At 45.7% G+C, this 144,179-nt stretch overlaps 1 protein-coding gene across 1 annotated transcript; it reads left to right on the top strand.

The window, feature by feature from the left end:
- Positions 1–14,677: 14,677 nt before the first annotated feature.
- LOC146812943 (killer cell lectin-like receptor subfamily B member 1B allele C) lies at positions 14,678–114,482 on the top strand. Its single transcript, XM_085619984.1, has 6 exons — positions 14,678–14,797; positions 62,667–62,765; positions 72,591–72,665; positions 108,899–109,056; positions 113,330–113,442; positions 113,727–114,482. Exons 1-6 carry the CDS (start codon positions 14,734–14,736, stop codon positions 113,857–113,859), a joined length of 642 nt encoding a protein of 213 aa, XP_085476110.1. The 5' UTR covers positions 14,678–14,733; the 3' UTR covers positions 113,860–114,482.
- Positions 114,483–144,179: the final 29,697 nt, after the last annotated feature.

Here is a 144,179-nt window from a genome sequence, read left to right on the forward strand (position 1 = left end):
CGCTTGATATCAGGGAGGGCAACCCCCCCGTCGTACCACGGGAGCGTCAGCTTCGCCAGGGCGATACGCCGCCTACCCTCCCAGAACAGTCGGCGCTGCAAACTCTCCACCTCACGGAAGTAGCGCGCCGGGACAGAGTCCATTGTATTCTGTAAAGCATACAGGAAGCGTGGCAGCGACATCATCTTAAACAATGCCGCCCGGCCGAGCGGCGAGAGCGGCAAGCGCCCCCAGCGCGCGACGTCCTCCTTCAGGCGCTGGAGGGGGGAAGCAAGTTCTGTTGATATCGGGCCTCCGCGTCCAGGGTAATGAAGACACCCAGATACCTAAATCCCCGCGGGGCGATCTGGATAGGACAACCCCGCGGAAGGATAGGATCCTCCCCCGAGAGAACATACACACACGATTTAGCCCAGTTGATGACAAGGCCGGAGTTGAGGCCAAATGAGTGCAATACATCAACCAGTACTATCAGTGATTTACGTGGGGAAGCCAAGTACAAGAGAATATCATCAGCGTACAGAGATACGCGGTCCTCATACTCGGGGGTCCATCGGAGACCACGGATAGAAGGATGCCACCGCAGCCACTCCGCCAGGGGCTCCAAAGCAAGCGCGAAAAGGAGCGGCGATAACGGGCAGCCCTGCCGCGTGCCCCTGCCCAGCTCAAACGGAGCCGACACTCTCCCGTTCACAACCACCTGCGCCAGCGGTCCAGAGTATAACAATTTCACCCAACCGATGAATCCCGGGCCAAACCCGAACTTCGCGAGCGTCGCCCAAATATATGGCCACTCAAGTGTGTCAAACGCCATAGTGGCGTCCAGGGACGCCAAAATGGCCGGCTCCCGTATGAACGGGACACGTGCGAGCACCCCATGCAAGCGCCGCAGGTTAAGCGCAGTGTTGCGGTGAGGGATAAAGCCAGACTGATCCTGGTGAATCAAATCGCACACCACGCCAATCAGCCGATTAGCCAACACCTTGGCGAGAATTTTGGGCTCCGCATTCAGCAGCGAAATAGGCCGGTAGGATGTGACCCGGTCCCGCGGCCTCCCCTCCTTATGAATAACCACGATAGTAGCCAGACGCTGGTCCAGCGGGAGGGAACCCGCCGAGCGGGCCGCAAGGAACATAGCACGGAGATGCGGCGCCAGCGTGTCCGGTCGCAGCTTGTACAATTCGATGGGAAGACCATTAGGACCCATAGCCTTGCCGGAAGCGACCGAACGTATGGCGAGGGCAATTTCCTCAGAGGTTGGGGCAGCGTCCAACGACACTCTGTCCTCCTCCGAAAGGGAAGGCAGCGCGATATCTCTAAGCAGGGCATGGGAATCCTCTTCCGAGCGGGAGGACACCGGGGAATACACCCCACGGAAATATTCTGCGAAGCAATCAACAATGTCTTCAGGTTCAGTGACACACACACCATCCGGCCTCTCAATCGACGGGACAACTCGACTCGCTCTCTCCTTTTTATCCAGCCACGCAATCAATTTCCCAGCCTTATCACCCACATCATACAGTCTCCCCTGTTGCTCTCTACTGAGGCCCCTGGCCGCCTCCGTGACGAGGGCCTTATAGGCCGCCTGCTTGAGTCGGAGAACATGTAATTTGTCATCCGTCACCCCACATTCGAGGTCACCCTCCAACTCAGTGATTTCAGTTTCAACACGGGTCACCTCCTCCCGCTCGCACCTCCGGGAATAGGAAATAAGGGACAGGGCATCCCCCCGGATCACCGTCTTAAATGCCTCCCACAGCGATATAGCCGATGACACAGACCCCACGTTATCGTAAAAATATCGCTTAAGGGACTTAACCAACTCTGCGCGAATGGTGGGGTCACGCAGGTACCAGGGATTAATCGGGACCACCCTACCCTCTCCCCTCGGGAGAATATCGAAGTGCAACAAGAGCGGGGAGTGGTCTGAAATACCCCGCGCTAAATGGCGCACCTCCCCGATCCTCCCCGCATGCGCCGCCGGCACCAGGACATAATCTAGCCTTGAGAGACTGCCATGGGCCCCGGAATGAAAGGTGTACTGTATCTGCGTAGGATGTTTCAAACGCCAACAATCCACCAGCCCCAAGGTGTCCAAGAGGCCAGACAACCACGCCTGGGCACGGGGGAGATCCCTAGGGGGGTGGCGGTCCTCAGTTCCGGAAACCACAGCGTTAAAATCCCCCCCAACCACTAGAATCCCCTCCGGAAGGCCAAGGAGGAGGCGCCCCAGATCCGCAAAGGTGGTCGCCTGCAATCCTGGCGGGACATAAACAGAAACAAAGACAATCACTCTGCCCTCCATTCTACCCACCAGAACCGTTTAACGTCCCCTGTCATCATGGAGCACCTCATCGACCTCCAGCGGGAGCGAGGTCTTGGCCATGATGCCCACACCCCTTGAACCAGACGTGAAGCCCGAATGGGCCAGAAGGCGGTAGCCCCGTCGGTTCATAGCACGAAAGGAGTTGCCAATGAGGTGCGTCTCCTGCAGAAAAACTATGTCAGGTGAAATTCGTTTCAGGAACTGCAGGACCACACCTCGTTTTATCCTGTCCCCCAGTCCATTAACGTTCCAGGACAAAAGACTCAGTCCCCTACCCCCCATCATAAACGAAAGCAATCACTCGTCCCCCCGAGAGCACTTTAGGAATAGCACGACAATACTTTTGCCTTGTGGTACAACTGAACAACACCCCACCCCAACCCAACCGCCCCAACAAAACTCCCCCCTCCCTGCACCCCTGCATGAGCCCAGACAGCCCCCCCAACTTGCAGTGTGCCTGTCGCTCCTATATAATAGAAACTAGGTAAACCCCCTAGAGGAGGAAGGAGTACCCCTTCGAGACCCCGCACCACCTACAAAGGAGGGAGAGCAAGTACAAACAACAATAGACCCTAAGCTTGGCCGAAAGTGGCCGCATCTTCGTCCAGAGTGAGTCCCAGTATCAGCACCTCAGTCCCGGTCCAGTGGGCCCTCTCCTCCCGCAGCCCCCCCCCCGCCATCCCGATCCCGACCCCCAGACAAAGTGTCCAGCCAGTCCCCGGCCGTTTCAGGACGGTCAAAAAAGTGAGTGCGACCATCTACCTCCACCCGCAGCCTGGCCGGGAAGAGCATGGCGTATTTTAAGTTCATGTCCCGAAGCCGCCGCTTGACGTCCAGGAAGCTCAATCTCTGCTTCTGGACCGCTTGGGTGAAGTCCGGATAAAAGTTCACCTCCATGTTCTCCAGCTTAATCAGCCCTTGCAGTCTGGAGGCTTGCAGAATCGCATCCCTGTCCCGAAAATTAAAAATACGGGCAATAAGAGGCCGCGGAGGGGCTCCGATCTTCGGCCTTCCCCCGGGAACCCTGTGAGCCCTCTCCACGGCAAAGAATTTACTCAGTCCCCGAGGCTGGAGATGGGTAGTGATCAGGTCCTCCACAAAGAGATCCGCCGCCGACTCCTCCCGTCCCTCAGGTACTCCGATGATGCGGATATTATTCCTCCGGGCCCGGCTCTCGGAATCCTCCAGGCGCCGATCCATGAGCGCACTCGCCTGACGAAGCCGGTGCACCTCCGTCTGAAGGGCCGCCACCTCAGTCGTGGGGCCCGACGCAGTGTGGGCCAAAGAATCGACCCGGTCGTTAGTCTTCGAGAGATCAGCTCTCACCAGGTTGACATCAACGAGGACCGCGTCGATTTTATGGGCCAAGGTGTCAAACCGCTGGCCCACCGAGGCCTTCATCTCAGCAATGGCGCCCATGACGTCTTGCAGAGTCAGATCCGTGGGCAAAGCCGGGGCATCCGGGGGGCACTCAGAGGACTTGTGCGGTCCACCGGGAGATCCCTTCGGGAGGGTGTAGCGGTCCATGACGTTGGCCTGATGTGCGGCACCACGCCGGGTCGACTTGGCCTTCAACCGATCGCCATCTTGTTTCGTGGCCATCATCGCGGGTCTCACACCCTCACCAGCCACGCAGTAAAAGGCAAGCAATCAAGGCCACGAGCTCCGGGAGCTCACCCCAGGACGGCGGAGCGGGCCACAGCAGGCAGGCAGGCAGGGTCTCCCAGCGAGGCCACCCCAACACAAAGAGCGCCGCGATCCCACTTGCAAAGACGGCAAGGGGGCGCGAAAGTGAAAGTGAAAGTACGGGGTACGCGGCTCGCCAGGCCCAGCCCGCCGTTGTTGTTCACTTTGCCACCGGGTCGCCCCCAAACGCCAGTCCGGGGTCAGGAGAGAAGCAGGCCGCAAACTTCAATCGGTGCTCACTCCGGCACCCGAGGTCCGATTCGAAAACGGGAAACGGGTACCACCTCGGCTCAGGCTCACCGACACAGTCCCCTCAACCGATGCAGGATGAAGACAGGATAAAGGTAGGAGGTTGCGGAGGTCCTCGGGAGCCTCGCACCTACGCGGCCATCTTGGTTGCGCGCTAGGCTCCTCCCCAATGGTTAATTTCTTGAGCTATTTTGACAGTTGAGATTGTAAATTGTCAAATACCAAGACCCTCGGTTCATTTGATCCCTAAACACACATTAAAAAGAAGGGGACATGAGGAACCTTGAAGCTCCCTAACACACAGTTTTGACGTTGAAGGTGAATTGTCCAATTTGGACCGATTTAACTTCAACAGAGAAGATTCCAGCCGATGTAAAACTACAACATCTAAGGAGCAGTCAACAAGAGGACGCAGAAGAATATTGTGGCCAATGGTATCAAAAGATGTGGACACAGCGACCACTCCAGCACCTTCTCCATCAACCATCCCAAATCCAGTGCTAATTTTAGATCTGGTTCGAAGCCACGTCGTGGTCTACATCACAACCTGCTTATTCCCAAAGTGTTGCTAAGTAAAATAGAAACCAAATGGGTGTAAAGTTGCTGGATTACTGGGGTTCAAAGTTTGTTTGATCACAATTGGGCACTTGATGGTATTTTTCAAGGATAAGGGATTTTTGTTTTTTTAATTAAATCTGAGTTAAATATTGTGGATAATGAGCAGGTCCACTTGTGGCTTTGTATTTCTGATGGATACTGCAAACAACCTAATGCTAACCTGTAGAATATTCCCCTGTGCCAAACAGGATCTAAGTTTTCAAAGCAAATGCTCACACGCTTTGGCAGGTGGTGCTATTGATTTATCGCTGCTCCAGAAGTGACCAAGCCCAACCGCAGATTGGCAGTACCACTGCACTTTGACTTCAGTTACTTTTTTTTAATTCTTAAATATGGATTTGGAGTTCCACTCCCAGCTCTCTCAGTTATACAGATGTAATCAAAATGCATTGAATACAAAGTGCCAGGCAAAATGCCCTCCAAGGTGACCAGTTTAAAACCATGCAGCAGCTGCAGTAAACTGATGTGGGCCAAAGCCACAATTTGAAGTTGTCTGACAAGAACTCCCTGATGCATGTAAAGGCGATGAGGAATCGGGAAGCAAAACCCTGCATGGGCGAACATAAGAAGTCTTCATGCTCAAAGCAACACTACCACTTTAAGTCACGGGCTCGTTCCAGCTCCGCATTGTGGGGTTACTCATGTACCGGCTACACAGATGCGTCTCCTCTGCCATGCATCAACCCCCCCCCCCCTCCCCGGCCATCAATAGTAATGGGGTGGCCCAGTATTCCTCAGAACCCAGAAAATCTAGTGGTATGCAACAACAACCCACCCCCGCCGGCAGCAGCAGCTGCAAAACTTGAAAATAATTTTATTTTTCTCTTACCTTGTAGTCTTAGGGGTGGTGCCACTGGATGACAGACACTGAGTGGGAGTGTTGAGCACTGCCTTCAGTGTGCACAACGGTTTGGCCGGCCACCTGAATCCGGCCAAACCATCATGCGCACTGAAGCACTGAAGCACTGAAGAGCAGGAACACACTCCCGGTCTCTCTGGGAGAGGATAATACTCAGCACTCAGGCCAATCCTGATGCTGCTGTCATGCTGTGAGAGCAGCATCAGGATAGGCCACAGTGCAAGCTAGAAGCATGTGCCTGCAGTGCAGCCAGAAGAAGCATGAGGCAGGATTCAGGTATGGTATTTTTTGTTTATTTTTGTGCCCGCCCACCCTGCAACTTGCCCCCGACACCAGCCACGACTGTAGCTACAGGGACCCAGTTAGGCCCACTGAACAAAAGTACCTTTATCAGGAGTTACATAGTGTTGCTTGATTTGGGTCGAACATGACGTGCACAGCAGAGGCATTGAGCCTGTACTTAGATGCAGCGAGGCTGTGGTGCAAAATCTTAATGTGCCGATGTCAAGCTTCCTGTCCAAGGGGCTTGCAGTGTTAAGACCGGTGTCAAGCATGTGTTGCGCAGTCAAGGCTATGCGCCTGGTCCGATGAGTGGGAAAAATGTGATGCAGAGTTCCAGTGTCGCCGTTGAGGCTGCCATCGATGGGAATGCGAGGAGCTTGCACCGGGAAAAAGCGACGCACAGTTGTGGTTCCAAAGGTGATGCATCGGGTCTGATCCACGCAGTACCGGCGATGCATTGGTTCTGCTCAAAGGTGTGCCACTCAGCCAGGGTGATGCGTTGGGTCAGCAAAGGATGTGTCGGTTCTTTTGGAGCAAACACCTTAGGCCAACTTCCAAGGGTCAAGGAATGGGATGGCACCACTTGGCAGGGCAGACTCAGATGGTAGAGTCCAGGTGCAGCAGCAGGGTGCTTGGAAGTCTTTGTTGTCCCTTAAACTTCATAAAAGGAGGCAGGACAGCAAGCCCGCGGAGTCATTTTGGTTCTGGGTTCAAGAGGTGTGGGCCCAGTCCTGCTCAGGCAGGCAGGAGGGCAGCAGGCCAACACAGCAAGAAAGCAGTTCTTCCAGAGCAGCAGTCCAGCAGAGTGGCAGTCCTACAGCAGCACAGCAGTCCTTCCTGGCAGTGTATTTATAGGTTCAGAAGTGTATTAAAGTGGTGGTATCAGAGGTCCAGTACTTATAGCCAGTTGGTCCTTTGAAATGCGAGAGACTTCAAAGACAAGCCTTTGATTTGTATAAATGTCCTACCCTGGCTCCAGACTGAAGATTGGGGACTTATGCAGCCCTTTGTGTGGGGACCGGACATAGCCTATTCAAATGTAAGTGAGGCTGTGTCCAGCTCCTCCCTCCCATTCTCCCAGGATGGCCCATTAAGTCACACCTAAGCTTCTATTGTGTGTGGCGGTTTCGGGGAATACAAAAAAAACAGTTGTCACCCACCCCAGACAAGTGATCAGAGACAGATGGCAGGCACCAAAATGGATGAAATAAGAAAATGCCCACTATGTAAGCGTGGCATTTTTGGGCTAGGAATTTAAAATCCGACTTCATCATAAATTGTGATTTTAAACTGTGATTCCAGGTCCACCAAACTTGAAAAGTGTATCTCTTTACAGATTGTGAATTACACTTATAAGATGTAATAAGGCAATCTCAATGTTATCCATTGGGAGAGAAACGACTTTGGGAGGTTTTCACTACCAGGACATGTAAAACCTAAAAGTACATGTCCTGTCTTTTAGATACATCGCATCCCGCCCTCTGGGTTGCACAGGGACTACATTAGGGGTAACGTGTAGAAAAAGGGAAGGTTTGGGTTTTGTGAAAGGGTTATTTTGGCAGGTTGACAAGGCAGTGTAAAACTGCCTCTATCACAAAAACAGGGGAGGACAGGGAGCTAATAAAGGGTTCAGACCCCTTGCTCCCAAGAACATGTATGAAAATACTAAAAGGCTATGTTTTCCTATGGTAGTGTGCCTCAGGATGGATTTTTAGCAAAGAGGAGGGGGTCTTCCTCCTTAGCTCCTTAGGAAGTGGTGCCCTCACACACCCGTGTGGGTGTCATGCTTCATCATTGGTCTTAGCTACTTGTGGGGTCGGCACTGCAATGCCCCACGGCCCCCGCAAGAGGGCTCCTTGGCTGAGATCTTTCAGTAAAAAAAGCTGTGATGATGAGTGCAGCTGTGTGGGATAGGTGAAGTGTTATGTTATGTTATTATGACTTCTAGAGCGCAAGATTACCATACGGTGTCCTGGCGCTGAGCACTGATAACCTAAGATAACAGAGAACTAAAACTGGGAGAAGAACCATGTTTTAAGATTTTTACTAAAAAAGCTGAAATCAGAGGAGTTTCTCAACATGAAAGGGAGTTCGTTCCAGATTTTGGAAGCACTGTTTACAAAACTTCAACTTCCCTAGTTTACTTTTTTAAAGCAGGGAGTTTTCACTAGCTTAGCACCAGTAGATCTAAGAGTTCTGGAAGGGATATACCAAAAAAAATTATTTTTAAGAAACTCTGGACCAATCCCGTTCAAGGCTCTAAACACAATACACAGTGCCTTAAAACGAGATCTCAGATGAGTTGGGAGCCAGTGCAATTTCTTTAATTCTCCTTTGACTGAAACAGTCCTAGGCGTCCGAGTCAGCAGTCTGGCTGCAGCATTCTGAATGACCTGCAGCCTATTTGATGTTGTATTTGCATATTAAGATAAAGACTGTTACAGTAATCAAGGCGTGACAGTATTAATGCCGTCACCACCGTTCTCAGACTCCCTTCGGATAGAAAAAACCTAATTTTCCTGATCATTCTAAGCACCATTGAGCATCCCGATGTCACCTTACTCACCTGGTCCCCCATATTAAGTTTGTCGTCTATCAGCACACCCAGATTTTTAGCTTTCCTAGAAGGTGTAGGACAGAGACCAAGATTGACAGGCCACCAATCAGGTGTCCACATCCGAGGATTGTTGCCAAATCTCAGAACCTCCGTTTTAGCTGAATTCAATTTGAGGCAGTTTGCCGACATCCACATAGAGATGGATCCCATGCAATCTGAAAAACGTGCACCTATTTCCTTCTCAGCTCCCTCCATCACCGACAACACAATTTGTGTGTCGTCCGCGTAGGAGGTGAGCTGGAACCCGAAAGATCTAATAATGCCAGCCAGGGGTGCCACATAGATGTTAAAAAGTGTGGGACTAAGAGCTGAGCCCTGCGGCACCCCACATGGCAAGGAAAAGGGTTCAGAAGTGTTGCCATTTAGTTCGACTGTTTGTGACCTGTCCTTCAAAAAGGAGTTTAACAAATTCCAGGCTCGACCTCCTATCAGTGGTGAATTAAAACTACCTAAGGGGTATCAAAAAAGATACATTTATTCCGGGGTCCCCTTTGCTAAGGATAAAAGATACGTGTAGATTGTTTACTTCTAATTATGAGGAGAGGCACTGTATCAACGCGTATAGGTCGACATGTTTCACACCTCAGGGGTCCAGGAGAGATCCAGGCATTTCTTCAGGATCAGAAAGTGAGAAATAGTATCCCTACCCTTAATCAGGGTAAGGTAAGCAGGTTTTGGTATCAGATTATTACCATAAAAAGAAGTAAGTCAAACAAGTACCTACTTTAGAATGAACCTAATGAGGTCTCTGAATCCAACACTACAGTCAGGAAATTTGTGCACCTTGGGTCAATAGTAAAAAACCATGACACTGCTGCGGCGAAAATTATGGATAGTAGTGGTGTGCAACGTGGTGACCAACCCTGCCTTCTGCTCGCCCGCAGGTGGCAGGTCTGAGACATGGTTAAGGGGTTACTTAAGTGAGTGGCACAATCAGTGCTGCAGGCCCTCTAGTAGCATTTAATGTAAGGCCCTGGGTACATGTAGGGCAGTTTACAAGGGATTTATAAGTACATTCAGTATGCCAATTGGGGATAATCCAATATTACCAAGTTTAGGGAGAGAGCACACGCACTTTAGCACTGATTAGCAGTGGTAGAGTGCACACAGTACTAATATCAGCAAAAATTAGGTCAGCAAAATGGAGGAAGTAGGCAGAACCTTGGAGGGAAGACCACCCTAAGACTGCCAAGTCTAATACTCAGCAAATGGTCTGAACAACCTCCAAACGTAGCTTCATCAATACCATCAAAAATGTAAAGATAACCTCCTACCTTCGCAAACCCACCCATAGCTCTCTAATCAAAAAGAACGTTCATCTCTTCATTAAGATTCAGTACCAACTAATAAACACATCCTTCAAAGAAGGCATCACCCAGACATACTAAGGACAGGTCACATCACCCTGCTCTTAAAAACACAGAGGCAGAACCAAACGATCTTTGCAAATTTCAGATCAATCACTAACTTCACAAGGCTGGACAGAGCCATTGAGAAATGTGTGACAATGCACCTACCCTCACACATTGGCAAAACTATTTTAGCTCACTATTACTCAAGCTTCCAGTAGGGATGCAGCACAGACACTACTACCTCATAGTACTTGGCAATATGTGAAGTGTCCTAGACAAAGTTGGTATCTCTCCCCTCATCTTCCACAAATTGTTCAACTTTTTTTCTCTCTAAAAGTAAACAGGTTAGAATAGGTACATCCACCTCCAAGCCTCTGCAGTGACTTGTGTTGTTCTTCAGGGCGCTATAGTAGCACAAATGCTGTTCACTCTACAAATGGAGTCACCATGGAGGTACCTGGTGGGCTAGTTGGCCCCCAGGGGACCTCAGGATTGAAGAGGAATTAATTCCCCAACTTAAAATGCGCCACAGGGCATGTTTGCACATGTCACCTCAGGCCCCGCCCCCTTCCTTCACCATTGTACAAATATTCCTCTAAAATCAGCCAAACTACGAATTCCGATTTACTCACCTGTTATCAGGAGAGAACCAAGTGCTGCATCTTTTAGCCCAGCACTGACCCTGAAAAGTAATTCTAAGCGTACTTACCAGTAACTTGTATTTCCTTCCATAGGAATCCATTGTGTGGTTTTCACCAGAAAAGTGTCCAATTTTGAAACGTACAAATATTCCTCTAAAATCAGCTGAACTACGAATTCCGATTTACTCACCTGTTATCAGGAGAGAACCCAGTGCTGCATCTTTTAGCCCAGCACTGAGCCTGAAGAGTAATTCTAAGCGTACTTACCAGTAACTTGTATTTCCTTCCATAGGAATCCATTGTGTAGTTTTCACCAGAAAAGTTCCTAAGTGTCTATTTTCACAAACTAAAAATATTCCTAAAAAATCGTCTGTATGACTTAAACACATTCTTTCAACTGTTTACAGGAGATTGGCCAGTGCTGGATCCAGGATCCACCACTGAGTAAGAAAAAGTAACGATGACACTACTTACCTGCTAAGTAAATTTTCTGCCATAGGATAACATTGGTGATTCTATGTGAAAGATTTTGTGTCAACTATTAAAATACAACAATATTCCTTAAAAATAACTACTGTAACCAAAACGCTTTTACTCAACTGTTTACAGGAGATGTCCAAGGACTGAATCTAGGATCCAGTCCTGTGGTTAGAAAAGTAATCCATAAAGTAACTAATTGCATTTGACTAGAAATTCACATTGAGCTCAATGTTGCATTGTGTTTGAAATTGTGTTGCCCATTGCAACAACTGTAACTACTGTACTTAAAAGTCTATTGCCCATTTGCAAAGTATTTAAACTAAAGTAATTCATTCTGAGAAAGTATATTTTGTATTGTAATGTATAATGTAATTATAATGTAATTAAAAAAATAATTAAAAAAATGTAGTCAATCAGTATAAAAAAAATCAGTATAACAATTAATACATTAAAAATTGTCATTTACAAAACCTTTGAAATTCGCTGAAAAAACCATAGGTTTCAGGCCTGATATAGTTAGGAATTAGCATTTAAAAAACCTTTGAAATTCACTGAAAAAAACATAGGTTTCAGGCCTGATATAGTTAGGAATTAGCATTTAAAAAACCTTTGAAATTCACTGAAAACACCATAGGTTGCAGGCCTGATATAGTTAAGAATTCGCATTTAAAAAACCTTAGAAATTCACTGAAAAAGCAATAGGTTTTAGAGCTGTTATGGTTAGCTGGACATCTCACTCGAACAAAACCATTGAAATTCCTCCGATATAGTTAGTTGTACTAACTACATCTCGCGCGCCCGCAATCCACTGCTGATGATGTCACATATTACATCATTCATGACATGGTCAGTGACATCACTGATGACATCTCAAATGACATCACTGATGACATCTCAAATGACATCACTGATGACATCATCCAGTGAATGTGGTTTGGTTCGTTATTTAAATATGTATTGTATATATATAGCAATTTGCATTGAAGAATGAGTGGATATATAAATATAAATATCTGGATGGAGGATTTAGTAGCAGTGTGATTGACTGTTTACTTGACTAATTTATAGTGTCTCACTAAATATATTGGATAGTGACTAAACTGTGTGAATAACTGTATCACTTTGTCAGTTGTTGTGTAAACTGCTGCACCAGTTGGTTACTAGCTACGTGAAAGTCTATATTATTTATTGATTAGTTAACTGAGTATTTGTATGGGAGAGTGAATGTGTGTGTGGTTCCTAACTATATCAGGCCTGAAACCTATGGTTTTGTCAGTGAATATATATATATATATATATATATTTATTACCTCTTTATAGCACGGGCGCCGAATGCATTTGCACTGCTAAAGGTCTTGAATTTGCGAGAGTTTGAGCTATTGGCATTGCAAATGAGAATGCCTTTTATTTATCTGTTTTAAAAATAACATAAATAAAAGGCTTTGTAATTTACACTGCCATTAGCTCAAACTCTCGTAAATGCGAGACCTATTGCATTGCAAATGCTTGATTTAATTTATTATGGAAATGCCACCCTCATGTAAGTCCCTCTATCTACACACTGGCCTGTCCCCACTATCCTATACCCCACGGCTCAGTCCAAAATCAATTTCAAACTGTCTTGTATGCCAAAGAAACACATCCTGTACGACAAGCCATTATGTGCCACCTTAAGCATTCCTGCAGGATACAAACAGCGGAGAAGTAAATAATTTCTTCGACTTAATGAGATGCCAAAATGACCGATTGATACAAAAAATTAAAACCTTTGTTTTCAAACAGTCTGTTAAATTGTATTTATGTATTTGTCTGCTTCTCTACATCTTTCTCCACCATTGCATAATTTTTCCTTCTTCTCCTTGCACTAAAATAAGCTCCAAGGGTCATCATCAGACAGCCCTCTTCACTCTTTCCACCTTTGTGCCTTATCTTGATCTGTTTTCGTCCTGTCTCTGCTGTTCTTCCTGCCTCCCATCATGCACTCTGCTATTCTTCCTGCCTCCCATCTTCCACTCTCTGCTATTCTTCCTGGCTCTCATCTTGTACTCTGCTATTCTTCCTGCCTCCCATCTTGCACTTGCTGCTATTATTCCTGCCTCCCATCTTGCACTCTCTGCTACTATTCCTGCCTCCCATCTTGCACTCTCTACTATTATTCCTGCCTCCCATCTTGCACTCTCTGCTATTCCTTCTGGCTCCCATCTTGCACTCTGTTGTTCTTCCTGCCTCCCATCATGCACTCTGCTATTATTCCTGCCTCCCATCTTGCACTCTCTGCTATTATTCCTGCCTCCCATCTTGCACTCTCTGCTATTCTTCCAGCCTCCCATCATGCACTCTGCTATTATTCCTGCCTCCCATCATGCACTCTCTGCTATTCTTCCTGGCTCCCATCTTGCACTCTCTGCTATTCTTCCTGCCTCCCATCTTGCACTCTCTGTTATAACAGAGTGCAAGATGGGAGGCAGGAAGAATAACAGAGAGTGCAAGATGGGAGGCAGGAAGAATAGCAGAGAGTGCAAGATGGGAGCCAGGAAGAATAGCAGAGAGTGCATGATGGGAGGCAGGAATAATAGCAGAGTGCATTCTTCCTGCCTCCCATCATGCACTCTGCTATTATTCCTGCCTCCCATCTTGCACTCTCTGATATTCTTCCTGGCTCCCATCTTGCACTCTGTTATTCTTCCTGCCTCCCATCTTGCACTCTGCTATTATTCCTGCCTCCAATGCCTCCCATCTTGCACCACTGCCAGTGTGATGTGGGTGGTCCCTGCCCAGCTCCTTGTGCGCTGCCCTTCTGTGGTGAACATTAGGTGAGTATCTCTCGAGCCCTGTGTATGATTTCAGTGGGACTCCAAAGAAACCCTTAGCTGCCCCTTGTTAATATAAAGCACCTGGTAGAGCCCACTGTAGAAAAATGCAAAACAAAATACATAACATGAAAAATTTGAGCAGCTCCCGGCTATTATTAGAAGCTCACTTTGGCACTTTGAGCAACACTCAAATAAGTGGTGTAGTATCTGATACAAGCACTTGCATTCTAAAAGCAATCCTGTCTCCAGTAATTGTTTCCTACTATGTGTTTTAGATAAAATACTAATAATCTGTATCATGTCCGCTGCCAACCTTCTTTAAATTGTGGCAGCGTTTCCTGGCACACTGGGTTTCATGTATTTCCGGTGGTGCTGGCATCCTGCACCGAAAACTGATGTGGTCAAATGTTTGTTGGCTGTGGATCAGTTTTATCTAGTAATCCTTTCCATTTCCTGCTGGGTGCGTTCATAATTTGTTGCTGTAGACAAAGATTTGCTAAATTCTGTTTAAAAAAATCACTTCTGGCTCCAGTTTCACAAATGTTCTTGGGCAGAAAACCTCCCCCACACACAAGTGATGATTGGAGCAGCAGGGGGCTGTCATGCTGCACTTCCTGAGTGTGTAGGGGTGCTATTAATGCTCCCCCCCACCCCGTGACACCACACGGTAGAGGGCTGAAGGGGGTGGACACATCCACCACCAGACCTGTGGTTTCCTCTTTCCTGCACAAATAACATTCAAATAGTTGATCTGATCCCAGCAGCCATTTACTCTCAGACCTTCATCAAACTCTGTCAGATTCAAGCATGGAGGATGAGGAGGGGTACACGTGCCTGCACTTCAAAGAGAGGAGGCGGCCAAGGGATGGAGGTAAAGAAGTGCTCAGTGCTAGAAGATCTTGTTGTTGTCTCACCTTTATTCTTCAGATGCTAAATGTACCTTTCTGCCTCTGCCGGTGACTGTCCAATGTCGGTTCAAGGAGCTTTCCAGGGCCTGACATGTGCAGGATGTTTCTTCAGAGATGCAAATCATGGATTGAGTGGGCGGGATCTTCCTCTGGGTTAGAGAGGACAATGTATCCTCATAAAATGTGGAGGGGCGTTCTCGGAGGGAGAGGAAAGATCTGTGTATGTCAATAGACTACAAACTAAGGGGCATATTTTCAAGGCCCCTGTGCCACCGGAGCGTCTTTTTTCAAACTCTGGAAAGCATCAGATTCCTACACTTCCACAGGGGAGGTGTTCAAGTGGCGCAACCAGGAGAAATACATTTATTTTCCTGCGTTTCTTGCTCTTTCTGTGTGTGGTGCATTCTGCAGCACACACAGAAAGAGGAACATGCCTCGCAGTATTGTTTTTGTGCAGAAAGGTGTCCCTTCCTACACAAAAACAGTCATCCCTGCAACGCAGGCACCCATGCACCATGCAGCGTTTGGGGCTGCTTTTAATGGGCATGCCAATGCCCCCACCCTCCGAAAAAATGCCACAGTGTTTCTATAGCCCCATATCTGCCGAAAGCCCACTAGGCACCAGGGATTTTTTTTTTATATATATACCTAGGGGCTGCCCAGAATTGGCCTGCCAATGTCCCCCTCAAAAATGCGATAGTGTCTCTGCCACCCTCCCGCCCCCCCCCCCCCCAGGAAAGCAGATGGGGTCCATAGCACCTGATCAGCCACACAAGGGGGCAGAAACACCATTAGGTACAGGGATTATTTTTTTAATATGTAGGCGTGAGGGCTGGCCAGAATGGGCCTGCCAATGCCCCACCCCCGAACAAAATTGCCACAGTCTTTCTGCCCCCGTGAGGCAGATGGGGGAAATAACCCCTTATCTGCCTTCGCAAGGTGCGAAGAAAGCCCACTAGGCACCAGTGACTATGTTTTTTCAAAGTTCAAGGGCGGGGGCTGCCCTGAATCGGCATGCCAATGCGCCCACCCCCCCAAAAAAGTCAGTCTTTCTGCCCCCCAAAGGCAGATGGGGTCAATAGCATTGGGGATTATTTTTTTTATACGTAGTGGTGGGGGCTGCCCAGAATCAGCATGCCAATGCCCCTCCCCCAAAAGAATTGCCACAGTCTTTCTGCCCCCCCGGAGGCATATCAGGGCAATAGCCCCGATCTGCCCCCCCCCCTCAAGGGGGGCAGGGAACCTACTAGGCACCAGGGATTATGCTGTTTTTTATACGTAGGGGTGTGAAAACCTTGGGGGATCCACACAAGTCACATCTCCCTAGACTCCCTCAGGTGTCTAGTTTTCAGAAATGTCTGGGATTGGTGGTTTTCCCTAGATGTCCGCCGAGCCCAGGATCAAAAACCCAGGTGACTTCCTCGCAAAACAAGGTCTTTTTGTATTCGATAAATTTTAAGTCTCCACAGTATGCTTTAGGCCGTTTCCTGTCGTGGGCACTAGGCCTACCCGCACAACTGAGGTATCCTGTTTATCGGGAGACTTCAGGAAATGCTGGGTGGGTGGAGGTTTGTGGCTCCCTGCAAATTCTAGAACTTTCAATCACAGAAATATGGTTCTTTGTATGAGTGGCAGTGGCGGTCCGTCCATTGGGGGCCTTGGGGCGTTGCCCCCCGCCCGCTCCCCGTGCCCGCAGCTTCGACCTCGGCGTCTGCCGCGTCTCTGAATTTAAGTAAACTCTCAGTTTACTTACGTTCAGAGACGCTGAGGGAGGGAGAACTGTCAGTCAGAATGACGTTGGACCGCCCACCCCCTTCAGAGTCTGAAAGGGTGGGCGGTCTGGCGTCATGTTGACTGACAGGCAGCCAGCAGCACACAAGTGCGCATGAGTGGGGACGGAGGGCGATTTTTGCACCGTGCCCAGTCATGCGCACTCGTGTTTACAAAGGCTGGCGCATGCCCATTAGGAGAGCGAGGGTTGAGCCAAGGGCTCAAACCTCGGTCTCCAATGGGTAGGCGGGCGGAGCGTAAGCCTGCTCTAAGCCAATCCTGGTGCTGCTCCAGCACCAGGATTGGCTGAGAGGGGGCTTGCAATGCATGCCAGCACTGATGGGCTGTTCCAGTGAGTAGGCGCCAGAAGTAACGGAAACGGACCAGAGGCGGCGCGGACGGTGGACGCGGACCTGCTCAGGACAGGTAGGATTTAATTAAAAAAAACGTCCCCCCCCCCCCCACACGACACGAGGCGCGGCTGCAAAGGAATTGAATAGTTCTCGTTTTTGTTATAGTATTTCTTAAGGTCATAATCTATTTAGCAGGTTATTTCGTAGTACAGCACAAGTTCTTAGTCCCAAAGTTCTTATTTGCAAATAGATGATGACATTCAATTATTTATTCGGAGGGGGCAAGATTAAAACCTTTCACGCTACATGCCCACTCTACATCTGGGGGGCTTTCAACTTCCTTCTATGTGTAATTTCGACCTGGCCCTTCATCTTTCACAATTAGTGTACCTCCTAGCACGACCTGGTCTATCTCCGCTGTGGGTATCTCTGTAAAACGAAGCACATGAGCGCTCCAGGTTATTGGGCAGTGCGATATGCACACAAAGGGTTAATGAAGACGTCCACTGATGAAGTATCTAAAGCAATATTTGTCCATTGGAATTCTGAAAAAGATTTGCTACTCTCGGTGCAAACTTTGCAATTTCATTTTATGTTTAATCACATGAAATTAAAGGCAGACGATGTACTTCTCCAAAGTTTCAGGGATTGAAAGGAGTTCACAAACTGAAGAACAGCTAAAGAAAAATGCTTAGGGGTCAATCTGCATTTACTCACTGGCGACCCAATCTGGCACTGGACTACATTACACCAGCCACGATATAGAGATTCCTCAGAGACGCGATGCTGAAATGTTGATAGTTTAAAATTTGACACAATTGGTATTGGTCCCCTTTGTATCTACAAAGATCAAGGATGTTTCCCTACTCTCAGTGCTGCTGGTGTAAAAGCAAACATCTCTGTATTTTCAGTTTTTCACTTTGTCCTTTCCCCACGTTTTAGTTGTTTTGACACAGGGTAAAATAGCCTACTGGTTCCATGTAATCTTTTGTTTCACACAACTGTGTCCCTCTGTAAATAAGAGTATTAGGAAACTTTGCATTACATTTTCTTAGTAATGACGTAGACTCCAGGAGAAAAGTTACTTTTCTATACCAACGTCTGATTTCCTTTAGCACTGCCGCTTTCAAATAGTGTGAGGCCGGATAAATAAGTAACTGCTCGCTCCACTTAAACGTTATATGAATGTTGGAAATACAGCAAGAATTGACAGAAAGAGGTGACCCATATTGGAACAATGACTCTGTGTCTTTTCCTGGAAAACTGTTTTCTGCTATTGAATGTGTTTTTGTTTGCCTTGATTGTGTGAACCAGCACATTGATCCTCCACAAGGTTGATATCTGGAAGCAAGAAGGGTTCATGTGTGTTGCTTTTTTCTGAGGTTGCTGAGTACTAAGAAGAATTTTGCATTTTGAATGATGAACCTCGATCTGAAACTCTATGGTATAGCATGTAATTCGATTTGCGTCTGTCCTGGTTTATTGCACAGCTTGACCTGATTGGTGGTAATTTTCAGGTCACACTGTGAAAGTGGCCGCTCTGGCATTTCATAACTATGTGCCCTCGAAAAAAAAAAGTGCTTTGTGAGTTTGTCACCAATGTGATGATATATGTCAAACTTGCGTGTCGCGGCATCTTTTTCATTCCTTTTACCGTTCCGGTTAGCAGGGAAAGTGCGTAGTTTGATGCCAATGTATATGGCACATTTCTTACTTACATAGTGTTAACATGTGCAGAAAGTGACATAATAATGAAAGACTACCCTGCATTACACTGTAAAATGTAGTCAACCCTGCTGCATTATTTGGTACTTCCTGTTGCATAATTCCAGAGGACCTGATTAAAGTGCTGCTGCTCTTCCGGTCCTTGAGAGAGGTGGAGAGAAGCAAAGGAGAGAGATGGGAGGGTATTAGGGGTCATAAGGAGGAGGCTGGGGCATTGCTGGGTGTATTGCATTAATAACCTTCCTGCTTCCTCATATTTGCTTGAAAATGCTCCATTTATCCTCTATTTTTTCAAAATTTTCTCGGGGGAGAACCCCCGATCCCCCCGAAGGTTGTTTAGGCTTGCTCGCTAGGCTCGCTCGCCTCAGTGCAGAACTGTCATAATTTAATGCCTCACCACTTTCAAATGTCACCAGCCGCCACTGATGAGTGGGATGTGTCTGAGTAAGAGTCCTGCATAGTGGAGGCGTCTGGGTGGTTGGTGGAAGGATATGGAACTGTTCGGGTAGGTGGACTCTGTGTGATGCAGTGTCTTGAATGTGAGTTCTTTGGACTGAGCTTGTTTGTGTATCAGGAGCCAGAGTAAGTCCCTTAGGTGTGGTGTGATTTGAGTTCTGTGTAAGAGTTTGAGGATGAGTATGACTGATTATTATTGTAATAGAAATTCTTTGCAAAAGGAAGGACCCGACTGGAGTTCAGGACAGATATTATCAGAGCAAGGTTTATATATGATGAAAAACTTCCAGGAGGGATGGACACATGGGTCTCTGTAGAGATATTCTTGTCTAATAATGTTTATATGACGAGAAACCCTCCTCATTACCCTTTACTTCTCTTAGTCCTTAATAAGGGTAAGCCGGATCGCACTGACTTGTTTTTTAGTGATGATGTACTTTATACAAATGTAAATAAAATACTTCAGACAAATATGTCTGTGCAAAGTTTTGCTCAACAAAATGTTTCTTGTGCAGCCCGGAAAAAGGGTCCTTTTTGCTTACTTTCACAGTAATTTCCTCTGTTGTTATTGTTATGGACAAGTGATTATTTTTGCTAGAAGAACAATGATCAGATGGCCAGCTGGGGCCAGTCACAGCCTTTTCTTTTCCTGAGGACTTTGAAGCAACATGACAGCCTCTTTACTTTCATCCAATTTCAATGCTTTGCTATCCGCAACAATCCTCAGAAGACTTAGTCATCTTCTTTTCTGGAGGAATATAAGCTACTGTCTCCTTCTCAGTATGGATTCATGGGGTCCCACTGCACTGAAACCATCCTACGTGCCCCCAGGCACCATCAGGCTGACATTGGATGAGGGCAGACCTGTTGTCCTCCTTCTCCTTCACCCATCATCACCTTCTGATACAGTTTCTCATGCCATTTTGATCAGCAGATAGTATGAGATAGGCCTAAGAAGGCTCCAATCCTTTCTCACTGATAGAATTCAGACTGTCTTCCCCAGTGAATTCAAACTATGTGTTTGTTCCCTGTTGGGTTCATCTGACTTTTTTCTCAGTCCAAAGCTATCAAGCCTTATCTTCCAAACAGACGCCTTAGATCTTTAGGGACTGCTCGGTTAGTAATCCCATAAAAAAAACACAACGTCGGGGGGGTGGCTCTTTTAGCTTTATGTTTGCCAGGCTATGGAATCCACTCCCTTTAGACCTAACAATGGAACCTTCTGAATTTCTTTTCCAGAAAAAGCTGAAGACTTGGTGCTTCAGACAATCTTCTGGCTGCTAGTTAACACGGTGCAGACTCTGCAAAACTCTAAGTTGGAATCCAGCGTAGGGACACTCCAAATGGAGTAACCAGATGCTCTATAAACTTCTAACATAATGCAACATTTAATATCTATATAGCTTATCTTACAGAAATTGTCAGAGCTAGTGGCTTCGACATCATCTCCTTTACTGAAGACATACAGTTGATAATTTATGTTGCTGACAATGCCAAATCAACCAGATGTTAGTTCTTTGACAGTGTGACCAACGTGGACACTTGATTTAGGAACCACCGCCTCAAGTTAGACAGGGTGAAGACTGAGATTATCCTCTTCAGCGTTGTGGCCCAGCAATCTTGGCCATGCCCCCTGTCTGAAGGAACATCTAAGAATTTGGGCATCATCTCTGATAATACTCTTTCTATGAAAGACTAAATTACAGCTGTATGTGGGACATGTTATTGGATTGTGAACTTATTGTGAAAAATCTTCCAATGGCTCTTAGTATCTTGGTGGAAAATCATTATCCAGTCCCAGGTCACAAGTCGTCTTGATAATGGTAATGCCCTTGACATGGAAATGGCTGACTAGCTGTTCACTCACCTGCAGACCATCCAGAACACTGCTGTCAACATGATTTGCAACCTTCACCTGAGAACTCCGTTTTGTCCCATATGATCCATTGATTGGCAGTGCGAAAATGTGTCGCCTTCAAGCTTCTCTTTCATGTGCGTAAGGCCATTTACTCTTCTGTTCCCTACTACCTCCAGAGTAAAATCAATTTCATGGAACAATTAGTACCTTAAGATCTGCTATTCAAGCCCAGCTGGAAACTATGTGCATTCGCCTTGCCAGAATGGGAGGTCATTGCTTTTTTTAACTTGGCGGCCTACCAAAGGAATTCTCTTCCGCGGCATCTCTGGTTAACATTGCGCCGTCCTGTGTTTAAGAAGCTCGTAAAGACGTAGATGTCCTAATTTCCTGTTCCTTTCAGGTTTCCCAATTTGTACTACTTCTGTGATTACTCTAGCTAAGCTCAAGTGCTAAAGAATACCCCTTCTGGTGTGTTTGGTACACTGTAAAGCATTTTAACATTGCGTATCTTCACGTGGAGGGGAATATTGGTACTTTCAGGTTCTGCTTCGAGAAGACAAAACCTGTTAAAGCAGTTCTTGGTCTTTTGGTGAAAGGATCTGCTGGAGCCGCTGCCTGACTCCAAGATGGCACATTGTAAACCATTGTAATGTTATGTACGGCAGCAGATGATTGTCAACAGGAGCACAGGCTAGCGTATTGATGATGGGTATATGGTTAAAATGCCATTTCTAGTAAAAGACATTTTTTGGTGGGGTAAAATAAGTCCTATATCACATTAATGTATTGGTATGGAAAAATAGGATAAGAGTAAGTAACTTATTATAGAAATGCATCCTTAATTTATATTTAATTGCACATCAGAAACGTGCAATTGTTAACGTTTTGTACTTAGAGAAAGAGAAAGGGCCCAAATTACATAAAAAGCCCTTCGGATAACCCAATAATCATTAAGGAGGATGAAGCAAAGGGAAAGATCACTGGGAGAACCAGGACCTGGACTCTGGAATGTACTCAGCCTGAATTTTAAATTCGATCCCATTTTTCAAAAGGTTCAAGAAAATAATGAGAACAACACTTTCTCCTCAAACCAGTCTCCTTGTGTGGATTTATAATGATTTTTCTATTGAAATAGACTACAAGGCAAATTTCTCAAAATATTGCCTAATTTTCATTGAATTTCACAAACTAAAATTTTACACAGCCCGGATATAATGAATTTTTAGAGAATGTGGTGAGTCTGGTTTGGCAGCTATTGCGTCCTGTTTCAGAGATACTTGTGAAGAAGAAGAGAGCACATAGAAAACAATGATAAACACTGAGTAATACATTTAAATGATGCTCCCCTCCTGCAGTGTTTTTTTTTAAAGTAATTTGTTTTATTGCAAGGCCATGCCTGCCACATTTAGGTGGTGGTATTTTTTCCCTTTATTTTTTATATAAATGTTGCACATGATTCCAAATTAAATAAATGAATAAATAAATAACAGCTTTGTAATGTAAACAGTATATTTTTGCAAAACCACACCTATGGCCTTTGCCAAAGCGCTTTAAGGACCTGTGCCCTTATTCAGAGTACACCACAATATGCCACTAGGCATGAGGTCCACCATATGTATGTATACGACAACAGCTATAAATAGAAATATTAATAGACTATAACATATTCTACTTATACATATATCTATTTGTAAACAGTGACAGCTACACCCAACCAGATGGATGTTCAAATTCGAATGAATGAACATTTCAATAAAGTCTGTGGAATTCTGTCCCTAACCTCAGCCTGGGAGAAGACAGTGTGAGATTCTGCTGGAAGTTTTAAGTATCTTCTGTTCTCTGCAGCTTAGGTGGCATTGTGCTTGGGGATCTGACCTCAGCCCTATCAGCATGAAATACCTGTTAACTACAGGGCCTTAAAATGGTAGAACTGTGATAGTTTGGGCACTATATAAAAGGTGCTATTAATACTACATCTGATGGCCAGATGTCTATAGTGGGTTTTCTATCAGATTCCTTCTGCTTCTTGAGACACATCTGGTCTTCCACTGCCCAGGATTCAGCATCTTCCTTATTCTTATTCTGTCATGGGGACAGTACCGATGCACAGAACTGCTCTTCCCTCAGCTCAACAAAGTCCTAGATAACTGCACCAATTCTCCAGGACAGTTTTCACTCCTGTAGAGTCAGTGGTACCACCTTTTCTTATAATGCTTTGAATCGTGACGTGTAGCACTAAAACAATAAAACCTGACTAGAAATAAAAAGAAAATAATCTACAGCAAGAAATACATGATAAAAAGAGATAATCCACCTTGCTTTATCAAAGGACATGGCTGAAGCTAAGCCCTGCACTTGAGTTACCATTTGTTGAGGATTTAATGTAAATGTTTCTACAGATAGACTACGAACAAATTAAAATAAGATATTGGAAGGGCGATCCCTGCACAAGGCGATTTGTGACACACCTAATCACCTGTATTAAAGAAATTGTGCTGCCCTTAAACTGTAATAACTTTTTACAGGTAAGTTCTGAATACAATGCCTGCTGTCAGAGCCAATAGCCAAGGTGAAAGGCAATTTACAGAGCTTAATTAAAGCTGCACCTTCAAAGGACAGGAAAATGAATTGTGGATTTTCCGTCTTCTGCTCTGTTTTTCCATATGAACTATGATAAGAGGTACTTATGGTACCATGTTTCTTTTTACACATCTTATAATCCTGGCCCCCTGATGTACCACGGTAAAAAAAAGTGTTGTCCAGAGATTTTTATTTTAGATTTGTGTATTTAGATCATTAAAGAAGTAATTTAGCTTGGGTAGACATTGCTGATCCAGGCTGAATTTTTCTGAATGACCTTTTTAAAAATGGTGGATGTGTTGCAGTGATGATGTAATATTTCAGGAACCATGAGGCCTATATAGTACATTTTGGTGTGAAAACGTAGGTTTTGGAGGTCAATTAGTCTTGTAGAGACAAAAAATAACTCCTCAGAGCAACCCTTCTGCCATTTCCCAAAATGGCAGCTATACTAGAGGAAGAGGAGACATATATAGAAATGAAACAAATAATAATGGTTTTTAATCCTTTTATGTATACATCAAACAATGCTTATGATCTGAATATAAAAAAAATAATGTTTATCACTCCTGTTTTAGACAGATATTTATAGTTCACTTTATTTATTTGTTTTGGCGATCGCTCAGGGTACATTTGCAGAATGTTGAACATTTGAGAAAAGCATATTGACAGGCACATCTTTTTGTAGCACAGGTTTTGCAAGTACATGTACGTATAAGTTCTGTGGGCAGAGGATTTAGAAATTTCGTAGGTTTTAGCACCCCATCTATATCTTCCCACCCAAATTCATATCTTTCTCTACATATGCATGATCCAAAAATTGACACATCTGATCAAGTAGAATGCTCTTTTAATGGGTCCATGCACAGAATATGACTTCAGTTGAAGGTCACTTAGTGGGACTGTTGAAATCACTGTACCGAAGATCGTCAAATGTGTGATTGTCAGAACTCGTTTTCCACACATGTATAAGGTATTATTTTACATCTTTAAAGTCACACTCTTCTTCTGTTTCAGCAAATCCTTTTAGAAACTTCACAGATTCAGCAGATAAAGCTCCAAGCTTTGTTCCAGTTTTGCCCATAGTGTCATCACTCATAAGAATATGTGCCATGATAAGAAAACTGGTACAAAAGGGGGTGGTGATGGACGGAGCATCAGAACCAATCAAACACTCACACCCAGTCAACAGATCTGGGTTTGATCCATCACCGTTCTTTAGCCCACTCTGCCACCCCAGTTCAGACATGGCCATATGCAAATCAGCCTGACCCTGTGCCTCATGGGAACAGTCCAGCCCGAACTGCCAACGGTGATGGATCAAACCCAGATCTGTTGACTGGGTGTGAGTGTTTGATTGGTTCTGATGCTCCGTCCATCACCACCCCCTTTTGTACCGCTTTGTTCGCCATAAGTTGGCGGGGTATGCTCAGACGTGAGTCCCTTGCTCACTTTGCCACTGGATTCAAGCAAGCCTTGCTGAAGACGGCTGAAATGCCAGATACCGGTCCTAGGAAGCTTGTTTCCGGTCCAGGGAAGGCATGGCTTGGCAGTTCGGGCTGGACTGTTCCCATGAGGCACAGGGTCAGACTAATTTGCATATGGCCATGTCTGAACTGGGGTGGCAGAGTGGGCTAAAGAACGGTGATGGATCAAACCCAGTTCTGTTGACTGGGTGTGAGTGTTTGATTGGTTCTGATGCTCCGTCCATCACCACCCCCTTTTGTACCGCTATGATAAGAAAACTGGGCATCTCTGGGTCACGTTTCTTGTGCAGAATATGAAGCGGGATTAAGTGTGTTTTCTCACTTGTTCCATAACGTATCCATAACTCTGACAATCCTTGACTTATGAACATTGCAACAAATCTAAGTAGCACAATAATATCTGCGTCATTTGACAGTACAATGAGTCGATTGGAACCATTTCAAGCAGCCCACTAAACAAGTGGCACAACACGAAGGTCAGCTTCCTCCAATTTGCTCTTAAGTTCTTGAACAATGTGGTCCGTACCCTTTGAGTATATCTCTGCATATACCAACTTCTCATTGACAATCATTGCACTTGTAATAATTGGAAATTCCGTGTTCTCTGAAGCAGCAGCAATGTTTTGGCGAGTTAACATATCCAAGTTCATCTTGTTTGATGTTGATGCCCAGAATTTATCAAGTTGCACAGGTATAGGTTTTGAATTTATGATGCAGGCAAGGTCAATTGTTCCACTTGTAGATATTTGTCAGATTCTATGACATTGTTTGACAGATAGTTCAAGATAACTGTCAAAGACAATGTGCAGTTCTTGCAAGGTGCACACTGAATTTGATATCTGTAAAATAGTCTGAACGACCTGTCTGAAGTTATGCATGGATGAAATCTTGGCCATTCGCAATTCTGACATATAGTCCACAACATCTTTTCTAATTGAAATTCTTCAGATGAAAGTATTTTCGAGCTCTTGTATGAGTTTGTGCTTCACTGGTTTGGTTGCAGCATCTGCATCAAACAATGTGTTTGTTGGAAGAAGATCATGCAACAGAATGTCCTTTCTTTTTCTACATCCATCTCTCTATGTGCTTGTGGAAATTGTTTTTTTTTTGTATCCTGTTTTGTAGTGGCTGGTTGGATGTTAGCTTTAGTGATTATGTCAAGCTGCTTTTTTTATATCAATACAAAAAATATTTCCTGCTTCAGATCTGCGCAAACTTTTGATCCATGTTCCAGGACAACTAGTAGAGGCGTCTTTATATTGCTATCCACATATTGTTTGGTCACAAAGTTGTGTAGTTGCACAGGCTCGGTCATTTCAAAGGGTGCATGAAATACAGAAGGTTGTCAACATGTTTATTAAAACCTCTCTTTCCCACAACAGTTTCACCATGGTCTGGATCGATTGTTCCAGTTTCATACCTGGAGCCACAGCATTTTAACGTCCCTCTTTGTCTTTCACCCAAAAATGTCTTTGGATGAATTTTCTTTAGAAGTATAGTTTTTCCACCTCTAGCTTCTTCAATCTTTCCAAATACCAGGACCCATATCTCATGTAGTTTATGCATTTGAATTTGCAAAACACAGTAATCAATAATTCCACAGTCTTCATGTGCAGCTCCCAATCAGCAATACCAAGTTTTTCACTAGAGCTCTCATGTGTAAAACATTATCTCAAAACTTGCAAAGTTCAGATTTTTCTTCACATTCTTTGACAAGCTCTACAAACTTGGGGGCATCTTTACAAGGGGATTGCGCCACCAGAACGTCATTTTTTTCAGTGTTCTGATGGCTCAATGCCATGCACCATATTTACAAAGTGGTGTTAATGCTGCATTGTAAATATGATACCCTTTCAATGCAGTTTTCTGCGTGAAAGGGGTTTGCAATCGATGTTGCTGTGGGTGTTCCACCGCAACACCCATTGCTTTTTGGCGCTGCCCCAGATGTAGAAGGATCTATAAATCTGAGGCAGCGCCATAAACTAATACTATGCAAAAGCAGTCGTTAAATTGGCACAACGGAGGAAGGAATTTTATTTCTCATTGTTTTTGCTCTTTCTATGTGTGCCGCATTCTGAAGTCCACGTCGAATGATCAAATCACCTTTAACAATGGTTTATGTGCAGGGAGGTGTCCCATCCTGCACAGAAGCATCCCGTGCAAAGCAGGCACCCTTACACTATGGCGCAAGGGTGTCTGTGTTTGTGCTAGGCAGCTATTTGTAGCGCCAGTGCAAGGGAAAACACAGGGGTGCACCATATTTTTGTGAATGCAGTGCATCCCTGTGTTTTTTTTCAAATGCAGCATCGCTGCACTGCAAAATTTGCCGCAGTGCTGCGCTGCACAGATTCCTTGTGAATATACCCCTTGGTTTTCAGGTTTTCTGATTTTGAACTCTGTGTACTGAACGTTGCTTGGATTTGCATTATGTCTGTTGAATGAAGTGCGCCCTGTTCCTTGTTCAATCCAGAGATGCAAAACCTTAGTTGTCATTTTTGTTCCAGAAATCATTCCAACACAACGTTTCTATAGCCTTTGATATGATGAGCATACCTAACGAACAAACATAATGGTTTTCGTACAGTACTGACTGGACAGTTTTGCTTTCAAAGATTTCAGCCTCAATAAGTGCGTCATCTATGCCACATCCACAGAGATAACGTCCTGCACACTGCAACACAACTTTGGTCATGTGGAAAATGCCCATCATTGGATAAAGGTCATCAAATTCCACAGGATTCCTCATGAAAATGTCTGCTACAATACAGAAAACTCCTTCATCACGGCAGGAAAGGCTGGTCTCCAAGCTGAGCATGCATATTTTGGAAATCTTTCAGAGCTGTGTATACTGTTGCGTAGTTTGTGACTGGAGATGATATTACTGGTAAAAACCCAACCTTCAGTTAGACTGTATTTTGGGAGATCAGAGCATGAATTCCAGCCCACTGAAGTACTGGCTTTTCTTCATCCTTCAGTTCGCACCAAATATGCGATATGATAAATTCAGTTAAATCAGCTTTGGAAGCCACATCATCAGGTAGAAGATCCATGTCCTCAGACACTTTGAAACTTTCCGGTAGACTGGGCCATGTTGATGGCTTATAGTGTTTTTGCACACGTTGGCTAGGCAGTTGGATTATAAATTTGCAGCTTTGTTTGTTTATGCCTGCAGTTGACAGCTCGTTTTCCAGCTGCTGCTTCATTGGTACAGTCTTGAAAAAGCACCATGGCAGTAAAATGTGTGCTGAATGTTCCAGACAAATCAGAGCTGTCTTTAAAATCAAAATTTTCAAGAGCAGCAATTGTAAATCATTGCCTGGCAAAGTGACTTTGAATTGGTGTGCTGTAGGATTCACGAGATTTTACAGCATGAGCTGCTAACACGATCTTGCCCTGTACTACATGTAAATATGTGTAACTTTTTGATACACCAATCTTATTCATTAAAGTGATTAGCTCTCTACTTTTGCCTTTGTCATAGATTACGTGGACAGACATCATGTGTAGCGAAGTTTTCTTTTTACCATGATGTAATTCATAAAACATGATTTGGAAAATATAGTACATTTGAATAGCATAAGCCTGTCGGTTCATGGGATTGTCTTCCACTTCTTCGCTTATATCTTCAAAGCCATCATCAATGTTCTCGGCTTCTGTTCCAAAATCAAGAACTTTAACTTGTAACAGTTTTGTTTTGCTGATATTAAACAATGATGTAAAAAATGTTAAGACAACATCAGGCATTCTTGTTGACTACCATGATTTGCGGAGTTCTGGGGCATCACAAAATTTGTCATTAAGTCCAAAATCTAAATCTTTCAGGACGTTTCTTAACATGGTTCCTGCTGATATTACTGCATCTTGTGATCCCATTTTAGCATCATGAACTTCAGCAGTCATATCAGCTGAGAACACCATAAGTGGCTCATTCTTTTTGTTAGACTGACAAAAACTCATTTTGTCATTGTACATTCTCACCAGAAAAATCTTAATTTCCTTATTATGGATCAATACAGTTTCATCAATGTTGACCATTATTTCTCTGATCTCACTGAGGGTAAACCCGTCGCCAGCACTCAAGAGGGGCTTTAAAACCTAGGGGGATATTCTCACGAACGCGTGAAAACTACCACTAAAGTACCTTAACGCAACTCTTCCACATCACGGTCTATCACGGGAAAATAACACCTGGTTAACGTGGTACTCCCAACACAGCAGTACCATGCAATAGACCCATCACAAAGTGACAAATGAACACGTTAAAATCAACGCGATGCCGCAAAAATGAAAAACACCAATGCAAAAAAGCGGCGATGGTGCAAATCGGGATACAGAAATCAGCAAAAATCAGCCACAGGCCTGCAATCCCCACGCCACATGCGGGAAAATGCACTACAAAAGTTGGGGAAAAAAACACATAAAAAAAGCCAAACAACAGCGAAGCACAATGGAGGCAGCCGGAGCAAGTGCAGAGGACAACCAGAACCCCACAAGCCCCCCGGAGGACCAGCCTGGGACCTCACGGTCAGGGAAGGGCAAGAAGAGTAGGAAGAAAAGGTTCAGTCCGCAGGAAAACAGAATCGTGATAACGGAGGTGATAGAACACCATCAACTACTGTTCGTCACCTCCACTGTGTCACTGGGAACCAAAAATGGAATATGGCAGACCATCGTGGACAAGGTGAATGCAGTCATAGTGCTGAAGAGGACAATGGAAGAGGTCAAGAGGCACTGGAATGATATCAAGCGCAAAACCCAGCAGAAACTCGCAAACAACCTGAAGGCAGCAATGCAGCAATGGGAGCCCAGCGCCACAGGAGGAGCTGAACGAAATGGAGGAAATGGTGTTCACAGTCATGAGTGGGGAGACGGTGGCAGGAGTTGGGGGCCCTGACAGTGCTCAACATGATAAGACACAACAGCAACAGGGTGAGTAACGACCAGGGACAGGGGAGACGGGGGAGATTGGCAGAATGGCATACCTGCACAAGTAAGAATAGCACATCTGCGGACAAACCATGCCCCAGACCCCCAACTGCCACCAAGAGAACAATGCACCCAAATATGCAACATCTCAGCACTGTATAAGCACAGAAGTCAGAGGCACACCGCATGTAAGGGGCAGCCAAATCAGAGCTGCAGGGGCGACTCCCCCAAAATGCGGCACACACACTTCACATGCAGAGTACATCAACATCTACAACCATGTGGCACAATCCGCAACACGTCCACCACAGAACAGATGACACAACTGGTGTCGCTTGTGTGCAGAAACTGGCCAATCACATGTGGCATAGCAGGGAAATGTGAGTTGACAATGTACAAGTGCAAACACACATCCGTGATGTTGTCGGAATGGCCACTGTCCCGCACCATTTAGGCAGCTCCCCGCAAACAGTCACAATGTACACTGTCATGCAGTCTGAATGTAAACATGTAAAAAGCGGCAACATACATGTGAACACAATGTTAAACTGCATCTCCCCTTCACATTGCAGAGGGAAATTCAACACCTCCAGCAGAGCAGTCCCAACCTCTCTTCTCTGATGACAAAGAGGACCATGACACCTTCGACTCCGACGCCCTCCCACAGTTCGTGGACAGCCTCCGCAGCCCACTTCCAGGCGCAGGGCAGCCCTGCTGCTAAGAGGAGAACCCACCCCCTGCACAGAACACACAGCAGGCATCACCCATCACCACGGCTGCCTCCCAGGACCCCCACGAGGAACACATGGCCTTCCAACCTTGTGTTTTGGGGTGCCAGGAGAAGCTGGCTGAACAGGTGCAGGTGGGGTTCGACCACATGGCAGACAAACTAGATGCCATAGGTGGGTGTCTAAGTCCCATCAGGGACCACTCACAGTCCCTAACGGACACCGACAGTCCGCTCCATGCCCTCCAACGAACCATGGCAAACATCGCCAGAGTCCTGGCTCTGAGACAAGAACGACTGTCTAGTCAGAGTGGCTCCAGCGAGCTTGCCCGGGAGTTGAGACTCATGCGGAGGCTCATGGAGAACATGGAGCGGACGCGGGTAGAAAGATCGGCTGCTGTGGCTGCACACGAGCGAGAGGTAGCTGGGTCCCTAGAATGCCATAAAGACCCTCCTCATGGCATTGCTACCACAAGGCCTGGCGCTGATGCATGCTGCTGCTACCACTCCATCCACATCCCCGGCCCCTGATGTGTCAGTGCCACACAGCAATGGAGACAGAACACCACCACGCACATGTGAGGCACCGGGAACAGCAGAGGACGAAGATGCGGATGAATCGGCCCTCATGGTCAGAAGGAAGCGGTAGCATCCATCTCCACCATATGGCCTGTTTCTGCTTGGTTCTGCCCTCTGCATCATCACCTTCCACTGTCCCCCGATGCACTCAGCGACACTCACCTTGGACCTCGACATGGACTGCCATATCCATATCCATGACACAGCTATCAGGCTGCGGACTGGACACCCCCACTTCTGATGTACTTGTCATTCCCTGAAGGTCTCTGGCTGGCCCTCCACGGGCTGTCAATGTGGCGTGGGGTTTGCATGGCCCTGTACTGCTCCAGCTATGACACTCCATTGAATGTGCATTAAACATTCATTGTCACACCGATGTGTCATGTCCATGATCTTGCAAGTGTGGAGGTATGGATGAATGTAGGGTCAATGATTACCCCTTACGTTCATGTTGCTCATGTTGTGGGACTTGGGTCACAGGGTGACACATTGCCGATTGTGTTCTGGGTGGCGCCGACACTAGAACGGAGACACACACATTAGTCACTTCCCTGTCCAGCCCAGAATGTAAGCACGCCCAGAGCCCCAGGGTCATTGTTCACACCCTTACGCTGGCCTGGCATGTGCCAGGCCAGCCCACTCTGCTGTCTCTCACAGGGAGGGACAACAACGATACATGTACCAGGTCTTCCCTGTAGGGATCTGCTGCTCACAGGTCTAGTTGTCAGCATGCCACAGACACTCCCTCACAGCTAGTTCACACCACACCCATTCAGCACCGGCATCACAGGGCATGTGACCCTACCAATAAAAATCACCTGGCGCATGTGCTGGATGCCATTTTCACTCTGACACTGGGTTTCTTTGTGTGGGTATCGTTTCTGCCTGAGGGCCTAGGGCCCTGCCACAGAATATTACGCAGTGCCGCGGTGACATGATGGCGTCCGCACCACGGGACTCAATTATAAAGGGTCCATGGCTCGCGGTGCACAGACTTGGTGGCACCGGATGCACTGCGGCAGGCAAAGGCACACCGCCACGGGACGGTGTCTTTCGGTGCACTAAGGTAGGGGCACCTCTAGTGCTGAGCGGGTGTGCAGCCTGCGATGAGGCCGGGTGCACTCAAGACCCAGAATCAAGTGTGTGACCTGGTGGGCCGTGGTGCGGGACTGCATGATGTGGAGGGTGCCATGGTCGCGGGAACTGGGCTTGGTGCGCCCATCGGCACGGGGTGGCCTCTCTTGGTGGAAGGTGAGCATGGAGGCCTGGTTGCGCAGGGGTGGGCAATCACTGGTGGGTGGCGGGAGGTGCTGGGGTGCAGCAGCCTGTGTGTGCATGGGCGGGAAAGCGCAGATGGCGTGTGCTTTTCTATGGACTCTGCCATTCATGTCTCTGGCAACTGTTTCAGATGAGGGACCTGGGGGACTGCAGTGTGTACCAGCACGTGGTTGGAGACACACCGGTGGCTGCAGGTGAGCAGTGAGGTCTGGGTCCGCAGTGTTGGAACTCTTCCTCCCTCTCTTTCTCTCCATCTCTTTCTCTCTCTTCCCCCTCTCTCTACCTCTCTTTCTCTCTCCCACTCTCACCCCTCTCTCTACCTCTCTTTCTCTCTCCCTCTCTCCCCACTCTCTACCTCTTTCTCTCCCCCCTCTGCCTCCCTCTCTTTCTCTCCCGCTCTCTTTCTCTCTCTCCCTCCCTCTCTTTCTCTCTCTCTCTTTCTCTCTCCCCCCTCTCTCTACCTCTCTTTCTCTCTCCCCCTCTCCCTCCCTCTCTTTCTCTCTCTCTCTTTCTCTCTCTTCCCCCTCTCTCTACCTCTCTTTCTCTCTCCCCCTCTCCCTCCCTCTCTTTCTCTCTCTCTCTTTCTCTCTCTTCCCCCTCTCTCTACCTCTCTTTCTCTCTCCCACTCTCACCCCTCTCTCTACCTCTCTTTCTCTCTCCCCACTCTTTTTTTCTCCCCCTCAGCCTCCCTCTCTTTCTCTCCCTCTCTTTCCCCCTCTCCCTCCCTCTCTTTCTCTCTCTCTCTTTCCCCCTCTCCCTCCCTCTCTTTCTCTCTCTCTCTTTCTCTCTCCCCCCTCTCTCTACCTCTCTTTCTCTCTCCCCCTCTCCCTCCCTCTCTTTCTCTCTCTCTCTTTCTCTCTCTTCCCCCTCTCTCTACCTCCCTTTCTCTCTCCCACTCTCACCCCTCTCTCTACCTCTCTTTCTCTCTCCCTCTCTCCCCACTCTCTACCTCTTTCTCTCCCCCCTCTGCCTCCCTCTCTTTCTCTCCCGCTCTCTTTCTCTCTCCCCCTCTCTCCCTCTCTTTTTTTCTCCCCCTCAGCCTCCCTCTCTTTCTCTCCCTCTCTTTCCCCCTCTCCCTCCCTCTCTTTCTCTCTCTCTCTTTCCCCCTCTCCCTCCCTCTCTTTCTCTCTCTCTCTTTCTCTCTCCCCCCTCTCTCTACCTCTCTTTCTCTCTCCCCCTCTCTCTACCTCTCTTTTGCTCTCTCTGTACTTTGATGGGCGCATGACACACCTTCTTATCTGTCTTTCTGTCTTGCAGGCTGTGACTTACAGAATGGCCAGAGAAGACCCGCTGTGCCTCTACGAGATTGTTGTTTTTTGTTTGTTCTACAACAAAGTTTTTATTTGTATTATGTGATTTGGATGTATGATTTCCATTTTTCTGGCCGCACCTGTATGTTAGGTGTTGTGATAGTGCGACTTCAAGGGATTTGTTTGGTTCATTGTTTTGTTATGTTGATGTGCATTATCTTTGTCCAAAGGAGGGGGGTGTGGGTGGTGAGGTCCGGGGGGTGGTGGCGGTGGGTGTTTTTGCCCTATTGGGGCTTCGGGCTGCATGTTCAGTTGCTCAGGGGCATCTGTTGTTCTTCATGTTTGGCTATGGGCTGTGCTCCCTTGGGTGCTGCAGGTTGTTGTCCGACTTCACAACAGGTCAGAACAGGTGTTAGTTTCCTGCTACTAACGCGCCTTGTTGTTAGGAGGTGGGGAGAATCCACCTTTTTTTTTTTTTTTTTAAATATCTTTATTGAACATAGCAAAAACACACAAAAGACAATACATGTACATCCTATAACCATGTGCCATCTGCGTATTTTTCGGAATTTAGACCAAGATCTGGTAACCATTTTACAAAGATCTGCCTCTCCATCTATGCATTACAACATTTCCAACATTGACAATGGTTATACGCGAACAAGACGATCAACTAGTACCTCTAGTGACAGGTACTGTACTTTCAGTGAGCAGATCAATATGATACACAATTCAACACAACCCCCCCTCCCGCCTTATTGCCTGTTTTGTTATCATATCACCGATCTGTTTGGTCGTTGAGAATGTTGTGGAGTGGTGTTGTCGCGGCTTTTTGCTCGGTAACGCCTACTATGCATCTCATTAGCGATAGTTGCCGGGGTCATCCGTGGCATGCTATCACCGGAAAACTGGTGATATGAGCTGTTAGCACCGGCTTGTGAATGGGGCGGTACATTTATCGTGAGTTTGGCTTCGATAAAGTGCTGATAACTCGGAGATAGCTCCTTGAGAATATGCCCCTTAATTTGCTTTTCCAAAGAGTGGAAAGTTAACTGAAGGCTAGCATTTAAGTTGCTGCTGAGAGCTCATTGTACATTCATATGTTCAAATGCATTCATGCATGCAGTTCAGGTGGGCATAGAAATTCGCTGCAAATACATTCACCTCACTGTTTAGATCAGCTACTCGGCTTCAAACTTCATCTTGGAAGAAACTAGCTGCAGATGAAAACATGTTTGCCCTTTGAGACTCACTTACTCTGCACTTTGTTCTTTCGTCAATCACTTTTGTCCTTGTTCTGGTTAAACCACGGATAACACATTGAAGATCCTCTGCTTTCTGATCAGTTGTTGGAGGTGGACGAGGGGAAGCCATTGATCTTCTAAGTGGATGGTCATTGGGTTTGGTTGTTGTCGCCTTCTCAAAAGACTCAGATTCTGTTGTGAAAAGGTCTGCTCCAAAATGAGGAATTACTGGGAGAATCGGAACGGAAATTATATTTCCCTTCATTATTTCTCGTTTGCTAGTAGACCCTCTGGGTCCAACTCGTATAGGGCTGTATTTTCCCCACCAGTGGATTTACAGGCACTCCAGTAACGATAACTGGGGTGCAGCAAATCTGTTTAGCTTCCAGTGCACTCACAATGGGACCGAGGTGATTGTAAATCCTGCATTTGTGATTGGAGGTGGAGGGCACAAATGATCACAATTCTGTGAAACGGGATCAATTAATCAATCAGGGGTTTGTAAAGCGCAGCTACTCACCCGTGAGGGTCTCAATGTGCTGGGGGGGGAGAGAGGCAGCTCCGATGCTTGCTAGACTCAACTTGGGGAGCGTGGCTTGCACGTCCCCTCATAACTAGTTGGAAAAAGATTTCCCGGTTAGGGACAGATGCAGGCAGGTATTGATAAAAGTCAGTGGACCGGAGTCAGAAAAACATGGTAAACCTGCACTCCAGTTATTCCTACAAGCAGGTGCCCATTTTCTAAGTTCTGTTTTTCACAAATGTGGCGAGCTCTTTTCAGGAGTAAATTGCTAACTATTCCAAGAGAGGTGTTTGTGAGTGCCCACAAAAAAACTCTTGAGGCAAACCATGCTTAATCTGCCCACTCGCCAACCTGTGGTTGGGTTTATTATTGCTGAATTGTATCTAGTTGCAGTGAAGTATTCTAGAAGGAGGAAAACTATTTACTTCTGCTAGGTCTCTTTCAATGAATACCTGACAAGCATACATGGAGCCATTTTTGTCCATAAACATCAGTTTATGAATGTAAAGGTTGTAAATTGGACCCATAATGATAGTGACTACATTGAATTTCCTGAAAATTAACTTTTTTTTGAAAAAAATCTTTTTATGCTTTTAGTTAAACTAAGAAATTCAGGAGAAAAGAGACATCACACTGTATCAATAAATGAATCAAGAACCACTAAGCAACATGGTAGAGATCAGAGTAGGCTTAAACGTGGGCACTGTTTAATCATTACAAGTGCCAGAGAGTCAAGATGGGGCTCTGTTCTTTCGGATTGTTCACAATACTGAGTCCAGGGTGCTCGAATATGTTTACTGGCACATATTCTCCCTTTTCACAATGCTTCTTCAACGATGATGCAGTGGTTTATGCCCCTTAGCCACTCCGTAATCGGCGTTGGGTATTTACTTTTCGCCCTCTGGGTGCCATCCCTCTTGGTCACCTGGTACGCACACAATCATCACTATGTACTGTTCCCCGTGGCTTACCCATACCATCCAATGATGCCCAGAAGAGCCTTTACAGGGTCTAGGGTGATGGTAATGCTCAGCACCTCCGCAAGATCCCATAAACCCATCCACAATAATGCACAATAAGACGACATTCCCATAAAACCTGTAGGAGTGTTGCATGTGGATGGGGTAATCTGAAACATGAAGGGTTGGGAGCCTTCTCCATGCGCCAGAGTCTGGAAGGTTGAGAATACACACAATGGAGTCTAGCAGATCTCATCAGGGCTCTAAGGGCCATACCATGTGTCTCTAAAAGCTTCAGCTCTATCTGGGATGCTGGGTCTCCCTATCCCCAAAGATCCAATCATTTATGGGGACCAAGCGGGAAGCCCAGCGGGATGCCTGACTATCAGGAGTACCCAGTTCCCTGTCAAAGGTCAATGGCATATGCACTTGACCAAAGAGACTTGACAGACCCCTCCTCCCAAAAGAAACAGTCTCAGCAGGGACAACAGATTTTGGAAAAAGACTGGTGGCAAAGCGATTGGAAAAAAGGGCATTATTACCCATTATGTTAAGCAGGAGTGATACGCAGCCCTCAAAGTCTTGATTTGTATGTCGGAGCATCATATCGACGATCAGATCCCTCTTCAGTCAACAGACCTAGGTACATAAGGGACCTGTCTGCATTAGTGACCAGGAGATAGCGTGGGGCAGACCGGGGATCCCCCTGTAATGAGATGTTTTATCCCAATTCACCCCCAGTTCAAGGCGTCTCTGTACACACCTAGCATATGGATGAGTCTGTGCAGAGAAGCACAAGGTAGCTGAAAATACAGCAGATGATCCTCCACGTACAAGGCAACTCTGTCCTCCTGTCCACTCAGCCCGCAGAATCCACAAAGCATTGCGTTGCACTGGAGCCACTGCACCAGGGATTCCATTACTACGGTGAAAACCAGAGGGGACAGTAGGCACCCTTGTCACGGGCCCCATTCCATGAAAAACTTTCATTGCAAAAACTGTTAGAAGTTGAAAAGGTGCGAGAAGGAGATCAGTGTTTTTATGGTTTGCATGATAAACTTAACAAGCATCCAAATTTAATGTTCTAAGGTACTGTTGTTTGTTTTCCACAATACACTCTAGTCAGTGGCATAGCAAGTTTGGCACAAGCCCTTATGCAGGCAAATACAATAAGCCCCCTCATTTATCTCCTGGGACAATGCCATAAAGCCTTGGGTGCTGCCTCTATTAATTTTTCACCTCAACTGCCTTATCACTGCCCTGCACCCTGTAACCCACCACCCAGTCAAACATCCTTATGAATTTGAAAACAATTATTTGCACGCAGTAAGATTAAGGCAGTGTATCATAAGTTAGCCATCGGCACAAGTGTCAAATGTTACATTTCAGTCAATTAAATCACTTTTTTCAGGAAAAGGTCATTTTGGTGAAGAGAAAGGGGCTGCCTCCACACAGCTCCAGCACCAAGCATTAATTGGCCAAGTAAGACAGCATCACTGCAAAGTCTTACCTGTGATCTATCTTTACTGAAAAAATCAAAAGATAAAGTGGAGATCTACATGAGAAAGTAGTAAGATTTTAACTTTCTTTTATAAAACCTTCAAAATTTACAGAAAAAGCACTAGAGTTGCAACACCAAAAAACTTGGTGTAATTCTGTTCAGCATTTTTGGTGCATATCGCCGTCTAATATTTCCTATAGAAAATTCATGGAGGAAAAAAGGGTCCCATTTTCTCAGCCCCCATTTGATGAGCCATCACAAAACTTTCTGTGATGGGGCTGAGAAGGATGACATTTGTTTGCTAAAGTTTAGTAAATAATGTTCATACACACCAAAGTTATTAGCAAAACAAAAAATACTCTTTCTATGGAAACTCTCACTCACCTCACATTTAACTACACAGTGGCTTCTGTCTAATATATATATCCAAGTATTTTTTTTGCAGGTTTATATAGCGCAGTCGACCCAAAGGAATTGGAGTGCTTGACATGTGTACCAGTTGCATTACACAAGCATACGGCTATGACTGGTGAGCTTTTTTTTGAGGCAGCAAAGGAGAGTATTTCTTTGTGCCAGAAACACTTGTATTGTTCTCTCAGTTTTAGAGCAAGAGTTGCTGTGTCAAGTTATCACCTGTTGATCATCAGAACTTAGTTCGCTTGTGACCTTTTGCAGCTTTATTTTATCATCATCATGTTTCTGGTAACTTGATGAATGTCCATTCCTTTTGAACGTGCACATGTTTCTGTTGTGCATTTTGTGGTCAGTCGGGGGGGCTTTTGGTTCCTCAACACAGTCCCAGGAGGCACTGACTGGGATTCACATTCATTTTTATAGATCTCGCATAGGCAGCGCATGAGCTGCCTCCACGAGGCATCAAGTGATCTGTATGTGTTGGTAAGAAGCCAGTAGTTTCTCCTGCCGCTTGCCATTTGCTGAATGTTGGCACAGCTCTTGTTATCTGGCTTTTTACTGGCTATTGATGACAAACTGACTTCTATGTAGTCCGGAAGCAGCGGCTGCTAACTACCGTTTTCGTCCGCCAAGTAGCACTTTTTTTTTTTGTCGCGTATCTCTGCCTGACGTTATCATGGCAGAGGCGCATGCGCAAGGCTGCAGCAGGAGCCGGTGTGCGCGAGGTGCGGGCAGCGCATGCTGCTTGTATTTTTACACCTCGTTATCTACTCGCGCAGAGCTAAGGGAAGATCGTGTCTGTGGCATGATAAACATGGCGGCACGGGCTGAGGAGGGCTGATAAAGAACAAAGGAACCTGATTTCCAAGAACTGCGGAAAGAAAGGGAGCAGACAGTGCGTCTTGTTCAAATACAAATGTTCATGTATTTTACGGTGGAAGGTAGTTTGATTCAGATAATGACCGTCAGACTCTTCATCGATACTCGTCAGCTTTTTGGCACTTGCACAGGTTGTGTTCGCTGGCTCTCTCCTCACCCTGCTTCGGTACATCGGAGGCAAGGACCTTGAAGCATGGACTCTCCTAGTCCTCCATGTTATACTGAGGGGCGGGGTGTGTAAAGGGCACTGCGGCGAACTCCTGGTGCTGGGTGTCCGTTTCCGTTCTACGGTTGTCGGTCACCACCCTCAAGGTGGTCTGTGGGCTAAGCTTTATGTGTGGTGTGAATGATATGTTGTAGCAGCGACCACATCCCGTTATGGGTCTGCGTGGTACAGTATGCGTGAGCGGCAGCTGGCCTGCCCGTTATAAGACTGACTCTGTCCAGTGCTACCAGCCCCTTCAGTGGTTCCTATCAGTCAGGAAACAGAAATGTGGGCATAGGTAGGCTTATAAACCGCTGTAGACACATGGCAATTGATGGCAGAGCATTGCCTTCAAACGTGTCTTCTGGAGTGACTATCCCAGTCCCTGTGGTTTGCCAGATTGGGTAGGCTGCGGTCATGTCCAGTGCTGTGCTGTTGCCCCTGAGCCTGGTCACCGTGGCCCTCTGCAGCCTTGGGTGTCTGGTCACCGTGGCCCTCTGCAGCCATCGTCTGTTTCAATGACAGCTCATCAGCAAAACCGCAGGGGCCTGGCGCACATCTCCTTCCCCACACGGTAACAGTGCCCACGGGGACGCACCCTATGGTAACACACAGGCCATCTGCTCCGGAAGCCAGCCCTCGGCTCACTGCTGCTTCTGCAAGGCTTCTTCCGCACACCGGCTCCACAGGCTTAAACTGAAGCCGCCCTCGCCTCTGCACCCACGGCGTCCTCGGCTCTCTTAGGTTTTTAATCACCAACTTCTGGGCCTAGTCGTGGGAATTGCCGAGCAGGAGAGCCTAGAGTTTGGGAAGGCGGACTTTGTGCTGCTCGACCGAGTGACCATGGAGGACTTCATGGATAACCTGAGACTCAGGTAAGTGCCTGTGATAGGTATGCTCCGGGCAGGGCCACTGGAAAGATGCAATTCTGCGGCCACGTGGTTTCCTCGTGAGTATGGATTTGTTGCTCTTGCCACATAATCCATCTCTGCATATTTTTCACTTGAGATCACAAAAAATAGTTTCTAGCTCAAATGGATCCAAAGTTACTAAAACCGTTACCATGCATGTTGCCGCAGATTGGCCATTCCAGAGAGTGCAACAGTACGGAAAGTGTTGGATAGCGGATAGAAATAATTTAATATTGCCACTCCAGCAATTTAATCAACATTAATTAACAATTAATTAATTTTTGTAAATTAATTTACCTCCCGCCATTTTCCCCTATAATCGTCACCTCCAATTTACTAAATTATTAATTATTTAACATAATTAATTAACTAATAGCAATTAACGATCAAATCAATGATCAAATCTAAATTAACACAATTAACATTATAAAATATTTTTTAATAAACATTTTTAAATTATTATAACATTTCATTAAAATTAAATTACTTCCAACCCTACTCCTCTATCATCCCTCAACCCGCTCATATCTTTTTAATTACTAATTAATTCATTTATTTAACATAACATAATTATCAATGAATTATTTATTGTTTGTTAAATTATAATTATTTAATAATACATTAATTAACCTAATTAACAATATAAATTATTTCATATTAAATTATTAATTAATAAAATAGGTAATTAATTAATTGAAATTAAATTACTTCCCATCCTATTCCCCTATAAACCCACAACCCTCTACAGATTTAAATTACACAAAAATTAAATAACAGATAATTAATTTATACAAATATATATTATAATTAAATTACTTCCCACCCTATTCCCCTATAAACGCACAAGCCGCTACGGAAGTAAAATACACAAAAATTACTTTACATAAATTTCTTAACTTAAAAAAATATTAAACATACATTACAAAAATAATATACATTTTTAACTCATATACTAACATACAAAACAAAAAAATCGATATTATTAAAAATTCGATATTTTTTAATGCCTATATTATGTACTTCAATATTTTGACAATCAATATTACTTACCTGCATGTCGATATTATTAACCACTATATTATGTCCATTCGATATTATGTCCATTTTATATTTTGAATTCGATATTCTGTCCATTTACCAAGTCACACGTATACTGTCTTAAAAAAACACTTTGTAGTTCAAAAAAGACTATCTTGTTCTTTTTAATCTTTATGTCAACGGCCTAGAGATTTCTTTATTGGCAGATCGACAGGACATGCCGCAGTAGGCGTACAGTCAATTCCAGTACTGCGATATGCTGATGATGCTGTCCTGATGGCGAGAACGGCCAGTAGACTGCAGTAATTACTTGATGCATTTGCTCTTTTTATAGAGCACCTTGATTTGAAGAAGAATTTAACAAAGTTCTTGACTATGATCTGTGAGCCTAAATCAGTAAAAAGACGCCAACATACCATCGATGTCACTGTTGGGGGGTGGATGCATGCAAGGTGAACAGCGATTGTAAAAAAAAAAAAAAAAGAAATAGCCGCTTACCTTGCTTGCTGAAGATCGTCCTCGCTCTGGTCCATGTTCTGCTCTGCCTCCTTCAGGCTCTAGCAAATTCCCTTAACCAATCCTGGCACTGCTCTCATGCTAGTAACCAGCATGAGAGAACCGCTAGGATTGGAGAAAGTGGCCTCTCTCAGTGCTCTCAAGAGCACTTGATGCCTGTGCTTTCTCTAACCCAGCTGTCTAGGACAGCTGGGTTAGAGAGCTTTAAAATGTGCATGTCTGGCCATCGCAAGACGGCCGGCCAAAGGGACATGCGTACTTTAAACCTAAGTGCTCATCCAGCCCACTACTCCTCCCTGCTGCAGCAATCGCCCTGCCCCGTCCTCTCACTCGGTTCGGGACAGGTTGGTGAAAAATGAAATAGTAATAAATTAGCTTTTTTACAATTTTTATTTTTCAACTTTTGGGCTTTTTTGGGGCACATTTTTGTCAGTGGGGCGACGAGGTGCTGCTCCTGATTCTATCCTATTGACCTTGTCTTCTATGGAACCCTCTCTCTCTCTCTCTCTCTTGTGGTTAAACTGAATTGTGTATCTTTTATGGGTTTAAATAAGCTGCATAAAGCATTTATCGATTTTTTGATTGATTGACTCTCCTATTCGTGTTATCATTCACCTTCACTTGTCATGTGTTTTAGTGTGTTTTCAGTCATGCCTTATATGTGTTCACAGCTTTTGCCAAGCTCACCAATTTGTGTTTTGAAACAAAATTTCTTAGTAACATGTAGGTGTGAGCTTTCACTATGGTGGCCATTTTACATTGGAACTTGCTTCAGACCTACTACCATATGTCGCAATCTTCATTATGTTATATTTCTAAACACATTTACAATGCTTATTACAAGTTACGTTTGTTTGTGTATATGTATATGTATCTAGTTTCACTCCAAAAAACTATTTAATTCTTAAGTTTAGCAAATGTGTTTTTTATAAATCATTTAGTTTTTACGTTTGCACATTCATTTGTTTCCCAAATGTAAATACAGTGCTTTTCCTTCTGATTATTAAATTGATTATTTGTATCTTTTTTACCTATCTGTACTACCTGCTTTTGTTATACCAGACTCACCTTGGATGGAGTGCTGAAACCTTTCAACCACTCATCCTCAGACATGGGTCCCTTGCTCGCTGTGCCACTGGATTTCAAGCTAGCCTGGCAGATAAGGGGTAAATACCCTGAAACCAGTCCCAGGATGCTTGTTTCCAGTCCAGAGAGGACCTGGCCTGGCAGATAAGGGGTAAATACCATGAAACCAGTCCCAGGATGCTTGTTTCCAGTCCAGAGAGGACCTGGCTTGGCAGATTGAGATCATATGAAAAAACACACGTGCACGTACTGAAAACATATAGCACCAATGTAACTTGTGCAATGCCTTCTCTCCGCGCTATCTCTTTGCAAGCACCAACAGCAGGCTCTTTGATCGGACATGCAGCACTGTTCAAAGGATCCACCATGTGTGTGTGTGAAAAAAAATCAATTTACAACCCCAGAGCTACCATGGTGGAGAACGTTGAACACACAAGTATAGGTTTCAGTGTTAAATGCGGCCAGAATAAGGAGTAGTGGTGGGAAAATTAGAAACAATATCTACTAATAGAGAAGGGTTAAGGGGTAATATAGGAAGGGGTTTATGGAGGGAGATGCTAATTCAAGCACTCACATACAAAGGAGTATGGGCATTGTAATTCCAAAAATACACTTCTAACGTTACTACCATCCTTAAAGTGGAAACACAACCTCAAATGTACTCCAGCCCAGCCTCAGTAAGTATGGGCTGGAGTAGTTGTAAGTAAATTATCACACATGGCCACTCATAAGTACTGCAACACACTGCTATAGAAAATAATTGGGGCAGGTAGTTAAAATATCAGACCATAGAAACTAATGCAAAAAGCTTTAGCATCTGCTGTACCTTTCCCAATATTTTCACTTTTGCATGGTTTCCAAAAAGTATTTAAAAATGTTGATTGAAGTGTAAAGCGTGAGTGTTCTCTTGTATAAATCAATTTATTCAAATGTTTCCAAGGTGAGTAAATATTGGGGAATCTTGTAATTGTGAAAGATCTTTCAATACATTTGTAGCAGTGTAAATACAATACTATTTAAATGGCAAGGCAACACACTCTCTATTTTGACTATCCATTACTTCTTTGGTTTCATGAGATCCCAAGGAAGGGCCCATTTGAGTATAAAACACATGTGTTGGTAGGGAAATCAAAAAATATACATTTTAATGCTACTGCAAAGTTTTAAACAATTAAAATAAAGATGATAACTTTTAAAGACTCCTCCCACTTGAAGGCATATATTTTGTGGGTCTCTGTGCCATGTAAGCTTCTCAGTTGGAGTAAACATTTCCAACACTTTGGTTCTGAGTTTTAAAGTAGTGGCTAATACACCTGCTACATACCGGCACTGCAGACTAAATATATTTTTCCACGCAACATTTTGGGAGATGTATAGTATTGGCAAAAGGATGGTCAAAAAAAGAAACAACTGCACCCTCTTTTCATTTTGCCAAATAGGGAGTTGGGACTTTTTGAAGCCGATACAAAAAGGCATATAACAGTATTGATGCTTTGTATATCACAAAGGGTTAATATCAGTGGATAAACAAATTGAATTTAAAGCATGCTAGAAATAATTTATCAAAAAAGCTTTCACTTGTCTCTTATAACTAGATTTACTCAGTGAATATATTTAAAGGTACATCTGCAAGAAAGCCTGAAAAAATGAATACATTACAGAAAGTCAGTGGTATGCTATTGGTACATAGATTGTCAAACTAAACAAACCACAACCCATTTTAAATGAGTAACAAGAGCCCTGCTTGAGAAAATGACATTGTGAGCTCATGCAAGGAGCATCTAGCCACGTAAGGGCTCAAAACAATAGTAAGCCAATGTGCATATATAAATAAATTCAAAATATAAATGCTTCTTGCAAACATATCTCCAAGTAAAAATAGTAGAGCAGACCAGGAGTGATCAAAATGAAGTATGGGAAAAAGAGAGCTGATCTCGCTGGCCACTGGGCGCTCCTAACCGCTCTCTTCGCCCCAGCGAAGCCCCCACGCAGCGAGAGCGACACTGTGGAGACTTTGCGATGGGCCTGGGATGGGCTCCGGAAATATTCAGCATGCTTTCCGCAAATGCCATGCCCATTGCACATCACCCGACATTTCCCCCTCTACAGACGGCCGGAATGGTCAAACATGCAACCAGCTTGGGACTCTCTACGGTTTCAGCCCTCTACCCCAGCAACACTTTCTTCTCTCTCGCGACTGAGTTCGGCCCCATGGACACCCTGCTTTATTATCAACTCAGGGCTCTCTGTAGGGAGCTTCATTCCACGTTTCCTCTGCCCCCCCCTCGATGGCCACCCTCAATTTTCTCTACATGTCCCCCTCCCTTCACAAACTGGTCACCAAGATTTACGCCCTTGCGGACTCCGCCATCGCCACTGACTGCGCGCGTGCGGCGTGGAGTGAAGATCTGGGCGCCGACCTTACTCAGGAGGTTCGGATTTACTTAATCAGACCAAACGTTTATCTCTAAACTACCACCTGCGCCTCATTCATTTTAAATACTTGCATAGGCTGTATCGCACCCCCGTTCAGCTGCACAAAATTGGCCTCATCTCAAGTGACAGATGCATGCGATGCTCCGCTCCTGCGTCTGACTTCTCCCACTTAGCCTGGCTGTGCCCCAAAGTCTCTGCATTCTGGTGCGAGGTGTGCACTGCCATTACTGAGATCACCTCAACTCCGGTCAAGCCGGACCCTCTGCTTTGCCTCCTAGGTTTCGTGAAATTTTGCCCAGATGCTACACGTCGGCTGACTGCGATGCTTGTTGTTCTCGCGTGGTGCAGGGTTTCCGTGTGCTGGGGTCAAAGGTCTGTGCCCAAGGTTAGTGCGTGGCTCGAGGACGCTTCGCGCTGGCAGACACTCCTGTCCGAATTCTGGGACTTGCTGCCGGCCACTTCCCGTCCGGTTGACATCTGGGGTCCCCTCGTCTCCTATCTCCAGTGCCAGACCCCTCTGCCCTCCGTGACCTCTCACACGCTCCCCACCGGCACTCCGCCTGCGGCGGCCGCAGTTGCTGGCCCGTGAGGTGCTGATTCCCCACCCACATAACCCCCTGGTCTCCTGAGCCCTCTTTCATATATGCTGGGCTTTTCCTGGGCGCTCTCACCCGCTCCCCCCTGCTTCGTTTTTAGGTCGAGGACTACCGGTCTGCCGAAGGCAGAACCGGAAGTCGGAAGATTTAATGTTTCCTAGAGTGGCTATTTAGCCCGCCTCTCTTTTTGCTTCTCCTCCATTGGCTGGCTTCCTAAACGGAGGCCCGCCATTGGAGGAGAGAGCCGTCCCTCCAAATAGGCTCCGTCTTTTTCAGATTCGGGGGCGTGTTCCTTGCTGTTCTTTCCACTTTTTAGCCACGCCCTTTTAGAACAGCAGGAACACACCCCCGAATCCGAAAAAGTTTCGGAGCTTCCATCCGCCATTGTTTTGCTGGTGTCTGGCCGTGAGGATCTTCTTGTTGTTGCTCTCGCGCGCTGCCCGCCTAGTTAGGCCCTGTATCTTAATCAGCAACCACGGCCGGGACCCGCCATGACTGGGTGACACATGCAGCGGCTCCGAGGCTGAGGATCCGCACCATTGAAGCAAAGGATTAGCCCGTCAGAGGCAGCGTTAATAGAAGCCCAGTCCCTGCAGTTGCCGCCCCAGCCCGGCAGCTCCAACCCCTGAACCACAACAACCTCTCCCTCTGAGGGCAGCATAGAAATCGGGCAACTGAGTGACTACTGCTTTTTGTTCTTTCCCATTTACTAACTTTTGTTACAATGGGGCACCAGTGCCGCCATTATAACAAAAGTAAACAAACTAAATTTTCAAAAAAACGTGCGGCCGCCATTCCCCCCCCCCCCTATTTGTTTTCTTTAATTTCAATCGCGGTACTCGCGCTTTAGTTTTAAACATCTGAAGCTAAAGCGCAGGTGCCGCGATTGCTTCAAAAGTAAGGAAATAGAAAAAAATGCAAATGTTCTATTTCCTTACTTTTTAAGCAATTGCGGCACCCGCGCTTTAGCTTCAGATGTTTATAGCTAACTCGCGAGTGCCGCGATCGGCATTATGATGGTGGGGTGCCTGGCCCCTCCAGCCCCCACGTATCAGCAGCCCTAGCTCCAACGTACTTTCAGCTAAGAGCCACCCTTCAAGGAGCAATGATTAAAGAATGCCGCACAGTGACCCTCCTTTGTTATTATGCTGAGCACGCTGTCTACATTACATAAAGCCTCCACGAGCAGCTGTATCGGTATGTTTTTGTCTTCCACTGCTGCTATTACATACTACTGAACATGCTTCCAAGTTTGTGTTTTTTAACTCTAACCTAGGATTGGCATTGCTGTAATTCATTGTTTAACATATTCAGAAGCTCTCGCGTCTTATTAAAAACTGCTTCACGTTTGACCGTCGGTGGGTGCAGCTCTAGTGAATCGTGGTGTGAGGTGCGCTTGTGAGTTCTCTATGCAGCGTGTGATCTAGTTTGACGTGCTGGTTTAGTGCGCCAGAAGTATGCCTCCAGGGCAGGAGACGCAAGGAACTTTTGAACTTCGGTAGCACAATAGTAATGTGTTTGTCTGGTGGCTATGCGCAATGAACTGAAAACAGGTACTGGTGTGCTCGTGCAAAGTCTGCAACCCAGCAGCTTTATTCATTGGCTTGGAAGTGGTGCTGCAACGAAGTGATTGAAGAGGGCCAGTTGAGGCTGCAAGGTAGTAAATACACCACAGGAGCTAATGAGCTTTTCAAATACTTTTCGAATGCAACGGAGTCATCAACAAAGTTATGAGGTGGGTGGGGTTTACGGGTGTTTATCTCTTGAACTAATTTAAATACATTGGTAGGAGGGGCATTCTAATATACTCTTAAGGTACTTTCATAACTGTAGGAGTGTGATGGTTAGTAATTGTGTTGTTACTGTAGTTGGCAGTGCTGACAGTGGCAATGGGCAGTGCAGGCAGAAATTACACCCTTAAGAGAGCCCTGGCACTTATTATTTTTCCGACAAATTAAGTACAGGTTAAAGTGTGAGCAGCGTCAAGCAAGTTGCATTCATACACACATACATTTTAAGTGCTATGTGGACTCCATAAGGCGTCGCACAGATCACCACAGGAATATATATTTCCTTTCTTCTGCAGCCAGCCCATAAACCGCTCCTCCGATGCTCGCGTCGACAGTTTAAACACTAATTAAGAAAATTAAGTCCTGACCCCCAGAAATAACTGCCGGAGCCCACCACCTGCAACAACAAGCACAAATTAAGCACTTTGTCTAAGTGCAAAGATTATTCTATCCTGACCACAATAATACGGCGGTCCACAACTCCCGTCTCTGCTACTGATGTGTCTTCTCAAATATGTCAACGCAACAAAGAGACTTGCGCAGCAGGTACTTTTGTTCGATATTTCAGCTTTCGCTTATGTCCAAATACACAACCATCCTTATTTTAGCAGCCACAACGTAATGCAAGGGGTGTGCAGTAATAGCGTGTATTTTTTGTTGTTGCTTTGCAAGAAAATTATTATGTGTTTATTTACGGTGTGGACGAAAAGAACAGCTCGACAACATACTGAGCAGATAACTGGTCAGAGAGCGGTTAAACGTAAAGCAAACGGGACAGGAAACAGAGCTGCGTGGAGACGTCCCCTGTGCAACTTTGTGCAGCAGTTGCTGCAAAAGGAGAGTCAAACCCTAGAAACCCCCCCGAAGGGGGGCTGTGTTATATAAAGCAGAGCACTGACCTCTTCACGCACTGAAACCAGCTGTCCCCCTGCTCCTCCCCCGCCGCCTCCATTCTTAAAGCACGAGATTAGAGCTCCGCGGCAGGGTGCTGCCAGACCTCCATTTGCTTCCCCCTCCCCCTTTCATTTCACCTCCCCCTTCCCTCCCCTCAGCTAGAGTGACAAAAGCACGCCCTCGGTGGAACTCTAACGTGCTAGGCACTTTTCCCTCCTCTGCTGCCAGTAGATCCCTCTTCTGCTGCCAGGAGAAGTAACCGAGTTTATAAAGTTTGCGCTTCAAGTACATGCAATTTTCCCCCTTCACAATATAAAACCCGCAGACCCCTATTATTTTACGAACAAGTTGCCAGGCTTGGGGCCACACCGACACAGGGTCTTCCGACTGCTGCCCACAGGGCTAGTGTTTCTGCCTGTGGCCCCCTCTCTGCCCTTCCCATTATCCGCTCCTCATTCATCTGCTCCTTTAAATTCAGGCATTTCCTTGTGCAAAACTCCAACACAGGCCGGGATTACCCAGCAGCTGGAAAATTAAAGCAGACACTGTAGAAAAGTCCTTCTTTTAACGTTAGCTGCACAGGTCATCCGGCCTGGCCCTTTATCAAAGGTGGACGCGTCTGTCGCTTTGTATATATCCCAGAATGCATTAAAATTTAACACGGAATAATAATTACCAATAGGACTTCAGGTTTGTTAAACACTTTTTTCAAAATTAGTATTTTTTTGCCTTTTTACCCTCAACTTCATATATGTTAGTATTCCTCTCCTAGCACACTTACAAACAGTTTGCTCTTTTCTTATTATAAAGTTTCCGTCTTCCTTCTATCATAATGGGATTCCCTTTCACTGCTCCTATAAAACAGAACAGCGCCTACAACTGTAGCAATCACCACAAACGGGATCTAAGGTTCAAAGCAACATAGCAGTGTTTGTGGGATACTTCTTACCTATGGGTCACCAGACATCAATCATTCGGTGCTCTCAAACAGATAACAATCTCAAAGTCAGGCTGTGTGGGTTTTATTTGCTGCCACAGCCTCCTATAAAAGAACAATTGGAAGATTTCCCACCATGCCAGACTTCTTGGCGCTGGGAAGAAATGAAGACCGGAGCGCTCATTCCTACGTCATGGCACAGAGTTCGCTCTGTTGATAACAGTTACCAGTTGTTTAATAGCTTAAAGCCCCCACGTTACATCAAAGGTCACACCAAAACAACGTCCAGCTTTCTCACTTCCTACAGGCGGACACTTTTAAGTGTGATGCCACAGTCGCGAAATTACAATATAAAAGAAAAAAGATTTTGTATACCAGCAAAATAGTAAAGATCTTTTAAATACTGTACATCTACAAATTGCATAAAAAGTTACCTTGTAAATGGAAAAGCTTTTTTTTTTTAACCACTTTATCAACATTCAAAAATATACTTTACTTTACAATATTTACTGTCCGTTTCTGTTTTACAAAGAAATATATACTTCTTTTTCCTCACTCTGGTGTGTTTATTTCAGCATTTCACATTGTTGGCCTTAGATTAGGGTTTATAGCCAATTGAACAATTGCTAAAAAGAAAGTTAAAATTAATTACTGCCAGACAATGTAAAAGAGTTTTGGGAGATGCTTTTGTGAGCTCTATCGGCGCTGATTTTACACATCACACACTCCACTACCTTATTGTCTCGCAACTTCTCTCTCTTTTCCAACTACATAACTCTCTATACATCACTACTCCCCTCTATCTATATCACTACCTCACTATCTCACTACTTCTCTCTCTAAAAAGATCACTACCTCACTCTCTCACTACCTCACTCTCTATATCACAACTTCACTCTCTCTCTAACTCACTACATCACTTACTCTCTATCTCTCTACCTCACTCTTTCTATCTCACTAACTAACTTTTACTGTCTCTTTCACTACCTCTCTCTATCTCACTACATCACAACACCACTCTGCTTACATCTCATTACATCCCTCTCCCTCACTACATCACTGTTTTACTACCTCACTCTCTCTCACTACATAACTCTCTCTACCTCACTACTCCACTCTATCTCACTACCTCACTATCTCACAACTTCTCTCTCTCAAAACATCACTACCTCACTCTCTAGCTCACAATCTCACAACTTCACTCTCTCTCACTCACTACCTCAATCACTCTCTATCTCACTACCTCACTCTTTATATCTCACTAACTCACTTTCACTCTCTCTTTCACTCACTCTCTCTCTATCTCACTACATCACAACATCACTCTATGCTTATATATCACTACCTCACAACATCCCTCTCCCTCACTACCTCACTCTTTCACTACCTCACTCTCTCTATCTCACTACCTCACTCTCTATCTACCTCACTCTCTCTCACTACCTCACTCTCTATTTTAATACCTCACTCTCTTTCTCTATCTCACTACCTCACTCTCTCTCTCTACTAATGCAATAGGTATCTGTAGGAAGGTGGATATCTGACTATGGTTACCCCCAAATTTTTGCCTAGTGTCTAGCTGGTTTTTCGACTTAGTTGGCCTGAGATCCTGCCATTCAGGCTCTCAGGCTATCTGCTCTCTCTGTAAAATGGACTCCATGTACCCTAGGTACATACCCAATTGGTTGGATCACCCTGTCAGCCCCTGTACCAGTGTACACTAGGTACCCAGGGCATTGGTGTATCCAAGGCCTGCCAGGGGCTGAAGCATGTATTATGCCACCCCAGGCTTGGCCTAACAATCTGACACAACTGGCTGATCACTCAGCTGGGGTAAGTTGGTGTAATCACCTCTTACTTAGGTGTAGTATACCTATACCTAAACTTAAATGGGACACCTGGTAACCTATAAGTCACTCCTATGGCAGGCCTTAACAATCCTGAAGGCAGAGTGCTTGGTTCCATGTGAGATGGTGCTCTGGCATGAGCTGAGCCTGTCTGCAGTGGTCGGAACAACTTCCTTCTACTGTTTCCAGATATCGTCATACCATATACTCTTAAGTGCATTATGAACCTCGCGGTTAAATGCTATCTTTGGTTTGGCTTTATCAAAACATGTCGAGTAAGGTGTCATACGAATTGGAATACTAACCCCTCGCCAATTCTGGCGACGGGGTTAGCATTCCACCCTTCTAGAGGGACACGACATGTACAGTGCCTGAAACCCGGGTAAAATCAGACATAGCCTCAGCTCCACAAAATGGATGCTGCCACCACAGACACAAGTCTGCCCTCCTGCTGCTGGGAGTCCTTCCAGCTTGGGAGGTGTGGACAAAGGGTTTCCTGCCAGGGGAGGTGCATGCACCACCCCAGACAGGATTTTGTGTATTGGTCAGGTAGGGCTTGAAAGAAACCAGACATGCCTGTGGCTCACAAGGAGCCTCGGGGCATATGCCAGTTCAAACCGGTCCTGGGGCACACCAGTCCCGGGCCTGGGGCGAGCTGGACAAAGGATTGGGGGTGTAACCACCCCCCTTCCTGGTCCCACCCATAGGGAGGGACCTAGCAGGTAGTCCGGCCCCTAGAATCCGAATAAAGGTAGGAGCTGTGTCCTAAGACTTCAGACATCCTGGAATCAACTTGAAACTAAGAAGAAGACGGGAACTTCGACATTCTGCTGCACAGAAGACTGAAGAAAATCTCCCCTGTGGTCAGGGAGTGACCACCTTGCTAACGCAAGCACCATCCAGCGAATCACCGTCTGCTTTGCCGCCGCCTCCCGCCGGAGCCCGAGCCCAGAGACTGACAAGACCTGGACCTCCAGACCTCTCACCGCCCGATCCACAGTCCCTGCAAAGAGGAGACCCGTGGAGGCACCGAGACACGTGGAGCCAGCCATCTTGGAACGACTACGACAAGCTGACCAGTGCAACAACCGAGGCTCCCTCCAAGTTGTGCTTTGGGTCCTGAGAAGCCCAACCCTCGAGCAGCATCTGCACCAAAGGTGAGCCCTCCAGCATCTCCACGATCTGCGTGGGGCCCTTCTGCATTTTGCCACTCGACGCGCCTAACCGGTTGCTGGCCCGCTGGCTAGTGGCCATCTTGGCGACGAAATCTACGACAAACACCGCTGGTCTGGTTGCTCCAGACTGGCCCTTGCTCCACACCGAAGGAGCAATCCCTCTGACCTTGCTGGTCAGAACCAACAGCTGATTTCCGAATCCTCCTGCAATTGCTTTTGCCAAGGCTTGTTTGCTTCGATCAAGTCGCCGACACCGCCGACAGCGAGAGCCTGCGTGGGACAGCTCGTGAGCCGACTCCTGGACGTCGTCGACCTTCAGGGACCACGTGGCTGCGGAGACAAGCTACCCCTCATCACCTGTTTGCACCCGACATCGCCTGGTACCCACCTGGTGCCACGCTGGTCACTGGCTAGTGACTGTGAACACTGTCCCCTCTGCTTACAGGTCTTCAACATCTCCGATCCACTCTTGGATCCACTGCATCTCTTCCCGACCGACCGCCTGCAGCATCTTTGTCCCAGGCTCAACGGAACAGATAGAAGAAACCCGACGCACTTTGAGGCCTATGCACCCGCTTCCTGTGGGTGAGGTAAAGCTGGTACTCCGGTGCCCATGTGTAGTAATACATCTCTAGTGCCTGTGTTCCAAATCTTAAGTTCCTAGGTCATCCGGAAGATTCCTTTTGCAGTAACTTTGTACTTTTTACGCACCCATTGAAACCTATGGGAGCCCGCGTGTGACTATTTGCTCTGCACACGCCACCCGTGGACCTCCTGGTCACTAACTGACGTTAGCTCCTTGTAGGCCCAGCGATTCTAGAGGCCCTAGGCCTTTTCCCTTTTCTGTTCGTGGTACTTATACCACTATTTTAGTATATGGTTCGAGTGGCCACCAGGGCCTATCCATATAAAGTGCAACTTCTGTGTATTCTGTGATAATCTTGTTTGACGATTTGTGCTCCTGTGCTCATAAAGAGACTAGGGGTTACTTTGAGAAATAAATACATGTATATTTTGAATATATATCTGTGTGGTGTCCTTTCATTGGTATAAAAGGGGGTTACTATTGGTAAAACAGCTTGCTTAACACGCATCACGAGTTTAGCCTCAAAGACTGCTTAGCCTACGCTACCACTAGGGCAGCTAGTCCAAAAAGGTTGACTTACAACCACACCATAGGGGTTGCTTGGCATGGTACAAGGTGATCACTTTAACTAGTGAGCATCATATACCAGGCCAACTTCTCACATTGGTGAGCAGCGGTTGGATTTGAGCTTGCTGTGTTTTACCATTGTAATCTCTTGGTTACCAATTGAAAGATCACATAGGTACCTGTAGGTACATATAAAACAAGATTAGATATACTTAAGTTCTACTGAACTTAGTTGTTGTAGAGCAAAGGGAGTAGCACACCCTGACTACAACTACTAGATAGGTTTAGTAGGTAAACCCAAGTGTAGGTAGATTGCAACACATCCACCCACACTTAAGAGCAATGGCCGGGGCAGAGGGGTCCACTGTACCCATCTCTGTTGAGAGTGACCCCCAGAGGGCACCATCCAGCTTTGCTACCCTTAATCAGAATGAGCTCAGGCATTTGGCAACTCTTAGAGGCCTTAAACAGCCCAAGAACCCAAACTCTGCTGAGCTCAGAGAGCTCTTACAGAATGATGAGAATCAGAGAGCACTCAAGAAAGCTTCCCAGTTAGCCCCCTTAGGGTCAGGAACAGGAGGCCCCCCTTCTGAAGATGCCACTGAAGTACCCCTTCCCAATAGTCACCCCTTAGATGGGATGCCTACCACAGAGGATGAGAGTGAAAAGGATACTGACAGTAGTGAGGATGAAGGGAGAACTAGCCCAGTGCCAAGTGTTATACTTGGCCCAGCTAAACCAAGGCTATTGGGGACTGACAGTGGGGTCAACCCACTGGATCTCCCCAGTGGACTTAACCCAGGGCTTGGAAGGCAAAGGAATCGCTCAGGTGACTCCAATGCTTCCCATGGCTCTAGAGGCTCTCAAGGTCACTCCAGGAGAAGGATGACCACCCCTCAGAGGAGGGAACATGAGGCCAAGATGCAAGAGGCTCAGCTGAGGATCAGGAAGCAGGAGCTAGAAGTAGCCCTGATGGAAGAAAAACTGAGCAAGGCTAGGCAGCATAGAGAGAGTGGGTCTATACCCACTGGTGGCAGCAATGTCCCTAGGGACAAAGATAGGGTCTTTGACAATAGGAACCTGTCCAAGATTGTGCCCCCCTACAAAAGTGGGGATGACATCCACAAATGGATGACTGCTCTTGAGAGAGCCTGCAAAGTGCAGCAGGTTCCTGAAGACCAGTGGGCAGCAATCTTATGGCTCTCCTTTGAGGGGAGAGGCAGAGATAGACTCCTCACTGTTAGAGAAGAGGATGTCAGAAATTACAGAGTCCTGAAGAGTGTCCTAGTTGATGGGTTAGGCTTAACCACTGAACAGTACAGGTTAATGTTCAGAGACACCCAGAAGACACAGACTCAGGACTGGTCTGAATATGTGGAATGTGCCACTAAGGCTTTGGAGGGTTGGTTGCTGGGAAGTAAGGTGTCTGATTATACAGGATTGTACAATTTGATGATGAGAGAGCAGATTTTAAGTAATTGTCAAAACCAGCTTCTCCATCAACACCTGGTAGACTCAGATTTGACCTCTCCCCAAGAATTGGGAAAGAGGGCAGATAAATGGGTCAGGACCAGGATCAGGCCTAAAAACCAGGGTGGTGACCAAAAGAAAGATACCACCAAGCCTCAAGAGAAGGGTGGGGATAAAGAAAAAGAGAAACCTTCCTCAGGGCCCCAAAACTCCACACAGGGTGGTGGGTCCCAAGCTCCCTCCTCTACCACAGCTAAAAAGCCCTACTGCCATGAGTGTAAAACTCCTGGGCATTGGAAAACTGACAGCGGTTGCCCAAGGGCTAAAAACAAAACTGTTCCTCCAATTACTCCTGTCACACCACCTATTACTGTCAGCAGTAATCCCCCAGGTGGTGGGAGTGCCCCCAGAAATCTGGGTGGGTTTACTTGGGGAACACAGGGGGACCCTGGCTTAGCCAATTCCCCTACAGCAACCACTCTTGTCTGTGATGGTGGCATGGGGTTTGCCAACTTCACTGCCTGTCCCAACACTTTGGGTAGGTACAGACAGGAGCCCTACATCAATGGTACAAAAGCTGAGGCCTACAGAGACACTGGGGCTAGCATCACAATGGTGGCCCATTGGCTAGTTCCCTCTGAGCAGCTTTTGCCCGGTTTCTCCTACCAGGTGACTAACATTGATGGCAAACAGAACAGTCATCCCATGGCAGAGGTATGTCTCAGCTGGGGAGGGGTCACTGGCCCTAAAAGGGTAGCAGTGTCCCCAACCTTGCCTGTAGACTGCTTACTGGGGAATGACTTAGAACTCTCAGCTTGGGCTGGAGTTGAACAAGACACCCATTCTAAAATGGTAGGCCTTTCACAAAAGGGTAGGGGGGTTGTGCCATTCACAACCCCTGTCCAAATAGATTTCCTCCCTGAAAAGGTTGGAAGGGCAGTGGTAGCCACAGCCCAGGCACAGACAGACTTCCCTGTAGGGACTGGCAGAGCTGTGACAGTCACAGCTCAAACACAAACTGAGTGCCCCCCTGAAAAGGTTGGCAAGGCTGTAATGGTCTCAGCCTATACTCAGACTGACATAGGTGTAGTGAAGCCTGAAACAATGGATCACTCCACACAAACTGAGAGTAGTGGGGAGGAAGAAAAGTCTCCCTCTCCCCAGACATTAGGAAAAGGTCAGCCTCCTCAGGGATCTGACCTCACCCCTTGTGAAGGAACTGCCCCAGAGGTAGCCAGGCCTGGCCTGGCAGAGCCTCTGATGTCAGTGGCCCCTTCCAAGGTGGGATCCAGTCTGGTGCAGGTAGCCTGCCTCTCTCTACCCTGCCTCAGTCAGCCCAGGGCTGCAGAGGTCAGGGAGGCCAGTGGACCCCCAGAGGGCCCCTGTCCACAAGAACCCCCCCATCAAAAGAATGAGGATTGCCTGGCTAGTAGCCCTAGTCAGGTGATGGGTAAAAACATTCCTGAGGGATCTCCTTTACAGGTAGTTAGGGACCTCCCCCAGGGGGATTCTGTTGGGCACAGGCAAACATGGGACCTTAGGGCCCCAAACCTGACCTGTCCCTCCAGTAAGCCCACAAAAGGGACCCAGCCTCCAGCTTTAGGTAGCCAGAGGCTGACCCTGAGAGCACAGTGCAACTCAGTTAAAGAAAGAAAGGCATCCATGGTGGAGGATGATTGGAGGAAGCTGAGGCCTCACTTTGAGGACACTCACTTCAGTACTCCATCTCAACACCAGCCTTTTACTTTGCCAAGACACACCACAGGTAGAGATTCCCTATGGTGGAGACCCTCTGATACCCTTAGGGTGAGGGATTGCTTAGTGGACCATGAGACAGGGGGTAACCATGCCAGTGCTGGTTCCTCCTTATATGGCCACTTGGGCAATATAGGCTTACCTGGTCAAGGTCAGCCTTATCTCCCTTCGTTTGGGGGGGGGTTGTGTAGGAAGGTGGATATCTGACTATGGTTACCCCCAAATTTTTGCCTAGTGTCTAGCTGGTTTTTCGACTTAGTTGGCCTGAGATCCTGCCATTCAGGCTCTCAGGCTATCTGCTCTCTCTGTAAAATGGACTCCATGTACCCTAGGTACATACCCAATTGGTTGGATCACCCTGTCAGCCCCTGTACCAGTGTACACTAGGTACCCAGGGCATTGGTGTATCCAAGGCCTGCCAGGGGCTGAAGCATGTATTATGCCACCCCAGGCTTGGCCTAACAATCTGACACAACTGGCTGATCACTCAGCTGGGGTAAGTTGGTGTAATCACCTCTTACTTAGGTGTAGTATACCTATACCTAAACTTAAATGGGACACCTGGTAACCTATAAGTCACTCCTATGGCAGGCCTTAACAATCCTGAAGGCAGAGTGCTTGGTTCCATGTGAGATGGTGCTCTGGCATGAGCTGAGCCTGTCTGCAGTGGTCGGAACAACTTCCTTCTACTGTTTCCAGATATCGTCATACCATATACTCTTAAGTGCATTATGAACCTCGCGGTTAAATGCTATCTTTGGTTTGGCTTTATCAAAACATGTCGAGTAAGGTGTCATACGAATTGGAATACTAACCCCTCGCCAATTCTGGCGACGGGGTTAGCATTCCACCCTTCTAGAGGGACACGACATGTACAGTGCCTGAAACCCGGGTAAAATCAGACATAGCCTCAGCTCCACAAAATGGATGCTGCCACCACAGACACAAGTCTGCCCTCCTGCTGCTGGGAGTCCTTCCAGCTTGGGAGGTGTGGACAAAGGGTTTCCTGCCAGGGGAGGTGCATGCACCACCCCAGACAGGATTTTGTGTATTGGTCAGGTAGGGCTTGAAAGAAACCAGACATGCCTGTGGCTCACAAGGAGCCTCGGGGCATATGCCAGTTCAAACCGGTCCTGGGGCACACCAGTCCCGGGCCTGGGGCGAGCTGGACAAAGGATTGGGGGTGTAACCACCCCCCTTCCTGGTCCCACCCATAGGGAGGGACCTAGCAGGTAGTCCGGCCCCTAGAATCCGAATAAAGGTAGGAGCTGTGTCCTAAGACTTCAGACATCCTGGAATCAACTTGAAACTAAGAAGAAGACGGGAACTTCGACATTCTGCTGCACAGAAGACTGAAGAAAATCTCCCCTGTGGTCAGGGAGTGACCACCTTGCTAACGCAAGCACCATCCAGCGAATCACCGTCTGCTTTGCCGCCGCCTCCCGCCGGAGCCCGAGCCCAGAGACTGACAAGACCTGGACCTCCAGACCTCTCACCGCCCGATCCACAGTCCCTGCAAAGAGGAGACCCGTGGAGGCACCGAGACACGTGGAGCCAGCCATCTTGGAACGACTACGACAAGCTGACCAGTGCAACAACCGAGGCTCCCTCCAAGTTGTGCTTTGGGTCCTGAGAAGCCCAACCCTCGAGCAGCATCTGCACCAAAGGTGAGCCCTCCAGCATCTCCACGATCTGCGTGGGGCCCTTCTGCATTTTGCCACTCGACGCGCCTAACCGGTTGCTGGCCCGCTGGCTAGTGGCCATCTTGGCGACGAAATCTACGACAAACACCGCTGGTCTGGTTGCTCCAGACTGGCCCTTGCTCCACACCGAAGGAGCAATCCCTCTGACCTTGCTGGTCAGAACCAACAGCTGATTTCCGAATCCTCCTGCAATTGCTTTTGCCAAGGCTTGTTTGCTTCGATCAAGTCGCCGACACCGCCGACAGCGAGAGCCTGCGTGGGACAGCTCGTGAGCCGACTCCTGGACGTCGTCGACCTTCAGGGACCACGTGGCTGCGGAGACAAGCTACCCCTCATCACCTGTTTGCACCCGACATCGCCTGGTACCCACCTGGTGCCACGCTGGTCACTGGCTAGTGACTGTGAACACTGTCCCCTCTGCTTACAGGTCTTCAACATCTCCGATCCACTCTTGGATCCACTGCATCTCTTCCCGACCGACCGCCTGCAGCATCTTTGTCCCAGGCTCAACGGAACAGATAGAAGAAACCCGACGCACTTTGAGGCCTATGCACCCGCTTCCTGTGGGTGAGGTAAAGCTGGTACTCCGGTGCCCATGTGTAGTAATACATCTCTAGTGCCTGTGTTCCAAATCTTAAGTTCCTAGGTCATCCGGAAGATTCCTTTTGCAGTAACTTTGTACTTTTTACGCACCCATTGAAACCTATGGGAGCCCGCGTGTGACTATTTGCTCTGCACACGCCACCCGTGGACCTCCTGGTCACTAACTGACGTTAGCTCCTTGTAGGCCCAGCGATTCTAGAGGCCCTAGGCCTTTTCCCTTTTCTGTTCGTGGTACTTATACCACTATTTTAGTATATGGTTCGAGTGGCCACCAGGGCCTATCCATATAAAGTGCAACTTCTGTGTATTCTGTGATAATCTTGTTTGACGATTTGTGCTCCTGTGCTCATAAAGAGACTAGGGGTTACTTTGAGAAATAAATACATGTATATTTTGAATATATATCTGTGTGGTGTCCTTTCATTGGTATAAAAGGGGGTTACTATTGGTAAAACAGCTTGCTTAACACGCATCACGAGTTTAGCCTCAAAGACTGCTTAGCCTACGCTACCACTAGGGCAGCTAGTCCAAAAAGGTTGACTTACAACCACACCATAGGGGTTGCTTGGCATGGTACAAGGTGATCACTTTAACTAGTGAGCATCATATACCAGGCCAACTTCTCACAGTATCACATATGCAAAAAAAAGCTAATGCCAATAGAAATGACAATGCCATTTATTTAGGGATACAAAAATGATAAAAAAATAATGAGCAATACCAATAGCTCTACCTATAATATTGCCGAGACCATTGCATTGTAAATGCTTGTTGAACCTTGCTTTCTGTGCACTGGAATGGCCTTCTTGCATATGATGTTTCATTTAATTTATTCCACAGATGTTGTTCTCCTTATTGATTGCGGACCCTCCGCCTGCATATATTGTAACCTTGAAGTGCATTTTTTTCAATAAAGATGTTTAAAATATATATATATATATATATATATATATTACCTACTGGCGATAGCCAGTAGGTAGTTATAGTTAGGACCACGTTTCCATAGGAAAACCTCAACATTCTATTTTGAATAACTTTGGCGCCGGTCGACGAATCCTCGCGAATTTCTCAAAATAGGTGGGGCGCTCCGCTCCGCTCCTACCCTGAAAGTCTCGGGGGGATTCGTCAAGCGGGGGCTGAGATAAAAGGGGGGTCCCAAAACGCGTTTTTCCCATGCATTTTTCCATAGGACCTTTAGAACGAGCTACAGCCCGAACGGCTGAACAGAATTACTCAAAATTTGGCAGAGAGGTAGTCCCTAGGTCAAGGAAGTGCCTTTTGTAGGTTTGGTGTAAATCTGTTCAGTAGATTCTGAGAAAATAGCCTTTAAATCAATATATATATCTGAGCCAGCTTACGGTACGCTTACCGTACGCTTACGGTAAGCGTACGGTTGCGTGCGCGAGCGCGATTCTGATTGGCTCTTAGATCTTAGTAAACATTCGAATCGGCCGAAACCAGGAAGCGGCGGCCGCCATTTTGTCTCTCGCACTGAGTGTTGTTTATCAAACATGATGGCCAAAAACATGTTACTGGGCTGTTTTGAGAACTCCCTCCCACATAGTCATGTTGAGGGAGTCCCCAAACATCCCCCAAGTGCAAAAACGGTTTTATTTTTTTTTTCGGCAATTTCGCGGGGTACGCTTACCGTACGCTTACCGTAAGCGTACGGTAAAAAAATAAAAATAAAAAAAACACTATCCACACTTACCCCACCCCCTGTGCTTTTGGTGGCCGAAGGCCACCAAATGTGCTGGGCTTATTACAATGGAAAAAAACACTATCCACACTTACCCCACCCCCTGTGCTTTTGGTGGCCGTAGGCCACCAAATGTACAGGGCTTATTATAAGGGAAAAAAACTTAGCATTTAAAAAACCGTACTAATTCACTGAAAAAACCATAGGTTTCACACACGTTATAGTTAGGAATTAGCATTTAAAAAACCTTGCAAATTCACTGAAAAAACCATAGGTTTCACACATGTTATAGTTAGCGGAAATTTTACTGATAAAAAACCTGTGAAATTGCCCCGTTATAGTTAGCGCAGGCAACTATAACTCACGCGACCGCAATCTTCTGCTGATGACATATGTGTCTTTATGAAAAAAAAATATTTGTAATATATGTATAGCTAAAAATGTATGGAAGAAGACATGGGCAAATAAGTGTCTAAATACAGTATTAGCATCAGCAGAGGATTGTGGTCGCGTGAGTTATAGTTGCCTGCGCTAACTATAACGGGGCAATTTCACAGGTTTTTTTATCAGTAAAATTTCCGCTAACTATAACATGTGTGAAACCTATGGTTTTTTCAGTGAATATATATATATATATGTACTTAATCATGAAAAGTTTTCTATCTCATGAGATTTCTGATAAGAGGAAATTTGGAAAAGACATCAGGAAAAAGTGAGAACCGTATTAAACTTTCTAATATCAATCTCCCTTTAAAAAAAAAAAAAGTATGGGAAAAAGAGGACTCATGCCAAAAACTCAAGCTCCTTTATATTGGTGTGACCAATTAATGTTATACAGAAATATATTGTGACATTTTAACAAAAATAACATTTGTTAGCAACATATTTAGGAAGCTAGAAATTTTACTTTCAATTTAACACATTTCTTTAGCTTTCAATCCGGATACATGTTTTTGTTAACACGCTAAACATTAGTTATTAATGTAATCTTTTCAACAGAAATACAATTACGAATTTAAAATGTAATTCATAAAATCATGTTTTTGCTCATATTTTTGGAAGCATTTGGAAACAGATTCACGTTATGTTTCTGTTCTACAGAGAAAGAAACTCATGCACATTTATTTGTTGCGCACGTTTTAAGGCCTATTGTTAGCACCTCAAAAATGATGGAAAGGGCATTTTTCTATATGTTAATTGGATTTCTCAAGAGTATGAAAAAATGTACACCTGTAGTACTATTTCCCATACTCATAATAGCCTTTGTGAATAGTTCTTTGGGCTAAGATCCACTGATATTGAAGCATTTGTAACACTTTGAATATATTTATTGTAAATGCTATTGCACATTCCTGTGATGAATAACTCAAATGAGCATTTGGAGTCTGTGTTGCTAGTTGTCGAGCTAGATCTGAAAACAATGACTGCATTATTATTTTGTGGATTTGTAGATACTTGCAGGGTCCAGGCTTCATCTTTTTTTATCTTGTCACCCTTTCATCTTTCTAGCTGTCCCGTGTGGTCCCGGTTCACACAGAGGAGCGCTGTGGATATTAGGAGCTCTGAACATCCTTCTGTTGCTGGCTGTTGTGGGATTGGGTCTCTGGAGTAAGTGCTGACAATGCTCAAAGGTTACAGATCTCTCTGTCACAAAGCTGTTCTCGCTGAACAAAGGATCTTTTCAATATACCGGAAAATAGTGGTGAGAAAGGACTTTAGGAACTTCTAGGGATTCAGTCTAAATTATGTTGAGCATATTGATATTGCACATTAATACTGTCCAGGCTGTCTGGTAACGCAGGTATGGGACACAATTGCCTTCATATTGGGCAGGCGTCGGCCAGCCATTAAGTCTGGGCTTTCCTGGTGAAATGCTATTTTTCAGTTATTGTTTAATGCGAGCATATGTCACAATAATAAAAAATAAATAAATAAAACATGCTGGCAATATGCATACAATAACATTTGAAATAAAATAAATCTCATATAACTTTATTAAAACTGTTGGGTACTTCCTAGCAGGGTGGTGTACTAACAGCAGGCACGGCAGCTATTACGTTTTAAAGGACTTCACCGGAAAAACAGAAACGCAGAAGATGACAAAACCAGCAAAAAAGGCATTGAATGCAAAGAAACAAATTGACAAAGTAAATTATTGGGCAAACAGTACAGGAGCTCAAGTGAACAAATATTTAGGAGAAAGTGCACATGTGATTAGGTAAAATGCTGTCACTCACACTGTAAGAGTCAATGGCTGAAGTGGGCTGACCTGTTGCCTTATGTTGTATGCTGTGATGGGTGGACAGAGCAAACACAAGGGGATGATGGATGGAGCGCTGAAACTTTTCAGACACTCACTCCCAGTCACAGATTTGGGTTGAGTCCATCATCGTTCTTTAGCTCACTTCACCACCCCAGTTCAGACCCAGCCATAGGCAAATCAGTCTTGACCCTGTTCCTGAAGGGAATAGTCCAGTCCAAACTGCCAAGCCAGGTCTTCCCTAGACTAGAAACAAGTATCCTGGGACCGGGTTCAGGGTAATGCACCCCCCTCCCCCCCCCCCATCTGCCAGGCTGGCTTGATTGCAGTGGCAAAGTGAGCACGGGGCCGACGTCTGGTCATACCCTGCCAACTTAGGGCGAACAAAGCAAACACAAGGAAATGATGGACGGAGTGCTGAAACTTTCAGACACTCACCCCCAGTCACAGATCTGGGTTGAAACCATCATCGTTCTTTAGCTCACTTCACCACCCCGGTTCAGACCCAGCCATATGCAAATCAGTCTTGACCCTGTTACTCATGGGTACAGTCCAGCCCGAACTGCCAGGCCAGGTCTTCCCTGGACCGGAAACAAGCATCCTAGGACCGGTTTCAGGGTAACACCCCTCCTCAGCCAGGCTAGCAAAATGTGAATGATAGCTGAGACGATTAATGGATGAAAAGGGCTGTCCCCAAACCCCTTCTATTTAGGTACATACAGATGCATTTTTATTTATACTCTTTTTTGTTTACATGATGCTGGTGAACCTTGAGGCCAGTACTATAAAGGAAAGTTTTGAGCTTGCAATTGAGGTGGAAGAAACTAAAAGTTCTGTCTAATGTGGTTGGCAGGGAGTTCCATAACAATCAGGAGGCCTTCCTGCTGCTCCACTCTATGGCAAAAGAAAAGGGCAGGAATGCGCCGATCTATCAGATACGGTGTATTCCTGTCCTTTTCCCCTGCGCTGGTGCACAATGGACTGCTGTGCACCAATGCAGGCACCTTTGCACCATGGAGCAAGGGTGGTTGCACTGCAGGGATTATTATTTTTGTGCAAAAAGGGACCCTGCGCAAAAAAAATGTCCTCTTTCTATGTGTGCTGCAGAAGGCAGCACACATAGATAAACGAGGAAAAATAAATATTTGTCTCCTCATTGTGCCTCCCTTACTCCTCCCCTGGGGAGGTGTAAGTGTTTGGCGCTGCCTCAGAGTTAGGATTTCTCATAAATCTGGGGCAGTGTCAAATAGACATGGATGATGCTGGGAACGCTCTGGGCAACACCCATTGCACGCCCCTTTTATGCAGAAGAACAAGTTACTTACCTTCGGTAACGATGTATCTGTAAGAAACATTAGTTAGTTAGATTCCTCACCTTAGAATATCCCCAGGCGTCAGACTGGATCCGGAAGATTTTTCGTCAGCAATACCCCTTGCGCGTCGCTAGGCGTCGTCTGCGGCTCCGCGTCCGTCTTTGGCGTCGTGCACCGGAATAACGTCGTCGGAGTACTTCGACGCCGCCCTCGCGCGCTGACGTCAGTTCTTGTACATAGCTTTCCGCGCCAGGAACACAGAGCCATGCAAGAGACCGACACTGGTGCCAAAAAATAAAATCTAGGGGCCTGAAAGGACAACCTTAACCCTAGATGTCAGTTCGCAGAACGGGGAGGATGGGTGGGTCGGTGAGGAATCTAACTAACTAATGTTTCTTACAGATACATCGTTACCGAAGGTAAGTAACTTGTTCATCTGAAAGAAACACGTTAGTTAGATTCCTCACCTTAGAATAGATACCCAAGCAATACCAACCCCCGGTGGTGGGTCTGCGAACCAAGATCACACCAGAAAGTCCTGGAGGACAGAACGGCCAAAGAAGCCATCCCTCCGGACTTGGCTGTCTAGGCAATAATGCCTGGCAAACGTGTGTAGCGAAGCCCACGTTGCCGCCTGACAGATGTCCTGCAAAGGGACTCCCCGTCCCAAAGCAGTAGTAGCCGCTGTGGCCCGAGTAGAATGGGCGCGCAGCCCAACAGGAGGGTACTTTTTTTGCCAAGGAATAACAGATTTTGATGCACAAAACGACCCACCGTGAGATGGTCCGTTTGTGCACAGCTTTCCCCTTCTTAGCACCCACGTATCCAACGGAAAGTTGGTCATCCACCCGGAACTGTGTGGCGCGGTCCAAATAAAAGGAGAGCGCACGTTTTGGGTCCAGACGGTGGAGCCTCTCTTCCTCTTTGGAAGGATGCAGAGGCGGAAAGAAGGTGGGCAAGGTGACAGATTGCCCAACATGAAACGGGGTCACCACTTTTGGAAGAAAGGCAGGACGAGGCCGAAGGACAACCTTGTCCGGATGAACAGAAAGAAAAGGAGGCTTTGATGATAGAGCCTGGAGCTCACTCACCCGTCTAGCCGAGGTGATGGCTACCAGAAAAGCAGTCTTAAGCGTCAGAAGACGAAGAGGACAATTATGAAGAGGCTTAAAGGGAGCGCACATTAGAAATGTGAGAACAAGATTCAAGTTCCACTGAGGCATTACAAAAGGGACAGGCGGGAACGTGTGAGTAATGCCTTTCAGAAAGCGTGTAACAACAGGGGACTTGAAAAGAGAAGGCTGATCAGGAAGCCGTAAGAAGGCAGAGATGGCAGCAAGATAACCTTTCAAGGTGCCCAAGGCAGAGCCCTGCTGGGCCAAAGAAAGAAGAAAGAGGAGAACCTCAGAAAGAGGGGCGGAAAGGGGACCCACAGCCTTTGCTGTGCACCATGCCACAAATTTGTTCCACCGGCAGGCGTATACCGTCTTTGTGGAGGGACGCCTGGCTGCCAGAATGATATCACAGACTTCAGGAGGCAAGTCAAATGGCATCAACAGCCGCCGCTCAATCTCCACGCATGGAGGTGGAGGCTAGACAGGTTCGGGTGGAGGACCGTCTCCTGCTGCTGCGACAGAAGAGCCTCCCGAAGGGGCAGACGTATCGGAGGATCGGTCAACATACTGAGTCGCTCGGGATACCAGTACCTTCGTGCCCAGTCTGGAGCCACCAAGATGACTTGGGCCCGGTCGTGCCTGATTTTCTTCAGCACTCTGGGCAGAAGTGGTATAGGCGGAAAGGCGTACAACAGACCGCAACTCCACTCGTGACTAAAAGCGTCGCCGAGCGAGTGCCTCCTTGGAAATTCCAACGCGCAGAACTGCTGACATTGCGCGTTCTCTTCGGTGGCGAATAGATCTAACCAAGGCTCTCCCCACTGCTGAAAGAGACCTTGCGCCACTTCGGAGTTCAGACGCCATTCGTGATCCATCATGCACCGGCGGCTGAGTTCGTCTGCTCTGGCGTTCAGAGAGCCCGCCAGATGTTGAACCACCAGGGTGACGCCCTGGTGTTCCAGCCAAGTCCAGAGGCGCAGAGCCTCATGACAAAGGGTCCACGACCCCACCCCGCCCTGTTTGTTGCAATAGCACATGGCGGTGGTGTTGTCCGTGAACACCTGCACGACACTTCCCCGGACAGAAGGAAGGAAGGCTTTCAGTGCAAGTCGAATCGCTCTCAGCTCCAACAAGTTGATGTGGAGGCGAGACTCCGCCGGAGACCAGAGGCCTCTGATCTCCGCCTCTCCCATATGGCCACCCCAGCCCAGGAGGGACGCATCCGTCACTACGACATGCTCCGGTAGAGGCTCTTGCCCGTGACCCAATCGCGGTCCGTGTGCCACCACTGCAACTGCTGTGCAGTGCCCTCCGAGATCAAGACATGGTCGGACAGGTTGCCGTGATGCTGGGCCCACTGAAACTTCAGGTCCCACTGCAGAGCCCGCATGCGCCGCCTGGCGTGATGCACTAGTAGGATGCAGGAGGCCATCAGCCCCAGAAGCCACAACACTAGCCTGACCGAAACCCAGGATAGAGGCCGAAAGATGGGAATCAGGGCCTGAATATCCCGGACCCGCTGTTCCGGTGGATAAACCCGGAACTGCGCCGAATCGAGAACCGCTCCGATGAAGAGGAGCTTCTGAGAGGTGCTCAGGTGTGACTTCGGCACGTTGATGGAAAACCCCAGCAAATGCAGGAGATCCGCCGTAGTATGGAGGTGGGAAACGACTGCCTGGGGCGAGCCCGCCTTCAACAACCAGTCGTCGAGATAGGGGAAGACTGGAACCCCTGATCTGCGCAGATGAGCTGCGACCACCGCCATCACTTTCGTGAACACCCGAGGGGCACTGGTAAGGCCGAAGGGGAGCACGGTGAACTGAAAGTGCTCCTGACCCACCGTGAACCGCAGGTAACGCTGGTGGGCCGGCAGGACGGGGATGTGGAAATATGCGTCCTACAAGTCCAACGCTACCATCCAGTCTCCAGGGTCTAGGGCAGCTAGAACCTAAGCCAAAGTTAACATTTTGAACCGTTCCTTCCGGAGGAAGGCATTGACGTTCCTGAGGTCCAAGATAGGGCGTAGGCCCCCTTTGCCCTTCTTGGGAACCAGAAAGTAGTGGGAATAACAACCACAACCTACTTCTGGGCTCGGAACCCGCTCGACGGCCTCTTTGGCCAAGAGGGCCGAAACTTCCTCTTGCAGAAGATTCAAATGATCCTCCGAGATACGGTGGTGCTGCGGTGGCATGGCTGGAGGGGTCGTCTCGAAGGGGAGGGAGTAGCCCCTTCGGACGATTTGCAGCACCCACCTGTCCGAAGTGATGGTACGCCAGTGGAGCAGGTGATGGCGAACTCTGCCTCCCACTGGCGATGAATGGGCCTGAAAGCTCGGACTAGGAAGGCTTTGAGGCGGATGCTGCCGGGGTGGATGTGGACTGACCGCGTCGTCCTCCAGAACCGCCTCGGCGGAAACCACGTCCGGGACCGCGCGCAGGTTGGGTCTGCGGCTGGTGGCTAGGCGGACGTGAGGAGGCGCCCCTTCCTTGGCCACGAAAGGGGCGAAAAGCGGAAGCTTGCGACCGCGGGGCCGAGAGGCCCAAGGACTTGGCCGTAGCCCGGGAGTCCTTAAAGCGATTCAGCGCACTGTCCGCTTTCTCACCAAAAAGGCGAGTGCCATCAAAGGGCATGTCCATGAGAGTGCTCTGGACATCCCCTGAAAAGGACGTGGACCGCAGCCAGGCGTGACGTCGAAGCGCCACCGTGGTAGAAATCGCCCTACCCAGCGAGTCCGTAGTGTCAAGCCCACATCGTATGGCATGGCGCGCTGCATCCCTCCCATCGGCCGGAGCCTGGGAAAGTCGTGTCCGGGCCTCCTCCGGGCACAGGGGCAGCACGTCGTCCACCACATTCCACAGGGAGTGGGAATAACGGTCCAAGAGACAGGCGGTGTTTAAAGACCGCAGGCCCAAACTAAGGGAGGAGAACAGCTTCTTCCCGAACTGTTCCAGTCTCTTGGAATCCCGGTCCGGAGGAGCGGACGGGAAGGAAGATTTGGAGGTAGAGGCCTGGATAACCAGGCTCTCGGGGGTGGGGTGTTGCGATAGAAAACTGGGGTCGCCCGGAGAAGGGCGGTGGCGCCTGGCAACGTTCCTATCCACAGGAGGAACTGTGGAGGGCTTGGACCAGGTGCCCTGCAGAACGTCAGTGAGGGCCTCATTGAATTGCAGCAGAGGCTCAGTGGAGCTTGCTGCAGACTGAAGCACCTCAGTGAGGATGTTAGTCCTCACAGCCACGGCAGCTCAAGCCCAAGGGCTGCGGCCGCCTTGCGCAGCACCACAGAAAAAGCTGCACCCTCCTCCGAAGCCACAGTCAGAGGAGAGGTGAATCCAATGTCCGGTGAGGTATCCAGACCACTGGCCTCCCCCAGTTCATCTGCCCAGTCCTGCGAAAGTTGAGCCTGAACGGCCATAGGGTCCTCGAACCCCTCCCAGTCGCCCCATTCATCCGATTCCTGATAAACAGGTGGAATGATCGGAGCCGGACGATAGACATAATGTGTCTCTAACTGCGTCGGATGCGGCGACGCACCGGCGCCGGGTCCGGAACGGGGCTGAACTGGGGCTTGACGTCAACCGGAGTCGGCGTCGGAGGTGGTACCGGTGTCGACGCCGGCAGAGGAGGCGTGATGAGGTCGACCGGCGTCGACGGGGGCCCAGGCCGGAGCCGCCGGCGTGCAAGGTCGCCCAGTCGAGTCCGCGGGGCCCGAAGGCGCACCAGCGGGCGTCGACGGCGGGGCCAGGCTCCTCATGGCTGAGAGGAAGGCACTGACCTCCGCCGGTGTTGCGTCAGTCCCAGGGACCGGCGGGTATGGGGACGTGCGCAGCACCTGCGGCTCCGACGGAGCCGCGGGGGTGGAACCACCCTGACCCTCGGCCGAGTCTCGCGACTGGCGAGGGGAGTCCGAAGAGTGGTGTCGCCTCTTGGACTTCTTGGATCGCTTGGACTTACCCGAAGAATTCGAGCCAGACGAGCGATGATGTCGGCTGCGGCTCCGCGACCGATCCTTGGACCTCCTCCTGGACCGGGATCGAGAGCGGCGCGGAGCCGAGTGGCGAAGCTCGAGAAGCTTGCGGGACCGCTCCCGTCTAGCTTTCGATGTCAGGGCCTTGCAATCGGAACACGACTCCGCGTCGTGGTCAAGGCCCAAACAGTAGAGGCACCGGCGGTGGTGATCGGTCAACGACATCAGTCGGTGGCAATCGTCGCAAGCCTTAAAACCAGGCATCCTACCAGCACCAGATGTCGAAGACAGGATCAAAAAGGATCAAAATAATTAGTCAAAAAAGACTAAAAGGGGTAGCTCTCCCAAATCGGCGCTTACTGGCGCGGAAAAAAGAAGAACTGACGTCAGCGCGCGAGGGCGGCGTCTAAGTACTCCGACGACGTCATTCCGGTGCACGACGCCAACGACGGACGCGGAGCCGCAGACGACGGCTAGCGACGCGCAAGGGGTATTGCTGACGAAAAATCTTCCGGATCCAGTCTGACGCCTGGGGATATTCTAAGGTGAGGAATCTAACTAACGTGTTTCTTTCAGATAACTTTGTTAAAGGGAAAGATATTTATGAGGCAGCATTAAGCCAGGGAAAGTGGCTTAGTGCTGCCTCGTAAATGTAGAGCAGGCTCCTGCGCCATGGAACGTCATAAAAGGTGACCTTCCGACGGCACAAGGGGCCTCATAAATGAGGCCCATAAAGGTGAATTGTGGTTTCCAGTGGAATGCAGATAATGCCTTTCTAGATGCCAGGGCATAGCCTCTTTTTCTCATACATAGGACCATCCTAATAATAGGCGACCTGAAACCGGCCAATTCTATGTTTGGGCACACAGTAATTTACAGTCTATGTAAACCAGTGTTCAATCCCAACTATATCAGTGCTCGCAAGCTCAAGGAATAGTGAGTCATTGAATGAACAATAGGGAAAGAAAGCTGTGGATAATCAGTAACGCGTGTGTCAGTTGCGGCCGACATGGGTCGGGGGTGGTAGGACAGCGGTACGGGGGGGTAAGGAGGTGTAAAAAAAGAAAAAAAACACTTACCTCCACGCTGTGTCTCTCCTCCGTTGTCTCTCCCGGTCGAAACGGAACAGAAAACACCCACGCTCCCCTAAGCCAATTACAACTCTGCAATGCAGTGTTGTGATTAGTCTGAGCGTCGTGGTTCGAGACTCAACCAGGGACTGGGAGCCTGGGCATGTTCTCCACCCAGGCTGTAATGCAGCCTAGGTGGAGTACATGCAAAGTGTGCATGACTGTTTTTCCACTCCTCAGACTGCTGGCCGAACAGTCATGCACACTTGCAGTGTGCACCCACACCTCCTGCTGCTTCTCCTTCATCAGAGCAGCCCCGCCCCACCCACAAAGCTGTCACAGCTGTAGAAAAAAAATGATAATAACCGTGAGGTATTATCATTTTCTTTTTCCTTTGTTTCACTGCTGCAAAGTAGTGGGGCGATGGTCCTTGCCTTGGCGGAGGAGCCGCCACTGGTGTGTTTGTGTGAGTGTGTGTGTGTGTGTGTGTGTGTGTGAATGTGTGTGTACTACACTCCACATCTTGGGAATATGGAAAACAATTGGTCTGTTTCTGAGTACTCTTGACACACCTCTCACAAGTGAAACAGGTCTCCCTGTCTAAAACAACCAAGTAGTATCTCCAGAGCCTAGAGACCTTGTGAGGTTTGATTGAGTATATGACCATACTGGGTCACTCACAACACTCCGTTTCTCAGCCCAAAGACATCCTGCCTATTCTGGGTCAAATATTACTGAACAGACTTCGCTCTGTAGGAGCAGCACTTCAGTCCTCCTGTGATTTGTTGGACTTGTATATGTCAGACTTTGGGATGAGAGTCGCACTGCACAGCTAGACCAAGCTGGACTGAGGGCACTCTAGCAATATTCAGAGCTTTATTTTATGTTAGCCTTTTATTAAAATATTTTCACATAGTGAACACAGAAATGTGTCTGCACCATGTTAGTAAGATAAATAACATCTGTTTATAGAATCAAATCCTGCTATAGATTATATGACTGTACCACAACAGTGTGTATAAGCATCTTTTGTTTTATTCTCCGGCTTTGTTTATGTTCAGCTTTGTACAGTAGCATCAACTTTACTTAGAAATCTTCAACGTTCTGGATTCCCAATGATTTCCAGTTTCTTCAGACCTGCTTCTTCGCTATCATCCGAGTTCAGATTCAAAGTGCCAGGGACATCATTCAGAATTGCTTTAGAGAAGGATGTACAGCTTTTCCTACTACCAGACCATCTAAATCAAAATCCTATTTCGAGAACTCTTCCACACTGAACTATTTCCACCATGCATGGGAAAATGATCTCACAGCTTTTCAACAACTCTTGCAGATGTCGGAGCCACTCAGTGTAGTAATCAGTATATTGTGACGTAAGAATTATCCTAGTATTGTGTTGCAATAAGGAACATTTTGGAACACAAAGGGGGACATTCTGGGGATTGAAATAAAGGAGATTGGATTTAAGTAAAAGCAACTGGTGTTGCATGTTAGAAGTGGTTTGGGTTTACAGAATCTTGCAGAAGACCAGAGCAATACATGTCTATAAAAAAAGGGGGGGGGGGGGTGTTTGTCAGGATAATAACAGCTTTGAACTGACTAGACGGTTGTTGAGTGAGCACCTCTGCTTCACATCTTCTGCTCACATCCACAGTACATGAACTCTCTAATGTTTACCTTCTTTTCTCTCTTGACTCAACTCCTGCATCAGTCTGGAAGCTGGATCATGAAAGGCAAAAACTGATAACCAGGAATGAAAGTGTTTATGATCTCAACAGAACTTCAGGTAAACCTGACATTGTTATTAATTTTGTTTATTTTATTTGGTGCTTGTAAAGGGGTTAACCACCCTATGGTGGCTTCAGAGCACTTTGGGAGGTGGTGCATATAACTGTGGGCATGAGATGGCATTAAAGTCCCAATGCTAAAACTGGGGTGCGGAATCAGTCAATGGTCCTTTGGGGCAGAGTCAGGAAAAGTTCACTGTGATATATGACGTCAGTAAGGTGGCAAAGACTTGATAGATGAAGAGGTTTGGGATATGAGTATTTGGGTAATTCCTACATTTAACCCAGTCATTTTCAAAGCCTCAGATGAAGAGGCAGCGTTCGACAGGGCTGAGCCCGGAAGTGGAAAGATTGACCCTCATGTCTCCTATACCATTAGGTCGAGTCAACAGTATGCCTGTCTCAACAGTGGACTGCACACCGTGGTAACTTGCACAATAAGATCTAAATTTGATATATACACCTCGGTACTCAAATCACAGAGTGGATTTGCCGTGTGCAGTCCAGTGAAAACATCACACACTAAAATGACTAACTAGAAAGGAACGTTTTTGGAATCAGCAGAATTATGACAATGGATTTAAGAAAACAAACGTACAAATCTGAGGGTATTGACTTCCCAGAGGGTGTCTCATAGCATTAAAATCTATTTTTAATGGAGTTTGATGTTAACCAGGACCTTTTGATTATCCCCAAAAATATGTAATATATATACTATAAACGCTGTTTCAGTGTTATTTACATTTCACTTCTCCCCACTGTGGCATAGGGCTGTGGTCCCTTTCTGTGAGTGACAGCATCTGCTGAAGCACAATGAAAGTTTAGAAGTTGCCTCTAGAAAGGATGAAGCGACTACAAAGCACTTGGCTGCATTCTGAGAGCAGAGGGGGTCGGCATTCTTATCCTGAGGCAATTGTTACATGTTCGACAGCTGAACAAATGCAAAAGCTGTCTTGAGCATGATCTATCGGTAATTACCTGGTAATTTCCCTATTCAAAACCACATTACCTATGGTTTATCGCTGTAAAGGGTGAAAAATGATGGATCTTTTGATGACCGTGTTTCACCAAATAGGAGACATTACATATATATGAAATTAAATGCAAACAATATTAGAGGCAATAATGAGAGTGGTGAGTTATTTTAAAAGGTTTTATTTTAAGTCAAAAGTTAAGGTTCTCTGACTCTTTATTCATTAGTCAAATATCAATCAGGTTACAGAATTGAAAAATAGGAAAAATAGCATTAATACAGAACATATTACAGTCTGCATATAAGCATCACATATAGGAAGGGAAATGTGGCGCAAATTGTCAGTCAACACTCTTAAAGCATTTCTAAGAAAAAGAGTAAGTCTTACAAGGTTAATCAATAATTAATAATGGCAAAAATATCCCATAAAGAGAAATAAATGCAGTTTAGCACCTAAAATCTAAATCTGTTCTGATCCTTTCAGCTCTTTCCCTCTGCCTCTGCTTCGCTGTGCTAGTCTGGGTCTCTGTCTCAAGCTGCACCATAGCCCCCACAGAATGCAGCCCCTCCCTGTCTCTGTGTCCAGCACAGAAACTGGGCGTGGCCCTCAGAAAAATGAAAAAAGAAGAGAGAGGCAAAAAGCAAGGCAAAAAGGCACTCCTCCCTCTTGTAAGCCATATTTCAAGTAAAAGTTCACGTGCTCAGTCCTCATAGGTGGTCCAATCATAACTTCAAGACACATCATCTCCCCATGAGCTGACTGGATACGTCATTAATCAGGCTTGTTCCTGTTCAAATTTCAGTCGTGTGATTTATGAAAAAAAAGTGTGTTCTTCTCTCCACGTTTAAACAGGCTACAAAAATATGCAACATTTTGAAGGTCGAAGGAAGCTGTAGGCAGGATTTTTTATCAGGGCCCTTTCCTTGAAAGTTGCTGGGGAAAGAGGAGCACATTCCAAACTAATGTTTCAGTTTAGTCCACTAAAGCAAACTAAAATCACGTGGTTTTCTACACTGTGAAACACAATTCAGCACATTTCTACTCTTGCAAAAATACATGATAACATTTTAAAAGTACAAATACATTTTCTAAATTAATGTGCATTCTATAGTGAGATTACATATGGATTAATCACATATAAGCATGGCTGTTCAACTAATTCAGCATGTTTTCACATGAAAGCACCTCCAAACTGAAGCATTATGATCAGGCCCTATGTTTTGATCTTGCTTGCGCCACAATCTGCGTGCCATTTTAAAACTCATGTCTGCAGCTGTTTGTCATATAATAATGCATACATTTTATAGGTGAAATCTAAGCTCCATCAATTCACCCTTTTGATAAATATCAAATCATTGTACCTTAAATGATTTTGAAATTTATCACACTAATTTAATTTCACATGTTACATTTGTTTAAAAAAAAAACCACATCATTAGTTGAGTCAAATATATTTTTTTCTCTACCTAAAATATTACTACTCATCTTTAGTACATAGGTGTCTAAATGAAAACCCTACTAAATTAGTATGTTGTTTATCACTGGTTATTACAAAAGCTGAGCATATAACATTGTTACCTCTATTTCTAAGGCCACACAAATTTGGTCTGTAAGCAGATCATATATGGCCAAGCTCAAATGTTGTTGTGCAGATTTCTGTAAGTAGCTTCTTGGAACAGTTTGACAGTTCTCATGTATTTGTTTCAGCAAATTTTGGCTCCGTGTCACCTGCTTGCCTTCAGGGTGGCTCAAACAGTGTGGCATCCTTTACTTTTTCCATGTATTTTGACCACTCAGGTGCTGAAAAACGTTGACAGAGCACCATCAATTCCGTGCACTTTTCCAATCCAAGCCTTTCACTTTTATTTTCACTTTTATCAGATTCAGATGTTTCAGCTATGGGTGCAACTGATTTTTCAAGGGACCACTGCAAACTTTTTGGATTCCCTTTCAGCCAGCTTTTTCCTACCTCCACTCGTAGGCCCACAGCACTAATTTCTTCTTCAGAGGCTGCATCTGACTCTTTCACCCTTTGGACACTGCTTTCATCTGAGTCACTTCCCACTTTTTGCTTTCCCAGTGCCACCTCCGTTTTTTCTAGTGCTGCTTCAAACTCTGTGTGTTCCCTTACAGCTTGACTGACCCTCTTCTGTGGACTTTTGACCACTGCTGGCATCTTTTCTTGAAGAGGGGCTGTTTTATCAGGGGGACACAGGACCATACGTGTGAGAGGCGTGCACCCAATTTGGAAGGCCACCACATTTCACAACAGTCTTTGCCAGGATCATTTGGAACAGGCCTTTCCATTTCACAGCATCTCTCAGATCAAAGTTTTGGCATCATTCATTATGTAGATCTTGTGTAGCAGCTGCAATCTGATGACAAACTGCACACTCCACATCAGTCAGACCTTCACAGAAATGGCTAGTATTTTCATCTGTTCAGCCTGTTGGCCGGGGCTAACAAATCCACAATTAAAAGACTACAAATAGCACAAAACGCTGCGGCCCGCCTGGTTCTCAGGCTTCCACGTACTTCATCAGCATCCTCGGCTCTAAACACCCTGCATTGGCTCCCTATTCATAAAAGGATTCTCTTCAAGATGCTTCTGTTCACCTTTAAAGCCACTCGCCGGACAGGCTCCAGATATCTTGCAGCTCGTTTCGCACCCTACATTACTACCAGGACCCTCAGATCCTCCTCGGCCAATTTACTAAAACCACCCCATTTCAGACTTACCACCAAAGGCGGAAAAACAGTCGCCTATCTCGGCTCTAAGGCATGGAACGTACTCCCTTCTGCCCTACGTATGCAACAATCAGAGACGTCTTTTAGGAAGGCACTCAAAACCTGGGTTTATAAATGTCCAGATGACCTCTGCTTTGCACTAATCTAATTTCGCCCTGACATTCTTCCCTTTTCAGTTTCTTCACTCCGTCCTTTTAGCGCCAGGAGGCTCCTTGCGGAGTGACAGTTTGCGCTCTATAAATGCTCTTTTACATTTACATTTACATTTTACATCTGTGTTTTTCACAAGTGCATTTGCATGTAAAAACTCAAGCAACTTTGGTGACACTGAAACACAGTCTTTTGCAAAGTGTAACTCTGTGCTGCCTTTGTGTTGCTTTATTATGCTTGAAACTCCTTGTCCAGTCTGTGGTTTTGCACTCATCATCTTTGAGACCTAATTATGATCTGATTTTAGAGAAACCGGCAATCTATACCTGGGCATCAGCTTTTGCAATAACACATTTGAGACTAACAGGATACAATAGTGTACAACTGAATTAGCATTTCTCTTTCCCAGGACAACAGTGACTCCCAATTGAGAAATTATATTGCGTGTTATGGTAAAGGCAATCAATCTCGAATTTTGGGCTGAGGTAACTGCTGACAGCCATGAAACTTTGACAACATAATATATAGGAAGCACAGCATGTGCTGCTCCTAATGTGTCATTGTTACCTTTCAAATATGGTCCATCTACAAAATGGTTGGGCTGAATCAGACGTTCACCATTAAAGTCTAACTTTGGTTTCAGGCAGAAATTCATGACATTTAAACATTTAGGTTCAGTTTGATCACAAACAATTTCATTTGCTGGCAGTAAGCTAAATACATTTGAATTTAGACATTTCTTGGTCACAATGTTTACCCAAATCAACTCCACAAAGGAAGCAACCATTACAATAATTGGAAATGCCATTATTATAAACTCACTCTTTTTATGACTGACATCTACCACAGCTACTAAATTAAGGCAGCTGGGCATTTCTGTGATGTTGGGGTCAAAGGTCATTGGGAAATACGTCACAGACCTTTGAACGCTTTCATGTTTTTGAACAGGCACTGATAGATCGCAGCCCTCCCTCTCACTGCACATCGGTGTATTTTCTTTTAAATAAACTTGCATTCCTGGTGCCGGGGCGCGACACCTTTTCTCTTTCAACTCTAGGAATGTTTTTGTGCAATTGTTGTCCAATGGAAGCGGATCAGACACATCCTTGTGTGTCAGCCTCAGTAAAGGCTTAGCCACTAGGGAAAGGTTTAGCAACCACTCTCTACAGCAGCTAACCATTCCCAAAAACTTCCTGACTTCTTTCTGAATTTGAGGTGGATTCATCTGGTAAATTATTTCCGGATGTATTACGTTACAACGCATGCTTTTACACCGCATGCCGTTACAACGCATTTTTTACACCGCAAGATCTGTTACAACGCAAGCCTTTACAACGCATGCTTTTACAACGACGTACACTAGATGGAGTGCTGACATTAGAAATGTATAATTTACTATTCTAACTCCAGTCCACGTTGCAGTAGGGAAGGTGTTTGGATAGTAAAACTACACTATTTCTAATGTTAGCACGCCATCTAGTGCATTTCGCTGTAATGGCATGCGTTGTAATGGCATGCGTTGTAACAGATTTCGCGTTGTAATAGTTTCGTTGTAATGGTAGTGCGGTGTAAAAGTTGCGTTGTAAAGGTTGTTCACCATTATTTCCACTCTCTCTGGTGACACCTTTCTACCTCCCTTTCCAATGATGTGTCCCAGCCATTCATTTTCTTTCTGACAGTACTCCTCACTAGCTTCATGCAATGGCACTGTGACATGAACTTGGCAAAAATCAATAACAGTAAGCCATTCTTCAGCACATGAAATGTGAAAAAATATACTGGCTGGATTCGGTACCACAGGACAACATGGAAAAATGATGCTATTAATCTCCTGCTCTAATCTGTTCTTTTCATTTACTTTCTGCGAACCTGTGATCAGAAAGTTACATAAACTTCCAATCAATTCCATCAAAAATCCTGTTATTGGTAAAATTCCTGCAACTGATGCTGTTCTTGAATACATGTCATCTAATTCTAATTTGAATAAGACATGATCTGCACATTTTATTAATCTGACATCCTTCTCTGTGAGCACTCTTATTTCTGTTTTTATTATTGCTTTCAAATCAGAAGGTAATTTTTCAACTGTCTTTTCTGAAAACAATGCTACAGCTGTCTCTTGTTGGGCCATTTTAAAATGTACATCCTCATCAGGAATCTGAAAATCAACATTATCTGGTGTACAGTAATCTGTGCTGTTTAATTTGCAAAACAATTGTTTTTCTGCCAGGCCTTGTTTCTGGAACTAATTCACATTTGCTCTGGACAACTTATTTAAATTAATTTGACCATTTTCCATATTTTGTGGGACCATTTGGGCTTGAAAAATTCCTGCCATTGGTACCTGTTTCTGAACTGACATTTGCATTTGCTGAGCCGGCACCTCTTGCACCTGCATTTCTCTCTGTTTTTGCACATTTCCTACTCCTGCATCATGTTTAAATTTACATTTCTTCTTCCAGTGCTCAAATCTGTCACAAAGATGGCAAAAGGACACTTTTTCCAGCAGTACAACATCCATACCTGAATTTGCACAAACCAAAACACCTTTATTTCCATCCTGTGGAACACCAAATCTTCCTTGAGCACTTTTTACCACTGCTTGTGAAACATCACCCTGTACCACAATTTTATTCTCTGCAAACAGCTTATTCTGAAAACGTTTCCGTGCAAACCTTCTCTGTACCATCATAGGTTTTTCTTCAAACTCTTTTGGCTTCATTCCCTGTTCAGCACAATAGTAACCTTCATCCTTCAGATGCCATTCTATCAGCTTTTGCTGTATGTGCACACTGATCTGATCAGAAAATATTAAACCAATAACCACCTGAGTCACAAAGAATATTATGCTAGTGGCATCTGGACATTGTCTACCACTGTGGTGCTGAAACATTAAACACACACTTTCACAAAACTCATGAACCAATTTTAGCTCCTGTTTTGTTCTTGTAATCTGTACCCAATTAACATATTTTGCTGGCACTCTGCCCTTCAGAAAAGTAATCACTGCTTCATTTTTCTCAACAAGAGAAAATGATGGTGCATTCATGCAAACATTTTTCACTGTCTCCTCACCTGGCCTTTGCACCACAACTTTAGATTCAAACCATAATTCAGTTTGCATGGCAGTGTCAAAAATCACTTCCAAATTAATACACAACTCCTTTAAAATTTCGATAAATCCATCAACTTGTGGGGACCACAGCATAAGTTTGTCTCTCAATTTCGGGAATGTATTCAGAAATTCTGCAAGTTCACTATTGTTCCGTAGCACATGAACATGCACTTCTCCCACAATTTCTCTCAATGAGCAAGCAAAAGCTTCTCCCTCATTCTGCTTATTATTTTCCTCAACTAAATCTGGTGGTTTCTTTTTCTTATCCAGTTTCCTTGCTAGGTCTGGTGGTTTCTTTTTCTTATCCAATTTCCTTGCTAGGTCTGGTGGTTTCTTTTTCTTCTCATGTTTTCTTGTGCACTTGTCTCCTAATTTCTCAAACCCATTGCATTTAAAAATATATTTCGTTTCTGCAATGTGCAATTGCATTTCTGAAGAACACATTGTCTCATTTGCCTCTTCACTCATGTGTACCCTAAAGCTTTTCTGAAATGGAAAACTTCCTGAAACATTAATTTCATATTTTTGAGCCAAATCGGTTAGTCTACCATGTGTAGTTACTGCACATGTATTTGTTTCCTTACTCAGGGAAATTAATTATTTTTCCTGACACTGGTTCACATTTTCCTGATTTAAATAGCAAGGACTGTTAATTTCTTCATGCTCAAATGTTGAATTTAAAACACTAAGCGGTTTCTCTTTTTCGGGGTCTGGGTTAATTTGTTCCCCCATGCTTTCTATCTTTTTAATTACTGCTGCTTCCTCAAAGCAGGTTTGAAAAATCCCATCTTCAAATATATTCATTTTATCCTGGGCTGTGGGTGCTGTAAACACCAGTATTTCCCCATCTTTCAATGCTTGGACTGTCTGGGGTAGTTTCTGTTCAATAATCTGTGCATTCTGAGTTTCTGAAATAAACCCTGACATATTTACTCCTTCTACAACTCTTTGAACCTTTTGAGTAGGGCCCATATTAATTTGAACAGTCATAATGTGTCTAGGCACCGTCTGTGCATCTGCAGCCTGTAGTTTTTTCACTGATTCAATCACATTTAAAGCAGTAACACATGGAGGTATCACTGTCAGTGCTGAATCAACAGGTAGTTGGTCAATCTGAAATGTCTGCACATTTCTCTCATTCTGTATTTCTCTCTGTTCAACAGAAGCAGTAGCCACTGTAGTACTTACTGGTACACTATTATCAGTATTTTCAATGGGATCCACATAAAGTGGCTGACACTCAGTTAACAATGCATCCATTATTTCATCCCCATAATCATTATTTATTTGAAGCTTTTTATCATCATTAATTCCCTTCTCCTGCATCTGGTGCTTTACCTTTTTATCCTCACTTGCTTTGTCTCTTGCTGCTTTTTCCCACATGCTTAAGGCATCAAATTGTGCAGCTCTAGATGGTGTCTTTCTTTCACATAACACTTCCCTTAATTTGTCAATAACTTGCAATTCAAAAGTACCATCTTTTGGAAACCTCAAAGGACCCTCTTTTTCAGTAATCTTGCACCATTGGTGAACCCACATACATGAATTCTGTCCCAAATTGGTAGACTTAAAATGCACAGGTGTTCCTTCAGGAGCATCACCAACAAAAAACGAAGTTTTTCACTTTACCTCCAAACAGCTTCTTTAAACCTTTAAGCAATTCAATTTCTGCAATATTTTAATGCAATTTATTTTCTCCAATCCTGCCACAATTGACAGTTTCAGTCAGTTTAACTCCTGCTACTGACCCCTTCTTTACAAACAGGGCTCACTACACACCCACAGTCTCGTCCAGTGCCAGCGTGGCCCTTTGGGACGTCAGTTTTCCTCCTGCTACTGGCACTCCCTTTACAAAATCTTACGGCAATCTTTTCCTTATGTTCTCTTTTACTCAAAATCTGTTAGTAACAACATAAAAACACCACCATTGTCTGTTTCGCTAACCAAAGTATAGTTAATAACCTTTTTCACAAGAACTCCGTCTTTCCCGAGAGCAGCGCTTACCTCTGCCCTACTACGGAATCGTTACATCCGTTGATAAAGTAGCACATCCCTCTACCTTACCCTTCTAACAAGCATTAGCTAACAGTTTCTCTAGAATTAAGACACCTGTTGGAGACCCAATGCTCCTGAGAAATAAACCAGAGTTTCACAATTAGTTTGAATGCCTTTTCATTTACGCACTTTTACGGAAAAATGTAGTACATTCACACAGAATTCTGTCTTTTCCGAGAGCAGCGCTTACCTCTGCCCTACTACAGAATTATTACACTCATTAATAAAGTAGCACTTCCCTCTACTTTATCCTTCTATCAAGCTTAGGGAACACCTATTACCTTTCCAGTGATAAGCGTAATCAGAGTGCCTTTTGGACTCCTGGTACCTAAGACCAAAATTTCACAGGTGCCCTTCGCTACCCATACACCTCTTTCATACAGAAAAGTCCCCAACAGTAACACACGACGATGTTACCAAACCAAACCCAGACAATGCGTCGTGCAACTTCAATCGTTACACGTTTTCCCTGTGTACCTACAGGGCAACAATAATTCCGTCTTTCCCGAGAGCAGCGCTTCCCTCTGCCCTACTACGGAATCATTACAAACATCTGACTTCCTATATCCCAGAAGTCTTCAAAACAACATAAAACGCGACGCGACTCAACATAAAATATTAGTACATAAATCAATAATCAATAAATCTGTCCTATGAAATTACCAATTCAATCAAAAAAATAAAAATAATAAAACATCAAGTAAAAATGAGCAAACCTTCATCCACAGTCAAAACCCTTACTATTTTTCAACACCACAAAAACATACCTGCAAGCACATTAACATTTCACAACCCTATTAATACTCACACCACTCCAGCAATCTCCTTCTTGTATCACCTTTCCAGTACTGCTTTGCCATTCTTCAGGTTCTGAGCACAGGAATCAGGACTTTATCTAACTTTGGCAATTATTTTCTAGCGCTAGGCATTAAACTATTTATGCTCCTTTGAAATGTAAAATATATAAATCATGAGCCTCAAGGTGCTCTCGGAAAATTGCCTGCTTATACAAGCCATTTAATGCCTCAGTTATTTCTTATACAATTTTTTTTTCTCAGATGTTGTAGTGCACTGTATACTAGGTGCAGCTTTAATGTGCATCATTTGGAGGGTCAACTGTATATGGCATGGTTGAGGATGCTGTGTGTGGGAAACAAGATTGCAATCACAGTTCTTTCTTTCCATTTATCCTTGCAAAATTGGTTTTGAAGGTAAATAATCTACTTCTTTTGAGTTTCAAAAGAAAGTTTATTGGGAATACAATAGGAAAATAGCATCAAGTGACAAGTGAAATAGCATCAAAAAAGACATAATATTTAACATGTACATCAATGACATCTAGGAGGATGGGTACATAAGACGGGTTCAATATTTAAAAAATAGGTATGCATGTAAATAAAACAAAACAACATTTGGATAGATTAAGGTTATAATTAAACAAATCAAGGGGGTTGAGTAACTTCCTGAATAGATGGTACTGGAGCAAAGAAGCTTTTAGCACTGTTGTCTAAATAAAGCGTAACAGGACATGGGAAAAACGAAAGTTGTGTCGAGTCTGTGGTTGTGACAGACAGAATACCGCCAGGCCAAGTACGAAAGTTTGGAGGCATCTTTCCAGTTTTTTGTTATCTGCTGAAAACCAGTGGCAATTAGCAAATCAATAATTTGTGTTTGTGATTTATTCCAGCTATTGGAAAGACTACCCAGAAAAATATTAGCAAATGTCAGGGAAGTATTAGTCTTAATAATAATGTTAATTTGGGACCAGACTGCTTCCCAGAATTGTAAAACTTGTGGGCATGAAAAAAGTAAATGATGGAGCTCTGCATGTGGTGAAAAACAAGACCAACAAGTGTCTGGGGTATCAAAATGCATTTTATGTAGAGAAGCTGGTGTTAATAGCAAATCGTTATAACTAAAAAAAGAGTGTTTGTGTGGTGCTGGCTGCTCTAGAAGATTTTCTAATTTTTGTCCAAATCTTATCCCAAAAAGAAATGAGCCATTGTATGCCTAAATCAGTTTCCCAGCAGAGTTCAACCTTAGTTTTGGTTCTTTGTAAGGGTGGGGATAGTAAGCATGTATATAGGGTGGAGGCCTTCGATGATCTGGAAATTATATTTAACCAGGCGTGGTCTAATGGTAGAGGGGTCTGAGGTAAAGAGTGAAAATGTGTATAAGACTCTAATATAGCAGAACGTAGGGCTAGGAATTTATGTGAAAATGATGTTGGTAAGTGAAAAAGGGATTGTGCTTTTGAGAAAGTAAGAAAAGTGTAATTTTCAAATAATTGATGTATCCATAAAATGCCTTTATCCCTCCAATTTCTCCAATAAATTGGTTTTCACTTAATACAAACACGTTTGTAGTGCTATATGGATGTGTTGAGAAATGTGTTTAAGTCATGTGGTTCAATATGAAGGAGTTTATTCAGGCTGCTACATGAGTATTTAATGATAGGTGTATGTCAATTTTGCGGTTTCCTTGTAAAGGATAAATATTCTTGAAAAGAAAACGGGAGAAGGAAGGAGCTCTCCAGATCAACCCAAAGAGGCCAATCAGGCGACGGGATTGACATCCACTTGGATAATTGCTTCAATAAGAATGCCCTGTGATACTTAGAAAAGTCCGGGAAGCGGACACCTCCTTCAGATTACGGACGTGACAGTTTTAATAATGACATTCTTGGCTTTTTATTCAGCCAAAGAAAAGAAATAAGAATGGAATTAACTTTATGAAACCATATTGTGGGAATAAACATGGGTATATTAGACAAAAGATAAAGAATTATAGGTGTCAGCATCATTTTAATGATGTCTAGGCGACCCCACCATGAGAGGTATAAAGGGTGCCATTTGGTCGTGAGGGAAGTAAGCTTCTCATTACATTTATTGAAATTAAGAGGAATTGATGACTTGAGGGAAGGAGTAAACCATATGCCAAGATATTTGATATGGAGGGGACTCCAAGTAAAATTAGTCAAGGAGAAATCTTCTTTAAAAGTGTATTTGGACAGAGGTAAAATTTCGCACTTATTATTTAGTTTATATCCCAAGACTAAAGAGTATGATTTAACTTCATTTAGAAAGGTCGGAATGGAAGTATGGGGTTGGGATAGGAATAAAAGAACATTGTCAGCATAAGCAGCTAATTTAACTTCTAACGACTTAGATGAGTAACCTGTAATGGATTGATTCTGTCATAAGTTAGACAAAAAAGTGTCTAATGCTAGATTAAAAAGAAAAGGATATAGAGGACAGCCTTGTCTCACTCCTCTATGTAGAGTAAAATACGGAGATGTAAGACCATTAGCAAAAATAGCGGCCTTAGGGTTTGAGTATAGCAAAGAAATCATGGAGATGATTTTTGGACCAAAACCAAACCATTTTAATGTCTGAGAAATGAAAGGCCAATATACTCTATCAAAAGCCTTCTCGGCATCGAGGGCTATGGCAGCGAGGGGCTCTGTAAGATTTGGCGGGTATTATCATTTATTGAACTGTGGTAAATATTTAAATTACCTGTACTATTTTTTATGCGGTAAAGTCTGGTAAGAATAACTCAGTCAAAATAAGAGGCAGAATCCGTGGTATTAGAGGTTCTGAAAAGGACTTTATTCCTTACAAAGGAATTATGGTTCGAACCAGGCAATCATATTCCATCACCACGAAGGTTCAGGAAGGGATCAGCAATACATTATTGACAAGTAACAATATATATATGAAAAGCATTGCATTAAGACAGATGCAGGAGGCGTAACAGCTGATAATACAGATAAGAATACACATACGTAATGAAAATAGGCGTAATAATGGGCGTATACTAGAAACGTCATTTAAAATGATGTCACAAGTGGGTGGATCCATAAGAGAATCCTGCAGTGTCAGCAGAAATATTTGGCAGAGATGCTGGAGCATTTCAGAGGCAGAAAAAGGAAAAGGCTTGATGGCAGAATTCAGGGCCTACTCGCTTGAACTGTAAAACGTGAAAAGTGTACCATATAAAGTCGGTGGCCAATCATACTTAGGAATGGAATATTCGACCCATTCATGGCGGATCTGAAAGAGTACATATTAACGTTGGACACAATTGTATTTGCGTCTTCATAGCTGGAACTGGAGGGAACATACATGTACTTGTAGCATGTACATGGAGCCGTTGGGGTCTAAGATAGGGGACACAATTGACCATAAAAATTCATATTTCCTCATTCCCTCCTTGTCCCCTACGGACCCTCATGAAATATCCATCTTCATCAATCCATCAATCTGTTCATATAGCATCATTTGTTCTTCTTTCTTCTTCCGGGATCTTGAATGAAAATTTGAAGGCGGGATACACGATGTGGCACACAGACCACAAATCGCTGGCCCACATTGTAGACACAAGCAGCAACTGAATAGTATGAGAGAACCAATACCTAGGAAGGATAGGATCCTCCATCCCCAGGCTGACAACATGCTCCAGAACCAACCGGACCAAGTCCAGGTGCCTGGATTCTGATGTATCTGGCTTACGATTTTATGAAGTCGAGTTATGGCTTTATATACTGACGGCGCGTTTTCTGGTATGAAAACACAGCAACTTGATCCGATGACCCTACAAGCTCCGCCCCTATCGGCCAGAATGACGTCAAGGACAAGACGATTTTGAAGAACAACAATCCGCATCGCAGACTGCTCCTCTGTTAAGTTGCCTAAGGCGGAAGTAGTTTCATTCACTACTGCTTCAAGGGTTCTAGTTAATCTACGTATCAGCTTACTATTAGTGACTGTACCTATGTAGGGAAAGAAACCTTTATTGAAATCTGTATATTGCTCCCATGCTGTTTCAGTGTAGTCGACAATCGGGAGATCTCTCTGCTGTCTATTGTGTACTAAATGGGTATTCCTATGATAATCAGGCGGCGCTAGGAAAACAGGTGGCAGAAGGAATGCAATGTAACAGGTACCATCCCAATCTAGGGGTAGGCGCATGTATGCGGTGTGACCACAGATGAAGTAGGAGTGACGGGAAGCTCTAAATGTAGACTTGCCTTGATCACTGAATTCTATTACAGTGGTACATTTACCCATTGGCCCATGTGTATTGAACCATTCTTTCTTACACATAATTCGCCTCTAACTGGAAATACTGACATAGCGGGCAAGATTGGTGTAACTTCGGATTCAACATTCAGGATCATGAGGTTAAGTGTAAAGTTACCTAATCCATATACTTCATTTTCTAGATCAGTTCCTGTTCTTTTGGGAAGTCCCTCCTTGTTAGGGTAGCAGACTTTAAGTAAAACTAGGTTCAGGTTTCCCCATACCCAGTTGTCTTGATAAACTACTGAGTTTGAATCTAGGGAATTAATCAAACTAAACCATGCTCCACAGGAGCCATTGTGTGTGAATGGATACGGAAAGAGGGACAGAACTCCCCTGTATTTCTGATAGGGAGGGAGTCGGCCACATATCCAACAATTTGTAGCATTGCTGGTCTGATGAGAATGATGTAACATACTAATGAATGTGTTGTTGCGCAGCGCAAATCTATAGGACAACTCATGCGGAGGTAATTCGCTAAAAGAATGTTCGGCAGTAGCATTGTAAGCACGCTTGAAAATAGGATAGTACATATGTAACAGCATACTTACAGCAATAATAAAAAGACTTAGAAAAAACATAATCAACAATGTCACTATACAGTGACTATGAAGTGATTTACAGTATGCATGTTTCTTGAGCTGTTTCTGTCTATTTTCCTCTCTCATTCGGTCTAGAGGATACATGTCAAAGACTTAATTCAACCGATTCACCTTGGAGAGGACTTAAACAATCGAATTGTCTGACTTGCTAGACCTTAGTTTCAGTTTATAGTTCTCTTTTTCTGTCTTTTCAACCAAGGGAAGTTTTGAGTCAGTCGGTGAGGGAATGCAGGGCTGGACGTTTAAATCCGATGGTAGTCCATGAAATTTCTTGATATGACTCGAGTGCAACCACCCTTTGCAGCCCTCTATCTTCACGGCTGTCCTCGTGGTCAGTAAAACGAGTTTCGGTTGTTGCCAGCGAGGCTCCAACGGACTCCCTGTCGAAGTTCCTCACCAGTACCAGGTCACCTGGAACCACTTCATGAGGCTTCACCTCAGTGTTATCGGGAAAAGCTGCAGCTACCTGTGAACGACAAGATTGTAGTGCAGACATCAAGGAAGCCAGGTAATCTGTCAGCATATTACAATCAACATCAGTGATCTTACGAGGTATAGGCGTCCCCCACATATTTGGTGGCCTACCGAAGATCACCTCATACGGGGATAGCCCTGTTCGAGAATGTGCTACCATTCTCATGTAAAAGAGCGCAACCGGTAAGGCTACTATCCAGTCGACACCTTTCTCTCTACAGATTTTTGCAAGTCGTATTTTCAGGGTCTGATTATGACGTTCCACGAGACCTGCTGCCTCGGGATGTCGGACACAGTGGAATTTCCATTGATAGCCTAACAAGAGTGAAATGTGCTTCATTAACTCGGATGAGAACGGCTGGCCGTTATCTGAGTACACGATACGGGGCAAACCATACCGTGGGAAGAATTCACGAACTAATTGTTTGGCAGTAGTCGGGGCAGTGTAATCTGAGACGGGATACGCCTCTGTCCAACGGGAAAGAGCGCATACAACTACGAGGACATATTTGAATCCTCGACATCGTTCCATCTGGATATAATCCATCTGGAGGACTTCAAAAGGGTGATCGGGGGGTTGGAATCCACCCTGTTCTACAGGTACGCCTTTTCCTGGATTGAACTGACAACAAATCATGCAGGTACGTACTTTCTGTTTAGCTGCGGCTCGCAAGTGTTTATTGAACCAAATGTGTTGAATACTGTCTAGCATAGCTTTCTCTCCTAGGTGCGCTGGACTATGTATTGTGTTAATGATGACTTGAACCATTGAGTCGGGGAGAAACCATATAGATTTTCCCTTCGTCATCCATCCTTGATCCGTTTGGATCCCTCCTAATTCAGTCCATCTCTTTATTTCTTCTGGTGTGGCATGTGTCTGTATATCAATTACATCAAGGGCGGGATCCTTAACTGTCATGCAGTGTGTTGGTGTCGGAACTATTGTTTTTGTCGTGTTAGTTGTATGAGTCTGATTCTGAGCAGTTTGTTTAGCTGTTCTGTCAGCTAGGTCGTTACCCTGAGAAATAATGTCAGTCACTTTTGTATGGGCTTTACACTTCATAATCGATATTTCAGTCGGCAGATGTATTGCATCTAACAGAGCTTGAATAAGGGGACCGTGCTGGATGTGGGCACCGTGAGAAGTTAAGTAACCTCTCTCCCGCCAAAGCACGCCGAAGTCATGGACGACTCCGAATGCATAACGTGAATCTGTGTATATGTTGACTTTCTTATTTTTGGCTTGAATACAGGCTTGTGTCAGAGCGATAAGCTCTGCTGCTTGAGCTGACAAGGTATCGATACAATTTGTTTCAATAACTTCAGTGTCTGTTGTGACTGCATAAGCGGCCACTAACTCTCCTGTATTTGTTCTCATGCATGACCCATCTACATACAATGTCAGGTCTGGATCTGATAATGGAATATCCGTCAAGTCTTGTCTGGGTTTCGTCGTAATAGTAATGACTTCAATACAATCATGTGCCAATGGGTCTGTTCCATTTAATGGCAAAAGTGTGGCAGGATTTAATGTACTACAACGTCTGATTTCTATGTGTGGCTGGAACAATGTCAATTCATAACCCGTCAGTCTTGCTATAGTCAAGTGTTGTGTTTGGGTCCGGTTCAAGAGAACCTCTACTGCGTGTGGTACTTGTACTGTCAATTGATGTCCTAACACTATGGCATCGCTTTGTCTGATTGCTGAAGCTGTTGCTGCGACTGATTTCAGGCACGCAGGAAGAGCCTGAGCTACGGGATCTAAGGTGCTAGAAAAGTAAGCGCATGGCTTGTGTGATCCTGCTTGTTCCTGCGTGAGTACTGACAAAGCAGTACCTTCACGTTCTGTAACAAAGAGTGTAAAAGGCTTACTGTAACATGGTGTCGCTAAAACAGGTGCTTGGCATAAAGCTTTCTTTAAGTCTTCAAAAGCTTGTGTATGTTCTGGAGTCCAAGGGAGGACAGTCGATGTCGCTGCCTCCTGTGTTGTCAACTGAATGAGTGGTTTAGCTAAAAATGCATATTGGGGGATCCACTGCCTACAATACGAAGTGAGGCCTATGAAGGCCCGTACCTCCTTTTGTGTCTTGGGTGGTGGCATGTTTACAATTAACTGGATGCGATCAGGTGTGAGCTGTCTCCCCCATTTGGACAGCAAGTGCCCTAGGTACACAACTTGCTGGGCACAAAATTGCAGCTTTGAAGGGGACACCTTGTGCCCCTTGTCGGCTAAGAAATGTAAAACCGTCAGTGATGCTTTTTCACATTCGGGTTCGCTTCGGGCGGTGATCAGCAGATCATCGACATACTGAAGCAGTGCAGTGTTAGCTGGCATGTGGATACTGTCAAGTTCTCTTTTCAGTGCTTGGCTATAGATGCTGGGGCTTTCTGTGAATCCTTGAGGTGCGCGTGCGAATTTAAAACTTCGTCCATTTAAACTGAATCCGAACAAATATTGGCTTTCCGGGTCGATTGGGACACTGAAGAAGGCGTTCTTGAGGTCAATTACAGTAAAGAACGTTGCTTCTGAATCAATAGCTGTCAGTAATGAAGAAATATCCGGGACCACGGGGTATTGTGGTACAATGCATTTGTTTAATTCTCGCAGATCAATAACTAATCGATATACTGGAGGTGCTTTTGGATCAGTTCGTTTAAGAATCGGAATAATCGGAGAATTACATATATTGGAGTCGGTTTCTACAACCACTCCTTGTGCAATGAGCTCGTCAATGATTTGCAGTAAAGCCACTACAGCATCTGGCGGTAACTTGTATTGGCGTATTCGTGGTAGTACCACTCCTGTTTTGAGTGTGACTCGATATGGTGTAATGTGCATACAACCTACATCAGTGGGGCCTTGCGCCCATAAATGTGCAGGTAGATTCTGTAACCGGTGATCCATGTCTCTAGACACGTAGTGACCTTTAAAGTCACGCAAAAATAATCGTACTCCTTCCGGAGAACAACATATTATAGCTCCTAGAGCTTTCAATGTTTTTATACCTAACAAGTTTTCTGGACATGATTTCGTAAGCAATAGATCTGTAGTCCGTGTCAATGGACCAACTGTGAATGCAAGTGGTTGCGATACTTCGTTAATAGTGGGCTTTCCTGAAAAACCAAGGGAAATATTTTGTGAGCCTGAGAGGGGTGCCCCTGGGACTTCGCTGTGACTGATAGTGGTTCTGCTTGCCCCTGTATCGAGTAGAAACTTTCTGTCTTTCCCTAATACTTGACTCTGTACGTAAGGACCCTCTTGATCTACGGGAACCTCAATAAGGGGTAGGCCAACTTCCCTCTCTAGGCTATTTCATGTGTAGCGCTGATACTCTGGATAGTCATTTTGTGCATACTGGTACATCTGTTGTGTCGTGTTTTGTGTTGCAGCAATAGGCTGTGGCTGTTGTTGTGATTGTTGTTGTTGTTGTGGTGCAGTCTGTTGTACAGCTGGCATAGGCTGTATATTCTGAGGTACTTGTTGGATCTGATCCTGTCTAGGCGGACGTGGTCTCTCCTTCGTTATACCCGTAGAGATATTATGTTTTAGAACTGCGCAATCGTGTATATAATGACCTGGCTGTTTACAATAGTTGCATGCCCCTCTAACAGGACCCGGTGAATCATTGGACTGTGTTGTACCCTTTTTATGACCGTCAGCTGGAACTGACTGCGCAACAAGCATTTTCATTTTCGTGTCTTTCATACGTCTTTGTTCATGTTCTTGTTCTTCCCTAATTCTATTGTGATGATATTGTAACATTTGTAACATCTGTGACGGTGTGTTTCCTTGCCAGGTACTCTCGAATTTCAGTACTCTACTCTTAACTTGGGGCAGAGAATTTTCAACTAATTTTGTCACAAACAGATGTGGATACGACTCACTACTTGCTTTTATGCCACTATTAATACCAAAACATTTTTCAAATCGGGAATAGAAATCACTAGTATCTTCATCTTGTTTTTGTTTACAAGCTGAAATTGCACCCCAGTCTTCCTTTTTCGTAGTCAATAAACGTGGTAGTACCTGTACTAATAATCCTGGTAATGCTGTAGTCTTTTCCCCAAGCCCTGAACCTGCAGCTCGGACCTTTTCTTCGTTTTCTAATGCTGTCCAATCTATCTTTTGGTCTCCCACCTCCCATTCATTTTCTTTGAGTTTCTCGTAAATACCGGCAGGTAACAAGACTTTTAATATTTTCATAATGTCAGGGTATGTATACTCTCCCATGAGTAACATGTCTTTTATCTCACGGTGGAAACCTGCTGGGTCCTTGTCATGGCTAGGTACTACTTTCTTCATTTCTAATAGTTCAATTTTAGTTATGGGCGTGTACACAAACACGCGTTTAAAAGTATTGTCATCACCTCTGACTGGGTGCACTTCGCGTAAGGGATTCTGTCTGTCTATGTGATACGTTTTTCTTTCCTTGGGGGGGGAACTGAAACATGTTCTGGGCATACGAAGACAATGTACTGGTGTCGATATTCTAGAATTTCTTTAATTAAGTCAGTACCTGAACCTCTCCATTTGTTCGTGAGTAATTCTATCAGTATGTCAGGTAGGGGACCAGGATCGGAGTGTTGGCTTCTATATAATATAAGGAGGTGTTGTATCATGTATATACCAGCTAAACGCTGTTCGTCTGGGGTGAGATTCAAAAACGTGTGTGCTAGCGCATCATCACTGTAATTTTCAAAACTGTCCGCCCATTGTACTGCTGACCTGGCTAATTCTTGTTCATCCATAGAATCGAGCATATGATACCCCCTTCGGTCTCGAAGTAATTTATCAGCAGCCTGGAATAAGTGTTCAGGGGACTTCGTATTTAGCATAGGGGCTTGAAAATGTCTGTTACATTCTGGACGTATCGGACGTATCGGATCAGTAAAGTATCTGGTATTGTTACAAGGTCTTCCCCTACCTACATAAGCTATCGTTTCTAATTGCCCTGTGGGCATTTCTGATTCTTCCTCCTCCTCTCCTTCTGATTCAGTTTTGTCTGTCTCCATTCTGGCTTTATGTATTCGTTCTATTTCTTTGCGGATCTTCCGGCACATAGCTACTATACACGTCTGTTTATCATGTTTTCCCTCTGATATATTCTGACCCCATCTGGTAAGTACTTGCATTTCATCCTGATCTACCCCAGGCCTATCTCTGTCTCTGATCAAGCAGTTTATGAAGAAGCGTAACAGTAATCTCTGTATATCCACTTTCTGATAATCCATGGCTTCGTCAATACTTTCAGGGCCTTGCCCTGTTTGGACAAAGCGATATATATATTGTCTAGATGATTAATCATTCCTGGTAGTGTCGTTAAATATAGTGAAGCTCGTCGTATACGTAGTGATGATAGCAGCATTCTGTCATTTCTACCGGGCACTGGATCATATCTACAATCCACAAGATGTTCCTTAAACATGTCGGACGTCGCTATTTGGGGTGTACGTTGGTTTGCTAAATCTCTAAGAGACGATTTACTTCGTGACGGTGGCGTGGCAAAAATTGCTGTCGCACCTTCTGAGGTGCTAGGCACGAAAGGATTTGTGGGATGTAAGGTAGAAACTGTGGATGCAGGAAAAGCAGTGGAAACAGATGGACCTGTTGGATTGTGCGGAGGAGTTTGTTGTTGCGGAGGTGGGGGCGGATGATCTCGGGGTTGAGCACCATCGACAGGTGGCGTGCGTGGTGGAACATTAACATATTCAGGAGCTACATCGTCTAAATAGGAGGAAAGGAAAATATCTTTTGCGGTCTTGGGATGTGTTTTAATCGGGAGTAATGGGGGTGTCAAATCTTTCGGTATTTCCGGGGTGGCCTTAGGTAAACCTTCGCCAAAAGAGGATACATACCATTCATAAGAGTGTTCCGTTGTCTGTCTACTTGTTCTGTTTTTACTCGGATACCTTCCTCAACTAATACGTTTTCTCGGGCTTTATTTGAGTTCTCCCTACTTTTCTCTTCCTGTCTGAGCGCTTTCTCTGTGCGCCTATGCGATTCTTTACGCCATAGTTCAATGGCATCTTTCTGTGACTGTCTGGCTTTCTTTTTCCATAATTCTTCTTCTACTCCCATGATGCAATCTGCATCCCATGTCCCAGCTGCGGGCCACCTCTGACTTTCTGCTAGATCCTTGGTGTAGTCCACCCATAAGTCAAGATATAATATGGCATCTAGGCCATGTTTATGATACATAAAGTACCCTGGAGTGTCCCTAGGTGGAATGGGAACAGCTTCTTCGAGTACTCCTTTTCTAGTTTTGATCTGTCTTAATTTTGAAAAGAACGGCATCTTTAAACCTTACTACTTGATTCTTACTTGAACTGGACTTGAACACAATTAATACAATAAACACAATAATGAACACTCATTCATACCACAATTTTTAAACACGGTAAAACATTTAACATTTAATATTTAACGAACAATGATAATTAGAAGAAAACTAGTCACCGACATAATACTACTACTAGATAATACTGAATTATATACATGAACATACTAGATATACTGCTAAACAGTACAGATACACTGCTAAAACAGTGCAGACCGGATTTGTGTACCCAAACCCGTCATGACCGGCACAAATTAATGTGCACGTCTAAACGCCTCCCCAGCAACGGTACTCACCGGGTAGCACGGAACGGAAGGCCTCGGAACTGAACTGAACTGGACCGGACTGGACTCGACTGGACTCGACTCGGAACTTCGGAACCTGGTGGGCCTCTGTATACCTCGGATCTTGCTCTCTCAGCTAGGCTCTGGTCGGGATACTTCGCACTTCTCACCGCCTCGTCTGGATGTTGATCGCAGCCTCAGTCACCCCCGCTTGGCCGGAGGGAGATACAGGAAATCCTGCGGGTACGCGTTTTTGTCCGTTCAGCTGTGGCAGGGGACCGGGCCTGCAACGCACCTCCGGCGCGTGAGATGAGAAAGTTTCCCTATTCGGGCGCCAATTTATGTGGTAAATATTTAAATTACCTGTACTATTTTTTATGCGGTAAAGTCTGGTAAGAATAACTCAGTCAAAATAAGAGGCAGAATCCGTGGTATTAGAGGTTCTGAAAAGGACTTTATTCCTTACAAAGGAATTATGGTTCGAACCAGGCAATCATATTCCATCACCACGAAGGTTCAGGAAGGGATCAGCAATACATTATTGACAAGTAACAATATATATATGAAAAGCATTGCATTAAGACAGATGCAGGAGGCGTAACAGCTGATAATACAGATAAGAATACACATACGTAATGAAAATAGGCGTAATAATGGGCGTATACTAGAAACGTCATTTAAAATGATGTCACAAGTGGGTGGATCCATAAGAGAATCCTGCAGTGTCAGCAGAAATATTTGGCAGAGATGCGCGCGCAGCCGCATGACGTGTGATTGACGTGCAACTAGAGGGTGAAGGGAACTTGACATTTAGCCCTACATGTGGAGACAGAAGTCTGGGGTGTCAGGACAACCTAGTCCTAAATCATATCTAATATCTTGTGTTTAAGGAACTATATTATCTGGAAGAAAAGGTCTTTGCGGACAAATCCTATTCTATACTGACTGTTAGTGCGTGTACAAGCGTCTAGGTGTCTACATGAGATGCGAGGGGGCAGGAATCTTCCATGATAACAGGGGCTATGAATTACTTGCACGGAGACAGTAAGGCCGGGCCCTTTGCTCTGCAGCTAGAGGGATGTTTACCTAAGCTACTTAGACAGGAATGCATTGGATGAGGAACGGAGCAGATAACTTGAAGGCTGAATACAGTTTTTGGCAGGCAACAGGCCGCGTCAGGCACCGTTAGCCGCGCAGGGGGTAAGACAAAGTTCATGGATACAGATGCAGGTCCAGGCTGGAGCATTTCAGAGGCAGAAAAAGGAAAAGGCTTGATGGCAGAATTCAGGGCCTACTCGCTTGAACTGTAAAACGTGAAAAGTGTACCATATAAAGTCGGTGGCCAATCATACTTAGGAATGGAATATTCGACCCATTCATGGCGGATCTGAAAGAGTACATATTAACGTTGGACACAATTGTATTTGCGTCTTCATAGCTGGAACTGGAGGGAACATACATGTACTTGTAGCATGTACATGGAGCCGTTGGGGTCTAAGATAGGGGACACAATTGACCATAAAAATTCATATTTCCTCAGAACGACCTTTAACAAAACCTGATTGTTCATTACCTAAAAGTTGGGGCAAAAAAGAATCCAATCCAAGAGCTAATGATTTCGAAATGATTGTATAGTCTATGTTAACTAGGGAGATGGGTCTATAATTTTTGCAATAGTGTAAACTTTACCCTCCTTTGGGATAAGACAAATTAAGGCTTCTAGAAAAGTACCAGAGGAATTACCAGAAGAAAGAAAAGAGGATATTAAAGTGTGTAATTTATGTATGACTATTTGAGAAAATTGTAAAAAGAATTCGACAGTGAAACCATCAGGACCGGGGTATTATCCTTCATGAGGGAATTAAGAGCATTAAGTAGATCAGTTGAAGTCAAGTCCGATTCGAGAAGGTTAAGGTTTAAAGATGAATTCAAACATTTCTGGATTGAAGAGAGATAAAGGGAAATATCTTCCTCATTGGGGTGATGTTCAGGAGTATAAAGTTGTTTGTAGAATTTAACAAATTCTTGTAAAATGTCAGCGTCTTTGTATTTAGAAGTATTTGTATCTGACATTATGGAATCAATGTGAAGCTTGTATTGTTTAGTCTTTAGATAATTAGCTAATAATTTACCAGATTTATTCTGTCCCCCGTAGAATACAGCACTAGTTTTTAAAAGAAACAAAGAGGCAGCATCTGTTGTGTCCTTATTGTATTGGATCTTGGCATGGATGAGATCTGTTAAGCAGTTCTTTGATTTGGAGGTGTAATAAGTATGTTCCAATTTTTTTATCTTTAAAAGGAGTTCATTATTTAAAGCCTGGGCATTTTTCCGTTTATTAGAAGTGTATCTAATAATAATAGTCTCGAGCGGTAGCCTTGAAAGCGTCCCAAATTATATGAAAAGGCAAAGTGTCATCATTATTGAAAAGGAAATATTCTTTAAGAAAAGAAATAAAGTAAGTTTTAAAATGAGGGTCCAAAAGCAAAATATTATTAAATCGCCGTCTTCTGGGGTACGATGAAAAAGGCAGTAAGTCTAACAGGATGGAAACAGGGGCGTGATCGGAAATGAGAATGGGGCCTATGTCTGCAGATATGAGTGATTGGGAAATAATATGTTATGTAAATAAATAACCAATTCTTGATTGAGTTTGATGACGTGTGGAGTAAAAAGTTAATTCTTGTAAAGACGGGTTATATAGTCTCCAAGCGTCAGTTAAATGTGAGTGTTTAATAGCTTGTGTGAATATTTTATGTGCCTTGGAAGGAATGAAGGGTACTGTTGATTTGCGATCTAGGAAGGGGTCAAAAACTTTGTTGCAATCACCAGCTAGAATCACATTAGTAGAGAAATTTTGGGAAATTAGATGTTGTAAATGAGTCCAGAAGGGAGCATCACCAGAAGTAGGGGCATAAATATTAAAGACAGAGAGCAAGACACCATCAATCTCTAACCTAGTAAAACAACCATCTCCCTTCCTCATCTCTTTCTTGTGTAAGGGAGGTCTGCAGTGCTTTTTGAATCAATGTAATAACACCATTACATTTGCCATTACCAGGAGAAAAAAAGAGTTCACCAACCCAGTTCTTCTTGAGCTTTAAAGATATAGACTCAGTAAGATGAGTTTCTTGCAGCAAAACGATTTTAGCGTCAATTTTAGATAAATATAGAGGAGCCTAGCGCGCAACCAAGATGGCCGCGTAGGTGCGAGGCTCCCGAGGACCGCCGCGACCTCCTGAATTAATCCTGGCGATATCCTGTCCTTGTTGAGGGGACTGTGTTGGGGAACCCGAGCTGAGGCGCCACCCGTTTTTTGGGCTCGAATCGGACCCCGAACACCGGTGGGAGCATCGATTGAAGGTTGCGGCCTTCTCCTCGCCGGCCCCCCGGATTGGAGTAGTGGGGCGATCCGGGGACAAAGTGAATAACAGCGGCGGGCAGGGCTGGGCGACTCGCGTGCCCCGCACTTTCACTTTCGCTTTTGCGCCCTCCTCGCTCCTAAGTGGGGTCGGGTTGCGGAGCGGGGTGCGGCGGTGTGGTCTTGTCCAGGAGCCCGGCTGACCCGCCGGCGGTGGGTTGACCTGCGGCTCGGTGGTAGCCCCCGCCCCCCCCCTGGCACCAGCGCCTTGGTATAGCGGCCCGTTCGGGGAGCTTGGCACGACGGTGGAAGAGCCAGCATGTCCACCAAACAAGATGGCGACCGGGCGAAGGTGAAGACAACCCGCCGTGGCACGGCGCACCAGGCTAACATTATGGACCGCTACACGCTCCAGAAGGGTTCTCCGGAGACATCGCGTGTAGCCCCTGTGGGCCCGGCGGAGGCATCTGCTCCTCCGGTGGATCTGACCCTCCGGGACGTCATGGGCGCCATCGCGGAGATGAAGGCCTCGGTGGACCAGCGTTTTGATACCTTAGCGCAAAAAATAGACTCGGTCCTGGTGGATGTGAGCCTCGTGAGGGCAGACTTGTCTAAGACAAACGACCGAGTCGACTCCCTGGCCCACACCACGACGAGCCTCACGACAGACGTGGTGGCCCTCCAGAAGGAGGTGCGCCGGCTTGGCCAGGTGAGCGCCCTGATGGACCGGCGACTGGAGGATTCCGAGGGTCGGGCCCGGAGGAATAATGTCCGCATTGTGGGGGTGCCAGAGGGCCGAGAGGCGGAGGCGGCGGATCTTTTCGTGGAAGAATTGATCCTGACCCATCTCCAGCCCCGGGGGCTGAGTAAGCTTTTTGCGGTGGAGCGTGCTCACCGGGTCCCGGGGGGCAGGCCCAAGGCCGGTGCCCCGCCGCGGCCTCTCATTGCCCGGATTTTTAATTTTCGGGACAGAGATGCCATCCTCCAGACCTCCAGACAACAAGGACCGGTCAAGCTTGACAACATGGAGGTACATTTCTACCCAGACTTTACTCCGGCGGTTCAGAAGCAGAGACAGAGTTTTCTTGGTGTTAAACGTCGCCTAAGGGACCTGAACCTCAAGTACTCTATGCTCTTTCCGGCTAAGCTGCGGGTGGAGGTGGATGGTCGCACGCACTTCTTCGACCGGCCCGAGGCGGCTGGGGACTGGTTGGACACTCTGCCTGGAGGTCGGGGCCGGGGGGGCGGGGGGGGCGCGGCTGGCGAGGAGGGCCCGCCGGATCAGAATTGAGGGGTGACTGAATAGGCCTTGCTCTGGACGTTGTTCCTTCACCAGTTATTGATTGTGTATGTTCCCCTCCTATGGAGGTCGTGCGGGGTCTGTTGGGGGCTTCCCTCCTCCTCTGGGGGACTAGTTAGTATTTAGCTATGGGGCGACAGGCACACTGCACTTTGGGGGGGCTGTCTGGGCTCATGCAGGGGTGCAGGGAGGGGGGAGTTCTGTTGGGACCGGGGGGTGGGGGGGGTGTGTTGTTGTTTGTTAGTACCGCAAGGCAATCCCGCTACTGTGTTGTTGTTTTTAAGATGCTCGGTGGGGGACGACCGATTGTTTCGACGTATGATGGGGGGTAGGGATTTGACTGTGTTGTCATGGAATGTTAACGGCCTGGGGGATCGGATCAAGCGTGGGGTGGTCCTGCAGTACTTAAAACGTATTTCTCCAGATGTTGTCTTTCTGCAGGAGACGCACCTTATAGGTAACTCCTTTCATGCACTGAATCGGAGGGGATATCGTTTGGCGGCCCACTCTGGCTTCACTTCGGGCTCGCGGGGGGTGGGTATTATGATCAAGAACTCGCTCCCGTTGGAGATTGACGAGGTGCGCCATGATGAGAGGGGACGCTACACTGTACTGGTGGGGAGAATGGAGGGTAGAGTGTTTATCTTTATCTCAGTGTACGTCCCACCTGGGTTACAAGCCACCACATTTGCGGACCTGGGGCGCCTCCTTCTAGACCTTCCGAGTGGCCTGCTGGTGGTTGGGGGGGACTTTAATGCGGTGGCCTCTGGGTCTATGGATCGCCATCCCCCTAGGGACCTCCCCCGGGCACAGGCGTGGCTGCCCGGCCTCTTGGACACGCTGGGCCTGGTGGACTGCTGGCGATTGAAGCATCCTACATTGCGACAGTACACCTTCCACTCGGGTGCCCATGGTAGCCTCTCGCGGCTAGATTACATCCTTGTCCCGGCGGCCCATGCAGGGAGGGTGGGGGAGGTGCGCCATCTGGCGCGGGGTATCTCAGACCACTCCCCATTGTTGTTGCATTTCGATGTTTTCCCGAGGGGGGATGGCAGGGTGGCCCCAATCAATGCATGGTATTTGCGCGACCCCACCATTCGTGCCGATTTGATCAAATCCTTACAGCGATATTTTGACGAGAACGTGGGGTCGGTTCCTTCGGCCATCTCCCTATGGGAGGCTTTTAAGGTAGTTCTTAGAGGGGAGGCCCTCTCCCTTATCTCCCATGCCCGGCAGCGCGAGCGGGAGGAGGTGACCCGGGTAGAGGCCGAGATTGCAGAACTGGAGGGTGACCTGGGGAGCGGGGTAACAGACGCCAAGTTGCATGTTCTACACTTCAGGCGGCCTATCGGGCCCTCGTTACGGAGGCGGCCAGGGGCCTCAGTAGAGAGCAGCAGGGGCGATTGTATGATGTGGGTGATAAGGCTGGCAAATTGATTGCGTGGTTGGATAAGAAGGAGAGAGCGAGCCGCGTGGTGCCTTTGATTGAGAGTGTGGATGGTGCGTGTGTCACCGAGCCAGAAGCCATTGTCTCCTGCTTCGCGGACTATTTCCGCGACGTATACTCCCCGGTTTCCCCCTGCTCGGAGGAAGATTCCCATGCCCTGCTTCGGGACATCGCACTGCCCTCCCTTACAGTGGAGGACAGGGATTCGCTGGACGCCCCTCCCACCTCGGACGAAATTGCCTTGGCCATTCGCTCGGTTGCATCCGGCACGGCCATGGGCCCTAATGGTATTCCCATCGAGCTATACAAGCTACGCCCGGATGTGTTGGCGCCCCACCTGCGCGCGATGTTCCTGGCGGCCCACTCGCAGGGTTCCCTCCCGCCGGACCAGCGTCTGGCCACAATTGTGGTGATCCACAAGGAGGGGAAGCCCCGTGAACGGGTCACATCCTATAGGCCGATTTCGCTCTTGAACGCGGAGCCCAAAATCCTCGCCAAGGTGTTGGCCAACCGGTTGGTTGGCGTGGTGGGCGATCTGGTCCACCAAGACCAATCTGGCTTTATACCTCACCGCAACACGGCGCTCAATCTGCGGCGCCTGCACGGGGTGCTCGCGCGTGTCCCATTTGTGCGGGAGCCGGCTATCTTGGCGTCCTTGGACGCCACCATGGCGTTTGATACGCTTGAATGGCCATACATCTGGGCGATGCTGGCGAAATTTGGGTTCGGCCCGGGTTTCATTAGCTGGGTCAAATTGCTATACTCGGGCCCGTTGGCGCAGGTGGTGGTGAATGGGCGAGTCTCGGCCCCATTTGCGCTGGGGCGGGGCACGCGACAGGGCTGCCCCCTGTCGCCTCTCCTGTTTGCCCTGGCCCTGGAGCCCCTGGCGGAGTGGCTGCGGTGGCACCCTTCTATCCGTGGTCTCCGCTGGACCCCCGAGCATGAGGACCGCGTGTCCCTCTATGCGGACGATATCCTTCTGTATCTCGCCTCCCCGCGTAAATCACTGATCGTCCTGGTTGATGTTTTGCGCTCATTCGGTCGCAACTCAGGCCTGGTCATCAACTGGGCGAAATCCTGTGTCTATGTGCTCTCCGGGGAGGCTCCGGTCCTACCGCGGGACTGTCCGATCCAGATTGCCTCCCAAGGTTTTCGGTACCTGGGTATATACATCACTCTTGACCCGGAGGCCCGCTATGAGCGGAATTTGCTACCCCCCCTCCAGCGCTTGAGGGAGGACGTGGTGCGCTGGCGGCGTCTGCCGCTTTCGCCGCTCGGCCGAGCGGCCTTGTTTAAAATGATGTCCCTGCCGCGCTTCCTGTACGCCCTCCAGAACACTATGGACTTGGTCCCGGCACGCTACTTCCGTGAGGTGGAGGGCCTCCAGCGGCGCCTGTTCTGGGATGGGAGGCCGCGCATTGCTCTGGCTAAATTGACGCTCCCGTGGTACGATGGGGGGGTCGCCCTCCCGGACATCAAACGGTATTACTGGGCCTCCCAGCTAGCTGCAATCAATCATGGCCTTTACGGGCCCGCCTTGAACCCGGCATTTGAACTGGACAAGATGCTCCTGCCCGGTGGCGATTACAATCGAGCGCTCTACTCTGGCGCGCCCGACTCCCGTCTGACGGGACCGACGCGTGTCATGGTGCGTGTCTGGCACGCGGCTAATGCAGCTATGGGGTGGAAGGACCGTTTGACCCGGGCGTCACCGCTGTACGCGTCTGCGAGGTTGGGCTCCCTGTGGAAGTCGAAGGGCTTCGAGAAGTGGGACACGATCGGAATCAGCACGGTGGGAGATCTCTGGACGAGGGGGGGATTCAAAACTTTTGAGACGCTGCAGGCGGAGTTTCAGCTGCAGGGCACTGAGTACTTCCGATACCTACAGGTCCGCCATGCGCTGGGCTCCGTCTTCCCAGATGTCGCATCCATTCCGGAGTCTTCCCCCCTGGAGGACAGAGTGCTAGATGGCCATGTCCCGGACAGCACGATCTCCCTCATATACAAAAAACTGATCAACGATAGATCGTGCCTGCTAACTAGGCTCCGCGAGGCTTGGGTTGCCGATGGGCTGGAACTGGACGACGAGGATTGGATTTCCGCGGTGGCCTCTCCGAAAGAGGTGGCCATCCCGGCTCGCCTTCGTTTCGTCCAGCTCAAGATCCTTCACCGGGTTTACGTGACGGGGCCAAGGCTGCTACGTATGGGTTTTGCTGGTGATGGAATGTGTAAGCGTGGCTGTGGTGCGTTGGCGACTTTCATGCATATACTGTGGGAGTGCCCGAGGGTGGAGCGGTTCTGGCGTGGTGTGCATGAGGTCCTGCGTGTGGTTACGCGTGTCGCGCTGCTGCCTGAAGCGAGGAGATGCTTGCTGAATGTATGGGAACCGAATGACTATTCGGTCCCGCAGACGCGGTGGGTGACTCTGGGATACATGATAGCTAAGCGTGACATTGCCCAATTGTGGGGATCCCAGAGGCCCCCTGCGGTGACGGCCTGGAAAGAGCATATGGATTGGTGTATGTTTCGTGAAAAGGTGGTGTATGTGGCGAGGGGTAAGCCTGGGGCGTGGGTGAAACTCTGGGGCCCCTGGAACGCCTACCGCGGGGGTATTTGCGAGCCGCCACTACTACCGGCTGCCTCGCCTGCTCCGTCTCCCTAGACGGCCCCCCTCCCTCGGCCACGGGCGCGCGGTCCCCCAGTCCCTGATCTACTCCCATTCCCCTCTTCAGAGTTTTGCTGCTGGTTTGGGTCCCCCACTTATGGAGCACGTGCTGTCACTTTGGATCGCGGGTTGCCTTGCGGGTGTGGTTTTTTGGTGTTGTCTTGTTTTCAGAAAAAGGAACCGTACTATTGGCATGGAGCTGTGTGGCCTGCACCATTGATTACTCCTGTTTCACTACTCTGCACTGCCGAGAGATTTTCTACTGTATGTATGTAATATGCTATTGTCACTCTAGCGGCCGGCCGGGTGGTTGTAGGCCCATACCTGTAACTTTTCCGAACTGCAATAAACGGTTTCAACAAAAAAAAAAAAAAAAAAAAAAATTTTTTAGATAAATAGGATAAAACCTGTTGTCTCTTGATAGGGGAATTTAAACATTTAACATTCCATGTAATGACTTTTAAAGCCATAAATCAAGGGAAGAATATAAACAATAAAATGAGCCATTTATAATGCATATTCCAAACACATATAAGTAAGATGCCATTAAAAGCATATAAAATTTGAAACTTAAGGAAATGAAGAAAAAATAAACAAGAGGGAAGAAAAAGAATGAATAAATGGAGGTAGTAGATCCAATAGAAGGTGAAAGAATACCAGAGCAACAAAGAAAGTAGCCAGTTTGACAGAGGAAAGGAGGGATGAAGAGGAGAAAGAAAAGAAGATAAAGGAACAGAAAGAATACGTGATACAGTAAAGAAGACATGATGAACATACTTACAAATAGTCCAAAACATATATACGGTGGGGGGAGATGGGGCCACATCAAGGAGTGATGAAGCCAGACTTCAAGCGAGGGCGGAGAGGGGGCGAGAGATGACGGGTGAAACAACACATGGGAAAGTACATCGTAAGAGCAGAATCTGCAAATAGGAGAAGGAAGATAATACACAAATCCACATAAACCAGAAAGTGAGAACATTAACTACAATTAAAACAGGAACAATTAGGAACAAAAAACAACATCAGCATTATTATGCAAAAATCCAATATTCAGATAAGAGTTCAATCAAAACACAACAGCAGTATCTGTTTGTTGATCGATGAGGACGATGCAGAAGTATCCATAGAATCAGCGTGACATAAATTGAGAAAACTCTTCAATCTTAGAGGATCTTCATAAGTAGTAGTCTTGTTATTGAGAGTAACTTTAAAGAGGCAAGGATGAAAAAGGCCATAGCGAGCTCCAATAGATCGAAGTTGGGGTCTCATTGCTAAAACGTCCCTTCGTCAGTCAGCAGTGGGCTTGGAGTAATCCTGAGAGAAAAACAAAGTATTACCAGCCCAAGAAACACAGTTTGCTGCTCTGGCTGCTGATAGAATCTTGAGTAGATCAGTATACTCTAGGAAATATAAGATAACCCCTCTCGGTTTTCTCATACTGGTAGAAGACGTTGCAGAGGGAGGACCCAAACGATGAGCTTGTGTGTCTTGTGGTAAGGTAAGAACTTTGGGCAAGAATGACTTGAAAAAATTTATAGGATCAGAGCCTTCTGAACCTTCTGATAATCCATAAATACGGAGGTTATTCCGTTTGTTTTAAGTTTTCCACTTGTTTTTGGAGAGACAGCACTTGAGAGTGAAGGGCAGCAGTCTTACTACTGGCAGAAGTCAGAGATTCAAGATTCTGTTCTACTGTTGTGACTCTGTCTTCCAGGCTTGACCATCTTTCTGTTAGGGTTCGTATTTGAGAGTTAGTCTCCTCAACAAATGGGTGAAGAGCTCTGATTTCCTCACGCAATATGTCCAAAGAAACAGAAGATGTTTGCTTGAGAGAGGAAGGAGGGTCTTTCTTTAGGCGCTTGCTTGACGTTTTGTTCGTGCCAGAGGGAGTCACAATAGTGGAGGCTGTGACGCTCCTGGGCGAAGTTTTTGTAGAGTCCACCATGGTAGCACAATAATAAATGAGATTTAGAATGAGTTGATGGTTTGCACACCAGAGACGATGAAAGTGTAGCAACTTTGAGTAGTTTGCCCATCCAGCTATGACAGGGAAAAGAGGCTATGAATATTTCTACAGTTCTATATACAATATAAGCGGTAATAACACCTCATGTAATAAAGTGAGGAAAGGAGAGGGGTTTTCTAAGTAAAAAACAAGGTGGCATTTTGTAAGCGACCCTTCCTGTCAGTCTCAACAAAAAATAGTCAGCAATATTTTGATATAGCTATCAATGACCTACAATTAAAAATAATACGGTGAATCCAGGTTGCAAGCAGCATTCCAAGGAGGTGGATGAAGAGGAAGTTGAAAGCATGAAGACACAAACAGAGAATATAGTATTGAAAGTTATTTCTTTAGCAAATAAGAAGCTTCCAGGCATTCAGCACAACACAACATCATTTGAGTGGGGTGTTTATAATGATATCCTCATGAAGTGCAGAAAACAAAATTGCGGCTAGTCCTGTGAGGAAGATACACCGTCTTCAAAAAGCACTAAAAAAGAAGACACACAGGGTCTCACAGCGCCTTCCTCATTCTTTACAACATCCCAGTTACACAATAAACAAATCCTCGTTGTTCTTAGTGTCCGCAATGCCGAGTTAATTAGATGCACGTGTGATACTCTCTACATCGGAGCAGACAAAATGGCGGCTGAGATCGTATGAAGAGCGTTCGCCGCTAACAAAGTAAATAGTTTCTCTTACAATGAATTTCACCAGATTAAAAGTGTACCAACGGACTCCGCTGCAATTCAGACGGCTGTACTGAGCCTTTGTCGAACCGCACAGCAAGTCAGCCGCCTGCCAAAACCGCATATCTCTCCGCCGACTCGGGAGAGTCAGATGCCGGCGGCCATCCTCCTCGGGCGCTAGCCACGCCCCCGATAAATAATCTACTTCTAATTAGCTGCTGCCTCTAAAACATTACTTCGGTGCAGAAGTACCTTACAATATATGGTAACACCCAGAATGGTTCGATTGTCACAAGTGGTCAAATGCAGTTGTCCGTAACCACAGTGCAGTTGTTGAATGAAATCTAGGTCTTTATCATTGTGGGCTGTGTTAGGCGGGTCAAACTGCTACCGTTGTGAGAGTTTCACAATGTAATCATACCCATTGCCAAAACGAGTCATAATGCCACACACTCAAGTTGAACTTTGATGCGTATAGTACTTTAAACGTATAAATATGTCATCCCTTAAATAAAAGCACTGCTGAATACACAAACGTTGAGCTACATCTGTAAGAACGGATAATCGCTCTTTCTTGCTCATCTTTACAGCAATGATCTGGAGTGTTTTAAATGCTTGGAAAGGCATTGCGTTTCTAACTACAGCTGTTTCAGCATTGCGTGGATCACCTCGGAGGTAGTGCTCTGTTGAACACTTGTGCGAAGATCTGTTTCAGAGGGAAAATAATCTCAGTAGTGTGTTTGCCCAGCACAGAGCTATTGTCTCGCGCATCAGTAATTTCCTTACCCCACGGATGTCATGTGGAGATTTCAAACCAGTACAATCGGTTTACAAGCATTTGCAATGCAATAGGTCTCTCATTTATGCGAAACCTATTATGGTTGGCATCACGGACTATGGGAGGGAGGGCGGGCGGGGGAGAAGGCATGGTGGGTGGAGGTGATGAGAAGGCACAGACAAAGGGAGGGCAGAGGGGTACGGTCAGAAGGCAAGGACAATGGGAGGGCAGGGGGATGAGAAGGCACAGACAACAGGAAGGGAGGTCGGGTGGGGGAAGAAGGCATGGACAACGGGAGGGCGGCCGGGGTGGAGAAGGCACGGACAATGGGAGGGAGGTCGGGCGGGGAAGGAAGGCACAGACAACGGGAGGGCGGCTGGGGGGCGGGAAGGCACGGACAATGGGAGGGAGGTCAGGCGGGGGAAGAAGGCACGGACAATGGGAGGGCGGCCGGGGGGGAAAGGAACGGACAACGGGATGGCAGGGGGATGTTGGGAGAAGGCACGGACAACAGGTGGGAAAGAAGGCCCCAAAGCACGTTGTGCCTGCAGTAGGAGAAACTCATTAAAGAAAATAGTGCTGAAAGTCTAAATAACACGTACTGTGTAACAACCGAAGTAAAGGGGCCAGTCACCATTGGAGGTGACAAATGAAGAGGAGGCGGTACTAAGGAGGGACTAACAAGCCCATTTACGAATCAGAAGCCAGCATTTAGGACAGACAATGACACAAGCCAATGGCAAATATGAGCGGAGAGTGGGCGGAGTTTCTATTCGCTTCTTCACCACAACAAGTCTCGCAGAGCAGCGCATGCACGCTGGATCTAGGCTCGAACTAATAATAGAATGTTGCCCGCAGAAATTATGCAGATTTTGTAACATTCTTTTGAAAAACAACTCTGCTGATTAATTGAGAAATGAAAAAGATAGCAATGTAGATTTAAAAACACTGCTGCATTGTATTTGTAAGAATGTAAACGTTATTTACTTTAAGCTGCATTATATGTCGATGTAAATGTTTGCAGTGTAAAAATCACAGTGCACTGGTTTTCGTTGTTTATGATGTTGTTGCAATGTGTGATCTCCACAGGCTTCACCAATCCAAGCCTTCAAGGAATATGTTTTACGTTTGTTCTGGCATTTTATGACTGACCCGGCGAGTTTGTCATCTGGACTAAATTCTTTTTTTGTATGCACAAATATGAGCAGAAAGCATCAACTAAGATATTTTCCTAATCACAACAGGGCTCCAATGAATGAAGTTCATCGTCCCAAATATAGAAAAAAACATAATATGGTAATACTTGTACATGCTGCAGTTTATGAAAGTGCTGTAAGATTACAAGAGCATTTGTGCACTTTAGTGTGTGCCTGGAGTGAATTGTCCAGAGAAACATATGCATGCCCTTCTCTGAAAACAATGCCCCAGTGCAGAGTGCACCTGCAGAATACACACACACACACACGCACACACACACACGTTACCATCCTTGTTGGGACTATATGTGGATACCTGCCTTGTGGGGACTAACCTTTCCCAACTGAAGTGTCTTGGCTTACTTACCATGACAGTGTTGCATAGTCAAGGGTCTGTGGTTGAAGGAAGATCTGGAGGCCCTCAGTAGAGTCTGCCATGAGCCCCTTACTGTCCTCAGGACCTGGAGAAAGATCGAGGCAATGTTTTTGACTGAATGATCAGTGTTTGGAAGGTCACTCTACTTGAAGCATTGATTGGTAAAGCACTGGATACAACTTCCAAAAATTACCATGTGTTAGTTAGACAGGCATAAAGGTCTTGTTAAAAGTCTTAATAAAATGGGTTGTATGTGTAAAAAATTAGGAAGGAGAAAATCCACGTATGTCCACAGTGTCGGGTTCACCGGAAAATTGTAAATGCCAAAAGGTGTTTTGATTAAATTTAGACGAGTATGTCCTTTTATAGTTTCTCATTTGAGTTTCATCTGGCACCTTTAACTGATGTGGACACTGGTCCTAGAACAATAGAAGTAGCCTTGCAACAATAGCACAAGTCGTGACCAAATTTCTTCATCAGGGAATGGTAAATTTGCCTAAAGCTGAGGAATTCTTCTGAAAATTAAATAAATGTTTTCACTGATAGCCTAATTCATTGTAATCTTTCTTTACATGTCATCTTTCCGCAGAATCTGAACATGCTTCATGCCTATCAGGCTGGCGTCAACACGGTGGAACCTGCTATTTATTCTCAAATATTACCGACATAAGAACTTGGAGCGAGAGCCATGAACATTGCTCCTCTGTGGACTCCCGCCTGCTAATAATACGTGACCAGGAAGAGCTGGTAAGGCACTAGTGATCCTGGACAATGCAGAACTGGGACTGTACAGTGATACCGAGCAAAGCATTGCTGGCGAGGCATGATGCAAGGCCAGGCAAAGCTTAAGGGTTCAGCATAACAGGAACTGGTGGAGCTGGTAAGGCATCTACATGTTTGTATGAGAGTTTAGGTAGAGTCTAGCTATAAAGCAGCTCAGTACAATAAAAAGGAGTAAAAAGTGGGAGCAAGAAAGACCTGCTTACAAATGGAAAGTTCTCTCTGTTGGGGCCCACGTGGAGTCAGCAATGGGCTTTATTACTTCCTGAAGAGGTGTTCTTTCACAGGGAGGGTTTCACTTTCTTCTTGAAGTGGAGTAGTGAGGGTGTTTGCCTGGGTTGTGTTAGGGTGGATTTAGCAATCTTTGGTACATTGTAGTAGAAGGCATGTTTAGTGGTGTTTCCCTTCTTGCATTTCTTTCTTTCAAGCCTTGTGATGTAGTTGTGTGTTGGGTTCGGCACCGGTGGTCCTGATCTTGTCTGCTGTGTGGGGTGGTGTGCCAAAGGTGGCAGCCTTGAATATGATGAAGCACATCCTGAAAGTTATTTTACTTGCAAGGAAATGTAATGGAGCTTCTAGAGTGTGGGGTGATCGGGTTATGCTTTTTTAGCCCTTTCTGTGTTTCTTCTGTGTGGAGGTTGCTGTCGAGAGCAGATAGAGCAGCTCAGTTAGGATCGAGTATGCATTGGGATTACCATCACCAGACGGATCAGATGTGTCTTCCACATCAAGAGTGGTCTGTTGATTTTATCCACTCTTGAAGGGCAAAGCCATCTTCAGGATGTCTGAAGAAAACTATCTTTTTTCTATATTGTAGAGATTACTGGCTATTATCTCAACTTACAAGCTTATCAAAGATGCAGAAGAAGTTAGCTCTTATTGGAAGTGGCACATCATGAAAGAAAAGCTGATTGGGGGATTCAAAATAAAAATAAAAAAGAACCTCCCAAAGTAGTAAAGATTGCTTTAACCCAGAGCTCTCAAACTGTCCTGTATCAAGAGGGAGTGCCTTTTTTGTTTTTACAAAGAAAATGGCAGCTCTGAATCAGGAACTCACGTCTGACAGCTAGGGAACTGAGGCTTTGAGAGAGCTCTAATGTATCCTAGGTATCTTCTTGTTTAAACCAGATAAGCCTGTGTTTTTTATTTTGTTCCTATTCTGGGTTATCTTCAGCCATCAACATTTTGCTACATAGACTTCTAGGCCTTTCATATAATGTGGTACAAAATACGTAAACATTATTGGTTAAAAAACTTTTTTGGCTGGGGCTAGTTACATGACGCAGAGTCAGTCAGCAAATATTCACATATTTCATTCTGTAAAGTAGTTTGCAGGAGAGGACTCACCAAGACACCCTCCCCAGACCTCTTCCATCCTACGGAAATAGTAATTTGTGTTTTAAATATCTATATGTATATGGGTCACTGTTTCAAACACACTAAAGGTGATGGGAGGAATGCTTGAAGTTTGTCTAACCACTGGCAGTCGCTTAATGCAGCATTTCAACCCATCCTACTTTTGCCCACTATGCCACTTCAGTTTGGATCCAAGCTTATGCAAATCACTCTGTGCCAATTAGGGGGGTTCATCGAACACACAAAAGGTGATAGGGGAATGCTTGCCATTTGTCTAAACACTGGCAGCCACTTGGGGTAGCATTGCAGGCCATCTTTCATCTGCCTACCATGTGACTTCATTTAGCACCAAGCCATATGCATTTCACTCTTGCACCTGCTCCAATAAGAATAATCCAGCCCAAATTGTTTCAATATTTTTTTCAAGAAATTCAATATTTAAGTATTTTGTGCCATCATGTGACCACATGCATGATTGAATTATCAGTATGCATTATATCTCTCATTTTTACTCACCGTATTATAGCTGCCAACACTGCATAATTATGTCCATGTTTTTATGCACAGACCTGCGGCCCCTGAAGAAGGGTCAAGGCTCACATATGCATCCAATGCCCACTACATTTGGTTGCAGAAATGGGCGCTATAATGGGAGGTGTCTGGGCCTGTGCTGATGCTTACATTCCAGAGAACTGGTGTCCGGGTCTGTAACAGAACTCCAATTTGCTGCATTACAACAATGACAGTGAGGAGATCCAACCACACCTCACCACAGCACCGCCCCTAAAAGGGGGTGTCACTGGCCTTAGCTATCCCAATGCAGCACTGGTGAGGACACATCACATGGGCACTGAGGAGAGGTCTGCTCTGGCCCCACTGATTGGACCCGCGTGACCCAGAAAGTTCTGTACTGTGGGAGTGGAGCGTGCCGGCGGTGCACCCGTGGGGTTCTCTGTTGCCAGGTCTTCAGGTTTAAGATGATCCATTGATAACCACACAACAGTCCACCATATTTCTTCCCAGCATTGGTGAAGGAGAGAGGCCCCTCTCTTGCAAGTATATATATTGTGTAAATACTGCAACCGTGAGGTCTCAGCTGTGGAGACCTAATGCAACAGGAGATCGAACAGCAACTCCACCACAGAGGATCTGTTCCTGTGCAGCTATAGTGCTGCCCGGTGCAGACTTCCGGCTCACTTTAGAAGGGCGCCCCGCTGCTTCTCCTACCTCACCGCAGGACCAGCTGTGCTTCTGAGCATTCCTTCCTTTGGCAAAGGGAACAGGTAACAAGACTGAGATGGAATATAGAGCTGCCTCCTGTCTCCTGCACCACGTAGCGTGGTGCAGGAGCGATGCAAGTCCAAAATGTGATTTATGAAGCAATGCAAGGCCACCTTGTGTGGTCCTGAGTGGCTTCATAAATCAGGAGTAATGCAATGCAGTGCAAATCGCTGCAGTGCGTTACCTTGCCATGGAAAGACATGCACTGGGCATTATGTGGTGGTTCCCACACAACTCCCATGGTTTTTGAAGCATTCTCAGATTCACCATCACTAATAGACCTGGGAATGTGCCTTCTCAGATTGCAGCAAACATAGAAAGAGAAATTTGCCTCTGAAGAATTGTTTTTGTGCAGGAAGGTGCTCCATCCTGCACAAAAACAATCCTCCTTAGAATGCAGGCACCCTTGCCCCATGGTGCTGGGGTGCCTACGTTGGAGCTAGGCAGACAGAATGCACCAGTGCAGGGACAGTCAGTAATTCATTGTATTCTTTTAAATACGGTGCATTCCTGCCCTTTCCCCGTCATGCAGCGCAGTGCAGCAAGGTAACTCGCTGCGCTGCATGATTTTCTATTAAATATGCCCTCCAATGCCTAAAAAAGGAGGTTGGAGAAGAGGTGCATGTCACAACCTCAAAAAAGAAACAAAAGATAGAATAAGAAGGAAAAAGGGAGATGTAAGCAAACAAATGTCTGCCCAACAAACCTGTCAAACATCAGTACAATCCAGGCTAATGCTTTTAAACCACATCACCTTTGAATGACAAGCTGAGGACTTCATGCTGCTCTGCTACTGTTAGCAGAAACCTGTTCCCTTCCGCTTCACAATACCAGGGGCGATGTGTTGGACGTCTTCCTGCCATAAGACGAGAAAATGGTGGCAGAGTAGGGAATTTTCTAAGATAGATTTCCCTAAAAAATATTTTAAAAGACATGGGTGAAACAGGGACATCAAGAAATTAGATATTAAGGGGCCTCCTGCATTCAATTGGGAATACAAAAAAATGATGGGTAAATTCTTGATTTAATCTTAGCCATTGGTGATAATTCTGGGCCGCATTCCAGTCCATCATTATTTTTCTTCGATGCCAAATGCATATCAGCCTTGATCCTGAGCCAATAGGAACAGTCCAACCCAAACTGCCAGACCTTCTCTATAACACAAGCAACCCAAGGCCGGGTTCGCCCTAGTTGGGGTTCTTCAGTTGGGTGCAGCTTGGCTCCAGTGTCAAAGTGAGCACAGAACCCTCGTCTGGGCATACCATTTTCACTTGGGGTGTTGCACTGAGGGGTACAAACAGTGATGGCTACAATGCATTGCATCCATCATACATTTTACGTCTGGTGAGGTGGCACGGACTGTAAGATTTTGGCTGCACTATTGGTTCACTTGGATAGATTCTGTACATTAGAGGGCTTTGGAATTTGAGCATGTGCCTTTAAAACCACAGCTGCTCCAAAGGGTAAATATTTTGTTTATGCCAAGAATTGCTGTTTGGTAAAGAGTATAATTCAGGCACTGTTTCTTCTAATGGAAACTTGTCTCATGGCTGTGTCATGAATATAGAAAACAAGCACTTGTCCTCTTTTTCTTTTTGTGCAGGACTGGATTTCCAATGTGTCCACAATTAAGGACTACGCCTGGATTGGGCTTTTCAACGCAGCACCGGGAAGGCGCTGGACCTGGGTGAACGGAACCGCTCTGAACCAAAAGATGTAAGTTCCTGATCCAAACATTTAAATACCTGGAACAGACATGGTGCTCCTGGACCTGCATTGGGCACCCCTGGGTTAGATCAGCAATGGAAATAAAGAGAAATAACCAGACTGCATGGACTGTGGATGTTCATTTAACACTATGAGCATACATAGAGGGAATTAGACTAAACATGGGAAGGATTGGGGCAAGTGCACACATCCACACACCTCTCAATGAGGTATGGTGGTACATTCCACCACTGGTGCTCTATCTGACCTTTGCCCCATCTCTCCTTGCACAGGTTCAGTGTAGAAGATTCTAATGAAGATACCTGCGGAGTGATGAACGAGAAGTTGATTGACTCCGAGAGTTGTATCGCTCCGCTAAACTGGGTCTGTCAGAAGGAAACGCAGTCGTGTTCCAAGACGCTGTAGACATCAAGCATCCAGCAGTGACTGACCCGGAAGTTAAGATGGCCCCTCCCCCAGTACCACTTTCAGAAAAGCCTTGCATCCGGTGCAGTAAACAGGGCCTTGTCCTGGGATGTGTCCCTGGTCTCATACACCCCGGAGTGATGACAAGTGAAAGACCGCCCTACCGCCCGCCCGCTAGCCTCATCCTTCAGCGATAGGCAAAACATTGTGATTTAAAGAAAACCTAATATTTATCCACACAAAAAGCATCATATTCTTTCTCTCTGTATGAACTTTGCTATTTTTTTCATCACTTTGTTCCTTTCAGTACAGAATAAGCGACCACAGAAATGAAGGTATTTTGTCACATCATGTGACTCAGGCAGTGGATTATCTGATTAATGTGAAACAAGTATTATCTTTTGTGCATGCCATAACAATTTATTGCATGAAAAGCCATATGCACAGAATCCTTTATAAGTACATGGCTATGAAATTGTCCAACAGCCGAATAACCCAGGACATTTTTCTTTACAAGACTTCCTCCAGGATTTGGACACTGAAAAGTGAACACTTAAAAGCAAGAGCTACTACTCTGTCTGCGACAGCTAATGTAACAAAAAAACAAGTATTGGCAAAGCTAATAGGTCTCACCTACGCTCGTTATTGGCTTTGTCAATGTTTTAGCCATGTTGCATATCACTGCTGCTGCTATGCAGCATGGCTTAAAGTTTAAAAAGTGCTATTACACGGCCCACGATTGCTGAGTCATAACCCTTTTTTTTTTGTAAAGGCGGGTACAGGTAGAGCCAACAGCGACAGCAGGAGGAGAGTGGGAGGGGGCACGAAATACAATAGACAGTGAGAGAAGGGCTGGGCGTAAGCAACATGGAGTGTTTGGAGGGCAGGAGGGGCAATCAACTTGACATACAGCAGAAAGGGGCAAGCAACAAAATGGGCAACAGGAGGAGGGAGGGTGGAGGCAAGCAACACAACGGATAGCACGAAGAAAGAGGGAGGGGGCAAGCAACTTGACGTACACTGGGAGAGTGCAAGTAACATGATGAACAGCAGGAGTAGGGTGGAAGGGGAAAGGCAGCTTGACTGACAATGGGAGGAGGTAGGGAAGGGCAAACAAACCAATGGACACTGGAAGAAGGGTGGGAGGTGGCAAGCGACATGAACGGAGTATGGGGGCAAGTAACACGATGGACAGGGCAAACACATGCACTCTTGTTGAGTGCTTCCATATTAAGAAAAAAGTAGCTCTGAAAGTGCAAGCTGTGGATTGACCTGGGCAAGGAAGTAGTAGTTGGGCCATGCTCTAGGGGAGCACCAAACACAGAAAGAGAAAGTGCTGACCAAAAATAAGCAATCAAATGAGATTTATGATGAAACCAACCAATTGTAAGCAATGGGTGGCCTCTAAGACCCCTGTAGGTAAACAAAATTTCTCATGAGTAGCACAGCATGCGCTGCCTCAGACGAAACCTAAAACCAGACTATCTAGGAAGGTGGTTTTGATAAGTCTCCTTCAGTCATTTCTTGCTGGAAGTGTTGTACACATTTTTGGAATAGCCCATAGGACATCAGTACAGTGTCTGGAGTATCAGTCATTATGAGAGACTGCATTTTGCGTCAACACATTCAAGAAAACTCTTGGAACTGGTGTGGTTAAGACAGCATTTTGTGCACATGGGGACTTCATGTATCTGTTAATGTAACTGTAGATTTTTTTTAATTGAGTTTAAATTCTTCTGACTGACAGTTCGGTCTCAATGGGAAATGTAATTTAAGCATGTTATATAAGATATAAACCCCATTTACTAGCCACCAAGACATCATCTAAAGTCAATATTTGAGGACTCAAAGGATAGGAATTAACTATTAACCCCTTCGGTGCTCATGACGGAACGGTTCCGTCATGAGCCACGGTTGAGCTGTGCTCATGACGGAACCGTTCCGTCATGACCACGCCCGCGCAAGATTCCGTCAGCACAGCGGCGGAATCTGCGCAGCATGGAAGGGGTTAAGAGAACTGCAGAAAACAAAAAACTGTAGCATAGGGCTGTGTCAGTTCTAGACTTTGGCGTGATGATCAGTGTGAGTATTCTGGGTTGATGCTATCCGTGTGCTGTCACTTTCATGTCAACACATGGAACCCGGTGCAAGGGGAGGATAAGTCTCATATCAAACCTTTAATAATGCAATCAGTGTAAAAGCAAATATAGCTAAGCATTTCACCCGTCCGGCAGTCAATAGTATAGGAAGGATATCCAGATAGTCAAATATTTAGTGGCGAAAATCTGTACTATTTAGACAGAAAACTAGCTCCCGGTGACTGCACTGTAGAGTCAGTGAGACAATCAATCAATCAATCAATCAATCAATCAATCAATCAAGTAACTTTATTCGATCCAGTTTGCAGCAAGGATCATAAAAGTACAATGCATGAAAGTTTCCAATTATTACAATAAAGTACGGGATTTAAAATACACAGTACATTACCAATCAGTAAAATACAGTAAGGGGTTAAAATGCAGCATATATATTACAAACCCTAAGCGACAAAACTTCAGATCTAGCTAACCTTCGGCAAACGGGATTTAGTTAATTAGTGCCGCTAACCGTCGTGGTGAACACAGTACAAATTCAAACATCACCATTGCCAACACGATCCCCAAGGTATTGATGGCTATAAATTGATTGCAGATAAACAACTACTGGGCTCATAAGAGCCATTAAAACACATTAAAAAAAAACTTATACAGATGTCCATAAAAGAAGTTTAAAAAAAAAACCTACGTAGAGCCCTGTTTTATCAACACCCTAGATAAAAAAAATCTGTTAAATTACTTTTTGACCATTCCACAATTCTCAATTAATAAATTGCCTCCTTCGCTTGTAAGCCCAAAGAAATGAAGCTACAGAAAAACAGACAAATGAGTCATGAAGCTTTTTCAAGAAATGCAAAGTGGGCGGCATTGTAAAAAATTACATTTTCTTAAAAGGGGTAAAAAGTATCTGGTTATTTGTGCTTTATTAGAGTGGCAGAAGAAAAAGACATGAAGGTCAGATTGTACCAAACAATTAACACATGGGCAAGGTATACAGGGCCATATGTATGAAAGTTTGGTTTTGCGATTCTCAAATAGCGAATTGTAGAGAATCTCTATTTGAGAATCGCAAAACGAGATGTATGTAGGATTTGTAAAATAATTTGCGAATCCTACGTATTCCTTAATTGCGAATCGCAAAGTGCGATTCGCAATTAAGGAAACCCTTTCCATTTATTCCTAAGGGCCTAGAGGCCCATAGGAATGAATGGGAAGACATTCACAATTTGTGATTCACAATTAGAGAATCGCAAATTGAGAATGCAATTTCAAGGGTGCCAGGGTGTCAAAAGGACACCCTGTTGCACCCCTGAAATAAGCATGGGTGCACATGTGGCGCACATACATTCCTTAAATGCAATCGCAAAATAGGGAATCGCAAATTTTGCGATTCCTTATTTTGCGAGTCAGTTTTTCATTGATACATGCCACTAAGCCCAATTGCGATCGCAAACTCCGAAATTCTGCGAATTTCGGCATTTGTGATCGCAATTTGGAATGATACATATGGCCCCAAGTCTTTAAATGAGAACCCTTTCGCAGGAAAGCCCAACATCAAAGGAATTAGATTCATGTGAAATCTCAGAAGAATAAATCTGTGCTGTGAGTTTCTGACTAAGCGCCTATACTCGCACTCCATTGGGGACGTAGTCAGTTGGTACGACATTCCTGAAGATTTCGCTCTGTATTTTTCTGGTCTATATCGTATTCTGCCTTGGCTAAAAATATTGCCTTAAGTCTCTTTTTTGGGACTTTGGAGCAAGAACTCGGATTTATGAATAGATCTGTAAGGCCGAACGAAATCAGCGTAGCTATGATGTACTGCAACCAGATAATATAAATGTTAGATGACCAGCGCTGTGGCACAAAGATTACTACATGGCACCGGGAGTGAAGAATGCAGGGCATGGACAATTCATCTTTTTCAGAACTGTGCTGTGACCTTGTAAGAAATGCTGATGTACTGAAGGGATTGAGGGTCTAGGAGACACCAACACATCCTAGGCATTCACAGTGCACTGACAATTAAAATTGGCTTGAGTGGATATACCGAATAATTTTCTCCCTCGCATAGTGATAGAAGATATTTTGTAGCAAAAAGAGGTGAAACCATTTTTTCTCAAGGGGAGCTTATTGGTTAAATTCAGGGAGTGGATTTCAAATAATCGCTACAATGCACAAAGTGTATTGAAAACTGTCATTGTTAAGAGTTTTAATTGAGCATTAATGCTAGTAGAGAGGCATTAGAGGTCAGTTTCGATGGTTTTTAATTTGAATACCTCGTTTGATCATGTTGTGGTGTTTTTGAACTTAGGTCCTTAGGTAACTTCTTTACTTACGAGGATGTTGTCCATGCTGCCTTCTCTGGAATCATGTTTGACAACTTCAGTCAGTGAATGATTCTTCTGAATCAAATGACTCACTAGGGGTGCATTCAAAACATTTAATATCATCCTTAATTTGTGTTTTATAATTTGTTGTTTGGTCTCCTGGATCTTTTTCCCCACAAATAGACCCTTTAGATAGACAGACAATGGCACATGGTACATTTTTGTACTGCAAGTTGATGGATTATTCTGTAGCAATTGTGGTGAAATAAGTTTCCAGTCAATGTCTGGTTTCAGACTGTGCCGTTCTCACAAACTTGATAGCCCTTTAGAGGGGGAGGTTCCATATTGATCTTAAATATTGAGTACAGCGATGGGTTGTTGGAAGATGTGCTCAGAACATCTTTCAAACTCCAGTTTTTTTTAGAGCAAACAATGCTTGTTTTTTGAAGAGGAGAAATCCATTGTGTGCAGATTATGCCGATTGGAATGGGTGCTTTCTTTGTAATTGTTGGTGCTTGGAATAGCTGTAGATTTAATTTTGCCTTTTTAAAACTTCCTTCTGTGGAAAAAATCAAGCTCTTTTTGGAGCAATTTTAAGAAGGTTTTGGGGGTATCCCCTCACTCTGAGTTTATTGATGAGTTTATGGGGGTTTTAGAAATAATCTTCTTTATTGGGGCACATTCTTTAGATTTGTAAATACTGTCCAAAAGGAAATATATCAAATGGATACCTAAGGTGAAAGTTTTGGTAGTGGAGAAGACTATATCTATCTGTTTACTTTGTGAAAAGTGCGGTGATGAGTTTACCTTCTTGAGCCTCAATCATAATGTCCAAAAAGCTTGTTTTAATGGCATTCTCAAATGGAGTGAATTTGATATCTGTGAGTGTGAATAAGCCCAGTTGTAAAATTCCATCAGCTCCGATTGATAATCATCATATTGTTTTTTTTCCTTCTCACCATCACATGCACACATTCCATTCCCTCTTTTAAGTCCTACTTTAACTTGCAAAACCCATTTACTTTCCCTTCTCACACCCTTAACTTCCCTTACACTGGCTTCTCTAGTTCAAATCATTCTCTTTTTCAGCTCCTGTTTCTCACTGAGGTTTTTATGTACCCTATCACCAGTTTGGATGTTGAATGATCATCGTTTTAAATTACGCTGGTGAAAACAAAGCTGTGGTCCACAACTTGACAATATCAACTTGAACATCCTGCTGATGAGGTCTGGAGAGAAACTCCTATGAAAGATCAACGCAAATCAACTCAGTGATGATTTCAAGATGAGAAATAGCTGTTTAGTGTGAAAAGCGAACATTTGGGCCCATTTACAACGTACTGGAGTTTATGTTGATTCTTTGGTTTTCCACATATTGAGAAGTAGCCATTATCTAGTAGCTCGTTGGTATTTGGAGCAGCCCAGCTGAAGGCCTACATAACAATGTTTTATAAATGCACAGAGGTACGAAACATTTGATGTATGAGATCAGACCCCAACACTGTGGCCTTAATGCTTCTTTCACACACTAAGTGGATTATTAGTGTATTGTTCCACATGTGTATAATGCTAAAATGTATCCTCCCCATCTCTCCTTCTTTCCTTGGACAGCGGAAACCGGCCTGTCCACCTCGTCCTATACTATCTTGGGCTATACCACTGGAGAATGTTGCTTGCTCTACCTTTGTTAGCAACCTGGGGCCTTGGGCAATTTTCTGGGTTTTTTCCAAGTTCTGTTTTGCTGCTGGGGGTGGAGTTTTTAATGTGTTTATCTGAGTTATATTCACATTTTAAAAAAAAGCAATTGTAAAGCCATTCGGTCTGGTCTTTCACATACCTACAGTAACTCAAGTAATTATTAGATGTTTTAGAGTCAGAGGACACAGTGTGGAGTCTTTAAGAAGAATTGAACCTTTCAGAACTTTACTAGATGCTCGTCTCAAGTAACTGCTTAGGAAGTCTATCACAAAGCTGCAATAAGTCATGTTGTTACTAAAGGCCCCTCTTGAGTAAGATGCAACTGCTTCAAATGTCCACCACAATGTTGAGGGGTGTGGATTCAACATAAAAATGTACATATGCACATTTGCTACTCTGATAAATTGTGCTTGCTTTCAATAGGATAAGTAAATACTGCAATGCTGATGTATTAATATCACAACTTTCAATAAATGCCTTGGTTACTATGGAATACTTGTAAAGACAACCTTATAGATATAGGTACTAGGAATGCCTGGTTAAGGCAAGTGCCTTCTTCGCTATTGTTAGGAAACTGTTGTTTTAAGTGGCACTACATTTATGTCTCGGTAAAATGCCCAGTGTCTTATTCTGTGGGCTGTAGTAAGGAGAAGCAAACTGCAAGCCAATAGATAAAGATTGTGGGTGAAGGTGTGTTTATATATATATATATATATATATATTCACTGAAAAAAACATAGGTTTCAGGGGTGTTATAGTTAGCTGGACATTTCCCTCGTACAAAACCCTAGAAATTCCCCTGTTATCGTTAGTTCAGCTAACTATAACTCGCGCCCCCGCAATGCACTGCTGATGACGTCACATATTACATCACTCATGACATGGTCAGTGACATCACTGATGGCATCTCAAAGTGTGTGTGTGTGTGTGTGCGTGCGTGTGTGTGTGTTTTTCACCCAATATCTTTTGAAGGTTGAACTCGCGTTATAGTTAGATGAAATTTCAGTGCCAGGCTTACATTTTGTACTAAAGAAAACAGAAATGTACCAGTTGCAGTTAGCAGAGCTATCTATAACTTGTTTCCTGCCATGCACTGCTTATGACCTCACATTTTACATGTTCGTGCTGCTGCCGCAGAGCGCACCTTGCAGCCAGACATACGGAAGTGGGGAGAGCGGCTAAAGTAGGGGATGGGGTCTGGTGTTCCATGTTCTCCTTCAGCAGTCCAGCCTCCTAGGAGCCCACGCTGCATTTTCTTGAGTGCCACAGCAACTGTAAATATTTAAATCAAAAGTTAACTTACTTGTATACTTACCTGTTCATTATCGATGGCCACATTCTTGTTTATTTTTTACTTTAGCTGTATTGCATTGCAGTCTTCATTGGGTTGCCACTTCCATGAGATAAGGGCTGCCTGGTGATTTTCCTCATTGAATTGCCTCTGTGGAGCCTGCGGAGATTCAAAGGGTGATGAAGGTTTACCAACAGCTGACTGCCCTTCTATGTTGGTGAGGAGCATGCATGCAAGATACCTTCGCATATATTCTCACCGTCCAGTGCTGCAAATCCATGACCTTGTGGAACTCATGATATCCATACTCTACAAGGGAATGAAAAGACTATTATTTGTTGTTTCCACACTGTGAACCGTGACTGAGAGTTATAAGTAGGCCTGGGCGGAGCTCGCGGAATTTCACTCTGCAGAATTCCTCAGAGATACTGAAAGATTCAGAGAGGTTCCGCGAGCGGGAGGAGTATTTTTTCTACCACATTGACACAGACACATTACCTTATGAGCTCCCAGCCTGCCCACACTCAGGGAGAAGAGGCAGCCGAGCTGCCCTGGTCTCCCATGTCTTTCTTTTTTTGAATGACTTCTGTTAGTGGCCGAGCACCATAATAACAGCCCATTGAGGCATCCCCTCTCTGTCAGCAGAATAAGTGACCAGCATGGCCTCGGGAATGCCTTCTAGGGACTATAAAGTACAACACAAAGAAAGGAGGCAGACATGGAAGTGGTCATCATAAGGGGTGGACAATAACAAAACAAACAAACTGCTCTAACGAGGGGGCACCAGCAAAACTGTGGTGTGTTCAGAACGAGCATGATTGAAAACAGAAGTGATGTGCACCTTTAGATGATGAGCTACCTATACTGCAGGAGGTCATCGATCCAGGCAGTCTTAGGGTGCATATTTGGAGGCTGCACAGATAGGGTTGAGAATCCAGGAAACGAGCATCTACTCAACTCAGCTCCCTAAAATGAGGAACTGTTCTGAGAGTGTCCCTCCTTCTATACAACTGCGCTGATGATTCTAGAGCACTGCTTCATGTTTGAGCGTCCCAGCGAGAACGAGCTCACACTGGCGTTTCTTGAGCAAAGTTTGTCGTAATAATCAACGCACAGTGTTTTTTTGCTATTCCTAGAACACAACATCTTGTGTATTCAGTTTGCACAATGAGCTGTCACTGGAGTTTCTACAGCAGATGGTCTAATGTGCCAACATGAAATACAGAATGTCAATAAAATCTCAATGATATTACTAGATCAGCACGTCTGCACTGCTTATTGAGATCATCATGTTCAGGGAGCACTCATTGGTGTTTCTAGAGCATTAACAAACCATCATCAAAGTCCCCCAGAGAGACACTGAGCTCAGGCAGACGTGGTGCAAACATGTTAAGAGCCTTGTTTTACAGCACACCCCTCCATAGCACTAAGGCTAGATTTGAGGTTACAAGTTGCAATCTGGCCTCCTTTATGGCTTCTTGAGGTGGTTTCTTAAGACCTTAGTGTTGTCCAAGGACACTACAAATCCTTGGTCTGCACTCCAAGCAATCTTTTTGCCAGTCCCATTTTCAAAACGACTATGAATGCACTAATTATATTTAGTTAAACAAACATTTTCATTAGTATGGGCTCCCGCGAAATGGAGGATTCTCTTATAAAACTGAATGGTAAATGTGTGCCATTTACGCACACAAGCAGGAATGTGTCCCAACAGCTTGCTGAACCTGAAATCCTGAAGTTGGTATCAATGGTATGGGACCCTCATGTCTGATACGTTGTGTTTTTGCGTGCAATATTAGAACTCACCTTTGTAGTAAGTTGTTCCGTTGTCAAATTCAATTGGGGTCTGCACCATTGTTAGCTGTGCTCCAATTGCAGTCTGACTGGTGAGTTGGTTATTTTTAAATGACTTACTACAGCATTGGCATAGTAGTTTGCCTTAGCATACATTTTGCTTTACATTAGTAGTAGTCTTTACCGAGCAATAAGTGCTGTTATCATTTCTCACATTTCCCGCTTTAAAGCTGCCATAGTTAGGATATGTGGTCGAGGGGCTATGCTGCCCATTTTGGAAGGTGGGAACCTAAGTTCTATGGTCTATGGTAATGAACTTGTATAACAAAACATCTCTCAAATACAGGTACAGTGCTAGGCAGTTGTGCAAAAATTAAAGGTGAATTTTTTGTAATTTTCTGACCCGTGATAAATTTGGTTTGCAGGTGGCATCGAAGAGTATTTTTAAGATTGCCCCTCACTACAGAAAAACTTCTTACAGTCATCAGTGTTGACCTATGCAGCACCCCTGCAGAAAACTTGGCAGTAAATACAGCATTACACTGTTGAAGATGCTGGTGTGACGTTAAGGGCCCAAGCATGTAGGGTCACAGATGATGGCTGCTAGTGAGTTACGTGGGCAAATGAACGCACAAGTGGGAATCCTTTACAATGATATTAACTATAAATACTTCAGGACAGGTCTTTGGAAGTTATATTGTCAGTATTTTCTTCATGAGAAGATGGAGGCACACAATTCTGCCCATCACTCTTATACACTTATAAGGATAGTTCCTTTAGAGCCACAATTTATACTAGATACATATTAAAAATGTCTATAACATTAGATCACACTAAAGATCAATAGTAATTTATTTGTAAATAGGGCGAGAGCCAGTAAACTCCACCACACGGCGTAGGCTGAGTTTTTGCCGAACTCCATGATCCAAGTGGAGCGCACAGTGGCAAAACTCTGAACTCCACCCACGCAGTGAAGTTTAACACCCAGACCTACTCATAAGACTGTGATTTTCTAAAGGCTTGTAGTTTGATATTCAACTCTTTTATGTAATCAGTCTCCTTTTTTTGTTTCATTTTTCTCATGATTTTTACTGCATTTTCGTGGATTCCAGTCTCTAGATTTGAAGTGGGTAACGGTAGGTATTTAGTGAGAGCCTACACCCACCAGTTATGTTCTATGTAGAACCATATTAATGTACCAAAAAGTTTATTTAAAGTCCTAAAATCCTCATCATATTATAGTAGATGTACCATGATGCTATAACACTGAAAGTATTTGCAGTGCTGAGCAACGATGCAACCACCTTAAAGGGACCCCTGGGCACAATTCCCGTTTTCTTTTCTCTACTTCTCCTTTCCACTGGGTGCTGTTTTTGCCCGGAGTTACATCATGGTGGCAGGGCTTTGGTGGCATAGGGTATCAGCTTTTGATATTAACATCTCGCTCCCACAAGATTGCATGGCCAAGACAGAATTGGTTGTGCCTAGATGTTGCAGAATCACAGGCCCAAGTTAGGCATTCTTGCCTGAGCGAGATGGAATAGCAGAACCACTCACTGACAAGAGTAATTAATGTGCTAGTATCCCTACAAACTGAAAACAAGGAGTCAAGACAGGTAGTACAACAGTGCAAAATGAAACACATCAGCTTGCACAACAGTTAAACACTTCACAAGGCAGACTAGTGGGAATTGGGGCTGGGGTTGGACGTAACGCGGTGACTAGTTTGGGACACACACCAGGTTCAAACTCAAAACACTTACCTTTGTTTATGCTAACATGCAGGCAGCAGACATAGAGGGCAGCACAGTATGTGGGTAAGGAGTGCCCAATGCAATGGTTCATGTCCTTGCCTCACATGTTGTTCCATTGGCCCCTCCGGAGAGGTTTTATGGGGAATCTTCTAAATTCACAAGCTTTTTAAATCACTGTCAATTCCATTTCATGTGCAAATATTCCTATGTTTCGGATTTTGTGTGGCATTCATACTTTCATATCTAGGGCACTGCAGCTACATGGTCAATACTACTGGGGGAAAGGAATGAAACCATCTTGTACAATTAGATGGAATTCAAAGCTGAGATGAGAAACTTGCTCGATAAACATACTTTTAGGGAATCCTTAGACACAAAATTATTAAACCTGAAACAAGGGAGTAAAGATCTCATCACTTATTTGACTACCTTTAACAGACTTTTAGCTGTATCTGGATGGCCTACTTAGAAGAGAGCTTTTTTGTTTTTTAGGGGTTTACAAGACCTGAAGGCTTTCCCGGCCCAGGGGGAAGATCCACCAGATGATTGTGATGGCCTTATTGACCCGGTATTAAGGCTAGATCACAGATTGGTGGAAAGGATAACTGATGAAGGAAATATAGAATCAAGATTATACAAAGCATGAGAGAAAAAAGATGGAGGGATAGGTGGTAGAGGAGATGGGACCAATGTAGATTGAGGGACTCCATGTTCCTCTTTTCAACAAAGAAAGACAAAAAGTGTAGAGATAGCAAACTTTGCTATGTTGTGGATGGTCATGACATTTCCTCAGATGTTGAACTAGTAAACCAAAGGAGAGGTCTAGGAACACATCCACAGCCTCAGAGATGGAGGGAAACACTTAATTCAGGCAATTGTGGAGACCAAATCGCCGAGTTGTTTAGACTCAAGGGTCTTTGCAGATTTAGGCAATACTAGCTGTGAACCTTCTATCAAACATTGTCATCTACCTGTATGTTTAAAATGGTAACTGCACAGCAGTGTTTCTTAAGACTTATTGATTAATTCTGGTGCCACAGGTTACTTCAGGGATTCATCTTTTGAGAATAAGTTGGGTACTCCGCTTGTACCTAGAGACAAGGTTGAAAATATTTGCACTATAGATGGCAGTGAGATTTTGTTGCACCCAGTCTCTCAAACTATACAAATGACGTTGGTAACAACTGATAAACATCAGGAGTCCATTAGCTTTGAAATAATAGCTGCTTCCCAATTTTGAGCTATTTTAGGGGTGGCTCATTTATGTTATACTAACATAATTTTTCATTGAGTGGGCTGCTAGGGCAGTAACTTTTCCATCTGTCCAGTGTCAACAAAACTTTTTTCAAAATACTGAGGTAATTCAGGAACTTACTCAAGGTGCTCTTGGAGGGAAAAGCTCAGCCATTACATAAAAACTCTACAAGATTCTGCAGAGTTCTGCCCACCCCCAATTATAACATACTTTTTTTTTTTTTTTTTTTTTTTTGAAAAACCTTTATTGATGTTTCAATCATTTACACGTATGGGCCTACAACCCCCCGGGGCCGGCCGCTAAATAATCAGGATAATAAAAGCGAATGTCAACACAGGCGGCACCTCGGAGAGCGAAGTCTTCAGTCCAATATAGTCCGGCCAATAAGCCGCGCAGGTAGGACACCAGGAGAGAAAGGGTTTTTCATTTTATGATGAAACGAAAGAATAGGATCAGGTGCCAGACAATTTGCCAACAGCGAGAAGGGCCAGGATAAGAGACAGACAATAAGCAGCAATACAGTGAGGCGATGGCGCAGGCGCGAGAAAGTACGGATGGGGAGAAACATCAAAGATAGTTGCGCCTACTGGTCCCCGTACCTAAAGCCCAGCGAACCCCCCAGAAACTGTGGCACACATGAAGAGCAAACGATTCACAATCAGGGTGGTGTATCGCACTGATCCCAGAAAAAGAAAGCAAAAAGAAACAGTGAAGAAAGAGGAGGCCATGGAAAAAGAGATAAAGACGAAAGAGTCCCCTCCCCCATCCCCCCACCCTGCACCTCTGCGAATGAGTATGGCCCCACCCCCCAGCAGTGTGCCTGTCGCCCTGGAACTAGACCCGAAATATAGAAGAGACAGGGAAAAAGAGAGTGAGAAAGGGCCCCCCCAGACGGGTGGGCGGAGAGAATATAATAAATTGGAGGAGGGCCATCAAAACATACCCCCGGCTTCTCCCTCCCGCACGGTGAGGTCTCCCCCCAACAAACAATTAGCGGTACCAAGCCGATCATATCAACAAAAATAGGGGAGGGGGGGGGGGGGGGGGGATGGGAAGCATCACACACCAACTGTTCGAATGACCCCGGGAGCGCACAACCATGAGTCCGCCTATCTATGAAGTGACCACCCTCGAAGGATCAGCCTCAGCCTTGACCGCTTTTTGCGATTCTGCCCATACCTGCCCCTTGACCCAGCACCATGTCCAATGTCCCAAGGTACAGGAGTGTCCAAAAACAGTCGGGAAACGCCGCACACAGGTGGGGTGGAAGTCTCTGAGCATCCGCACAGACCGCTTCATGGAGGGGCGTCTTTTCCAGTGCTGCCCCAGGATCTGCACTGCCCACAAGGACCAGATAGGCTGGAGCAGCCAAATGAGATACACGTTGCTGGAAGTGTCCCTGGGCCGCCGGAGACCGCGCACGGGACAAGGCCACCATCTTCCGCACAGGTCCAATACCTCCGGAACAGATTAAGTTCACAGTTAGCCGACCACACGGTAGCATATTGTCCGAAGTGTCCGGCTGTACACTAATCGCGGGGGGGGCCGCAACATCTTCCTCTTGTGTGCAGTGTGGAAAGCCACTGCGTACCTGTGGACCAGCATGCCGCCACTGTCCCAACGCTGTTACCACACCATCTAGCTTCCCCCCCAGGACCCCGGCGCCATGAACAAAGGAGTAATGAAGGGCACCCAGGGCCTCCAGGAGGTCGCCATACCCCCGAGCGGCTCCCTCCGATCGCTCCGCCACACTCCCGAAAGTCACACACCCCCAGTCCCGCTGCGTCCCAGCGGACAGGATGGCCGGCTGCATAATGACAAAATGGCCGCTGGGAAGGCCCGACTCGTATAGGGGCCAGGACCCAGGGAACAACGCCTCAAGGGCCACGTCGCTGAAGACAGGGATCCTGGGACAGGCACAGATCCAGCCGTTGCGCGGTCACAGGCAACAGTCGTCTCCGCCACGGACCATCTCCCGCGAAAAGCCGGGAGCAGCCCGCAAGGATCAAGGCGGGCCAGGGACGGCGCCCAGGCAGCTCACCATCAAAGGCAGGGGCAAACGCCACAGAATCCGGAAATCGCACACCCGGGCATGTCCTCAGTCCGCAGCGCTCAGTAGGGGGGAGCGGCCACGGCAAAATGCAGGCCGAGGGGAGCTCCACTCCGGTGGACCGGCTCCACCCAGTCACCACAGGCCGCTGTTGTTCAACTGCCACCCGGCCAAGGTGCCCACTCGAGGTCCCGGCTTCGGGACCGCACGGGCCGCAAAGTTCGATCGCTGATTTCTCCGGTTGTATGGCAGTCAGAAACCTCGGAGTCACACGATCGGTTGCCACTTTCGCTTACGAACACAATCTCGTGGCGCAGAATAAGGATCTCTTGCAGGATATCCGTGCGGGGTGCGGAGGCTCACGGAGCCGGGAATCTACGCTGCCGTCTCGGTCGCCATCTTGGCTCCTCCAATTATAACATACTTAAAGATATTAATCACCCAACAAAAAAAAACTGCCACAATCAAACCCCTTGATAAGATACTGAGTCTAGTCACTGTTTCCCGTGACTCTGTGCACAAACTTTCCATGTGCAAACTAGTCACAAAGTAGCACTGTTTTTTGTAAAGTGTTGTGATGATTTGTTAACCTAACCAGAAGTTATTAGCAACACAAAAAAGACATTTCCTATGGAAACATGCTATTGTCTTTATACTTTTCAATAAATGTTTATCTTTCTCTAGCCCTCTTCTCCATAAGCCATATATGGCAACCAAAACTTTCTCTTGGCTATGCATGGCCAATTGCAGCACCTGCCACCTTTCTTTACTCACTGCGCTTTTCAATGTTCCTCAGTTCCAGAAGCCTACCATCCTTGGAGCTTCCTAGAGCTGGAGTAGTCCCCTATGATCATAGAACGAAGAAGTTAGTGTAAAGTGGTCATAGTATCCTTGCACCTAGTTGTTAATTCTTGTTGGACAGCACATTGGTGGGCAGGTGATGATCCATTGTCGTCCAACACACTACATTCATGCTGCGTGGACTTCAACGGGTCATCCCCAAAACTGAAAACTAAAATGTTTCTGGTAAAAAGACCAGAAACACTGTTTTCCAAAATAAAAGTCTACATGAGGGAGAAATGCTTCCCATGAGTTCCAAGTTAGATCTTTTGTTTTGCTGTATTGCGTAGGGCGCTGTGCACACTGACGAGACACAGCAAAAGAAAAAGGGAAAGCAGTCTGCGCTAATAGAATCTATGGGGATCCACAAATGTCCTACCACACAGCGTTCCCACACTTCTCCCTATGAAAATGTTACCGCAAATGTTCACCAAATGTTATGCATTTAGTATATTAATTACATGAGAACTTATAACAGCAATTTTTTTCTATGACCATAAATTAGATAAAGAAAAGTAGGATTTCAAGAGTCTAAAAATTTCTAAAAGCAGATTCTTACTACATAGATCTTAAATTACAAAACACAAAAATCAGAAAATGTTAGTCAATGTTCTGCTGCTATGTCTAGAGATGACAATTATAAAACAAATGCTTTCAGCCTCAGATGCCCCGATTATAGTTTCCACAATATTTGGTTGAAGGAGATGAATCCTCAGCGTGTTGACACTGCCAGAGTTATCTAGATATTAAACAATTTTTGGACGATAGTGTGTTATAGCAGCCATTTGTGACATGGCAAGCTATATTGGGTTGTTCAGACTCACACTACAACTAGATAGGTTAATGTGCCTGTTGCAGAGTGCTGCAAATGACCTAACAACCTATCTGGCCCTCACAGACAAGATAAAATTATGTAGAGCAGATACATTGTCTCACCAGGTTATATATTTCACTACAGGCCAGTGTAGGATGGAACTGTGTCAGTCAAATGTGAATCTTGCCTTACGTGTGACAACTCTGCCCCTCAACAATAGGCTAAAGAACCATGCCGTATTGGAATCTGGAGTTTCCTGAGTGAACATTGCTTCTGAATGATAGGTTTAGATAGTGACAACTATTTAAATATCAGGAATAGGAAATATCATGAAAGTTATTGGAAAAAGAACATGGCTCAATGTCCTGTACAGTTGTGCAATCCCTTCACACAGCAAATTGTTGTTTGGCGTACCATATATGAAAGGTGAGAAAGGAGTTCAGCTAATGCCCATTGAATTCTTGGCCTCTCAGCTGGGAGAGTGAACTAGTGTTGGTATATCAGCTTCTCGCACACAACATTGTGGCGCCCCACAGGGGTCCATCATATCCCCTCTATTATCAAACATCTACCTAACTCACTTTCCAAACCTGATTAAATTATTCAACCTCACCTAATACAACAAATCATTTTTAACAAGGGATGGTCTGGAAGACCGCTACGATTTAAAACTTGAGAGCTGCCTTCAGGCCAATAAACGCATAAATGAAGAATAACTATCTTAGACTACATACCGCAAAGACAGAGTTTATGACCTGTGAAATATGGCCTAAACAACATGAGGCCCCGCCCACATTATCAAGACAAGTAAGAAACCTAGAGGTAACCATGGATTCAAAACTATATTAGACACCACGTGTTAACAACGTAAAACAGAATACCTTCTACACAATGGAAACAATACGCTGCATCCTCCCATACCTTGTATACCAACAGAAATTGCAAGCCATCCACACACTCGTAATCTCCTGGAGCACCCGGATTCATCATACATAAGATATAAATCATCCTAAATGCTGTTGCAAGACTTCCTCTACACCTTTACCAAAACAAGCATTGGCATAGACAATAGGTCTCGCCTTTGGGGCCTTATAAGTGTTTATCCATGCAACAGTTAATGTTGTTGCACCAAGGATATTGTGCTGCATAACTAAATACTTATAAGGTCCCAAAAGCGAGACCTATTGGCTATGCCAATGCTTGTTATGTATGTAGTCCTCTCCTGAGTTTTAACAATGCTGTTGGTAGGTAAAAATGCTAAATATTATTCATGTGCACATACACAGTGAAACAACGACTCATTGCAAAACACCACAACGCCTTCTTAGAGATGGGTTTTCTGTTTTCTGAAAGGAACATGAACTGAAGGGCCTTAGAGGAAAACTACGGCAAGGGTCCAAGGACTACGCATATCTTTAACCTAATTTCCATGTTACTTGGATATTTAGGCGCGGACTGTATTTTTAAAAGTACCCCATTTAGTATTTGTGTAATAATTATTTGGTTATTCTCCCCTGTTTTTAAAAGGTCACTCATCTGCATTCTAAATCGGGCCCTCACCGCTGCTTTAGCGGGTTACCCCCAGCGCGTTCTGCGCCCTATCTTGCATTCTCGGCGCCATTTTGGATAGGGGAGGCTGGCAGGAACAGACGCGACGTAGCGCTCCAGCTGTCAGGTGGTTCTGGTTAGAGCCCTATATATCTCTGTCATGCTGACGCGCAGCGTGTTCGCGCAGCGTGTGCGCCGTATTCACGCCGGAGTCACGCCAGAGTCCAGCCCGTCTGCGCCCGTCTGCGCCCGTCCGCGCTAAGGACGGGCTGGATGGCGGAAGGACAGACTACAACGACCGGGTGAATACTAGGATAGCCTACACGAGGCAGGAGTTCTTTGCTTTAAAACCGTCTAAACTTTTATGCCATCACGGGTACGTTCCGGAGGGGTTCCTGACCTCCCCCAATTGTCAATGTTTCCGGTCTTCTGTTCGGGGACCGATCCTTTTAGCTGCTGATTCAAGGCCTAAATTCGGTACTAATGTGAGGAGTAATAAGGGTTTTCTTTTAAACGCAAGGTCCTTAATTAAAAACAATCTCGCCTTTAAGGATTTTGTATTGACTAGAGTCCCGGACTGGGTTTTCATAACTGAAACCTGGGCCAAGGATTCTTCAGGTCCGGATCTTGTGGAGGCAGTCCCGGAAGGCTACACCTTAGTGAGGATGGATAGAGTGGGTCGGATGGGGGGAGGGATTGGTATCCTTCATAGGGACCATCTGTCCTGCCATATTACTCCCTTAGAGGATCTCCAGGAGTCATTTCAGGCTCTCCAATTCTCCATTAATGGATCATACGGAGTGCCGTTCAAGGGCCTTCTTATTTGCAGACCCCCCAGGGACCAAAATTGATTTTGGCCATCAGGTGCTTAAGATCTTAGAGTCACATTTTGGTTGTGACCACTTCACCGTTCTGGGGGATGTAAACTTTCATCTGGAGAATCTGGAGTTAACTGAAACTCAATCTCTTCTGGATATCTTCTCTGGGTGTGGGTTGATACAGTTAGTTAAAGGCCCCACCCACACGGCTGGCCATACGCTTGATGGGGTATTCTCCAATGACACTCGGTTGGCCACTGAAACGCCTTTTCCTCTTTCATGGTCCCACCATTATGCGATCCCTCTGGTTTTAACGACCGCTTTGGCTAGCAATAAGGGAAATGAGTCTAGCAAGATGGAACTGAGACGCAATTTAAAAAATCTAACGAATAACGTGCTCGCCCCCAGACTTACAGGGTTATTGATTTCCCCTGGGGAGGATGTAACCTCGGCAGTGGAGAGGTTGGAGAACGGTTTCAAAATAGCTCTTGATGAACTGGCACCGGCCACTCTGTGCTATTCTGCTAGAAAAAAACCCTCGGCTCCCTGGTTCTCTGAATCATTAAGACTTCTCAGGCAGGGATTACGGAGACAGGAACGTCTTTGGAAGTCTAGCTGGGACTTGCGTGAGAGGGACAGACATAAAATCCTTCTGAAGAAATATAAGAAAGAGGTAATAAGAATTAAACAAGAGTATTTCACCTCTCTTACCTCCTCTCTTTCTTCACCGAAAGACCTTTTTAAAATCGTAGACACGCTCATTTCACTAAAGATGCCAGACCCTGTGGTCAGCTCACAGCAGCTCTGTAACGATATTGCACAATTCTTTAATTCTAAGATTGTGGATATTCACTCAGCTTTAGAGCTACAAAAGGTAACTCTATCTACCTCCACATGTTCTCCTGTTATCCCGTTACCACTACCCGAGGAGGTGTCCTCGGGGTGTTTGTCCAGTTTTCCATCCCTTTCCCTATCGGAACTCAAAGTCCTCCTGTCTAAGATTAGGTCGGGGTCCCCTTTAGACCCCTGCCCTCTGAAACTTCTTAAACAGTGTAAGGACTGTCTTCTGCCTCCCTTATTGGGTATTATGAACAGGGCAATGAAGGAAGGGACCTTCCCCTCTCAATGGAAGAAAGGGGTGGTCAAACCTCTTAAAACAATCCACACTTGATCCGGGTGTGCTTAAAAACTTTCGCCCCATCTCGCTGCTCCCAGCTCCTGCCAAGATGCTGGAAATTCATCTTAATCAGCATCTTGTTGACTTTCTGGAAACATTTGATCGGTTAGATCATTCGCAGCATGGATTTAGGAGAGAACATAGTACCGAATCTGCCCTTACCATTGTGCTTGACACCATCCGCACCAGAGTTGATAAGGGTCAGACCACTCTCCTTATCCTGTTGGATCTTTCGGCTGCGTTTGATACCCTGTCTCCCTCAGTCCTAACATCGAGGCTGAGAGAGATAGGGGTGGAAGGGCCGGCACTTAGTTTGCTGGCATCTTTCCTGAATCAGAGGGAACAGAGAGTAAAGCTGGGGGAGTTTTTGTCTCCATCCCTTCCTGTGCACTGTGGGGTTCCTCAAGGGTCGGCATTAAGTCCGACCCGTTTTAACATCTATGTGACCCCACTTGCCAGGCTTATTAGATCTTTTGGGATGAAGGTAATCTCATATGCCGATGATACACAGATACTGCTGTCTTTTGCCCAACCTGTCATCTCTGCTGCCTTCAGTTTCAAGAACTGTATGAAGGCAGTCGCTCAATGGATGATTTGTAATTCATTGAAGCTTAATGGGGAAAAGACAGAGATTCTGGCGTTTGATGGAAAGGAGGATATTTGGTCGGCTGATTGGTGGCCCTCCACTATGGGCGTGTGCCCGACACCGACGATCCTGGCCAAAAACTTAGGAGTCTTGATCGACCCTTTCTTGAGGATGGACCAACAGGTAAAGAGGACCATTTCCACCTGCTGGGGCCTTATAAACATCCTACGGAAGATTAGACACTATCTGTCCTTTCAGGCTAGGAAACAAATTGTCTTGGCACTGATAGGTTCCAGACTCGATTATTGTAATGCTCTTTATTTAGGCATTAACAAGGGCCTGTTAACCCGTCTCCAAATGGTGCAGAATGCTGCTGCCAAACTGGTTTTGGACCTGCCCAAACGGGCCTCTGCCCATACTGCTAGAAGGACTTTACACTGGCTTCCATTTGAGGCCAGGATATCCTTTGAGTCCCTGTCTTTGATCTACAGGGCTCTGGCCACTAATAGGTCCGGAGGCTTGAGGGACCTGCTGGTCCCTTATACACCTTCCAGAACCCTCCGGTCTGCCAATAAATCCTTGCTATTAGTTCCCCGGATTCGTAAAGCCAAGTGGGGTGGCAGAGCTTTCTCAACTCTGGCCCCTAAGCTGTGGAACATTCTGCCTTTGGAGATCAAATCTCTTCCCTCCGTGCATGCTTTTAAGAAGGCCCTTAAGACGTGGCTATTTGCCAATGCCTACTCTTAGATTTGATTTTTGCCTTTTTTGAATCTCTTTTGATTAGGCGCCTTGATGCCTTCGGGCTAAGTAGCGCGGTACAAATTTCCTTTCATTCATTCATTAATACTATTTGAAGAGCCAGCGCTGTTTTGCATCACATTATTCTACTGACAATCCCTTCACAAGCAGCCTCACATCGAAAAAAAAACAGGGCCACTGGTGTTCAAGGTTTACTGCAGTGCTAAGGTCCAATACTGAATGAGAGGGATGTTTTCAATGTGAGAGGTAAAGTAAGAAGGAGTAATGGTAGACGTGCCTGCTGAGTTTACAAACGTAAACGTGCTTTAAAAATAAAGTACCATGCTGCGTGTTATTTTATGCATGTTTGTTTACAATACATATGGATGCACTGAGACAAAATCAGGGAAATAAGTATGTTGGTAAATAGTGGAGTCCAACATACAGAATAAAGTCAGTGTGTTAATAATTACAATATTTACATTTAATCAATAGCCAGTGAGCAGACTCATTTATGAGTTCAACTTAAAGTCATAACAAGTGGTGTGTAATCACATGAAGGTCTTTCGAACAGCGGATGAAAACAATAATTGGTCCTTAGGTAACTAATAAGATGGAGCACACAAACAGCAACAGGAAATAGTATGCTACAGCCAATGGAAATGGAGGAAAAGTAAGTGGCAAAAGCAGGAACCAATGATAAGCAGGGCCCCTTTAAACATTCTATGGAATTCAACAGATTTCATAAGCACAGCCCAATCACTATGCAGGCGAAACCTAAAAACTACTTGTTGTGAGGTATCGTACAAGTTACTTACCTCCTGTGGTGGGAGGAGCCAGGTGAGCAGGATCCGCGTGTACGACTGTTTCCGCCTGAAAGTCCGTGGGCGGGGCAGGGACTGTGGAAAGAGGTGAGGAGTACATGTTGGATTGTGTCCGCCATGAATTACGCTCGCTTACCACCACCATGGAGACCACCCCACCAGTCGCTGCCACTCACCCTGCTACACTTGCCCAGCGGGAAAGAAAGTTAGAAGGGGGGGTACAGTCGCTCCTTGAGAAAAGAAGGTTCTAAGAGCCACAGTGGAGGGTTTTTATGTTGGTTTACAGGGATGGGCTGGCCTAAAGGGCAATCAGACAGAGCCTGATGGGCTGGGCAGTTTTGTTGGCCATTTGTGGGCATGTTTTAGGGTCAGCTGGGCTAGGTTTTACTGTTGATTTACCTTCTATTAGGATAAAAAAAAACATTGACAGCAGGCAGCTCAAACCCATGCAGTCTGCCGTACATTGAAAGACACTTATACAGCTTGTCTTTGCATGTTTCAAACTGCCCTAATTTGCAAACACGGCAACTTCTCTAGGCATTCAACTCACAAATAAGGGCCAGTTTTTATTTGGAGCCGGGCCCATCTTGTGTCCCAGTCAGACCCTGTTAGCTGCTTGTGCCAAAACAAGTCTCTTGCTTGATGGCTCGAATCTATAAGACCCCAAAACGTGCAGCTCTACAGCCATGCTCGCCGCCTGGTCCTGGAGTCCAGGAGAATGCGGCATTCGTTCCACACCAGTGTTAAACCAGGAGTGTGTTACATAGGAGGCCATCTTGGAAAAGGGTGTTGTCGGAAAAGACTCAACCAACAAGTCCTGCACGTGGAAGACCCGCCCCCCCATGAGAAGGCTAATTAACAAATGAGGAACGTATATGACATCACTTTGTAGCTGCTAACACAGACCTTAAAAAGTACACGAGAAATGCGCACGAGTTTATTTTTCTGCAATACAGGAAACTATTGGGAATTAGTTTAATCTGCCTGGCTTCTGGTCTGTTGTATCTTTCCATTACTAACAAGACGTAACTCTACAAGGATTACACTACACATTTGACAGAAGTGCAAATGTTCTCATATTGGTATATTTTAGGATTGCTGCTTCCGGCATGGAGCACGTGCAAAAATATATTGTGTCTCGAAGCGAATTTATGCAATGTATTTCACAGTTATTTTACTTCTGGTGGAAAAATTATGTGAATGTAATGAATGATTGCACAGAGAATTATAGTGCATTTGTATCTTAAAGATGCAAGTCCTGACAGACAGCAAGAGAAATGTGTTTATTTTCGTGTAACATTTCCCGTTCTGTTGCTGACAGAATGTTGTGCATTAAAGGGCTCACAATTTGTTCTGTATGCGTGAATTGTTCGTATAATTCACAACTCGAAATTATTGGCACGGAGCTCACTTTGCTCGTTTTTACAGGCACATTAGACATGGGGACATTTTAAAGCACAACCCTATTTTTAGAAAGTTTGTTTTTAGCAGCATCTTGTAGTAGAGCGCAGTTGAGCTGATTTCTAGAACGCGCACCTTGCGGACACCGTGTTTCCTGAAGCACATTTGTGGGCACGGAGTACACTTTGGGCGAAGGCGGGGGAGGGGCGGATGCAGGGAGCAAGCAAGAGGAAAGACCGATGGCGCTGAAAGCCGGCGGTTCACGCGTGCACGCACGCGTGAATGCAAGCTTGTCGCCAGCCAGCAGCACTTTGAAAACTCACTTACTAAAGTCTCTCCGCGCAGTGCATGCGCGCTGACGCAGCGAGACCTAAAGAACGCATGACACAGTCTTGCAATCCACTCCACTGGCTATCTAAAGCAAGAAGGGCAATGTTCAAGGCACTTTGCATTGTTAATAGAGTCTCCAAGGAAAAAGACCATTAAACCTATGTTGCACTTGATTCTGCCCCTGCAGTACGCTTGGATTTTTTGCTTCACTGATCACCTGGTTTTTGGACTTTTTTCTGTGAGTGAGCCTCACTACCTGTGTCTCACCCATGGTAATCACATGGCAAACTAACTGGCCATGTTTCCCACCAGCATCTGCCTTTTAAGATAAGGCCACTGCGACGCAGCAAGGATAAGGGTCACTTGGCCTGTTACATGTTAACACATGTGCACCCATGTGCGAGCTGCATGTGGTAGACTACTGGAATGTACAGCTCTGTAACAGAGTACAGGTAGCCAGCCCGGTGCAATGGGGACTTTTCAGGATAAGGTATTTAGCTGGGATAGCTCTTATGAGGGTTTTTTACACTAATAAGGAAAGTCGATGTGGCTTACTGTTCTAACAATAGTGGTACCCTATTATACACACAGGGGAAGAATTGCCTTAGAGTCTAGTTTTACTTCCCCCTTGGTCTACAGAGACCATTGAGATCTTGAATTGGAGTGAAACCTGTGCAACAAAATCATATATGTAACCTGCAAAATGAGAGCTGTACATCTTATGGGGCATTCATAATTTCCATATTTTCCTGGCTCAGCTCAGGATCTGAGCCCAGGCCTTGTGTCACCGTGCTGAGCCCAGGTGATAACAGTTTCTCTAGCAGCAGCAACAAAGGCCACCCCCACACAAAAGGAGCAACTAGCAGTACTTCTGTGTGCTCCTGAGGAGGAAAGGGGTGGGGTGGAATGATCTATATCAATCCCCCAGCTGTCACACTGTACCAGGGATGGGCCTGCCCAAGCACACCAGACAAAGGAGAGTGCCCAAACAACTGGAGCCAACCCATAGGGGGGCTCTCTTTGAAATTCAAGTTTGCAGGCCCCTGCAATGATGTCAGCGTGGGGTGGAACTGAGACCCCAGGAGCTGATGTGACCAGTGGCTCCTGGATGATGCAATCTTGGATTGTCCCAACATGCTGTGCAGAAGGGTTGGGACAGGAGTGGAGAGGTGATGTAGCATTCCAGGATTGGTGTGGGGTGCCGGTCTTCTGGAATTCCCCTTTAAAAACTCTTGCCTATGGTATTCTGCACACTTTGCTGCTGGATCCTGGGACTGCAATGGGGAACTAGAAGAAGGATCCCCCTTACCCTTCACTTAGGACCAACGACTCTGCCCAGTTAATCTCAGGACCAGTGGGTCTCCTCAAGGGCCAGCAAGGCTGGTCCCCTTACCCCCCCTGCGGCCCTGGACTTTTTTTGTGCCCACCAACAAAGGAGCAGGGTAGAACTGGCACAGGGGAGCAGAAAAACCAGATGTTTAGTTCTACATTGCTTGGGAGGTGATGCCCCTCAATGCTAGAGCCTGTATCAGGAGTAAAACGAGCCCAGGATCTTCCAAATCAGCCAAATGAGGCCCGAGTAATGGCATTCTAAAATTTGGCGACCTTTGACCTATTTTACTGCCTCGGAGCGTGAGGCTCCACTGTTATTCCAATAATCTCCCCTGGGGTGGACCGGACTGGGCCCGGGGGACAGCACAAAGCAGTTGCTGATGTATCATGCAGGGGAGAGGGCATGTGTATGGCCCCATCCCTATACGTCCATCTCGCCCGTGGGACCCCCATCTCCTGGCGGATTCATACTTAAGGGACCCGGGACCCCATTCCCGGACCACCAAGCACCTCCCCAAAGTTCTAAAGATGCAGGGGAGTGCTGTTGTGCTTCCCATGCAGGTGGCAGGAGGTGCCCAGGACCCCATTCCTGGGACTTGAACTTACAACTAGGATGGGGGAAGTGCTGCCACCCCCCATGTGGTCCGCTGTCCCCGCTCCCCATGCCTGTGTCTGGGGGGAGAAGGAGGCAGCCACACACCATGCTCTCTTACCCATGGGAGCCGACAGACAAATGTAGGCTGCCGGCTCTCATCGCAGCATTCGAACATGCTGCCGGCGAGGGTAGCCCGCCGTGTGTGCTCCCCGAGGTGACAGCACATGGAGTGCCATGTGGGACCGAGCACCCTGATCCAGAAAGAAAGTGTGTCACAAGGCCGCTTACAAACCATGAAAACAAAAGGTAAATCCCAATGCGGCTCTCCCTGGCAAAGGAGGAGAGCTGATCTTCTGATATTCAGTGCTTCAAGAGAAAATCGCCCCAGATTGCTTTTCGGGCCTTTTGATTTGAAACCCTTTTTCGTCCGTATCTCTGCTTGTGCTGGTCCCAGGACGACTGCACCACCACCTCACTCAGACCAACGCAGCCCTTCTTTGAAGATTACTTTTTGAGTCCTCACTCTAAGTCGGAGGGCGTCCAAAATTATCACCTTCCTAGGATTTGTAATGCCTTTTTGAGCACTTCCATGGCTGAAGCTTTTTTTTACAGTTGCGAGTGTGTTGCTCTGTAGGGTCCATGTGCAGTGGCGGCTCCTCGAGGGAGTGCTGCGGGGTGGGGAGTAGTAAACTCCGGCATGCATACGGCCGAACAAAGTTAGGTAAATAAATAAAAAATTATATTGCGGGCGCTGCATCACCATTTGGCGTGGCAGTGCGTGCAATGTAATTCATTTTATTTATTTACTTACTTAACTCGGTACGGCCGTATGCTGGAGTTTACTACCCCCCACCCTGCCCCTCCCCCGCCCCACCCCGCCCCGCTGCCGCACAGCACTCCCTCGAGGAGCTGCGACTGTCCATGTGTATGGTAACATTCAGGAAAGCCTGAAAGTACACAATTATGATGTCCATGTTGGTATTAACTCTAGCTGACTGTATGGTTGCATTGCAATACTTTTCCAATGTGTGCCTCCTAGGGGCTGTTTTTACAATTACAGCCAAATACATGAAAGGATGCGTAAACACAAGTTTGACTCTTTTTAAGTTATCATAATGTCTGCACATGTTTTATTGGTTCATGATCATTTTGACTTCTGCAAAAGTACTGTGTTTATCACCAAACCAAATGATTAAACTCCCTTGAAATGTTTGGGTGACCCCTCTAGAGCATCACCACTGATTATACAATATCATCTATGGTATGTGTCATCTGCCAATGTTTATTTGTAAATTACTGCATAGTATTTAGTAGTGTGTGTATGTAATAAATGACTGTACAATCATTTATTGAGTGTTATTATTGCATGGCAGTGATTGGCGATTACTAGCCCACACCACCTCCCTTGAGTAGTCCTTGGACTGCTCCTCTTTGCTACTCTGTGAGTGTCAAGAGTTACAATGGGGTGTTTGGTTCCCAGTGAGGACAATTGTGGACCCATTACTTGTGATGGCCTCACAACTAATATCCCAAATTTCGACAACCTACAAGTTAGATTCCAGCAATACAAACAAATCAGGACACGGCGCTCTAGGCTTCTCATTGTTCCAACTTACCATAAGAAATCCATAGGAGGCACTGTTTTCTCAGTACAAGCTACAAAGCTATCAAACACATTATCACCCAGCATTCGAAGCTTCCATGATCGCATACACTTCAGAAGACAGTTGATTACATGGATATTTCCAAAACAACTGCACCACCACACATCCCAGCAACAGTCCCATCTGCAAGCCTACTCTTGAGCTTAGAATCCACAGATTGGAAACAATCTAACCAGCAACTACTTTTGATAAGCAGGTAAGTTAAGGAGGGCTGACCTATGCTTTGCCAGAGTATTATATAGTTATACAACTTCATACATACATTTTTGGCTCACACTAAGACTAATATCATACCACTCAGCAGTCGGCAGACAACTGTAACTGACACCTCTTACATTTAATTAAGGCATATATGCTTGAGAGTTGTACCTCACCAGTACTGTACAGCCAATAAACCAAGCAAACACAAGGAGATGATGGACGGAGCACTGAAACTTTTCAAACACTCACCCAAAGTCACAGATCTGGATTGAATCCATCATCATTCCTTTGCTCACTTTGCCACCCCAGTTCAGACCCAGCTATATGCAAATCAGTCTTGACCCTGTGCCTCATGGGAACCGTGTTAAACACAAAAAGAGCCGCTTCTAGTGTGATGACCTATTGTGCTACAGTGTTATCTTGTGAGTATAGGCATCTCACAAAAAGTGAAGGACTGGTCTCACACACCACCTGGTGTCATGCTTCATCATTGACCAGTCCTCGCCCTCTAAAGACTTTGTTTGATAGAGGGCGGGCATACACCTGAAGACAGGGATGCACTTCTAAAGCTAAGTGGGGGCCCTTACAAAAAAGTGAAGTTAAAAGGCCATTACAGATGTCATAGTCATTTTAATGTAACTGGCATCTGTATGGTATTTAAAATGAAAGGATCGGTGTGTTGGGGGTTCTATTGTCCCCCCACCGTGCTAGGAGTGGTCGACATATTTCTGCCTACTGGCCCCAAAGGGTCCGTGGCATTCATCAGGACCTATACTACACAATCGGGCTCCACCCTTACTGTACTGTGATGGTGAGGGTTCCACTTGGTGGGGTGATCACTATCACACTCCAACGTTTGTGCGGCTAAGATATTCACGCCTGTAAGGAGAGAAATTTAAAACAAAGTGAAATCCAGAAGATAGCGGCACATTAGCGAGTCTGGTGAACGTCATCCGGCATGCCACATACACATGCAAAACTAAGTGAGTGGCTATAAGTGCATCAGCCTGTGTCATTCATCTGTGCACTTAATAACAAATGGGGAACAAGATTCCCAAAGCTTATCCTAACAGATGGGACCTACTAGCCCCATTGGACCTACTAGCCCCATAGGAGAGTGAGGAGGGGAGACCCCTTTGGTCAAGCGCTCTATTAAGAGGAGAGAAGAGGAAAAGTCCAGGAGAATCAGAACATGTCCAGGGAATGCTCTGGGTACTGTAGTGCTCAGAAAGATGCTATGTACTGCAAGGAAACAGGGAATTCCAGGAGTACACTACCATGAAGGACAAACACACTCATCCATCCACATCATACACACTTACTGTAACAAGGAAGTTCTCTCGCCTCTGCACCTACGTCTGAATTCCTCGCCTCCTCGCTGGTAAATGAGGGGTATTACTGCGCGCAATTTATACTCTTTGTGCCGATACGTGAGTGCTAATTAGGTCTAATTGGTGGTGTTCCGGTGTTGGGACCGAGTTCTGTTTAAATAGTGCCTGACTTGCCTGTTTGTAAGTTAAGGAGTGTCTCGATCCTTACAAGGAACTTCCGTTGTCCCAGTCAAAGCTTGCCTGTCCCTCGCGGCATTACGGAGAGCTGCCACTGCTGCTGGTGCCCATCTTACTCTCACGCATGCGCACCACCGCTCATGGAAGAGGTCGTGGTCCTCGGATGCTCTGGTTTTGTGCAACCGCACCTCGTGTAGTAGGACGGGTTAAGCTCAGGGCAAAGGGGGGGTTCAAGTTAGCACACAGGGTGCACCCACAGCGGCACAGGGGTTAACGGGTGCAATGTGCTGGTTTGGAGTCAGGTGCCCTGTTCTTTTCAATGGGGATTCTCCGGTTGCAACAAACACTGAAGGCTCTGGCACAAAGACATTCTGAAGGCAACCACAAGTTGGAGAGGTAAGTTGGGATGCTGGGGGTTGCTTGGACACCATTGGATGGGCCACACATGGCCGTGGGGCGTTGGGTGCAGGGGTGGTTTTTGACATTGGGTTTCCTTACCAGCTTCTAATCGCGGTCAGGGGGACTCTCCAGATAAAAGCAGCATGCGTCGGCTAGAGCCTTGAGGCAGGTCAGGGGTCAATGGATCTTGGGTCAGGATTGCCAGTTAGACCTCCCCTTGGTGTTGGGCCACTCAAACTCGGGCCATGGGCGTCGGGTGCAGAGTGGTGCAGACTTGTGAATCCAGCTGGAACCAGAGTCTGTTGTTGAGCAAATCTGGTGCTCACAGGAGACAGACACTTGTTAGGGAAGGCAGGTCAGGTCCTCCGGGTTCTGGGGGGCTGCTGAACAAGCCAGGGTTTTGCTGGAGCAGGTCAAGGACAGGACAAGCCAGTAGGGCTGAGGCCAAGTCAGTTGTGTCCTACTCGCCGTCCTTCAGCATGGCTCTTCAGTCCTCTTCCCTTCTTGATTCTCTGAGGAGGAAAGGTTCGGGGTTTCCCCTAAATACTGGATTTAGAGGCATTTCAGGTAGTTACAGGTTGGGACCAATGGGTCCCTCCTTGGGGTGGGTACACCCCCTATTATGCCACCCTCCAGTTGGAGGGGGTAATAAGCCTCACACTGGTTGGCTGGCTCCCCCCCATCTTCAAGATGGTGGGGACTGAGAGTTGTGCTTTGCCTCGCCTCCCCTCCCCCACCTGAGGGGTGGGGTTGGCAAAGGTGGACACACCAGTCCTCTTATCTTGGTTTTCCCACCAATTCTCCCACCCAAAGTGGGGGTCAGAACCAGTGCGGGCCAGATGCTGGGAACAGCAAATGGTTGGGCCGGCTCATAAAGGGGGCAAGCCTTTAAAGCTTCCCCTCCGTGGAGCCCGCCAATCTTGTGGGAGGAGGTTTGGCACCTCTGGCCAGGATGTACTTTGTTTCCAGACCCCGAGAGCGGGAGGCTCTTGACCCAGGGGTCCAAAAACATGTCTGGGGGTGGCAGCTGGAGAGCAGCAGGTCATCCAGGACACAAGTGTTTGGTCGTTTCTCAGGGGGCATCTCTAAGATGCCCTCAAAGTGCATTTTGCATTGAATCTCACACTGACATCAGTGTGGGTTTAATGTGCTGAAAAGTTTGATATCAAACTTCCCAGATTTCAGTAAAGCCATTATGGTGCTGTGGAGATTGTAATGACAAACTCCAAGGCCATATGCTCTCTATGGCTTTACTGAACTTACAATGTCTATGAATG

The sequence above is a fragment of the Triturus cristatus genome, chromosome 7 (genome assembly GCF_964204655.1).
Source record: "Triturus cristatus chromosome 7, aTriCri1.1, whole genome shotgun sequence".
NCBI classification, from domain to species: domain Eukaryota; kingdom Metazoa; phylum Chordata; class Amphibia; order Caudata; family Salamandridae; genus Triturus; species Triturus cristatus.

Bases quoted from the DNA above. Each gene is read 5' to 3' on its own strand.
- LOC146812943 (XM_085619984.1), top strand. From the start codon at position 14,734: ATGGAGGATGAGGAGGGGTACACGTGCCTGCACTTCAAAGAGAGGAGG. The intron at 14,798-62,666 runs GTAAAGAAGTGC...TCATCTTTCTAG, and splicing joins GAGGCGGCCAAGGGATGGAG to CTGTCCCGTGTGGTCCCGGT. The intron at 72,666-108,898 runs GTAAACCTGACA...ATCTTTCCGCAG, and splicing joins TGATCTCAACAGAACTTCAG to AATCTGAACATGCTTCATGC.